This window comes from Zalophus californianus, chromosome 4, assembly GCF_009762305.2.
Source record: "Zalophus californianus isolate mZalCal1 chromosome 4, mZalCal1.pri.v2, whole genome shotgun sequence".
NCBI lineage: Eukaryota > Metazoa > Chordata > Mammalia > Carnivora > Otariidae > Zalophus > Zalophus californianus.
The window spans coordinates 18,464,925-18,605,758 of NC_045598.1; the positions used below are offsets into that span (position 1 = coordinate 18,464,925).

At 54.7% G+C, this 140,834-nt stretch overlaps 2 protein-coding genes across 2 annotated transcripts; one reads left to right on the top strand and one right to left on the bottom strand.

Moving 5' to 3' along the window:
- Positions 1-1,048: 1,048 nt before the first annotated feature.
- Positions 1,049-61,906, bottom strand: RUNX3 (RUNX family transcription factor 3). Its single transcript, XM_027569163.2, has 6 exons — positions 61,500-61,906; positions 29,767-30,080; positions 27,756-27,912; positions 19,758-19,862; positions 8,875-9,033; positions 1,049-4,087 (listed from the first exon to the last, which is right to left on the bottom strand). The coding sequence occupies exons 1-6, from the start codon at positions 61,561-61,563 to the stop codon at positions 3,558-3,560; spliced, it is 1,329 nt and encodes a 442-aa protein (XP_027424964.2). The 5' UTR covers positions 61,564-61,906; the 3' UTR covers positions 1,049-3,557.
- Positions 61,907-65,309: 3,403 nt separating this feature from the next.
- LOC113926966 (integrator complex subunit 10-like) lies at positions 65,310-67,935 on the top strand. The gene is given in 3 exon segments (XM_035727040.1): positions 65,310-65,388; positions 66,343-66,953; positions 66,955-67,935. Coding segments are annotated over 3 exon segments (1,671 nt in total).
- The last annotated feature ends 72,899 nt before the right edge of the window (positions 67,936-140,834 follow it).

Here is a 140,834-nt window from a genome sequence, read left to right on the forward strand (position 1 = left end):
GGCAGCCGTGGCACCAAAGTGTGGCTGGGGGGGAGGGGCTTGAACTGTGGTCCCCTCCTAATCTCCACGATTGCCTACAAAGTGGCCCCAACTCAACCCATCTCTGGAAGCAGAGTGTTGGCCTGTTCAGGACCAGCCCTGCTCATGCCAGGTAGACGCCACCCGAGAACACTCACAAGAGAAATTCTGCAGCTGTGGTTGGGGGCTTGCTGAGAGACAACCTGCCACCCCTGGGGCCCAAGGGGTGCTATGGGGGCAGGGGCCTGGATCAAGGGTTTAGGCCGAGGAAAGGGAAACTTCCTGTCGGGTGTTGGGTTTCAGGCAGACCAACCTAACGGAAAGGGGCAAAGTCTTGGGATTAGTTTTGAAGTATTTTCATTAGAGAATAAGGTCTGTTCTATGAAAATTCGCCTCCTCAAGTCCCACCTGGACAGGCACGGGCGGCCAGGCCTCTTTGCTGGCAGGCACCAAGGCGGGTCCCCATGCAGTCACATGCACGGCGCCCGCCGTCAGCCACAAACAACTCTGGGGAGATGTGGGGCCAGGTGACACCCTCTCTTTGCACCTTTACTGCCTCATCTGCAAACTGGGGGAGCTGACCCAGCTGCCTGCTTTGTAGTTCTGATTGCTGCTAAACTGCCGCTGTCCCAGCAAACACAGGCCCCAGAGGGGCTCTCCCGGAGGCTGTGCTCCCTCCACCCGCCTCTGCCCCCGCCCCACTCCGAGCCTGGGGAACAAGATGGGGTATGCTTCTCCTTCGGTCTACTTGTGAGCGGTGGTGGCAGCATGAAGACCTGACATTCCTCTGGGGTTTCAGCCTCGCCACGAGGAGGCCGCACTTGCCCAGAGCGGTCTCCTTGGTCATTACTGACGGAGCTGGATGCAGGGAGGCCAAGGTGCTGGAGGTCTCCAAAGCAGTGGGTTTAGTCCTATTCCTGTCCCCAGGCCCTGCCCTGTTCCTCCTTGGCCATGGTGGGAGATTCCCCCCACGCCCACCCCCCGCCTTCCAACCCCATACACACAGCCCTAGAAGTCTGGCATTGGGATCCTTCAACACATCTCAGAGTTATATTATTGTAACAAATCAGTCAAAATTCCATTTTACAGTTAAATAGTACAGAAGACAGTTTACTGTACAGTGGGTTGTGCATTGAAAACAAACACACTAAGCAAATTATAGTGCAAAGCAGTTTCCACCCCTCCCCCCCTTCCCAGCTCTGGGACGGTTTCACTGAAGATGTGTGTGTGGCAGGTATTAACACCTCGACATGACAATATGTCACAAAGGCTCTGTACCTACCACCACCAAGCTTACAGTAATATAGTATCAAAACCCCTCCGTTTCCTTGTGCTTTCTAAATCAGTGTGTTCGCCTAGGACAACTTTAAAGCAGCCTTGTAAATAAGGACCCATTTCTAGCAGCCCGAGCCGTCTGTACCCACTATGGGCCTTAAAAACAGACCCGGCATGGCTGTCATCACTTTTAGTCGGGGGGGGCGGGGCAGGGAGATCCATGTATTTCCTGTCTCTGCCCCTACCAGGGCTTGACTATCAGGAAGGGCTAGTAATCCAGAATGGGGCTACAAAGTGCTGAGCACTGGGAACGCCAGGGCGCCTCCCACGCAGGCCTGGGGCCAGTCTGCAACCACAGAGAACAGGCGTGAAGGAGGTACCAGGGCAATGGATTTGTAGCTGCTTCCTGAGAAGGGGTGGGGAGCCCCCCTGGGTGCAGGGAGTCAGCAGGACACCCCAGCAGCTATCTTGAAGAGATGGAGACTGCTTTTTCCAGTGAGGACAGGACCAGAGAAACTGCAGCGGGAGGGGTTTGAGTAAGATCACCAGAAGGACTTCCTAGCTCGCTGGAGTGTGTATCTGGTGCGCATCATCTGGTTACAGGTCGGGGGTGGCACGGCAGGCCGAGAGCTATCACAGAGACAAGGACGGAGGGCAGGTCGTCACATCCACAGAGGATGTGGCTGAAACGATGACTGAAAACCACACGCTGTCTAGCCCTTACGGGTTTTCTTCTCCTCTCCACTTGTGCCCTTTTAGAACTAAACTCAGACATGAGCATCTATGCAGCCTGAACCCCTGGGCAGGTCCTGCCTTCCCATCTGCAAACTAAAGGGGCAACACCTCCCCCCTGAGGACAGGGGGTGCCGCACCGAGGCTGGCCAGCCCTTCGGTCCCACCGCCCCGCAGCCGCGGCTCCCCACCTCTCCACTTCCTCTTGGGCAAATGTCTGCGGGCCGCAGATGTGAGCTCTAGGGTCGCCAGGGGTTCCCTTGGGTCCCCACCAACGTGGGCCTTCGGCTGGAAGTTGGTGGGACACCAGAGGGCCTAACAATGCCACACTCTCAGAAGGCAGAGGGCCTGCTGGTCACTACTGTAGGGCTTTACCTCTAAGAGACCGTGGGTTTAAAAATGTTTGATGCTTCTTATTCTAAAATCAGCTTTAAAAACTGGTTTTTGTTCAAGCCTGCTTTTGGAGCACAGACTGGCTCAAGATGGAGCACTGTCAGGGGCTGGAAGATCTGGCCAGGCCTGCTCACAGGGGTGTGCACAGCTTGGCTGGACCAAGGTGGGACAGGGTTGCTGAAATCTGACCCCGTGACCTCTCACCCCGATGCCTTCTGCTAGGACCTCTCTGGTGCCGGTGCTCTTTCCAAAAATGGCAATTCTGAGACCAGCCAAGGGAGGGGCGGAAGGGGGATCCCTGGCCCTCCAGCAAGAGAACAGAGGGTGAACGCCCTGGGCTGGTAAAGTGCACGGAGGACCTGTCTGCAGGTGTCTTTCCTGGTTTTAGGGACCTGCTGCCATTGGCTAGTCTCCTCTGGGGCCTGGGACCCGCAGACGGCTGAGACAGGGCGGGAGGCTTTCAGCTGTTAGGGATTCTAGGGAAGCAGAGCTGGGTGGGGTGGGGGGACTTCTCAACCCATCTCTGCCGGCGACTTCCTGGGGCCTCTGGATGGGTCCCGTCCCCGTCTTTACAATGAGGGGAAACCCTCTCAGGGGTGAGGAGAGCTTCCAGTTCTGATTCAGTTTGCATAAATGCTGAGGGAGGGCTGGGCCCGTGGGGTGACAGGGTCTCTGAGGAAGGGGAGGGGGTGGGGAGGTCTTTCAGGGCCCCGTGGGTCAGAGGCGGGCCATGTGGGCCAATGCCACCTCTCTCTGGAACAGATGGTCTCTGCCCCCAGGGGACCTGGGCCCTGTGATAGCACCGGGCATGGCTGGGGACAGCCAGGACTTGCCAGGGGAGGTGACAGGAGGATACCTTCCCACAGGAACGTGGGATGAGATGAGGATCTGAGCTATAGGGGCAGCGTCCTGAGGGAGGTCCCTACCTATCTGTACAGCGACATGGCTGGACTAGATGCTCTCAGAGCCACCCACCGGCTCCAGGCCCCAGGACTCGTGGACCCTGGGCCCATGATTGGCCCAGGAGCCTAAGTCCCATTCCTGCCCCGAGCCTCCGCGCCGGGCCAGCCGCTTGCCGGGAAGGTTCGTGGGGTCCCTGCCTCCATCGGGAGCAGTCCGCCTTGACCCGGGGGGAGGGGTCAGTAGGGCCGCCACACGGCCTCGTCCATGCGGCCCGGCGTGCTCAGGGCGGTGGGGGAGTTGCTGTGGCTGCCGTCCGCCTCCACGCTGTCGCTCTGGCCGCCCAGGCTGGGGTTCATGAGGTTGCCGGCGGCGACCGACGCGCTGCTGGTGCAGGAGGCGAGCATGCGGGTGGGGGAGCGGTCGCCCCCACTGCTGCCGCCGGCCACCATGGAGAACTGGTAGGAGCCCGAAGACGCGCCGTAGTAGAGGTGGTAGGGGGACGGGTTGGCCTGGAAAGGCCCGCTCTGGTTCTGCGGGGCCCCCGGGTAGGGCGGCGGGAGGTAGGTGTGGTGGAAGCGGCTGGTGGCGGGCATGCTGGCCACGCTGAGGCCGCCCGAGGGCGTGGCGCTGTAGGGGAAGGCGGCCGACATGGCGCCCGGGTAATGCATCCTGGGGTCCGGGAAGCGGCTCTCCGTGAACGTCTGCAGCGCCGGGAAGGAGCGGTCAAACTGGCGGGGGTCGGAGAAAGGGTTCAAGTCCGAGGTGCCTGGGGGACAGCAAGGGGGACAGTCAGCCGCAGTCTGACAGCACCCCGGGGGGGGGGGGGCTCTTCAAGAACGACCTTGGGAGGGGCACCCGGCTCCGTTTCGGCTCAGGTCATGATCCCAGGGTCGAGAGATCGAGCCCTGAGCCCAGGGCTCTGTGTTCAGCAGGGAATCTGCTTAAGACTCTCTAACCGTCCCCGCTGAGCACGTGTGCTCTTTCTCTCTCTCCAATAAATAAATCTTTTCCTTTTTTAAAAGATTTTATTTATTTGATAGAGAGCGAGCACAGCAGGGGGAGTGGGAGAGGGAGAAGCAGGCTCCCCGCGGAGCAGGGAGCCGGATGCGGGGCTGGATCCCAGGATCCCGGGATCATGACCTGAGCGGAAGGCAGACACTTAACGACTGAGCCACCCAGGCGCCCCAAATAAGTAAAAAAAAAAAAAAAAAAAAAAGAATGAAGCGTCGGGGCTTGGGTTCACCAGCCAATTGCGGGAATCCCTGCTCCTAGATCTGCCTCTGCTCTTACTGCCCTGGGCTGCTTGCAGGCTGGAGTCTGCCTGACTCAGAATCCGGCCCCACCTGGGAAGCAGGTGAGAGCAGGTGCCTGGGCCATGGGCCTCTGCTTTTGGCTCCCTGCTGCTGGGTGTGCGCACCTCTCCTGCCCAGGTGGGGCTCAGGTAGCTTCCACGAGCTCCTGCTGGTGTTGTGGGGGCTGGCTCCACAGTCGGTGTCTGTCCCTCACCCTGGGCCTGTGTCCCCAGGGCTGTCCTGTGGGCTGGGGCTGACCGGTGGCCAGACAATGAAGAGATGCCACCTTCACTTGGCTCAGCAGCAAAGCGAGATGGCAGCCAGAGGGGGCTTGGTGGGCCGAACCCACCTTCACACGGGGGGACCCAGTGTCCAGCCCAGGCCCTGCCCTAGTTCCTGCAGGTATGGCTCCTCATTGGACTCCCAGACAAGGGCCTCTCAGCCTCTGCCCCCTACTCTTGCAGTCACAGACCCCCTAAACCTCAGCATTCAAAGGGGCTTCAGGATTGAGTCCAACCCCTTCAGTAGGAAAACTCAGGCTTAGAGAGGGTGAGGCACTTGCCTAAGGGTCACACAGCATACTGGACCTGGCACAAAATCCTAGGGCTCAGCTTCTGAGCTCTGGAATGTGCCTGATAGGTAGCTGTCCTGTCTCTGAGGCAGGCCAGCACAGCACTTATCCTGGGTCTGACACTTACTGGTTGTGTGTCCTTGGGCAAGTCACTTAACCTCTCTGTGCATCCATCTTCCCACATGAAAAATACAGACAGTAACAGCTGCTAAGGGTTAAATTAGTTCCTACATGTGAAGTGCTGAGACCCACACAGAGTAGAGGCTCTGATGAGGGTTTGCACTATGCACCGGCTGGGACACCTACCTCTTGCTCTGAGCACCCGAGAGAACTGGCCCGTGCAGAGCCCTGCAAAGGGGAGTCCCTGACCCCGGGCTTTCCTCGTACCCTAGCCGAGGGGGTGACTCTAGGCAGCAGTAGAGAGGTGGATGAACCCCCAGTGGTGCTCCCAAGGGCAAGTCTGTCTGGCCCCAACCCCTCTGTGCTACCCCCACCAAATAGGACTCAGAGGGAGACCTGTCCCTGTCACGTGGCCGGCTCTAGGTGGGCCCTGCCTGCTCTGACTGAGGCTTGGCTAAGGGTGGCGAGCTGCAGGTCCCCTCAGGCCTCTAGTTTCCCCAGATCTGCCTGAGGTGCTGTGTGACCTCAAGTGACACCTGTAACTTCTCAGGGCTTTGGGATCTTCCTGACTCCACTGGGGGTGTTGCCTTAGCAGCGGGCTCTGATTCTGGTCCTGACTGTGAATCAGAACAGAACAATGCTCCCAGACTCCAGGTGAGTGGATGGGGGGGTCAAGGCGTCGGATGACTTGGGGCCTTCCGGAGCATCTAGTATTCTAACAGGGCCCCTGGCTGGTCAGTGCTGCCCTGGGGTGTAAGGGGTCAGAGGTGCCTGGCTCCCCACCTCAGCTCAGCACACCAGGGCAGGGGGCCTTGTGGGCAGTGCCTGGCTCCCCGAGCAGAGCCAAGCACGAGGTTGAGACCCCCACTCTGAGCCCCGGAAGTGAGTGCCGCCCACGCAATGGGAGCTCCATCCTCCAAACAAAGGAAACCCAAGCAGGGACCTCAGAACAAGACAGTAGGGGGCTGCAGCCCGGGAGGCACAGGGCCCAGGAAGCCCAGGGCCATGCAAGGTGGACCCGGGCCTGGTGCGTGTGGCCCTTGGAGTTCCCATGGGCTGGGGGCTCTGAGCTGGGCCCACCCAGACTGCCACTGTCCTCTCCGGCCTCAAGGCCCAGGTGGTGGGGGAGGGCCTGCCCTCAGCACCCCTGTGGCTGCTACCCCCCACCCCCAACCCAGTAGCCCCAGGAAACCCGAGCTGGTCGGCTGAGGAGCAGCCAATCCCAACACTGGAAGGAAATGTTTATTTTCTTCTCCAAGTTGCCCCAGCTGCTGCATGGTGGCTGAATGAGGCCTTTGAGCTGTGAGAAGCCCCCACCGTGGGCAGCCACAGCTGAGGGGGCCGGGGGCTGGCGTCTGGAGGGGTCGGGGCCTCGGCACTGCTTACTAGTGACCAAAGCCAGGGGGTCAAAGCTATTAAGGGGCGTCGACAGAAGTGACGGTGGGGTGCCCCGAGAGGGATCCCCAGGATACAGTGTGAGGGCAGAGGCTCAGCCCACCACAAGGGGAATGCCAGTGAGGGGGCCCCAAAGCCGGCCCTGCCAACATCCCTCTTCTTCCCACATTCCAGATGAGAATACTGAGGTTCAGAGAGGTGAAATAATCGGCCTGAGATCACGGCCGGGTTCTGGCACAGCCGGATCCCTAGCCAGGTCCACCTGATGGCAGAGTTCACTGCAGAGAGCACAGGCCCCGGGACGGGGAGGGCTAGCTGGGGCAGAGGGCCACACAGGCTGTGGGCGTGGAGGGAGGGCCTGGGGGCCCTGCCTCAGGATGCTGCAGAAGGGGCAGGACGGGGGGTCAGCCACGCCCTGTACAGGCCCAACCTCCTCTCCTCCCAGCCCCAGGCCAGGGTGGAGGTAGGGACCAGGCCTGGTCCTTAGTGGCTGGACTGGGGGCGGATAGGCTTGCCTCAGGCTCCGTAGGCACCGATTTCTAAGCCATGTCCATCAACTGTGGCAGGGGAGAGGTAGGTTTTCCTTCCATGGGAGCTGCTGCACAGGAAGCCATTGTTTACCCTCACCTTCTAGATTCTGGGGCTCCCAGGCTGGGCTCCAATACCCACTGGGCCCCAGCTGTGCCCACGGCAGGGAGAGGCCTGGAGTGTTAGGCTAGTGTACCTTGACAAGGGCTGGCCTGGGGGAGATGGAAGCAGGGACAGCTTTCGGGCAGGGGTGGACAGGAACCTGGAGAGCAGATTACCTCTCCCGGTCTCTTGAGGTCAGACCCCCATGTGCAGGCTCCCCCGGGCTCAGAACCACCGACTGTCTCAAACTCACTAGCCCATGGGTCTCTCCTCACCTTGGGGGCTCAGCAAGGCCAAGAACAGAAGCTTCCTATCCCGGAAAAGAAGGGACCATCTCTTCACACTTCCAGGCTGTATCAAGACCCCGGCCACTGCACCATGCCGAGTGCACATGGCAAGGGCTGGGGGAAAGGCCTCCCTTAGCGGAGGGCCCCAGTAAGCCCCAAGCTCGTCCTGGAACATGGAGAAGGGGGTCAGTTCGCACCCCCACCCTGGGCTCTTCCTGCTTGGGGCCCCCTTGTCTGCACCCTCAGAAGTACAGGAAGTTCCTGGGAGCAGGTGCGTGGGGGACTTCGGACCTGGTCATCGATGGGCCCTATCGATGGGCTCTGTGACCCAAGAGGGACTCTTAATCTCTTGGGCCTCAGTTCACTCCTCTGCTAGATGGGTTGTAAGCAGGCCCTGCAGGAATGGCCACTCAAGGGACGTGCTTCTGTCCAGCACTACGGAGGAGGGCTCTCTGCCCCGCCTGGTCCAAGGGCCCACCGCCCACAGGCTCCTGTGCCCCAGCCTGCTGGCTGAGAGGGCCGGGAAAAGGGAGGAGATGCTCCTCACTGGGCCATGTATGGACCTGCCCCGGGGCCAGGCATGCGTCTCCTCTGCAAGGCCATCTCGTGCCTGCCGCATCCACCCAGGCAGTGGGGACACAGACGCTGTCTGGGGCCTCAGCTCAGAGGCCGCCCTCGTTTTCTCTGTCTGGGAGAAGGCTCTGGGCCAAGTGGAGACTTTTCCCAGGAAATGCTGTGTGTCTCCAGGGCTGCGCCATCGCTTTGCTGTTTACAAAGGTTGCCCGAGTGCTGTCACGGCATCAGAATGTCGCCCCAGCCCTGGGCAGAGACATCCACCACTGGCCCTCTTTCGGATGGCTCAGGGCACGTGGGATCCACGGGCTCCTTAGATATAGTCACGCCCCAATTCTAACGGGTACACTATGGATTAATACCCATGTCCCTCAGGAGACCGTGAGTTCCTGGAGGCAGGGCCTGTGTCTATTCGTGCTGATCCCTCGCATGGCACATGGTGGGTGTCCGTACATGTTTGCTGAGTGAATGAATGAAGGGCCTAGCCCAGGTCCGGGCGCAGAGTATCCCCAGGAAACATCTGTAGGAGCCAATGCGCAGAAGTGCCCTCTTTCATCAAACAAGGCAGTGCAGTGAATGACCTTCAAATGAGCCTTTGGTCTGGAGAAGCAGGACCACGTCCAGGGTCCCGTCCACCCCCACTCCACCCCCCCCCCCCCACACCCCGGCTCCCCCCGCGCCATACCTTGGATGGGGGTCTGGGCCTGGCTGCTATAGTGGCTGGTGGTGCTGATTGAGCCACGGGGACTGGGCGTGCTCGGGGTCACCCGCATGCGCAGCCGTTCCAGGTCCCCGAAGCGGTCAGGGAACGGCTTGGTCTGGTCCTCCAGCTTCTGCCGGTGCCCTGCAGAGGATGGGGAGCCCATCAGCGGCTGGTTCCCGAGAGTCTCGGGGACAGAAATGCCTCACTCTGCTGGGAGGTTCTCCCTGAGACCTCTGCAGGGACAATCCTCAGGTGACTACCGACCTCTTTGCTGAGGTTCCCACAGGCTTTCTGGACAGAGAGTGGCCACGATGTGCTGCCTTGGGGATGCCATGATGGGTCTGTCTCACCCCTGCCTGCTTCTTGAGTAGGAATACACATGCTTCTACTTGAACCTCTACTACCCACTGTGCAGAAGGGGAAACCGAGGCAGCAGGCCTGTGGAAAGTGGCTCAAGGGGGCTCCTGTGGGACTAGGGAGAGAACCCAGGAGTGCTGCCACCCTCTGCCTCCCAGCGTCCCAGAACCCCCGCTCCCTACAAGAATAGCAGAAGGTGGTCCTACGGTGTGACAACCAGCTGCTCCAGCCCTGAGCCACCCTGGGACCCCCAGTGTGCGCTTCTCCTCTCCCAGCCTTGGCCTTCGACAGAAGGGAAAATCCGCCGGGATGAGGAGAGGCCTGGGGCACTTCTGGGCGGGGCTGAGCTCCCACCTCTGACTAGAAGCTGGGGACAGCGGACCAGCACCCCTGGCTTGGGGCATCACACCTGGAGAAACTGCTAGCATTTCCCATAACTTCTCTGCCGGGGCCCACTCACGAAGGGCCCCAGCTTCGTCTCCCGGGCCCTGGGGGTGTGGGCAGGGTCGGGCTGCCACACCCCTGCCTCTGCGCGCCTAGCTGAGGCTACCCTCACGGCTTCCGAATGACGTCAAGCTTGCGGGGACTCCCCCCGCTTTTTTCAATTACTCATTTTATATTTCACAAGCAACACATGAACCGCTACAAAAATAAAAGCATTACAGAATTACAGGTCAGGCTAACGGCTCCTTTGAGCCACCCTAAACCCCTCCCCAGAAGCCCCCACGTGGTCAGTTTGGTGGTCTTTCTTTCCAGCCTTTTTTTGGTGTCACAGCCTGGAAAACAGAGAGCAAGTTTCTCACAGAACCTCTTGAATGGTCTCAGCCTGGTTTGTCATTCTCTAGCTTGCTTTTCCAGGAGCACATCTGAGAGTCCCACCTCAGTTTCCTGATCTGTAAAATGGGGGGAGTAACCCAGCCCCACGGTAACAGCGGAGTTCCCGCTACACCTTGGGAGCCCTCCCTGGGGCACAGTGGGAGCTCAGCGAGGAGGAGGAGGACCGGCCCCTAGCCGGCAGATGTCCCTCGTCCTGCCTGTCACAGCCCCAGAGGCTGCAGCTCACTCAGCCCGTCATCCTCTAGGATGGATGATTAGGCTGTTTTCACGTTTCCTCCGCTATGCACATGCGATACTCTCAGGAACTGCCCTCCTCACACCTCTTTGTGTCTGAGGATTTCTCTGGCACGGGCTGGTCAGCCAGACACCGGCCGTTAGCCTAACATCCGAGGCTGGACCGTTCCCCTCCACCCCGACCCCGATCCTGACCCCGGCCCTGAGGCAGGAGGCCAGGCAGACAGGGTGGCCAGGTTCTCTTTTTACAAAGAGAATTGCAGCTCAGAGAGGTGAGGCTCGCCCTCGGTCACACAGTGAGGAAGAGAGAAGGATGTCCTGGGTCTGGGGTCCCTTGGACAAGCACGGGGAGCAGCTAAGGGAGAGCGAAGGCTTGCCTGAGTCCTCGGGTCTGCGGTGACATGCCGGGCCTCCTGGTTCGACAAGGGAGAGGAGAGAGAAGGAGGTGGGAGGGAAAGCAGAAACCCTCACTGTCCTTCCTGAGGCCCGGACACAGGCTGGGGGCCTAGAAAAGCATGAAATGACTAGTGACTGCTCTTGGGAATGAGGAAACAGAGTTGGGAGGCCTCAAAATGGGTTTGATTTCTGATTTTCAAAATGGGGATGCACACGCCCACACACGCCCAGGCTCCCTGCCCATCCCTGCCTCAAATGGGCATCTGAGGGCTCTTAGAGATGAACCCATAGTCCCAGGAGCCACAGTGGGCTCAGCAAGTCATCAAGAAACGGGGAACCCACTTCCTCTCCGGAGGACGCCTGAAGCCTGGGGCCCAAGGGACACTGTCAGCTGGGATGAGAACACTTGGCTTCCAGCCAGGCCCCCCTGGGCTGCCTCCCAGGACCATCGGTAAGGGGGCAAACGGAGGCGGGGGTGACTTGAGCTGGAGCTGGGGCTGCAGACTCTGATGCCTGTGGGGGCCAGGCAAGTCACGTAAGTGAGGCACATGGGATGGTTGCAGAGTGGGGCAGACTGGAGAGGGTGTGCCCTGCAGAAGGGGTAGGTGTCACCCGGTCCAGCTGGCCAGTGCCCTGATGTGGGTGGGCCCAGTGTGGCCAGAGCTTCCAGTTTACCAGAAGAAACCTGCTTTGATGTGAAATCTTTACATGTTGGCAATTAATTCCAATACTGAAAAAAAACAAAACCAAAACCCCAAACCCCCAAACCAACCTGTAGGATGTGTCCTGCTCACAGGCTGCCAGTTTGCAACCTCAAAGTTTGAGATTTCATTTTCTGGTGGGTTGGGTAACTTTAGCCAACTGAGGACTGCTTAACAGAGACCCCTCGGGAGGTGGTCTCTAGGGGAGTGTTTCGGGGCTCAGCCCGAGGGGCCTTGGAAGACATGTTGTTGACACGGCTGTGGTAGCCACCGAAAATGGTGGGGTGATGTGGACAAGCTGGAGGACAAACGAATTCAGAACAATCTCAACAGGCAGGAAGTCGGCCGGGAAGACATGGGGGGACTGCAGACTGACCTGCGAGCAGCTTGGGTGCAAAGATTCTGGGTGTCTCAGTCAACCACAAGCTTGACGTGAGCCAATGGGGCTCTGCGAGAACTGGTGCAAAACCTCAGGCCTTGTCATTACCGTCACTGTGGAACGAAGTCCTGTCTCTGAGTCACACTGTGTACCAAGTGTTCACACTCGCTCCTGCAGCCCAGCGGAAGGAGGGCAGGGTTCCCAGCCAGCCCGGGCTCAAGGACAGGCCTGCCGCCTGTGCGGTCTTGTGGCCTCACTCGAGTGCCCGCCCCCGCGCAAGCTGCGGTGTCCCCTTCACAGCCAAACAAGGTCTCCGAATGCGCTCCAGCCACACGGGCCACTTGTACCCCAGCGCTTGCCACGGGAGGCAGGATTATCATGCCCATGTCAGAGACCAGGACGCCGGGGCCGCGGTGGTGAGTCTGGGACACAAAGCTGGGACGGCGGAGCCAACACCGGTGTGCAGACCCCCGAGGCCAAGTGCACTGAATGTTCTTCCTCCTGACAGTCTCCTTTTTGCTCCCACTGCCCAGGTGGGGCTACTGAGGCTTCCGGCTGAGATCTGTGCGAAGCGGTTGGTTTGGGGTAGAAATCAGGTCATCTGGCCCGAGAGCACGCCCTCCACCATATGGGGGCTCTGCTTCGCCAGGGGCGCGCTTCCTGGAGCAGGGCCGTCGTTCTAACAGTACTCTGCGACTCGCCTCCTTGCGGCTGTGGAACTCTGGAGCCACTGCCAGGGAGGGGCCAAGGGAAGCTGAGGTGGCTCCACGTGGCCAGGGCGCCAGAGAGTCTCTGAGCCACAGGGCCCCGGCCGTCACATTTGGAGCAGAACGGAACTTCCTGTGCCCGAGGAGAGATGGGCCTACAGAATAGACCTCTTTCATTTGGCCACCCACAGCGGGAACGGGCTGGGAGCTCTGGCCCTGCTCACGTGGTCACCTGGGGCCCAGCCCTGTCATACCGTGCCTCAGTTTCCCCCCCGCACAGCTTGCTCACGGAGGCCCCTCTAACTTTGAAAGTCTCCGGCTGATGCTTACAGAGCTCAGCCCCTGGCCATATGAGGGCCTCCAGAAGGAGAGAAGGCAGGGCTGCCTTGACCGCACGGCTCGGCCCCCACCACCCGCCTCCTCTGGTGCTGCTTTTCCTGGCGTTCCTCAGGTAGTCTCTGCCTCACACCTCAGAGCCACAGCGCAGGGGGAGCCCCTGCCACGACTGCTTCCCTGTCCCTCGGGGCTCACCCCAAGAGCCCCTGCCCTGCAGGCAGACCCCTCGCCCCCACACCGAGCCCCTGCTGCACTTCCACAGGCTCCTAGCAGTAGCCAGCACGACCAGAAATAAAACCAGCCTCCAGAACTCACGGAACGCTTCCTCCGCTCCAGCGTCTAAGTCGTCCACATGCCCTGCCTGGCTTCACCCTGCACCGTCCCTATTCTGTAGGTGAGGAAGTGGATGCTGGCTGAGGGTCAGCGACATGCCTGAGGTCACGCAGATGGCTTGAGTCCATCTTCTCTTCCTGGAGGCCATCCTGCTAGAAAGGGGCCTGGGTTTTGATCATCAGGGGCTCCAGACAATGGGTGTTAGGACCCAGCCCAGGCCCAGGGCCCAGACAGGCTCTCTGCAGGCCCAGGAGGGTGGGCCTGGGGAGAAGAGGAGAGGGTCTCAGTGGACTCCCCCAGGAGCCTTGCTCTGCTCTGAGGCTCAGGGCTGAGAGTCCAGCTCTCTAACCATGCTTTGCTCTAACCCACCAAGCCCCTCTCCTCTTCTGGGCCTCAGCTGCCACAGCTGCGATGTGGTTTCCCTGCAGGATGAGCTGCAGGACAGACCCCAAGTGTTTAAAAGGAAAACACTTTGCAGGGAGGATGGAGACCACCTGAGTAAGGCCCCACCTGGGCCCACCACACCTGGCCTGGGCTGCCTGTCACCTCCAGGAGCTGGGCTCAGATCAGGACACCCCTGCAACACCACCTCCCTTTGTGCTGGGACCCTCACTTGTGGAAGGGCGGGTCCCAGTGGCCCAGGCCTGTACGAGCCAGCTCTCACCCACTGGTGATCAGGGGTAGGTCACTCTCCCCCTCGGGGCTTCAGCTGTCTCATCTGTAAAATGGAGATCCCATTCTGACTCCTGAGGGTGTGGACATGCTGCAGGAATTAGATGGGCAAGATGGACAGTCTGGCCTTGGCTTTCAAGGAAGGTATTTCTGGGCTCCACAGTTCTTCCTTATTGGTCTACATAGGGTGCCCAGCCTCGCAGATGTTTGAGGAGGGTCAGAAGAAGGGGAATGAACGCTGGGGCCCAGCCAGACTGGGTGATTCACCCAGGGTCACGCAGTGCTGGAGGCAGAGGACAAGGGCTGGGTTCTGGGTTGGGGGCTCCCTTACTACCAGTCCCAGGGCATCCTTCATCACCACCAGCCGGGCCAGCATGGGGTCCCCGCACCTACCAGGTACCTGGTGCTTCTGGGGGAACCAGTGGGGCCATCCCCCGGCCTTCACGCTGGCCCCCGTAATGAGACTGGCAACCACTTTTGCAGGCATCTCCGATGGGCCAAGCACTGTGCTAGGTAGGCCGTGCATGGCATCTACAAGGGACCACAGCCCTCTGAGAGGCTGCAACCATTGCCCCCATTTTACAGATGGGAAAGTGGAAGCACGCGGTCAGGCCAAACCTGGAATGGTCAGCATGCTGCATGAAGCTTGGCAGCTCAGGTCTTGGCTTCCCAAGACCTCCAAGAGAGGAGTGCTATGTTGACGGGTGCTGAGGCTCCACTGGCAGGAGACCAGCTCAGCGCTCTGCCTCAGCGGGGTGGGGGAGGGACAGGAGGCAAAGGGGATGGGAAACAGGGAGAAGCAGAGCTGGGCAGGGCTCAGGAAGAGCATCGGCTACTGGGAACAATGTGGGCCCCCGTGACGGGGCCTTCACCCGTCTGAAGCCACTCGGCCGCCTGGCCGGGCCCTGGTGCGGTCACAACCCAGACACAGCAGCCGCTGTCCGCCCAGCCGCGGGGTGGGGCACCCGGGCCCGGGGCCCGCTCTGTGGCCTGTCAGGAGATTTACACCCGACTCTTAACAACCGCGTGCGGACTCGCAGGCGGGTGCTGGGCCCCGGGTGGTCCGCCTGAATCGGCCCCCTGTGAGCAGATGAAAGCTGGTCGGTGGCTGGGCAGGGAAATGGGCTGGCGGGGGGCCAGCGGGCAGGGAGGCAAGCGGCTCCCTCCCAGGGCTGCAAGTGGGGCTTCCATCGGCCTGGGGTTGATTAGGGGAAGCCGGGAGGTCTGAGGTTAACCCCTTCCCTCCTGCTGGGTGCACTCCCCTGGGGATCAAGGGAATTCTGGGAGCCGGGGGGCCAGAAGCCGTTGCCTCTCTGCAACCCCAGCATCCCTCTGCCTCCCCACACCTGGAGCTGCAAACGAAACTGTGGCAACTTTAGGACCCTCAAAGGCCCAGAGACAGGTTTAGTTAGGGTCACTTCTCCTGCCCATGCTGTCTGGGGCCCCCAGCAACCACTGGCTCTGTGCTCCCTTCCTTCAGACCTCTCTGGTCAAATGTCACCTCTTCAAGAGGGCCCCCCCTGGATCTGCTCCCTGCCCGTGTCCCATCTGTGCGCTCTCCATCCCTCCCCCCAGCTCTGCTTTTTCTTCCTAAGACTTCTCACTACCTGAAATTAAGTCAGCTCATCATTTGTTTACTTCATTTATTCAACAAACAGTTACTGAGTACCTCCTGAGTGCTCGTGTCTGTATGTGGGGTCTAGGCCAGTACCTGGCAAAGCAGAGGAAAGAACCTCTGCCCCGTGGAGCATATACACTGGTAAGGGGAGATGAGAAATAAATGAGTGAACTCTACAACATCTTGGAAGGTAATCAGGGCTCTAGGTAAAATCAAGGCTGGTAAGTATGGGTGGGGGTGGGGGTGCGTATGATCTGAAACAACATGTCAGGGGAGGGCTTGCTGGGAAGTTAAGAGTAAAGCCTTCATTCAGGGTGGGAAAGAGCAAGCCACGTATCCGGGGGTGTCTGGGGAGGAGTGTTCCAGGGTGAGAGAATAGCAGTGCAAAGGTCCTGAGGCAGGGATGTGGCTGGCCAGTTGGAAGACCAGCCAGGAGGCTGGGGTGGCCAGAGCGGGGTGAGTGAGGCCAAGGATGTCAGGGAGGAAGGCAGGCGGTAATGAGCACAGAGCAGGTGGGGCCCTATGGGTCATGGTGACTAGAGGACTGTTTACCATCTTTCCCCGGAGCCTGTCTACTGGGTTCACTGTGCCATCCCCAGCTTCTAGAACAGTGCCAGACACATGAAAGGTGCCCGGGAAAATATTTGTTGAAATCATTCCATGTACATTTTTGGGAAGAAAGGGCCCACAGGCAAGATGCCTGGACTGCCCTCCTCTGCCCCAGGCAGGATTAAGAACTGGGGTCCTACCCTTTCAGGTACCAGCACCTGCTAAGGCTGGAAGATGGGGTGAGTGGTTCTTAAACCACGGTCCGTGCCAGAACCGCTAGGCACTGGGCTGCCTCCTGCCTAAATCCTGGATCCTGGTCAGCCACCTGCTTTTTTAACCAGCCCCCAGTGACTATGAGGGACACCAGCATTGAGAACCTCAGAAACCAAGGCCACACAGGCAGGAAGCCACCAAGCCAGCCTTCAAGGCCAGCCAGTCACCTGGCTGCAGATCGGGCATGCTGTGCAGGGCACCAGAGGGGAACGACCCAGCCACAGAACCCACAGCTGGGCCGCAGGGATCTGTAGACTCCCACTCCTTGGCTCCCAGAACCAGCCCCTACTCCCACCCCACCCCATAGGAGGCTCAGCCCTCACATGGGGTTGAGAGTCAGCAAGCAAGAGAAAAGCCCAGAAAGGAAATCCTGTGATCATCCATGAGGGTTTGGTACTTCCGGCGGGGCTGGGCAGCTACAAGCTCCTTCCACGCTTAGGACAACTCCGCAGGGCAAATGCTGACAGCTACTATCCTCCCCATTTACAGATGAGCACAGGGAGGTGGGAAGGCCCTTCCAAGTGGCCCTCACTTCTCTGAGTCCTAGACTGGAGCCCGTGGGGGCACTGAAGCTCACCCTCGGGCCAGGGGCTCTGCCTCCTGGCCTGTCCCCTCCTGTGGTGGCTGAGGGCCCGTTAACGGGGACTTCGCACCAGGCCCAGTGCGTGGGGAACGCCTGGCAACCAGCAGCGTCGAGCGGGCCTCTTACCTCATACAGGTGGGGACAGAGAGGCCCAGAAAGGAAGAGGACTTGTCCAAGGTCACAGACTGAAGGCCGGGTCAGGGTCAGAGGCCAGGGTGCTGGTGAGGCCTGACCCGCGGGCCGGGGTGGGTGGGGGCAGAAGCCAGCAGGTCCTCAGCATGGGCGGCCTGCCGAGCAGCCCCCTCCCACAGCTGCTCTTTTCCAGAAATCAGCTTCTGCCAAGGTTTTGTTTGAACAAGTCTCTTTAAACCCATGGGTCTGGCCCGTGCCAAGGCCCAAGGAGGGGCGCTATCTGCCTCAGGTCGCGTAGCCAGCCCACCGCCGACTCCCGCCTGTCCCCCAGCCCGGCTTCCTTTCCTTCCTCTTGCTGCCTCGTCTCTCTCTGGCCTCTACTGCCTTGTCCCGTGTCACCCTCCCCCATCAGCTCACCCCCCAGAAGGGCTGTCTCAGGTCTGGGGGACCCCAGAAGAGAGAGGAGCAGGCAGGGGATACGAACTGGGGGCCCCCACAGGCAGAGCCGAGCCTCTACCCTCATTCAGGGGCCTCAAGGGGGAGGGTGGGCGGCTCTGGGACAAGTGCGGCTGGACGTCGACGGCCCTGAGGGACTCCAGGCATTGCTGAGCCGCCCAGGGAATGTTCCTAAGCAAGCTCTGGGACCCCTGCTCGCATGCCTCTACAGACTGGGTGCTTTGTGGAGTGGCTGCTAAGCACTGCAGCATCACATTGAGCCCAACTGTGGCTCCTGTCCATCCCGATTCAGCCCCTGGAGAGTGGCATGTCACCTCCTTCATACCTCTATGGCCACGGCTTAGGTTTCTCAGCAGCCATCCTGCTGCTGACCAAGAGAGGGTCACCATCCACTAATGGTGGTGGTGGGAATGCATGGCAGTGGCCAGGTACTGGGGATAACAGAACACCAAGAATCCAGTGACTCCCTAGCACCCTTCCCTCTGCCACAGCCAGATGCTATCCACATGCCGTCACTGATCCCTAGGCCTGCAGCATGGTTGGTATCACCCCACTTCCAGGAGGAGGGGCTGAGGCCCAGAGAGGCCAGCAACTTGCCCAAGGTCCCTCAACTGGGCAGGCTGGCTCAGAATCTATTCTCTGCATCATGATGGCCTACGGCTCACAAGGGCTTCCTAAACATCACCCCCTGAGACTGCTGGGATCACTGACCCAGTTCACAGATGACAAAACTGAGGCCAAAAAGACACGACTTGTTCAGGGCTATGAAGCCCAAGGCCAGGGGCATGGACCCATCCAAGTCCAATCCCAACAGGAATACGGCCAGAGCAGATGCCTGCCTGTGAGCCTCATGGCCAGATGTGGGAGCTCAGGGAGGCTGGAGGAGGTAGCCCTGAGAGTCTATGGGGAGAGTCATTGAGGGCCACCAGGCCCAGCATTAAGCTTCCCAAGTGGCCAGATGCTGGAGTGGGCCCAGGAATTGGCTAGATGGGGAGCCAGGCCAGCCTGATGCCCAAGAAGGAAGGGGCCAGCCCACGGCCAGGCCTGGGTGGCCCTCACTGATGACACCCTGGCATAGCCACACCCTTGTTCTGAGCCTCCTGGGCTCAGGTCCCCATTCTGTCTTCCTGCCCCAAGTCCACCCAGCTTAGAATAGATTTCCAAGACTGTCTTAGGAACACAGGACACCTCTCAGCAGACTGTGGGAGGCCTTGGCAGGTTCTCAACGTCCCCTGGCCTGGATTCTCTCCTCACTGGAACTGGGGTGACCCTTTGGCTCTGCTGTCACACGGATCCCATGAGATAATAAATGTGAGAGGGTTTTCCAAACTGCAAAGGGTCACTATCCTAAAGAGCAAGACAAGGGTAGCTCTCAATGCCCCACACTGAGCAGGTCGCAAATCCGGGGGTTGTCCACAAAAGCACTCTGGTCAGGACCCTGGTCAGAAAGCAGCCAGTCCAGAGATGGCCAGCTGGTTCTCAGTTTCATTCATTCATTCATTCATTCATTCATTCATTCATTCAGTGAACACAAGCCTCTGGCCCACTCTGTGCCAACTGCCCCTCCCTCCAATTTCCCTAATCTAAATCTGCAAACTCTGGGTCCTTCAGCAGGCAGAAGCAATAAAACACAAGTGTCTCTGATGCTAAAACGCACACATCAGGACTCCCTGCACATAGTAGGTGCTCAATAAATATTTGCAGAATCAATCTGCATTCCTGAGTGTAGGTTTTGGGGTCAGAGTGCCTGGGCTCTGTGTGACTTAAGTCACATACTGAGATCCAAAGAAAGTTTCCAAGGAGCGGATCTGGCCTCACAGCCAGACCAGCTCCTGTTTTTAATGGCTCCCTCCCTCAGCCCCTGGCAGAGGAAGCTGGGATGGAGTAGAGCAAACCTGGCCTGACCCCCCTCCCCTCACAAATACCCTATCTGAAGCCTTTTCCATCCCTGAAGACTTTCCTTAATAGATGCAAACTACAAATCCATACTCCTTTATTGGCCCATCCACCCCCCCGCCACTTCCATGGGCAGGCATCCCACAGGGAAGGGGTTCAAGCTAATTCTGCCTCTTCCCCTCCCAGCATCCTTGCTGGCCTCCAGCAGTCCAGGGCTAAGCACAGAGGGTTCAGGAGTTGCTGGCAGGCACACAGTGTGTGTTGGGCTGTAGAGCCCAGGACTGCGATCCCCCACAGGAGTGCTCCAGGGACCCAGTGCCATCTATCTGACCTTGGCTGCTGCCCTCTCCACCCCATGCTGGGCTCTTTCCCCCCACCCAGGGGGCTCAGTGACTCTGGCACTTACGTCTGGGTTCCCGGGGTCCATCCACGGTCACCTTGATGGCTCGGTGGTAGGTGGCCACTTGGGTGGGGTTGGTGAACACGGTGATGGTCAGTGTGAAACTCTTCCCTGCGGTGGAGAATAAAGGCAGAAGGTTGGCACCTGGAGCTATTAACAATACCCTGTTCTTCCTTCCAAAAAGGGGCAGATCTCTCTCCTTTGAACCTGGGCAGAAGACGGGGCTATGGATGAAGTTCTAGCTGCTGGTCTTGGCATTCAAGGCCTCGGGAGGTCTGGCACCAACTTTATCATCTTCCCCCACCCCATGCTCTGGGCACCCTATTTCTTCCCTGCTTCCTGGCCTTTGTGCCATTCCTTCTACCCAGAGACCCTCATGATTTTGGGGTGGGGAGCATCCCAAGTATATTTATAAAAATATGTATAAAAATACATATTTTGGGGGCACCTGGGTGGCTCAGCCAGTTAAACATCTGCCTTCGGCTCAGATCACGATCCGGGGGTCATGGGTTAGGCTCCCTGATCAACGGGGAGTCTGCTTCTCCCTCTCCCTCTGCCTCTCCCCCCACTCCTGCTCATGCTCTCTCTCTCTCTCAAACAAATAAAATCTTTTAAAAAAATACGTATTTTTTTCCTGGAAGTAAATTATGAACTTTATAAAAGATTTGGGGAACACAGAAAAATCACCCACAGTTCCACTAGCCAGAGATAAACACTGTTAACACGTGGGTGTTTTCTGCTCTAATCCCTTTTGGGTGGGTATGTGTGTTTATAGAATGGCAAGGATCCCAAAATACGTGTCTTCATACCCCGGTTTTGTTTTTCTTCATTTAACCTCACATCATAAGCACTTTCTGATGTCATTAAAAATTCTTCATAAACTTCATTTTTAATGGCTACAAAATACTTCAACTCACAGAAGCCCCATCTTTTCTTTATCTGCCTCCTTAATCCCTGCTGCTGCCCCAGCAGCCTCCCCCTGGAGGCCCCCTGGGGGGGGGGCTGAGAGTGGGCTGATTGGGGAGGTGCCGACATTTCATTTGTAGACGCAACTGTTATTTCCAGAACTCTGTTCTATTTTTAGATAGACATTTGGCTCCAAAGTCTCCATTCAAAATTCCTAAGAGAGGAAAAACCTTTAAAATAATATTTTTTTTTACCATTTAAAATAAAACGAAAATGACCTTTTGTTTATAAAAATCTTTGTCTCCATCTCTGCTTATTTCCTTAGAATAGATTCCAAGAAGTGGTGAGTGAGTTCACCGCATCAGAGGGCTGGGACGCATTCAGCGGCATTGATCTCTCAAGTGAGAGGATGCTCCTCCAGAGTCACTGTGACTGTGACCGCCCCCACTCAGCGCACGGCCATCAGCACCCGGCCGTTGGCAGCACGGCCGCCTATCAAGGTGGAAGATCTACACGCTCCTTGACTTCATCTGCTGCTCTGCATGCCTAGTGAGACTGAAACTTTTTATATGATTATGGTCTGTCCCAACCCAACACAAATTACCGCTTCGTGTTCCTTTACGCTTTCCTTATTCGCGTTTTAGTGCCTTTTAGAAATCAGCCTGTGTTAACCTATTAGCACTTCCCCACCCCCTTTGTGGCAACCAGTTTCTCAGCTCAGTGGCCTTTACATTCTGCCTTCTGATACGGAGCTGTTTTGCATTTTCAGTTCTTCCTCCTGTTGGTGATTTCTTCTAGTGTTTCATGTTCAGGCAGGGTTCCCCATGGAACAAGCAGATAAGGTTGACCTTAGATAAACAGCGTTCTCTCTACCTTCTACCTTTAATTCCTTGATTCTTCTGGGGTTTAACTGGTGGGTGTGGTATAAGGGAAAGATAAGGGCAACCCAATTCTCTCATCACCTTCAGTGAAGTAGGAGTCCCCTCTCTCCTGCCCTCTTATCAGCATCAAAGCCCCCACACTGTATGAGATTGGGGAGGCTGGGGTGGCAGGTGGCGGGGGGGGGGGCTTTGCTCATCTCCTAAGCTTGGCCTCCTCCTTCTCTGCTTCTGAGCATCCCTATCTCTGGACCCCATTTATCGATCCAGGGACTCCCTAAGCGCAGGGGCCCAATGGCTCGGTGCACCTGTGTCCGCCAGGGCTGGCTCAGGATGGGCAACTCAGGGAGGCTGTCCATGTGGACCCCTCTGCTTCCCCTGCACTCCCGGAAACTCTCCAAGGTGGGCAGGCAGTCTTGCTACCCCATTCACAGGCGGGAGATGAAAATTCAGGGCAGGGAAGGAGAGCTTGTGGTTCTCTTTGCCGGGCTGGGTCCGGTGATCATGTGAAAACTCAAGTCCCGGAAACAGGAGAATCCAGAACAAAAGTAAACCAGCCAGGCTTCCACGGCCACACCACGGAACCCCAGGGCTTCTGAGACACCAGGGAGTGGTTTAAATCGAGGTGTGAAACTCAACCTGGGGCAGGGTGGGGCCTCTCTGGAAGGATTTTCCTGAGCCAGCACACTGGAGGCAGGGATGGAAATGCATACAGCACCTGCCCCTGGAGTCCTGGGTCAGAGGAAATCGAACCCCTCACTCTCAGACCACAGGGGCACTTTCCATGGTTTCTGGAAACTGAAAGTGCAGAAGGTCTAGGGAAATGCCAGGCAGGTGGCCTCAGGCTCCCTGCCCACCTCCCCTTCCTGGGATCTGCCATCCCTCCCTCTTTGGTCATTTTTCCCCTGGACTCCTCCCTCCCCTGCCAGCTGGGCACTTTCCCGGATTGGGGGGTGGGGTGGGCGGGTGGGGGGGGTTCCTGGGCCTCTGCCGCTTCCATCACCTCCTAGACACTGCCAGGTGCCAGGCCAGATGGGCCCCAATTACTGAAGTGCTCCTGTGTTTCCCTCATTTCCCTCAGGTCTCCACTGAAAAGTCACCTCCTCAGTGAAGCCCTCCCTGTCTCCTTTATCTAAAGCAGGCATTTTAAACTTGGCATCCAGGGCTCCTTCTTAGGATTAAGCGGGCCCTGTGAACAGGGACAGGAAAAAAGGAGACAATTGTATTGTCTCTAACCACTGGCTACAGTTTAGCATCTCCCTCAAGTGCGACCGTGGGCAACAAACCACAGAGGGATTATAGAAGTCCCTGTGACCTTGCCACCAATAGACGTCACAGATATTTACATATCACATTACAGACATTGCATATTTCTCTAAATATCTTTTATGCTCGTCACAACTTCAAAATCACGGTCGTCATCAAACCCATTGCCACATCTTATTATTTAATACACTACTAAAAGAGCACATTTATCCCAATTGTTTTAGACATTTTGCTAACTATGTTTTATTATAATTGGTTTCCATTGTAATCCTTTGTATTTTATTTTATTCTTTAAAACACATTATTCTGGAACTGTCAAATGGCCCATGGGGTAAAAAAAAAAAAAAGGTTAAGAAGCTCAATGTGAAGCATCAGAGACCCTCCCGCTCCCAACCTCCCTGCTCAAACTCCCCCCATCGGGCTTATTACTTTCGGCAATTCCTCTACTTATTTATTTTCTTTTATCTCCCTCTTCTAGATGGTAAACTCCCTGGGCACCAGAACTTCTGTCTTGTTCACTGCTGTGTCCCCAGCCCCTAGGACAGCATCCGGCACATAACAGACGCTCAAGAAATGTTTGTTAAATGCATTAAGGGAGAGACAACCGTTTCCATTTTACAGATGAGAACACTGAGACTCACAGAGGGGCAATGAGTCATCCAGGTCAACAGTATCTAGGCAAGGCCAGAAAGGTTAGAATGTGCTAGAGCCTGCCCCCTGCCCCTCTCCCAACCCCATACTAAGGACCTGCTCCTGGGGAGTGAGAAGCCCCCACTCTCACCAGGCAGCAAACCACAAACTATCCCTGAGGTCATCAGCCCTCCTCTACAGCTCCCTCCCGCTTTCCAGGCCTGGCACCAGCCATCCCGGGTGCCCAAAGGGAAGAGGCAGGGACTGGGACCTGGGAGCAGGAGTGGAAGGGAGGGGCATGTGTCAGGTACCACGGGGGGGGGGGGCGGACAAGGGGTGGGGGAGAGCTGTCCCCCTGAGTGCCCCTCACCTCTCTCTCTCTACCTGGTGGTGAACCCATCTTCCCATCTCTCCCTGTCTCAGGGCAGGAAGCTGAGATGACAGAGAAGGTGGAGGATTTTGTGCAGGAACCTCTGGCAAACTTGCCATCAGCCAGAAGTCCAGGAACTGCAAATCAAGGCACTCTAGGGGCTGGGCCCGGCTCCGGGGGAGAAGTCCTAGTCTGGAAACAGCTACCCCTCGGGGCCCTAGGTGACCCCAGACAATCTTGCGGGACCCGGGGCCCCTGGACCAATCAACACTTACAGCCGCCTTTGGCAGCGTGGCTCTGGGCCAGTCTCTGTCCCCCTCAGCCTGGGCTGTTGTGTCATAAACCCCCACCATGGGGGCTTCATGGACAGCAGGTGGGGAACATGTGTCAGGGGACCTCTGGATTTTCTCAACATTGGTCAAGAAGCCTGTAGGCTGCACCCACATATTTCACCTCAAATCTTGCTCTACCTACTATGATTTCTTTTTAACCAGCGACAGTTCCGGAACTCATGTTGTTTTCACTTTCACCTAGGCTGCCTCCTAGAGGACATTTTTGGAATTTGTGGTATGGGGTCCCGGAGAGAGGGCGTGGGGGGCAGAGGACTCAGCTGTCCAGCACTGCACAGGGCACCCAGGTAGTCGTTCCTCCTGGGTGCGAAACACTTGTTACGAAGATTCTCTGAGCCATGAGCCTAACTCAGTTTTACATAAAATAAAGCAAAGGATTTTTGCACACTTTTAGTACTTGTTGAATTTTCCAGGATGGAAGACAGTTCTTTTTTTCTCCCCCCACCCCGAAACTTTGTTCAGAACTTTGCCAAGCATTGGTCACCACTTCAGAAGGCCATGTCATCGACGGCAGCGGACTCTGGGTCCTGCATGCCTGGGTGGCGGTCTGCCGTGGCCCTCCCGGGGCTTCTGCCAGGGGGCAGGCACCCGCTCACCGCAGTGGGGTCTCACCCCACATTTATATGCTCAGGTGGGTATTTTATCGTAAATCCTTTTCCTCTCTGTTCTCCATTATGGCTGTGGACTTCTGTGGATTTTGAAACTGCACGTGAGTAAGTAGGTTCCATTAGTTACACATTTCACTGTAGGACAGTGAAGGGTGCATTATAGGATGTTTGTCGTAAGAAGGGCACTGTATCTGGTGGGGCGGGAACCTGGGGCCTAGTCGCTGGAGACACCAACGACTTGGTTTCTTTCCCTCCCTTGCCTTGGGTCCCACCTTCAGGCTTATCGTGAGGGCTCTGTGGTGGTGGTGTGTCTATGTCCTCCGTGGAAACCTATCTTCCTGGAGGTAAGACGGCTTCAAGGAATAAAAGGCAAGGAAACAAACAGAAGTTTCCATCCGGCTTCTTGGTCTTGGCAGAAGTCGGAGGGCCAGGGAAAGGCTCTGGGTCCCAAACTCTAACCTGTCCCAACTCCTGAAGTGCCCCGCTGTCTGGGTCAATCACTGATTTGCCCTCTTGGTGGGAATTTCCCAATGGGCAGCATGGGCACAGCAGACGGGCCGCCGCGGGCCGCACGACCCCTGCACCCTCCTTCTCACTGCCAGCCGCCTCCACTCTCCCACTCCACAATTCACACCTTCTGGGTTTCCCCCACCCCCGCCCAAACCGCACCATAATCACAGAATCAGTGACTACACCACTCAAAGGGACTTCAAAGATCTCCTCCAGTCGTAGGCATTTGAAGTAACAAAATCTGTAACTTGGATCCAACTCTCAATATGTGCCAAGTGATACAGTGGTGCCAATTTCCTTAATCCTTATAAAATCTCAGGATTTCCTTAATCCTCATAAAATCTCAGGTCATTATTGTCCCCATTATACAGCTGGGGAAACTGAAGCACGGAGAGGTTAAGCCATTTGCCCCATGTCATCCAGCAAGTCACCGGCAGAGCTGGGACTGAAATCCAGGTGGGCTGGTAGCGGAGCACAGATTGTTCAATACCATGAGCCTCTGAGGTCTGAAAGTTTTGTCAAGTCCCCAGGTATTGGAGCTCCCACTCAGGCCCCTTCCTGCCCCCGGCCCCCTGGCCCCAGGACCGGTGAGACTGATGGGAGAAGGGCGGCGAGAATGATTTATAAACTCAGCCTCCTGCATCTTCCAGAGCCACAACCCCAGCCTCAGCCTCGCCTGCTTCAAGAGCACCAGCTAAATGATGCTTTGCAAACCTACCTCTCTCCCCTAAAGCCCTGCAGGGTGAGTACAGGTCCATGGGCGTAAATGCCACAAAGAAATCACTTTATGCGGCAGAAAGGCCAGCCGGCCAGCCATGCCCTTGGTCACTCAGGGAATCACCATATCTTCTCTTTCTCGATCTCACCTCCCAGGACAGGGAGTAAGGTGCCACGTTCCTGATGCCTTGCTGGGCTCCCAGGACGGACCTTCCCTTCTGCCTGCTCCACCAGGGCCTGCAGCTACAGCGGGCCTCCCTGCATGCCCCCCCCCGCCACCGCCCCATCCTCATGCCACCTGGGTCTGCACACCTGGCCACCGTCCCAAAGTCAAGCTGCATCCCAAAGTCAAGCTGCATCCCAGCGAGCCACTGACCGGTGGCGAGTGACTCTCCACTCAGGGCTGTGGCTGGGATTAAGTTGCAAAAGGCTGGAGAGATTGGGGATGACAAAAGGGGCTTGGAGACTAATTAGGAGCAGCAATGAAAGCTTAATTCATAAAAGCAAACATTTTCCATCCATCAACCTGCAACCAGTTAAGGGCAACGTTTGAAAGAAATCTGTGCGTGGGGAAGGGAGCCAACAGGAACAGGAAATGTTTGAAAGAATGTAAACTATTTCAGTTTCATAAAAAGTAACAAGTAAACAGTTATTACATGCAAATAATGCCCTGGTTTTAATTAATGCTGAAAAGTCAAAATATGTTTGACATTTGTATGTATACATTGAATGGTTGGAAAGGAAAAAATGGTGCCCAGATGCCCGTTGCTGAGCAGGGCTGGCGGCTTGGAGCGAACTAAAACCTTGAAAAGGTCTTGTTTATTGGTGATGAAAAGTACAATTCTGCCTCAGCCTCTGTCGAAACTGGGGGCAGAGGGAACCTAGCTTACTTTCTTAACTAAGCTGGAAGGGCAAGCTGCGTCTTGGGAAGGGCACTCCCCGCTTTTCAGCAGGCTGGTCTTAAAGGGCCAGCGAGTCCTCAAGCCTCCATTTCACTGGGGCAGGGTTTCTAGGACTTCCCCACCCAGAAGTGATGGTGGGTTTCAGGTCCCAGCAGCCTCTCACTCAAGAGCCCCGGGGAGCGGGGGGGGGGGGCACCCGCAGTGGCAGCTGGTCCTGCCTGCCTTTCACCCGCCAGAGGCTGATCACACAGGCGGGCCGTGGGGGGGCGGGCACACACCAGCCTTGATTCTGAGGTGGGGGATGGCAGCCTGCACCACATTCATGTCTCTTCTAAACCACCTTAAGGCTCAAGGGTTGGGGAAACTGTGGCTTGGGGAGACCACAGCTGGGGAGAGGCAGCCTCGAAGCTTGCTCAAAGCTTGAAGCTTCGGGAGATCCCAGCCCCATCGGGAGAGTGGCTGGGGTGCTTGGGCCCCTGCAGACCAGCCATTCATCTAAACCGGCCGCTAAGCCCACTTGCCACAAAAGACCAAGAGGTCCCCCTTCAAGCTCCTTAATCCACGATCTCCTCCTAGCATCTTTTATGAGGCCAGAATACTCCACCGGGAAAGAGGGGTGACAGGGACAGCTTTGAGAGTTAGTAAACCCCAGAAACTGGGAGCAAATCGTGTCTTTTTCTGGCGAAGGACTCGCATCCTCAAAGGGTTTTGTGACACCCCCGTGGGGCTCCAAACAGCTGAGACCAAGCCAGTCCTAGGGACTTGTTTCTGGGGCTCCCATTTGGGACCCCAAGGGCTTGCTCTCAGCTTCCTTCCTAGACCTCTGCCATTGCTGGTGTCAGGGTGCGCAGACTCCCTGCTGCTCACCTCGCCCACTGCGGCCCACGAAGCGAAGGTCGTTGAACCTGGCCACCTGGTTCTTCATGACTGCCGAGGCATTACGCAGCTCCGCAGAGTAATTCTCATCATTGCCAGCCATCACGGTCACCACTGTTCCATCAGGCACGTCCCCCAGCGCCACCACCTGAGGGCACAGGGGCAGGGGGAGAGCTTAGAAAGGTAGGGGAGGCCAGGGAGAGGCCGGGCAGCTCCCCTAGGTCCCAGGCGCACTGCAGGATTTCTCAAAGGCAGAGCGGAGAAGAGGCTTAAACACAACAGACATCTTCCCCCCCAAATAACAAAAATAAGAAGCCGAAATCTCCGCCTTCCACACCCAAATCCTAGGTGAACTGGTTAAGCCAAGTCCTGAGAAATTATCCTTGCAATGAAATCTGGGCGAGAGCTGTGAATGAGCTCTATCGCTGTGGTCTGGGGTGTAGTTCCCCTCTTTCCTCAGGCCTGAGCAAAAGAGGAATCAACATACTCCTAGCAACCAAGTCTCTAAGTAAAAATAATATCAACAACAATAATAACGGGACTGGTCCCCACGCTCAATTAATGCAAGAGCCGTTTGGGGTATGAAATTTGGCCCTGAAACGTGGCCCGGGCCCAGTTTGCTGGCCTCTGCAGAGCCGGAATTCGTTATGCAGGGAAAATGCAAAATGCAAAACAAACCGGTGTCTTGAGAGGGGTTGTACAGAAAACCTCTTTAAAGTGAGAGAGGGGCTTTCGATAGCAGGAGGATGCACCTGCTGGGAATTGCAGGATGGGGGTGGAGATGCCCCCCCCAATACAGTCTCCCGGACCCCAAGCAGCGTGCAGAGGCAGATGCCTTTTGAAAGGGAATCACACTGCAAATGTAGTCACAGCCATTTAAACGTGGCCACCGCGTGCAGGGACTAGGGATCCAGATGGTAAAAATTTCAAGGAGAAAATGTTTGGGGTCTGATTAAAAAGGCCAGATTTCCTGTCAACATCCTGTCTTCTTTTAATTTCAAAGATTCCTTTTAAGCTCCAAGTGACAGTAAAACCTCCGATCTGAGGATTAAAGTCACACGGGCCTCCCCCTCCCCCTCCTCCCCGGGAGATTTTCCCCACTGGCATTTTAAGATGTCACCCGGGAGACCTCCAAGAGCCACTCATCCTTTTTTTTTCTTTTTTTTTTTCCAATTTGGAGTCCTCTTAATGGGAGCAAGGACGGCCTCAGCTGCCAGGAGCCGCTGTTTCCAGCCACCTCGGGCACCCGCCACCCCCAGACGCTGGCCCTTCCTGCCCTGCCCTTTCTCACGGCAGCTGTGAGAGGTTTAGGGGAAAACCAAGGCGTTTTCGTTTCATCTCGCTGCCCCCTTAAAAAAATGAAAATGAAACAGTCGCCTACTCCTTAGCAAAGAGAAAAAGATCCTCTGAATGACTGGGGGCTGCCAGGAGTGGGAGCGCCCCCCATTTCGGGATTCTCGCCGCAAACGTTTAGGGTTCGGTGCCCCTCTTCTCAGCCCTAGAGTCGACCGGTGTAAAATTTCAGAAGCCAGTAGTTGAGGGTGTGAGCAGGAAGTGTTTCTGAAGCGGTGCAGGAAGAGGGGTGCTGGCAGTGGAGGGTAGGCCCTATCCACCCTCCGCACCCCACCTCCGGTGTCCTCGCCCTGGTCCCGGGGCTCTTCTTCCCCTTTGCCTGCAAGGCTGTGTCGGAGGGATCCGGACTGGAGAGGAGCGAAGCCCCATCCGCCCGTTTCCGCCTCAACGTCTTTCAGCAGGGCTCCCCGAAGGTGGAGGGGGCAACCCCCCCCAAAAGCCATCCGTGCCGGTGCATCCGAGAGGGAACGCCAGAGTCCCCGGGCGGAGCGCGCAGCGAGACCGAAAGCGCCCCAGGCCCGGCTGCTGGGCTCTCGCCGCGGGGTAGCGGGCACGTCCCCTCCCTTCCCCTGCCGGGGCCCTGGCTCCTGCAGCTGAGACGCCCGGATCCCCAGGGCCCGTGTCCGCCCGCCCCGGGCCCTGCACTCACCTTGAACGCGACGGGCAGCGTCTTGTTGCAGCGCCAGTGCGAGGGCAGCACAGAGCAGAGGAAGTTGGGGCTGTCGGTGCGCACGAGCTCGCCCGCGTGGTCCGCCAGCACGTCCACCATCGAGCGCACCTCCGGCCGGGCGCGCCCGCCCGGCCCCACGGCCGCCTGCGCGCTCAGCGCGCCGCTGTTCTCGCCCATCTTGCCGCTGCTGCCACCGCCGCCGCCGCCGCCGCCGCCGCCGCCGCCGCCGCCGCCGCCGCCGCCGCAGGGGAAGGCCGTGGAAGGAGGTGTGAAGCGGCGGCTGGTGCTCGGGTCTACAGGAATACGCATAACAGCGGCCGTCAGGGTGCCGGGCGGGCGGCGGCGGCGCGGCTCCCCCGGGGGCGGCCGGCGCGGGCGCCTCCTCGGCCGCCGCTGCCGCGAGAAGCGGGAAAGCAGAAGCAGCCGGGCCGCGGCCTCAGGGCGCAGGGGGCGGCGCCCGGGGACGCCCCGCCGGGGCCCGCCCGCAGCGAGGCCTCGCTGCCCCGACGGCCGCGCGCAGCCTTGCCCGCTAGTCCTGCATCCTGGGCTTACGGACCGCTTGTGGCCGCCCCTCGCGGCGGGCCGTCTGCCTCGGCTGCGGCGGGGCCCGCGCGGGCTGTGCCGCCGCCGCCGCCGCCTCCCACCCCCGCAACCCGCTCGCGGCCGCCCCACCGACTGCGCGGCCGCAGCCCCAGAACAAATCCTCGAGAATCAAGTGGCGGCGCCGCGCCGGCCCGCGCCGGGTTAGTACCCGGGGGCCCGCGGGGGCGGGGCCGGCCCGAGCGACGCGTCGCGCAGCCAATCGGAGCCCCCATCGCCGGCACCTCGGCCGCGCTCGTGGGGGAGGAACAGGGACCGCCGAAGGCCGCCCAACGGGGAGGGGCGGAAGGCCCCGCCCCGAGGAGGACGCCCGGGTCGGGGGCCCGGCGCTTTGGCCCAGGGCTCCTCGAAAGTTCGGGGGCCCCGGGGTCAATGCTAAAACTGTGGTTAAGACGCCCGGGCCCTACAGAGGGCTCCTTTCCGGCTGTCTCCTGGGCGGCTGCTCCCTGACGCGGGGGCAGCGGCTCCCCTTCTCGCGCCCTTTCCCCGCTGCCGGTGGCTGTGGGCCTTCCCCGCTCCGGCTGCTTTCGGCCTCTGATGCCTGCACTCTTAGCTGAGGGACGCGGGGGCTCCAAGGCCGGCGACATCGAGCGGGCAGCTGCCCCAAAGAGGTTTCTCACCCGGTGCCCGGCGCCCCCCGCCGTCCCGCCAATTATTTCCGCCCATGAGCTCCCACCGCACACGAGATTCCACCACCAGCAGCCGCCTCTGCAACTCCCAGCCCAGCGCGGCTTTGGGCCCGGCCTCGTTGGCCCCGTTGCCAAACGGGGACAGACGGGTGTCCCCCGCGGGCTGGAATCTGGCTTGGGGGTGACAAACCCCGTTCCTCTCCGCTCCCCAAAAAGCAACTTTCAGGACCGTGCAGGCCTCGCTTCGTCGTTCTTCGTTGTGGCGGCCTCTGATTCTTTGAAAAACACGATGGGGCCTGGAAAACGCGAGTGTTTCCCTCTGATTTTTGCCCCGCGCATATAGCCACGGCCCTGCATCGTGCAAGAGGACGCGGGTCCACGGCAGGAAGACCAGCGTGCGGCGAACGCGAGGATGGCTGCCAAGCTAAGGGCCCCCCGGCTCCCAGAGGAGGCAATTTTCTAACTCCGTGTGGATGCAAACTGGCTCCCCGAGGGCCCATGCCTCCGTCTTACGGGGCGGTGTGCTCCGGCCGCGCCGCAGGGACGCAGACCGCTCTGCGGAGGCACCGTCGCTCTCACTCCCGCCCGCGCGGCCCAGCGACTCCCACGGCTTCACGGCAAACCGTCCTGGCCTCTCCCGCCTCCTGGGCCTAAGGACAAGCTACAGCGGCGAGGGGAGCTGCAAAAACCGAGCCCCCATTCATTCTGGATTGTCGCCCCAGAAGGGGTCCCTGGAGTCTAGGGAACCGACGAGCGCGCGCCGAGTCTCCCCGCCGTCTCGGAGACTGGACTGAATGTTCGTTGTTCCGGGCGCTTGACAGGTGCAGCACGACAGATTCCAAGCCACGGAAGGGAAGAAGGATAGGGTCCGAAGGTGGCCGCAAGATCGCGCCCCAGATCTGACCCCGGCCCAGTGCGCGCCATTTCGTCGTTGCGTAACGAATTCAAGCCCCGCGTGCGCTGCAGGGCGGGCCGGCTGTGGCCCAACCCCGACCACCTGGAGAGGTGGTCCCTGCCCTTGTCTAGCGTCACGTCAGCCCCTCGGGCCATTTCGAAGGCAGGGACAGCGAAGGACCCTACGGGATCTTTTTATAGAGCCTGCATCTCGGAGTTGCAGATCGCGGGGGCCAAGGCCCTTGCTCTCTCGGGAGCGCTGGCTGGAGCGGCGGAACCAGAAGAAAACGAGGTACCAGGGCCTTGGCGCGTCCGACCTCTGGGAGTTTCCCGCCAAAAGGCCCACCAAGTTGTGGCCAGGTACCGCCCGGGACCAGGGAGGGGGAGCGACGCGTGTGGCCCTGGAGCGGCTGTGGGGCCAGGACCCGCTGTGTCTGGGGTTTGTAAATTCGATTCGTCTAGTGGTTTCGGTTTGCACCCGTGCCCTTACTTGTCCCTCCGCCCGATTTCTCCCTCATCCTACGGCGGGTTCACAAACGGACATCCTGAAAATGCGGTTCCTGTGGGTCTCGGCACCTGGCACAGGATCCGGCGTGGCTCCAGCCCTCGGAAGGGTGCTCACTGCGTGTGGGCGTGTGGGCGCGGGAACCAGGGGACACTTTGGTCTCCAGCCTGCGGTCGCCGGGGCCCGCCGGGCCGGGAGCAGTTTCGGGAGCCACCGCTAGTTGGCGCCTGCACTCTGCCCGCCGCGGAGTTGCCCGGCCAGGCCCTGCCCACAGACGTGTGCCAGCTTCGGTCCTGCGTCCAGGCGCAACGGCCCGTCTCGTATGAAGTGCCCTTTCTGGACAGATGTTCCAGACGATTCCTCACCATCTATGCGGCCAGGATAAGCCAATGGCTTTGTGTCAGACCAAACGCTGCCCTACCTGCCTGCCCCTGATGGACACAGATGCCCACTGCCCTGGCATCTCTGGCACCCGACAGTCTCTGTGCCCTCCGACCCACAGAACATTCTCCTTGCCAGAAATGCACAGCCCTCTCCTGTCCCATCCTGAGGGGCCAGAGACTGAGGAGGACACGCAGAAGAACAGGCCAGAAATTCCCAATTTCTACCTATGGCTAACTTACATCCTCCCCATCCCTGACCAGTGAAGCTAGGGTCACCTCTCTCTCTTTCTGTTTTCTTTTTACCATTTCAAGAGACAGTTGGACAGCTCCCACTCCCTTACGTGGGACATGTGGGTTCCCTCTTCCTTCCCTGTTTTCTATGGCTAGCCACCTCCTTTCCCTCTTCTAGTGGACTGGTGTACAAATCTCCTGCTTTCTCTTGAATTGCTCCCACCTAAGAGCAACCCAAATTGTCCACAGCAGGCTGAGGAAGCCAGGAGGTCTGGGCCTACCTTGGCCCAGAGTTGGGAAGCAGGGACCCAACCTGGGGCCCACAGAACTCAGGATCTGGGGGCCACTCTCCCCCCCCACCCTCACCAGCATCCTTTGCCCCTGAGAGTGGGATCCATGGGGTCAAAATGACCCTGCGTCAGGGTGCTCTCCTCTGGCCGCTTGAGGGGGTCTAGGAGTGCACCCTAAAAGTGGTGGTGGTAGTAAGGTGCCTACATGTGTCTCCCCACAGACCAGAGAGCTCACAAGGGCAGGTCTGATTCCTCAAGAGTCTGGTGCCTGGGGAGAGGTGAGGATCCCCCAAGTGTGCCAGACACGGGACATCTGTGGCATGGAAAACCTTCTAAGAAGTTCACTGGTTGTGGAAGGGGCCTGGGTCTGCAGTTCCCCTGCCTCAGTTTGCCTTCTTCCACCAACTACCCGTGATCTAGGGAAAATTGCTTAAAACCTCTCTGACTCTTGTCTATTTCATCCACAAAGTAGGGCAAATGATAGTGGCCTCCTCACAGAAATGTGTGTAAGGTGTTTAGCACAGGCCTGGCACATAGGGGGTGCTCCATCCATGCAAGCTATCACTTGTATCACACTGAAAAAATAAGGCCTCCCCTTTGTTGGGGGCCTTTGGCAAGTCTCTTCGTCTTTGTGGGCCTTATACTTCCCATTTGTGAAATATCCAGTTCTCATGTTCAAAGTTTCCAGGACTCAGAGCCTAGTGCATGGCATCCTGCCCCCCTCTTGGTTCACCTAGAGGCTGCCTGGGGGAGGTAAGGTCTGTCTGTGATCCGCCTCTAGGCAGAGGCGGCTTGCAAGAGGGTTTTCCAGCAACCATCACAGGGCTACCTGAGCCTGGATCTTAAGAAGACTCACCTTCTTTCCCCTAGGCTCTTAGACCCTCACTGGAAATCCACTGGCCCCCACCCCCTAGCCTCCTACAGACAGACACTCTCTGGGCCTCAGCTGACACTGTTAGCCACCTCCCCATCCCCAAGGAGGCTTGCGTTCCCTTTATGCCAAGTCTCCTGGGAGCCCCAGTCCAGTTACTAGCAGAGGACTCGCTTCTAGAAGTTAATGATTTCTTCCAGCCTGGCCTCCACACCCTCTGGTGAAGCTCTCCTGCCTGGTGGCCTGGAACTTAAGATGGGACATTTCTGTCCCTCAGTGAGCCTCAGTTTCCCCTTCCATGAATGGAGGTGGTTCTGATCACTCCATTTCACAATCCAGAGGATTAGACTCCCTCCAGGAGGGGAGGAGCATTGTGTTTCACCACATCTAAAATGCCATCAATCGCTCCATGTGAAAGAAAAAGAAAGAAAATACCGCTAGTTAAACCAAGGCTTTCATGCATCCCGATTTCAGATACGTGTGTTTATACATATATATCTTTTTACACATACACACACACACACACACACACATAAAAATTAGTGAGAAAGGGTCATGAAGAACAACAATAATATGGTCAAGGGGTTGTTGCTGGCAGGGTTGGGGCCCTTACCCCAGAGAATTCCTTCTGGGTAGCCTTTCTGGAAGGCTCCCGAATGTGCAGAAGGACAAGTGTGCTTCTCAAATTACAGGGTGGCTTTTTTTTTTGGAAAGGGCCAGACTGTGAGGGGAGGGCGGGGGAGCTGGAGAGAGCCCTGTGGTTAGGACACAGCTACTTGCTCTGCCGCTGACTGCATGTGTCACTTTTGCACCTCGCGGAGCCTCCTCAGAACCCTGGCGGGGTGGGGGGAAGGGGAGAAACAGCAACAGGGAGGGCTGCTGAGGTATTCCCGTGCCCAGGCCCTGTGTCTGGGCTTTAAGTACACACTTCCATTCCATCCCAGCAATCGTGTGGGGGTAGGTATTATGCCCATTGAAACAAAGAGAAATGTTGCTCAATATTTTCTGGGTAGGGAGAACCAGAGTGGGGTTAAAGCCTGATCGGACGCAAAATTTGGTGATCAGAGGCACCACCTGATTATGCACCCCTGCACTGGTTGAACAAAACATTGGGAAGAGTGGGCATCTAGATATTGAAAGTGCTCGATAAACGTTAGCGATCATGATGGTGGTGGAGCCAGCAGAGGGTGGGGTGGGGGTGGGGGCAATAGACCTGGTGAAACAGCCATAGGTGTGGAAATCAGCAGACCCTTCCAACCCAGGTTGGGAGGCTGAAAGGGGCCGCACAGGTCATCTGCTGAGGCTTGCCCACCTCGTGCTCGCCTCCCACCTCAGAACCTGCCTGTGAGGAGGTAGACTCAGCTGTGGTGCCCAGTGGGACAGAGGGGAATACTGAGGCCCAGAAAGTGGGAGAGACTTGACCTGTTTCACTAAGGAAGAGGCAAGACTTGGGACTAAGCTCTGGCAAGGCCAGCGGGCAGCATGGTGCAACCAAAAGCAAGGTGGGCGAACAGCCATCCCCGACCTCCACCCGGACCTGCACGGTGGTCCCCCCAGTGCCTCACGTCCAGGTGAGACCATGAGCAGCCATTGCTCCAGGGGAGATGCTAGAGTCTGTGTGTCTCCCTCAGGCCTTCAGCATCCCCATCGGAACGGTAGGAGTGAGCTTCCACGGTCCCTGGAGGCGGCACCAGGCTGGCTCCCCGTGGGCCCCCAGGTAGGTTTCACTGTGACTTTGGGGTCGAGTCCACGGGGCCCCTTTCCTCACCTCCCACCTCCTCAGGTGGCACTGACTCCCTCTTTTGCGAAGCCCTGGACCTCCACCGCCAACTCCCCCGTAGGTCCTCCTGAGAGGGCACTCAGCTTGGGGAATTGAGGAGACAGGAGGGAAGGATGGAGAGAGGTGGTCTCAGCGTGAGCCTGGCCAGGGGTGAGGAGGCGGGCCCCATCAGTCGCCGGGGAAGCGGGCTCTGGTTTCTGCTCCCGTCAAGGGGTCTGGTCTTCCTACTGCCCTCCCTGCTCCGCACTTTGGTCATTTATGAAACAGGGAAATAATTCTAGTAGAGCCCTTTGGTCTATGACTAATAATTTCCCTAATTAGTTGGGAGTCCTGTCGTGTGCTGGGAGTTTTACCTCAATTATGGCTAATACAGGGCTTCTGCAGGATCTTTTATTCTCTCCATTTTACAGATGGGGAAATTGAGGCTCAGAGAGTAAAGAGCTTCCCCACTCTGGGCCTCAGAACCAGAGGGCCCTCGTTTCAACAGGATTCCTTGATCCAGACTCTGTCTCTGCTCTGCTGGCTGGTCAGGGTGCCCGGGACTCTCCAGCCACATCAGTGGGGCCGGTGCAGAACTCCCTGCTGGCAGAGTCATCAAATCAGAGGATTCTTCGTTGGTGGGGGGGCAGGGGACAGAGACTGGTAAGAGGGACGTGGGTAGCTTGGAGCCCAGGAGGGTTCTGGAAAGGGCATACTCTTTCCCCGGCCCAGAAAGGGGCTTCAGCTCTGGCAGTCAGGGAGGGAAAGGGCTCCTCTGTGGCTGTCACCTCTCGTACTCCCTATTGTGGAGGAAAGACAGGAGGATATTCAGGTCCAAAACATCTCCAAGCCTTAATCAGATGGCAAGAATAGCCGCCAGTCCGAAACCAATGTTTGGAATTGAATTGGAACCACGGGATTAGAATCTTGAGCTCTGTTAATCATTACTGACTACGGTTAAGTCCGGCATGCCAGGCCTAATCCCACACTTTGTGCTCATTTGTACCTCACGGGACCCTTATCGGGGAAGTGCAGCATCATTGCCATTCTGTAGGTGAGAGAACTGAAGATGTAAACTTGCCCAAGGTCACACAGCTGGGCAACTCTGGAGCCGGGATTCCAACCAGGCAGCCTGGCCCCACACTCTGGTCTCATGGACCAGAATCAGATGCTTGAAGTTAGAGTCATGGAAGAGAATTAGAATCCTGGCATGAGAATTGTGGGCAGGATTCAGAATTTTATAAAGTCAGCCTCAACAGGGCTCTGAGATATCATATCCAAATCTCCCGTTTGTCAAGTGGCAGAACTGAGGCCCAGGGAGGGAAAGGGTCTCCTTCAAAGTCACTGCCCAGGCCAGGGGCTGAGTCTGGAACCCCGTCCCACCCCCTCTCATTGATTCTGGTCCAGGGTGCCTTCCTCCCTGTGGTGGGCCCTCCTCACCCCACCACCCACCCAGTCCCATTAGGGATTTTCCACCTCCCCAAAAAGGTCCTAATGGCTGTCAGTCCTTGTGAAGCCTTAATTAATCTCAGAGGCTGATGGCTCTGAGGCGACCAGGGGCTTTGGCCTTACGCAGATGAAGATTACGGCTCCATTTCATGTGGTGGTGAAGGAACGCCTCAGACATTCCTGCCAGCAATAAAAGCCACATGGCTTTCCAGCGTCGCCTTTGGAAAAGAAAAAAAGCGCAGCCCTTTGCGGAAAGAAATCAACTATGTGCTGTATGCATGGCATGAGATAAAAACGGGGCAGAACGAGGTGGAGAACAGTTGGTCTTTTATGCTGCTTCCCGTGGCCACCAAGAGTGGCAGGGCCTGGCGGTCGGGATCCCAGCTGCAGCCCCGGGGAGAGGCGGTGGGAGCCCCAGGGGAAGGGCCTCAGCCCCTCCACCTGAGCTGGGCTTCGGCGGCCCCCCATGCCCCATTGGCAGGGCTGGCTTCCCCAGGCCTGTAACCCCGCGTCCTGCTTGCAGAAGGGCCCATGCCTGCTTTCCTGCTCTGCCTTCACTGCCTTGAAATCCTTCAGACTTTTTGAACAAAGGGCCTGCATTTTCATTTTGCGCCGAGCCCCCCCAAATTAGGTAAGCAGTCCTGCCCACAAGTCACCCCGCCAGCCAATGGCGACATCTCCCCCAGACTGGGGAGTCGTGTCTTTTTGAGCACCTACTTTGCCGACATTATCTGAGATGAACTTTAGAACAATCGTGTGGATTGCACAGATGTGGCAGCTGAGACTCAGCGTGTTCCACGTGGCAAGGAAGCCTGGATTGGAATCGGGTCCCTCTCCCTACAAAGCCAGTGTCTGAACCACTCGCAGGCTGCAATATTTCATTTTCATCATGCTCTGTGGGGGCAGCGGTGCACGTGGTCAAGCTTTTTTTTTTTTTTTTTTAATTTCCAAATAACAGAAGGGATAACAGAGGCCAGAGAAGTGAGGGTGCTCAGGCGCATGCCCAGTGGCTAGTGGAGCACTCTGTACCAGGCTGTGTGGTAGGGATGGGGGCCTGCATCTAGACGGCTGTGGCGGTGGGGTGGGTGGGGGTGTCCCGGTTTCATAGTTGTTTGTTCGGCTTGTAAATGTGTTAGCTCTCTATGTGGGTCACTGTCTCCAGTCTGGCCAGGGATGTAGCAGGAGTCCTGGCCTCCCCCACCCCTTGCCAGTGCTGGGTTCTAAACACCTGAAAGTTCTTCTCTGTGGCTTCCTCTGCTCTTTCATGCTCCAGTTTCCCTCTGCCGCCCTCCCTGGTTGGGGAAGCAGCTGCACCCTATGTCCTGATCAACTCAAAGGAGTCCCAGTCCTCAATGAATCCCGGAAAACTGGGCCTGAAGGGAGCCTAAAAACGATCATGACCTATATATAACCTGGGCTAGGCCCAAGGCTCATGGACCTGGCCACTGGCTCCAGGGAGCCGTCCCCGTATTTCTTGGTGGGTGACTCTGGATAAGTCCCTTCCCTCTCTGGGCATCAGACACCTCATCAGGGAGCTAAGTGCATTGGGCCACACTTGATCCTCAGGAGGACTGTCCATCTTCAATGTTCTAGAATTCCATGTTAATCTAGGACAGTTCTGGGGCTCCTGAGGTCCAGGAGAGGTCAGAGACGTGCTCAGGGTCACATAGGAGGCTCACTGACAGCTGGACCTGACTCTGAGTCCCTGCCTACTGGCCCAGCTCTCCCCTCCACAAGCCTTTGGCAGACCCAGGCTTGGTCTTGTCCCTCCTCTCCTGCTCCCCAGTCCACCTCAGCCTGTCAGGCCCTAAGTGTCCAGGTCTGGAAGCCACAGCTAAGTGGCTTCGGTTTTATCATTTATTCTGGATGTCTGTCTTATTATTATTTCTTAAGCAGTATTTATATTTTATATACTCTTCTGTTACTCTATTTTACCATAAAACATTTTAAAAGAAAAGCAAAGGGGAAAACGTAGAAAAAGCTCCTCCCCACCCCCACCGAAGCTCTAAAAAAGAAAGGGCAAAAATGCTTACATTTGTATAGGGTTGCAAAACGGCCCATGGTGTGTCAAAACTGGGGAGTGTTTATTCTCGACCAGATCACTGTTTCAACAAGATTGTCCTGTCTACCAGCTCAATCTCAGCCGAATGATCTGGTGGCCTCTGAAGCCATCCTTTTCATGGCAACACCCCCACATGGGGCATTTCTGGGTCCCCAGGCCCCGCGGAGCATGCTCCCTACTGAGCTCCTTAAACCTTACCAGTAGTCCTCCAGATACGTGTCACTGGGCCTCCTTATGGGCGAGGAACTGAACTTGACTGAGGAAGCCTGCTGGACCCAGCCAGGAAAGGGCAGAGCTGGGATTTGAACCAAGCTCTGTTGATGCTGAAATTGTGCTTTGCTCACCCCAGGAACCCGGGACCCTCAATTATAATAAAAAATGTTATCTACGCTTTACAGGTATTATTTCATTTAATTCTTAGGGCCACCTTATGTTTTGGGCCCCCTGTCATCATCCCCATTATAACACTGGAAAAACTGAGGCACAGGAAGGTTAGTCACTTGCTCCAGTTCACGCCACAGGTAAATGTGAGAGCTGAACTTTGCACCCGGTAGCCTGGGCTGCCTGGCCTGGCCACACGGGGCGCGTAGACACCATGGAAGCAAGACAGAGCAGTGGCCCAGGGTCCACAGGTGACCCCGAGAGACCAAAGGCCAGCAGGGCTGGATGGCTGGTGTTGGGGGGTGCAGCCAGGGAGATCTGCTCCCGGAGTGACTCCAGCCTACCTACCCTCCTTGCCTACCAGGCCCATGGCCCTCGGGGAGGTGCTGAGGCTGTAGGCAGAGCCAAACAGAGACCTGAGCAGCCTCATAAATCCCTGCCTGGCATGTCTAGGCCACAGGCTCAGACAGTGGGCACTCTTTGTCATTTGCTGTTGGCATACATTTGTCACTGGCAAGAATGTGACCTTTAGTGCCTGTGTGTCTCCGGCAGCACCTGAGGGGGCTTCTGGAAGGGGATCCTAGAAGGTGCTCAGACCTACAGTGGGAGCTGGGCCTTCTCACTGCCCCATCTTTGAGGCTCAGTCAGATCAGGGCTGGGCTTGATGTGAAGCTCCTTCAGCTCACAGAGGCTTGGCCCCATCCCTAGGAGCGCAGGGGAAAACGTTCCCGGGCCTGCCCTCAGGGAGCCCGGTGCCCGATGCGGGGAGCTGGGATGCACAGGAAGAGGAGCGATGAGAAGCAGACGGGGAGGAGGCTCTAGATTTGCTCGGTCAGCAAACACTCATTGAGTACCTCCAGCCTACATGCCGGTGGTTATTTTAGGTGCCGGGGTACAGGTGTGGACGAAACAGGCGGCAGCTCCATGCAGCTTCGATTCGGCGGGGAAGGCAGAAGATAAACAAGAAGGTAAACACAAACACCAATATTTGATAGCGTCTTGGGACGTTGGATAAAACAGACGAAGACCAAGGGATAGAAGATGACCGGGCGGGTGGGGAGGTGGAGGGGATGGTCACCCAACCTTTAGAGCAGGTGCTCAGTGAGGGTCTCTCAGAGGAGGTGACATCTGAGCCAAGACCTGGAGGCTGAGAAGGACCCAGACAGAGGAAGGGAGAACTGGCTTCTCCCACCCGCTTTCTCCCCCCTCCTCTGTACCGGGCATGTCCACGTTTCCTAAAACCCTTTCTGCCTCCTGTCTCTTCTGCTTTTCTCACAATGGCCCCCAAAACCAGATGGGGTGACTTGTAGTAGCCCGACGTGCAGCAGAGGAAACCGAGGCTGGAGGTGGGAAGGGCTTGTACGGCTTGATGACCGAATGTCAGGACCAGACCTGGCCCCCACCCTGGGGCCCTGGTCCTCCTTCAGCCGCCCCGTCGGCCTGCTGGTTCTTCAACGCCCAGGTCTGGGCAGGCTGCAGCCAGAGGGGAGTCGGGCAGTGGGCACTGTTTCTCCGGGGTCACGGGGCTGGAAACGTGGGCTGCTGGGCAGGGCCCGGGAAGGGCAGCAGCTCGGGGCCGGGCGGGGGTCCGGAGCGGAAGGCGCCCAGCCCTGATTGGAACAAGGTGGCTGCACTGGGAGCCCAGCCTGGCTTCATTGATCTTGCCCGGTGTTCCAGCCACCAGGCGGGGCCAGCGCCGGGCAGGCTGCCGGTTTTCCCAGGTGTGGGGACACCCTGGGGGAATGGCTTTTCATGTGGTCATGGGGTAGGCCTGCCACCCAGCACGTGGGGGAGACCAGGGCGTTGGGGGCATGCTGGCTGTTGCGGAAGGGGGGCTCCTGGAGACTTGAAATCCCACAGCCGGCAAATGTCAGGCTCCTGGAGACAGGGTCACAGACTTGAGGCACTGAGACTGACGTTAGAATCCTCGTCCCTGGAGCTCACATTGAGTGCTCCCTGTGTGCTCGACCCACTCACCATCACCCCGCCCAAGGAGGTGGGCTCTGCAGTCACCCCCACTTACAGTGCCCAGACTAGGGATCAGCAGGGTAGGCGAACTTGTCTGCGGTCACACGGTTATGAGGTTTTTGTCCCTAAAGTCAGAGAGTCTTAGGGTGTGGGAATTACAGCTGGTCAACCCTGGGAGGACCTTGAAGATCCTTGAGTCCAACTCCTTTGTGTTGGAGAAACAGGTCTGGGGAGGGGACGTGGCCAGTGGCCAAGGTCAGGACTCACCACTTACCTTGGGAGCTTGGCTGGTCCCTGAATGTGGGGTCCTGGGGCACTTGGCCCCTTTGACCCTCAGTCAAGACCTAGTGTCCCTCATGTTACCAAACTTTCCGGCAGGTAACTGACCGTTTCCTGCTGGCACACAGGAAGTTCCTCTAAACATTTAACTTGAATCCCTCATGCTGCAGGGAAACTTTCCTTCTAATCCTGCAATCCTTCTGGGAGGAGTTTGGTCTTTAAGGAGAGTACTCTTGGAGTGACTGTCAGCTTAGCAGAGCAGGATGGTGTTAGGGACGGGGTTTTGGGAATTGAAGGCCAGGAGTGGGGGAGGGATTAGCTCTTTAGGATTCTGCACGGCCGGCCCCCCATTCCATCTCTCCGTCCTCACCTCTTTCCACCTGCTCCCTCCCTGTATCCAGCCACACTAGCTCCCTTGCTGGTCCTTAGATACCAATCCTACCCCCACTGCAGGGCATTTGCATATAGGGTTCCCTCTCCCTGGAGAACCTCTCACATTCTGTCTGCATTGTCTGCTCACCACCTCATTCAGGTCCCTGTCACCCTCTGTGAAAAGCCTTCTGTGAGCCCCTGTGTTCAATAATGGCAGAATAATGGCGCCCAAAGATGTCCACATCCCAAGCCCTCTAACCAATAATACGTGACGTTACACAGCAAAAGGGAGTTTGCAGGTGTGATGAAGGTTAAGGACTTCAAGATGGGGAGCTTATCCCGGACTTTCTCGGTGGGCCCACGTTTTCACAAGGGTCCTTGTAGAAGTGGAAGAGGGAGGCAGGAGAGGACAGCCAGTGGTAACGTGACATGGAAAATTGACAGGGGCCACCATCCACCGAAAGTGGGTGGCCTTTAGCAGCCCAACAAGGTGAGGAAATGGATTCTCCCAGAGCCTCCAGAAAGAAACACAGCCCTGCCTACACCTTGATCTTAGCCCAGTGAGACTCATGTAGGACTTCTGACCCCCCAGAACTATAAGATGAGACATGCGTGTTGCTTTAAGCCACGAAATTTGTGGTAATTTGTTATAGCAGCCCTAGGAAATCAATACAGTCCTTTTCCTTGATTTAAACTTCTTCAGCACCTTTATCCTTGCCTGAGAAATTGTGCCTCTAATTATGAATTGTGTCTTCTCCCCCATAGAATGCCCCCCCCCAGGAGGGAAGGGTTTTGTTTTTTCACTTGGTGTTGCATTTCCAGTTAGAGTCACCAGATTGAGCAAATAAAAATACAGAGCATCCAGTTAAGTTGGATTTCAGAGCAACGACAGACACTTTTCTCATATAAAGTTATCCCAAATATTGCAATTCTTTATTCGTCTGAAACTCAGATAATCTGGGTGTCCTGTATTTGGTCTGCCAACTCTATCCCCAGTGCCTAAAAACATGCTCGGGTATATACAAGGGTCTCAATAAACATCTGTCAAATGAATGAAATACATACATGAATGAATTAACGTTAATTTTTAGCTTAAGAACCTTTTGGTTTCCAGAATGCCTCCTGGATAAAGTGTAAATAATAGCAAATAATCAAGGCAAACCGTGTTATAGCCCTGCCTACCCACCTGGTACTGTTCTGAGTGCATTGTAGTTGTTGCCTAGCGTGGTTCTTGCAGTAACCTGATAAGGTCATTAGTTCATTTTCCAGGTGAGGAAACTGAGGCCCAGGAGGTTTCTCAGCTCGCTCAGAGTCACGCGACCCCTGAGTGGCAGAGCCAGGCAATTCAAAGCCCTTGAAGAACCTGGCTCACAGAACACTGTAGCTTCGTCTCCTGACACACTTTCCCACACAGAGTAGATCCTCTCTCATATAGCCCATGATGCCTTTGCGAGTGGCACCCTCCCCCATTCTGGAACTCCAGAACTCCTGCATGTGCACCAAAGCCCAGTCCTAATTTTCCTTCATTGTGAGACCATCTCTGATGCTCCCAGGATGCCCTGGCCCCTCTCTTTTCACTACTCCCGTGGTCCCTTGTCTGAAGGCATCGTAAGGACTTGCCATCATATCCTTTTCTGCCCCAGACTGTGACCTCCTTGAGATCAGAGGTGGGTCACCTTCAGCCCTTTGGCCGTGAAGCTTAGATCCTGGCTCTAGGGAGGTGTCTAGAAGCATTTGAAAATGGATGGATGGATGGATGGATGGATGGGTGGGTGGGTGGGTGGGTGGGTGGATGGATGGATGGATGGATGGATGGGTGGGTGGGTGGGTGGGTGGATGGATGGATGGATGGGTGGGTGGACGGATGGGTGGACAGGTGGGTGGATGGATGGATGGATGGATGGGTGGGTGGGTGGGTGGGTGGTTGGATGGATGGATGGATGGATGGGTGGGTGGGTGGGTGGGTGGATGGATGGGTGGGTGGGTGGGTGGGTGGATGGATGGGTGGATGGATGGATGGGTGGGTGGGTGGACGGATGGGTGGATGGATGGATGGATGGATGGATGGGTGGATGGATAGATGGATGGATGGGTGGATGGATGGGTGGATGGATGAGTGAATGAATGAATGAGGGAGGAAGGGAGGGAATGAATGAATGGATGAGCGAATGAATGTTCATCGTTTTCACACTGGGCTTCGGTTTTAGAGTCTATTAAAGGACAAGAACAATCTCTAATCCCCCCACTCCATCTCTTAAAACACATTTTTTTTTGATTATAAGAATAATACACATTCATTAAAGAAAAATTGGAAAATAATAAAATTATGAAGAAGAAAATTAAAACCACCCATAATCCTGCCACCCAGAACAATTGTTAACATTTTGGTTTTTAGCCCTCTGGTGCTCCTACTGTACGTATAGATTTAATTTCTTCTCTCCTCCCCCGACCTCCTTCTTTTCTTTTCTAACATTGGGAACACATATTACATGCTGTTTTCAACCTGCTTATGAAACGCACCAACACGTTGTGTATGTTTCCTGCCCTGCTCATTAAATCCCCTCCCCATTGGCAGGGCATGTGTCTGTGCTGTTGGGCATGGGGGCGGGGCAGCGGGGGTGGGGTGGGGTGGGGGAGTGTGAAGACACCCCTGCTTCCCGGGCTGGACCACCGTAGTGTTCCCTCATGGCTGGCCCTTTCGGGTGTTTGTGCATTTGTTATGAAGACACTGCCGGGAACACCCTGGTATGCACGTCTTAGCTCCATCCCAGATTCCTCCCCTAGGACCAGTTCTGAGCCAGCCAGTTCCACTGGGCTGAAAATACCCATTTATTCAGCCATTTGTCCACATTATGGTCTAAGGCTTATGGTTTCCATCCCAGATACTCAGCTCCAACCAGAACAGCCTCACAGATGACCACGATCTGAGGGTGCTTGTGACCTCAGGCGTGCATAGACCTCATACTTGTTAATAATTTGCTACCTGAGCTCACCATGTACCAGGCCCTGTGCATCTCCGTGTGTCCTCACAAGTAATCTCCAGGGCAGGCATGGCTGTCTTCCATCTTACATATGAGGATCCTGAGGGTCTGAGAAATAAGTGGCCTGGCTGAGGTCACAGAGCAGAGAAATAGGGCACCTGGGATCTGCCTCAGGTCAGCCTGACTCCGGGTGAGGCTGACTGCCCCATCCTCCCGGGGCCACACCCAGGTAGACGGCCGATCCTGCTCCAGGGAACCGTGGGCTTTCTAATCTGGGGATGCAAAGACCCTGCCCCACTATTCCTGCTGCCTGCTCCCTGCGGGGGGCACCCAGGCCAGCATCCCTGGGAAGCAAGGGCAGGGCTTTGGCCTAAAAGCTGGTGGACAGATCCTGCCCTACATCCTGATGCCACCGGGCCTCGCCTCACCCTCTCCATCTATAAAATGGGTGGGCAGAGACTCAGACGACCGCCCCCTGGGCTTGCGACTGCTTCAGCAGAGTGGTGGTGATAGTGCTGAGTCAAAAGGAGAAAGAACTTATCAGATGGGCCACCTCGCCACAGAGAGCCCAGCCTGGTGTTGGGGGCGGGGGGGTGGGTGGTGTTGGAGTGAGCATGTCTGAGTACTAGGCTGGGCTAGGGGGACCCGAGCAGCCCCAGATGGAGCCCGCCCCGCCCCCAGCCCTGGCAGATGGGAGGCTATTTTTTAACTGACCCCACAGGAAGAAGAGGCCAGAAATGAGTTCAGGGGGTTAACCCAGGTCCCTAGGGCCCCTTCCTATTTGCATCCTCTTTCCCCCACCACCCAGGGAGCTGTGTGGACTTCACCTGGAGCTCCCTGAAGCCTCCCAGAGCTCCCAGAAGATCAGACCGCTGGAGCCCCAGTGAGATGTGTGGGGAAGCTGAACCACCCAGAGCCTGCCTTCCTTGCTGCCACCTCTGCGGTGCGCAGCCACGGGGCTAGGCCACTTCTCCCACTGCCACCTTCCTGAGGACCCTGGGCAGCCCCTCCCTCCCTCAACCTCAGTTTCCCCACCTGTCAGATGATGGGTCTCCTGTAGGCATCTCTGAGGCCTCTCCCAGCCGGGAAACCTTGTTCTGGGCCGGGGCCTGTACCCTATGCGGTCAGTCCCGGGTTCCCCGTGAGGCCCTGTCCCTCAAGCACCAGCCCACTGGACAGGGGCCACTGGCAGGCGTCTGGGGCTCCCAGGAAGAGGAGGGACTTCCTGGCCAGAGAAGCAGGACCAGCCTGGGCAGGGGTAAAGCAGCTTCCCCTGCGGCCTCCCTCAGACCACATCACCAGGTGTCCCTTGGTCCCCACGGGCAGGGGTTCCTGAAAAGTCCGGGTGTCTGTTGTAGTGGGTGTGGCCTCTCCTGCATGTTTGCTTGTGTGAGCATGTGCATGTTCCTAGGTGCACAGTGGGGGTGGGGCGAGTGCCGGGGCCTAAGGTGGAGGCCGGGCTTTGCTGAGCTGTGACGGAGGCCCCACCACACCCACAGGTCCTACCCAGAACCCCTCGCTGGTGCTGGTCTGACCTGAAGGCTAATGCATGGGGGGAGGGGCACATGCAGGGCAGGGGTGCATGCCCGGGGCGGGGGCCACAGGGCCTCAAATGTTGTCAGGGCCTCTGGAGGCTGGGACCCCAGGGCATATGTGACAGAAGCTGACTCTGACTTGCCTCCCTTCATTTATTGTCTGTTTAAAACAATGCTGTTAAGACACAGCATCGATTAGGTCCGTGACACAGCATCGATTAGGTCCGTCACACAACACACACCCGCCCCTGTGATAAAACTAGTTTTGACCCTGGAACAGTGTGAGGGCTGGGGCGCTGACCCCTGTGCAGCATATGAAAATCTGCATATAAATTTCAACTTCCCCAAAACTTAGTTACTATTGACTGGAAGCCTTCCTGATAGCATAAACTGTTGATTAATTTTTTTGTATGTCACATGTATTCTATACGATAAAGTAAGCCGGAGAAAAGGAAATGTTATCAAGAAAATCAGAAGGAAGAGAAAATACTTTTACAGTGCTGTGCTGTGTTTAGGGGGAGAAAAAGTCCACGTATAAGTGGATTCTTGAAGTTCAAACCCATGTTGTTCAAGGGTCAGCCCTAATATGAGCACACTGGAAAAAATTGGAAACTCTAGAAAAACAATCAAAAAATGCTGAGGCCTGAAATCTGAGAGCCAGAGAGAAAATTCTGAACGTTAATATAATGTTACTAATTCTCACACACTGAGCATTTCCCATGGGCTCCGGGCGGAACTGAGCGCTTGAAATATCGTCTTAGTAAATTCTCTGTGCTGTCATTCTCCCCATTGTGCAGATGAAGAAACTGAGCAGAAGGGAAGGCAACTAGCCGTAGGGAAGGGAGCGGCAGAGCAACGATGCCAGGTCTGGCTGATTTGAAAGTTCAAATCCTCTCAGGGTCCAGGGCTGGGCTCCCTGAGCAGACTGTGTTTACTCATTCATTCCCCCAGCTGTATTTCCTGAGCCCATCCTGTGAGTTAGATCTAGCTCAGCACTGGGGGCTTGGTTGTAAACAAGATATCCAAGACCCTCCTCTGAGCCCCCTGAATGGGTACAAACTGAGCCCCAACCTTGAGCACAGCTTGATCACAAGTTCAGGATGTCACTGACTGAGCCTAGTCCTGCCTCCCTCAGTCAGTAGGGGCCACTGTGAGCTTTTCATCAGCTGTGATATATCTAAAAGCCCAGGTCAGGTGTCTGTCTGACCAGCCCACTGTCCGGGTGGGTAGGGGAGCCATCAGGAGCCCACCCACCACCTCTGGCCCAGTCTTCTGGGCCAAGCCTCTCTGGGGCAGGGGGCCGAGTGTTGGCCTGGGGCCTGGTCCAGCCAGGGAGGGCACAGAAGTCCAGATCCCCTCTTGCGCTTAGCTGGGACATGAGCCTCTGCTCAGGGTATGGGACTGCCCCGGAAGTCTGAGCTGGTGTGTACCCTTGAGCAGTCCCAGGCAGAAATGCCCAACTCAGGTCAGCCACTGGAAGGAATTGCACCTCCCCAGGCCCTTCGACTGGGTCTTCTCTTCCTGACAAAGCCCAGGATGCCCCAGGAGATGACCCGAGGAGTTGTCACCCCTCTCACGTGGGAAAAAAGCAGCATGGGTCTGGGCTCCCCTGCCACCCGCACTATATCTTTGGGGACTGCACGTGTTCACCCAATCCTCAGGCAGGGCCAGCTACCTAACTTGCAGAACAAATAGAATCCCTGTTGAAAGCTCCTAGCGTTCTTCCATGGCATCTCTTGACTCGTCATGATGTTTGTATTTCCTATTTAATGTTGCACTCCCCTGGACATGGGGACACTGTGGGGTGAGTGCAGACCCTCACAGACATCCGCTCCCCCACAAAACCTTGGTGTGTGGGTCATGTGCACCTGTCCTCCCCATGCCCACACTCACGCCTGGCCCTGCCTGTGGGAGGGCGGGCAGGACAGAGCCCAGGCCCCAAGTCCCCACAGGCTCCTCTGTCTCATCCGACTTCACTTACAAAGCACAAATCCAAAGATGAAATTCAAGATGAAATAAGAATTTCAAGATGGTAGCTGCAGAGCATTAACCCAAGCGTGCGAGCCCCTTCTGAGCTCGGAGCCCTGTGCTTCCCCATTGGGTTGCAGCCTGAGAAGTCAGCCCTGCCTGAGGGAAGGACCCACCTCGGATATGAGGGTCAACCACCCAACTCCCACCGCAGCAACAAAGCCCCTGACATGCAGGAGAGCAGGGAAAGTGTGGGCGTGCGTAGCGGATAGCATGGGTGTTCAGCAACTGCCTTTCCTGCACTGGGCTGTGCCTGTGGAAGTGTTGGGCAGAGCCTGGTTTTGAAGCCCTGCTATACTGCTTCTAAATGACGTGACCTTAGACAAGTGCCTTCATTTCTCACGTTCCTCCTCTGGACGAAATACTGACCCTATGGAAAGTGTCGAGCCCAATACTCGCACAGTCAATTTCAGGGGTGAGTCAGGGCAGAAGAATGAGCACCAGGCAAGCATGGGGGTCCCTAAACAGGCAGAGGCAGGTGTGTGTGCATACCCCTCCCCCCGCATGGGGCAGCTGAAGGGGGATTTCCAGGGGACTTCTGCAAGATGCCCAGGCCAGTAGGCTCGGGCATGATGCTGGATCAAACAGAACACTCGGTAGGAGGGACCCCTAGGGGAGCTGGGGGCCCAGGGAGAGGAACTCAGAGGAAGAGGCCCCCACCAAAGTGCTCACAGTGCCGTCACGAGAAAGATAACACAGGCCCCGGCCAGATGAGAAAGAAGCCCTTTGCTTGGGCCATGGGATTCTGGCCCGGCTTTTTGGAGTGCTTTCCAAGTTCAATTTCGACCATGTTGTTCCTTGCCCTCTCTGGGCCTCAGCTCCCCGTCAATGCCCTGGTGAAAAAGGGCCACCATACATCAAGTGCCTTCTGAATGGACCATGCACTGTTCTTTACAAATCTCCCCTCTTTGGTCCTCAGGTGACAAGTGACCCATTTCTCAGATGAGAAAACTGAAGCCCAGTGTTGACTCACCCAGCAAGAAAGTGGTTCTGATCGACCAGGCTTGTGGAAGTGCTATCAGTTCTTCCCAGAAAGGGGAACAGTGGAAGCGAAGGAATGTACCTCCGTCGAGAATACCTTGATTAGCTCAAAGCTACGGTGCTGTGATGAGGTGCACAGGCTCCGGATGCGGGTTGCCTGGGGTGGAACCCCAGCTGGGTGACCTTGGGCAGGTGGATTAACCTCTCTGGCCTTCAGTTTCTTCATCTATAAAACTGACTTAATAATAGCATTTGTCTCATAGGGTTTTGAGGATTCAGTGAGCAGAGATATGTAAAGCACATCGTGCCTGGCATTAGTAAGAGCTAGATGTAAGTGTTTTCTGCTAATATTATAACTATTTAAGAGTTGAGTTGTTATAATTCTATTTCCTAGACAATAATGCATTTATTAATTCCAATTTTGTATTTTCCTTTTTGCACTGAGGATCCCGCTAATTTCTCTTTCAAGTCTTAAACAATTTCCTCTGTCCTTGAAAAAAATAATTCCCTGCCCCCACGGGGCCTGTAGCCAGGGTGGATTGAACAGCTTTTCCCAAAGTGGATTCCTCAGCACACCAGCCTGAGGAGGAGCCTGTGTTCCTTAGCATATTAAAGGCTCTGAAAAGTCCTTCAGCATAATACTCTGTTGAACATGGTTTGATACAGCCTTCCCCAGTCTTGTTTGGTCACAGAGCCCCTTTATTTCTGCTCAACACCTGACACCATCTGCTGAACACACGGTGGGAGATGCCCCCCTCATTTCCTGGTTTCTAGGAAATGGCAGACAGAGCCGAGCGAGCGAGAACTGTGAGTAATGCCCCTCACAGAGAGGCATGGTTCCACCCCTGCAGAAATCATCTGCACTAAAGCTCTTCCCTTGCTCCGCGGGCTCCCTGTGCACTCTCCTTCGCTGTCTGGTTCAGTCCCCACAGCAGCCTCGGGAGGTCAGTAGCGTCAATATTCCCATCTCACAGATGAGGAAATTGAGGCTCAGGGAGGTTAAATGGCCACACAGCCAGTAAGTGGCAGATCCGGGAGACAAACCCACAGCTTCTGATTCTAAACCCCACATTCTTTTTCTGAACTTTGATAGGAGAAGTAAAAATAGATCTCATTCTGCCAGGATCAGTCTTCCCCCAGTGATTTGTTTTTAAAAATCTGAAGTGTACCCCCCCATACATTGAATGTATTACAAATTTAAAAATCTTTAGTAGCTTTTTTCTGATGACGAAAGCAATCCATGCTTGTTGTGTATAAGATTTTTCAAACATTTCGAGTTGGAAAAAGAAAAAGTCCATAATCTCATTCCAAGAGATAAAGCTGGGTGAGCAGTCGGGCAGACGCTCTCCTACATTTGCATGGCCCAACAAGGTAGCCATCATGCCCATGTGGCTATTTAAATTAAAATAATTAAAATGAAATAAGATTAAAAATTTAGTCCCTCAGTTGTGCTAGTTGCGGACTGGGCGGGCACATTTTAGGGACAGCCTGTGCGTATATTCACACGTGACAAGGGGCTACAGCATTGAGTGATACAGACCTAGGACATTTCCATCATCACAGAAAGTTCTGTTGGACAGAGCTACACTAGTCTCTTCCCAGACATAGCCTGATGTACACGTATCATGATTACTAACATTCCTGATAAGGTTCCTGGATATGTTGTATGTCTCCACCTGACCTCACCCATGGAGAGAAGAGATAACTCCAGAGGTAAATGCCAGACGCAGGGAAAAATAGTCTGGAAGGAAATAGACCGAGTGACAATGGCTTTCTCTATGGGTGTTGAGATGAGAGTTTATTTTTAAATTTCCTAGATCCTTCAGGAGATCTACAACATAAAATGCAGGTGGGGTGGGGATGTTGATGGACTCGTGTTTTCCCTAATTAGTTCTTGCTGCTTCTAAAAGCTTCAAGGTATGATCTTACCCTAGGCTTAATTTATTATTAGTAGTAGTTCTTAAATTGTGGACTCATGAAGAGTGGAAGCCTGCACAAGTCCAAGGAATAAAACACAAAAGAAGGAAAGGCAGACAGAGGTTTATTCTCAAGCCCAGCACCCCCTACCCCCAAGCCTAGGGCTGTTCTAGGCGGGGCCGGCTTCCTGGGCACCCAAGCCATGCAGTTGCTGACGGTGCCTTGCTTAGAAGAAGCCCATGCTTGGTTTAATGTTCTGTGGTTGCCATCCCGAAATTCCTTATGATTTTTGTGCAGGGGGCCCTACGTTTTCCTTTTGTGCTGTGCCCTGCAAATTGTGTCACCGGCCCAGTGCTGGGATTCTGCCCAGGATGGGTCGAGTTTCGACAGCTCTGAACCAGTGCCCTTGTCCTCAGACTGCAGACGTGCCCATCTACGGAGCACTCACTCTACGTGCCTGAGAAAAGTATGCTTCGATCTCTCAGATGTGTGTCTGGAGAGTAACAAAAATAGGGCTTGCGAGTGGGTGCGGGAGGGCCCCTGTGGTCTCTGTTCACACACATACCTGCGCTCAAGGTGCACGTCTACACTGGTCTATTTCAGAGGCGGCCTGGTGCATCATGGGATGCTCTGTCCCACATCACTGCCCAGCTTGGATCCTGCCTGGATTCCCTGCTTTGAACGCCATGCCTGACCTCTAGGCCTGGCCCACCTCCCCTCCAGCCTCTTCTCCCTCAACCTCTCCACAAGACCCACAAGCTCTCCCATCTCTAGGAAACCGTTTCTATGTGATCCTTCTTCTATCCCTTAGCCCGCAACATTAATTTTACCTGGACCACCAATGTTCCTTCCTTCCCAGACCTACTCATCTCAGACTCTACCTTTCCTGTGAAGCCGTCTGGAATTATTTGAGAAGGGCCTAGAGGTGCATTGGTTGCATAGAGGAGGATATAAATTACTTTGCCTGCGGGTGTCAGGGAGGGCTCCGTGGAGGTGGTAAGTTCCTGGGCCTTCAAGAAGAAGAGATGTCTGCCAGGTAGAAGGAAGAGCTTTGTTGGGCTGGCTTCGATGACAGACAGGTTCTAACATGCATTTGGGCTTCACCAGCTACTAGCTGCATGACCTTGGGTGAGTCCCATCCCTTTGCTGAGCCTCAGTTTCCCCATCTATAATAACAATACCCCCTACTACATGGATTACTGAAGAGATGAAGTGAAGTGAGATCCTCTTGCAAAGGAACCACACAGGGCCTGGCACATAGTAAGTCATCAACAAATGTGGGTCCCATATCCCTTCCTCATTGCCTTTCTCCTCAAATGCTACTGTCAGTCAGTCATACCATTCCTGAGTCTGCTTATGTATTCATTTCTGCAAGAGAGGTAGGGATAGCTGTGATGAAGACTTAATGGGCTCCCGGGAGCATTTATGGAAGTCCCAGAAGGCTGAAGTTCGGCATAGACCGGAAGGGCATAGACCAGAGGGGTGCTGGCCTATCTCCCTGGGGCATTTTCCAGAGGTAAACTCTTTCTGCTTTGTCACGCTTTGTCACTAGAACATCGGCTCCAGGGGGGTTGGGGTGGGGTGGGTGGGGAGGGGAGGGATCTTTGCCTTTTGTTTGCTCCTGTATCCCCAGTTCCCAGAAGAGTGTGTGGCATGCATACAGTCGATGTTCAATAAATGTCCATTGGCAGATCAGCAGCTCCAACTGGTCCGCATCACATCCCAAGCCCGGGGCATTCCAGGAAAACGGTCTCCAGATTGGGACCACAATGTAGGCCATGAGCATTTCCTGAGTACTTGCTGTATGCATGGCTCTGCCCACCCCAGGTCAGACCCTTCCTCTGCGTCCTATGGAGGTAGGGCCCAGGAGGAAGATGACAGGCATGGGGATTTGGCAAGAGGAAGAGAGGGGAGGAGTGGCCCCACGCTGCAGCCTAGGCCAGTAGGAGGCCCAGCTCAGTGTTTACAGGTTTAGAAAACACTCAATCGCCAAATAATTCGTGACAAAGCCTCCTTGCCATAATTGCACTGTGTAGCATTAACTAGGACATTTTAGTGTTTTCCTTCCAGTCTTTTTTCTAAAGCTGCCTTGTGCTCAGAGCTGGCTTCTTTTCCTCTTTGGGGAGGTATATGGCTGCCCTGTAGGGGGAACCCCTGGGCCCCTACCACCCCTAACATGGGGCTCCTCACTCCAACCTTCCTGGACCTGACACATCTTCCTAAGATAGGAGGGTGTGCAGAACCCTGGGAGGGGCTTTGCCCCCCACCCCATACTTCCACCATGGGCAGGGAGCAGGACTCAGGTCCACTGAGGTAGGACTGCAGGGAAATCCTCAGCGTGGGGGGCACTTCCTGGGGCTGTGGGGCTGTTGATGCTCAGCCACAGAGCACCCAGGGAAGTTGAGTTTCAGGCAGGGGCATGACCAAAATGAACCTTTCCTCTCCTCTCCAACCCCTTACATTTCACCCTGTTTTCCATCTGAGTTTCCCCTTCCCTTAATACCTTCTGCTTGCTCTGCACCCAGCCATCTCTCTCCTCTAAACAAAGGTGAATGCGCCTGGCTGGCTCAGGTGGTGGATCATGAGACTCTTGATCTCGGGGTCGTGAGTTTGAGCCCCATGTTGGGTGCAGAGATTATCTACATAAACAAAAACTTAAAAAATAAAATAAACAGTGGGCAGGCCAGGCGGACCCACTGGCTCCAAAGTATCATGACTATAGGGACCCAGATGGGCGCCCTGGAGTAGCTGAGTGCTCAAGGTGGAATTTTAGTCACCAGGTCACACAGTGAAGGATGTTTTGAGGGGGGCCGACTTTGGTCACCCCTGCAAATCGTAAGTTATGGGTATCCACCCTTTCCGCCCACATGTAAGTCTGAACCTTTTGCCAAAAACACTTCCCAGACGCAAAAGAAAACCCCAAAGAGGAACCTAAACCTTCATGCCGCGGTGCCGATTGGACGGGAGTGCTCAGGCTCCCACCAGCAAGCCGTTTCAAAGAATGAGCCAGCCGGCCAAGGGGAAGTGAGGGGGCCCACTGGAAACCTCCCAGGCTGGTCAGTCCTAGTTCATTCAATTGCTTGCCCATTCATCCTCCCTTTCCTCCACCCATTTAGCATGAAACCCTAGGTGGTCCTTCTCCACAAGTGTGTGTGTGTGTGTGTGTGTGTGTGTGTGTGTGTGTGTGTGTGTGTGTGTGTGTCGGGTGGGCGGGGTGAGTGAGGGTGGGGCAGGGCACTCCCCAGGCCTGAAGGGGACAGGGAGAGGACCCAGGGAGGCATCTGCGGGGGGTGGGGGGGTGTGTGGCCAGTAAGCTGGGCCTTGAGAGGAGACAGGCAGCTGTCTCACTTTCCCTGTCCCGCTCAGAGTCAGACAGGCTCTTCCTCAGGAGGCAGGGGGTGGGGGCATTAAATAGGAACAATTTCCAGCATTTATGGATGGCTTGACTCTGCACCAGACCCTGCATTAAGCACATAATATATATTCTCATTGAATCTACCCAACCAGCTTTGAATTAGCTACTGTTTGTTCTCCTCATTTTAAAGATGAGGAAACTGAGCTCAGAGAGGTGAAGCGCTTTGTCTAAGGCCACACAGCGGGGAAGTGGCAGTGCCCGGCTGCAGCCTGGGCTTGTAACCACATTTTATGTTGCCTTGTCCCCAAAGAACACTCTCTTCTCCACCACCGTCCCAGAGAGCCCTCGACAAGGGGCCTCACAGTCTCTCTATAGTCTCCTCCATGCTTACCCGTCTCTGGCCCTGAGAACATCTACCTTGGCAAGTGATAGAATTGGAGGTGCAGCGCGTGGCCCTAGCCCAGCCTGGGACAGACCGCTGAGTGAGCCCTTGCTGCCCACCAGCTCATGCATGGGGCTCCAGAACAGGTCCCGTTCACTCCGTGAAAGCTCCCTTGGAGGTCAGTGCTCCCAGACCCATCTCACAGAGGGGAAAACTGAGCTCAGAGAGGTGAATTAACGCATTGCCTACAAAACAGCACAAAGCTGGTCAGCCTGACTCCTACACTATGTGCCAGGTGGAATGTCTGTTGCTGGGTAGACAAGAAAACTTGGTTTCTTGCCGCTGAATTCGACCTGACACAAGACTAGACGCCTTTTTGGGCCTCAGTTTCCCCATCTATTTAATGAGAGGTGGCACTCTCTGTCTGCCAGCTCCAGTATTTTCCTGTATTGGCTCACTGTTTCTGGTTCTTGTAACTTCTCAAGGTACGACTGGGTCTCACTCCAACCCCAGGCCCACAATTCCCAGTCCCCTCCCTCACACGGGGTGGGTTGGGGGCTGCCTTTGGGAGGTGCTATTTCAAGGCCAGTGACAGAGGGTCTGGGCTCCACCAGGGACTAAAGCTCTTCCTCCCTCCCTCCCTCCTTCCCTCTACTTCCACCAAGTAAGGCAGGACACTCGGCACTAGGGTGAGCACCAAGGCTGGCCCTGGGACTGAGAGCTTGGAGGAGGCCAAGGCTCTTTGGTGGTTGCAGGTGGTCCCGGGGAAGCCTCCTGGCAGAGGGGGTGTTTGAGCTCCTTTTGAAGATGGGATGAGACTCCCCAGCTCCCAGGGGGCACACTCTGGGTGGTGGATTTGAGAGCGGGCCTGCAGATGAGGCGTCTCCAGGAGACGGAAATAAGGACTGGTGTTTTGGCCGCCTGGCCCTCCCCTGCCCCCAACCAAACTCTGAGCCCAGGCCTCAGTTTCCCCACCTACTGAGTAGCCTGGACTGGCTCAGAGGCAAGGCTGGGATCAGAGGATGCTGCTCTCCCCTGCCTCTCAGAGCCTTCTGGAAGGTCAGGTTTTCAGGCCCCGTTGCTCAGGGGCCTCCTTCTCCCAGCTCCCCTCCCCTGCATGAACTCCCCCACTCCCTCAGGCAACTAAGCAAGCCTCAGCTTTGATGCGGCCACCTCAAGCCTCAAGGCCCAGGCGTCAATGGGCCCTCTATGTGACCAGTGGGGCCGCTGGGGGCCGCCAGCTGCCGTAGTGGGCGTGGGTAAGGCCTGGACACACAGTCCCACTGTGTGGGGCCAGCTCATGCCCGCCCATACCCTGTGGTGGGTGGGGGGCTCCCAGGAATGCCTCCCTGGGGGGCACTTTGGACAGACAGGGTGGTCTGGGGAGACGGGTGTGTGCAGGGTGGCCTCGGGAGCCACCGTCAAAGGGGCCCAGCAGACGTGGCGCCAGGTAAGCACCACAGTGGGCGCAGGATGGCTGGCGGTCCGTCTGGTCAGCCTGTTCATCTCCCAGCGTTGACGGGGGAGGGGGAGACTGCCATGGGCACACCACTCAGGGTGACAAACCATCCTGCGGTGCCCGGGGTTTGGGACTTTCAGTGCAGAAACCAGGAGAGTCCCTTGTTGTTGGCTACTGCCCAGAGCTTAGGAAAGGACACTGACTGACTCTCTGGTCTGGGCAGCTTCCTCCGTGTCCAGTGACCTCTGAGTCAGACCATCTGGGCTAGAGCTGCCTGGCGCCATTTTGTCCAACCCCTGCCTCCACCCAAGCCTGCCTCATGCCTGAGAGGCCATTTTCCATTTCTCCCAGGCGTCTTCAGGGGAGGAGCTACCGGCCAACTACCCAACCACTGCTGAGAGACTCTTGGCTGGACCGGTGGCCCGACAGGCAGACCGACAGACCGGCTGTCCTTCAGCTCTTCCGCTCACTCTGGGCCATCCCGAGGGTGCCCAGAGTCATCTTATTCCTGTCTCTAAACCTTTGTCCCAGGCCATTCTCTCTCTTGGGATTCTTTCCCCCCTTTGTCACTTCTTCACCATGCAAGACCCAGCCTGAATGTCACTTCTCCAGGGGAATTGTTCTCCCTTTCTCCAGGTGGGCTAGTCCCCTTCGTTGAACTTCTAGACCCCCATTCTTCCCTCCTTATAACATTGATCACATCCCAGTGCAATTTTCAGTTTACTCATCTCTTTCCACACCTGACCTTGAGCTCTTCAAGGGCAGATAGGCTGACCCAGTCACCCTTGTATCCAAGATCCCAGCACAAGGCCAGGCTCATGGAAATTATAAGAATGAGGATGTTTACTGGGCATGCACTCTGTGCCAGGCACCCTGCTCATTTAATTCTCTCCAGAGCCCTGTGAGTTTGGTGTAATCATCATCCCCATTTTACTGATGGGGAAACGAGTACAGAGCGGTGAAATGACTTGCCCCAGGCTACACAGTTAGCGAGGGGCAGAGTCAGAATCCAGAGCCTGAGCTTGAATCTCCATACTCTACTCCCTGATAAGCTTTAGTGGGAATCCCGGATAAATGGAAACCTTTGCCTCCCCAGGGTCTCCTAAATCCTGCGTGTTGCAATTCAGGCCCATTTCCTCCAGTTTCTTCCCCAGAAGAGTACCCCAGTGGGGAGCACTATTGCCCGCATGGGTGCAGTTAAGGGGTGTGCTGCGAGGGGGTTGCCCCGGAGAAGGGCCTCACGGGCAGTTTAGAGCTGTGGATGGGCCCTTGGGCATCCTCAAGGCCCTTGCCTGTGTTTGTCAGTTGGGGAAACTGAGGCCCAAAGAGAGGAAGGGACTTGCCCACAGTGGTGCAGTACGTCTGAGTCAAAGCCATTAGGCCTCAACGTCTCCATTTGTCAAAGAGAGGAATAAATACGCTTTGTCTGGGGCTAGTCCCAGCAGAGGAGGAGGCAGAAGAATGGAGAATTGCTGGAGTCCCAGGGGCACCCCAGGAGACCCCGTGCCCTCTCACTCCTTCCATCTTGGTGCCTGGAACTTGGCCGTCAGTCTGCCAACTTTCTGGGTTGAGCCTTGCCCTGTTTCCTCCTCACCCTCTACTTCACGATGGGAATGGCTCTCCGCCCTCTTCCCAGACCTCTTCCTCATAGTGAACTGAGGTACCTTTAGGAATTGGGAAGCCACGTGTTTGAAAGCTCCCCAGGGTGACGTCTTGGGGTCCTGAGGACCCCGCCCCCCCCCCCCCCCCCCGCCAGCATGGCCTCCTGCTGGGGGGCTGGGGCAGTAGGCCTGGAGGTCCTGCTTGCCCTGAATTCAGGACGTCTGTGCACTGGGCTGGGAACACATGACATGTTTCCTTTCACGAACCTCCAACTAAAATGCAGCTTCTCTTTCCACAGTGATTTTGTCACCAGTTGAAATCACAGATGTTCTTCAGTGTCATGAGGGCTGTCACAGGTGATCTGGAAACACCATTTACCCTCGTCACCACCTTGTGGTGGCTGTTACTGGAGCTCCTGAGCTCTCTGCGCTCCATGTGTCACGACAGAGGCACGTGGTCACAGTCTCACCACTTGCTTTTTTTTATAGTTTGATAACCATATTTCCATAGATTTGGTTTCCTGCACAGTCCTTCAGATTTGGTTTTTTTGCACTTAAAAGTGTGATTCTGAGAAGGACTCTATAGGCTTCCTGAGGCTCCAGAAAAATCTGTGGCTCAGAACAGGTTAAGGACCCTGCATAGGGCAGTGTAGAGCCCAGGATTTTAGCACCCAGGGGTTGTATCTCTCTGGGGACAGAATTGGCGGTGGCAGCCCTGTGAATCTCGGGGGACAGATCCCCCAAGTAAGTGTGCTGTAAGCAGAACATGGGGAATGGAGCTGGGCAGGAGAGAAGGGGCCAGCCAGTGTGGACAGACGCCTCAGACCCCAGACCTGGAGCCATCCCCACGGCCCCTGGCTTACAAAGCACATCTGTGTCCCTGTCCACCAGGAATCAGCCTGCTGTGCCCAGCAGCCTCCTGTCTCTGGGCTCACACTGGGCCCAAAGCCACCAGCTCCCTTCTCGCTCAGCCTCTGCGCTGTTCTCTACCATCTCGGGCTCTGTGGCCTCAGGAACCCATCTTAGTTGGCAGCTCCTTAGTCTTGTCTCCCAAGATTCCTTTGTTTTAAGCTGTACATTTCTCCATCTTGCTCATGGAGGGAGAGACACAGATTACAAAGACCCAGCAAATGGTTTTTATAAACTCTTATTTTCTTGCCACAGACTGCCTTTAATTAGCTCTGGGGACTACAAAGGGAATAGCGTTATAATAGGAGCAGCTTGAAGGAAGGAGCCACGGCTCTCAGCTCCCAGACCTGAGGCTGTTGCTTGTCACCAGCCACAACCAGGTTTGGCGGGAGTGCATCCGCCTCAGGGATGGCAGCACCCCCCCCCCCCCCGCCCCGTCCCGTCCCGTCCCCATCTGCAGCTGTATAGCCTGCCTCAGCTTCTCTCCAGACAGGAGGAAGGGGTCCCACCTCAGATAAGCCCTTGCAGAAACCTTTAAACAATAAGCACTCAAATGCACTTTGGTCCCTGCCCAGAGCTGGCCGCCCAAGGACTGGCTCTGAGTCACTCTGTTAGCCAGCAGTGGGACGGGCCGATGGACAGAAAGGCAGACAGACAGTCAGACCAACTTCTGTATCTCAGCTGAGGAAAGGCAATGCTGACCACCTCAGCTGAGGAAAGGAAACACCAACACCTGCCCCCCCCTCCGCCACCGCCCTTGGAGTTTTAGATCCCATTCAGCCCCTCTATTCTAGAGGAGAACCTGTTTCCGTGTACAACCCCGAGGCACTGCCCTCATACACAGCCCATCCCCAGCCTCAGACGATCAGAATGTCACAGCCACAGGGGCCTCCGTTTGGGGCACAGAGAGGTTACGTTACTTGCCTAAGGCCACTGGGCAAGGTAGCTACCAACCTGGGACTCAAGCTCAGGGCCTCTGGACCCCCAGGCTCAGGTGCCACAGCCCCATCTGGACTCCTGCTGGGGGGCAAGGGAGAGGAAGGCAGCAGGGGGCTGTCTGAGGCCAGGGCTCATCAGCCCTAAGAGCCAGGCAGAGGCAGCAAGTCTCTCCCTGAGTTCCAGCCTCCATCAGAGGTTCCAAGTGGGGGATCCAGGAACCCTATCCTTTTTGAAGGACAGAGCCCAAACCTCTGGGTTGCTCTAGGCCATGAATAGAGGCAAAAGCCACCCAGAAACACTTTCTTTTCCCCTGTGGCCAAATCTGTAAACCTTCCCCAGGCCTGCTCCCCCAACGCTCAGTCAGCTTCGGTGCATCCCAGAGCTCTGCAAGTTCTCCACAAAACCCTGTAGCCTCCTTCTCCTCTCTCTGCTTCCCTCGGCCCAGGATGACTTGGAAATTCTGGGAGAGGTCCTCCGAAAGATCTCCAGGTCCTTGGCTCTTGACAGAAGCTGGCCTGGCTCTGGGAGACCTGAGTGTGTCCCGGAGCCCGCGTCTGCCTGAGCTCGGGTGGAGGGGCAGGGGCTAGGGCTGCAGGGCCCAGGAGCCCCATCAGTGAGGCAGGGAGCCTCAGTTCACAAGGATACCCTCCGTGTCCTCTCCACCCCAGGACCCTTCGAGGTCGGCCGCTGAGGTCTCGTGGCATCCATTTCCCCCACCACTTACTGTCCCCACCAACTGCGGATAAAAGTCCCACAAAAGTCCACTGCAGGAGACCACGGAGGCCACCAACCCCTCTTCCCACCTCAGGCTTTCAGGACGCAGCGGATTTAGGGAGGCAGGCCATGCACTTGAAGGCAGCCAGGGTGGTCGGTGGAGGGATGCCGTCCGGGGCCTGGCCACAGCTCCCCACCCAAAAGGATCAGCCCAGGGCCCTGGGCAGTCGTTACTCACCGCGGATGAAGGTTGGCGAGTAGGTCGGGAAGGAATCGAAGATGCTGTTCGATGCCATGGCCATGCCCCTCTCTGAGGAAGGCGAGAAATCAGACCTTCAAGGGGTTGGCTTGGGATTGACTTGGTTGGCTGTCGTTTTACTTTTCCCTAGCTACTTTTGAAAATAGAAGGGGGGGTGGTAGTGTCGCTTTTTGTTTGTTTTTTTTGTTTTGTTTTGTCTTTTTTTTTCCCCTATTGCTACGAAAAAGAAAAAAGGAAAGAACGCGAGAGTGCGTGTGTGAGTGAGAGAGAGAAAAAAAAATCCCCAAGGAAAGTAAGTTTCTGTTTGTACCCAAGAATTTGGATTCCCAGTCCCACAGGAATGTCTAGCCACAAATTTTCAACAGAAGCGTATGCAGAGTGTATCATTAGATGGCGGGAAGGGGCCAGGGCAGAGGAGCTCACAGGGCAGCCAGAGCAGAGCCAGGCCCAACATCAGCGCCACGGGGAATGAATGAATGAGGCTCACCCCCGACAGAGCCCGGGCTCCAGTGGGTGCGAGGGCGGCCCGGGGGTGGGGAGGATCAGGAGCCAACCAGCACCCGCGCAGGGCCCTGAAGGCGGCCGAGGGCCTGGCCTTGTGGTTCTGTGGTTGAGGGACCAGGCCTTCACAGTGTCAACCCAACCTCAGCTCACAGGATGCAAGAAGCCAGCTCGCGGCCTTGGCCCATTGGCTGGGCTGGGGTCACCTGGGCTGTGACGTCACAGCCTCTTAGAAGATTTTGTGGCTGCCTCTCTCTCCTTTTGGAAAAAAGAAAAAAGAGAGAGAGAGAGAGAGAGAGAGAAAGAGAAAGAGAGGGGGGAAAAAGTGATGGCTTTTATTTGTGGGGCTGGCCTCAGCACGCGGCCCGGGAGCAGAACTGAAAGCAGTTAGAGGGGGTGGTTGGGCGGTGGTTTGGATCCTGTAAGGAGACTCATTTTTAATTAAGGCCAGTGTTGGCCTGGGCGGGCTGGGAGCCCCGAGGGCTCTCACCAGACCCACCAGCGGGTGGTAGGGCTCCCCTCCGTGGCCCCCGCCCCGGGGCTGCGGCTGACACCCTGCCATGGTCCACCACTGCTGTTGCCAGGGAGAAGCGTCCACATGTGTGGCACTTCAGGGGGATTTTACGGCAGCTGGGATTAAGTACAAAGGGAAACACATGAAGTGGCATCACCCCAGTGCAGCCTGCCCACTGAGGCCTCCCTGCGAAAGCCAGCAGCAGGGCCATCCATGCCCAAGGAGCCCTCTGCGGAGCTTGGGTTCTGAGCCCTGAGCTTGGCATTCAAGGCCCTTTGTTCATTTTGCCCGCTTTCAACTCCTTGGGGTTCTCTGTTTTAGCCGAGTGTGTCTGGGCTTCCCGGCCTCCGTGGCAGTCCCCACCCCCCCACCCCCCCACTCCCAACAAACACACCCCTGCCATTACCCTTTATCGGGACACTTTTGGAATCCTTCATGTCCCAGAAGGTTCAAGGCTCAGAGGGACTCCGAAGTAGAAAAGACACGGGAAATGATTCAGTCCTACACTCTGTCCCCAGAAGCCCGGTCAGGTGGGGGCTGGGGTGGGAGGTGGAGTGTGGCGGCTTTCACGGTTTCCCTTGCAAGCTCTACTTGCCCATTTCATAGGTCAGATGCTGAGGCCCAGGATGTTGAAGTCAGCGTGTGCAAGGCCACAGAGTATTGTGAGTGGGATTAGAACACCAGCCTCTGATTTACTAGCCTGGTCTCAGCCGTAATCCCACAGCACCCTGCAGTGCCCTCTGGGCTCAGTCCTGAGACTTCAGGAAGCCCTCTGCCACCTGGGCACTGCCCTCTGGCCTCTCCCAGGGAGCCTGAGCTTGGAGCCAGGCCCTGGAAACCATCCTCACACTCGTGGTGGTCTCTGAAGGCCAACAGGGAGCAGGAGGGGCATCCAGGAGGAGGAGGGGCTGGTCCACAGCCCCACAGAGCCTGGTTCCTGCCCACAGCCACACTGGTCACCAGGGAACAGTACGCCCTTGGAAACTCGCTGCCTGGGTCTCCTGGGGAGCCCCGTGAAGGCTCAGTCTTTTGTTCCTCAATGGCGAGTGGGTGGTGGTAGCGGTGGTGGGTTGTCATTTGTCCAGGGAGGAAGCAGGTTTATGGTAAAAGCCACAGGGTTCTGGAGTCAGATTTGAGTTCCACTCTCAGCTCTGCTGAATCCCAGCTGCAAAACCTGGGGTAAGTCACTTCCCCTCTCTGGACCTCAGTTTCCTTCCCTGTCAAATGGGGATAACACATTTCTCGCAGGGACAGGCAACCGGGTGAGGGCACCATAGACATTGTTTCCTTGCCAGAGTCTCCGTGACGCAGTCTGGGGTCTGTTATGAGTAGGCACAGGTAGAGAAGCGTCGGTCACATAGGAGGACAGACGGCCCCCATTGTGAGCCAATCAGCTGGCCCGGCCTGGGCAGGGCTGTTTGAGTCAGTGGAGCATGGAGCCTGCCAAGGGGCCCAGGCCTCCTGGTTACATTTGGAACATTTTGGAGTCTGCCACATTGTGAAACAGATCAGAGACAGACATGGCAGGAAAGACCCTCTTTAACAGAAGTGGAAACTGAAGTCCCCCGAGGGGCAGAGACTCCCCCAAGCTCACCCAGTGAGTCAGTGGAACCCTGGCCCCCTGCTTCGCAGCCCAGGAGTTGTTTCCGATCTACTAACACCACCTCCAGTTTCAAACAGCCCACCCTAACATGCTTCGCTGTTTTTTCCATGTGTAAAAGTGGGTCCCCCTATAGCAATCTGTAACTTGGTCACCCTGAGGGATTTCCCCTTCCCCGGGAAGCTGAGTCTAGGCCCAGGAACAGGAGGAGGTGCAGAAGGCTGTGTTGGGCCCAGGGGCACATCTGCCCAGCGGGTGGTTTACTGTGTTCCTGGGTGCCTGGTTTGGTCCATCCCTAAAGAGGCTTATCATCTCCACATGCCCCCTTGGAAGCCCGAATGCCAGCCTGAATGAACCCCTGGAGGCTGCTGGGGAAGCAGAAAGAACATTCCTGAGGCTTGCCTTTGGAATATTCCTGAAGCCGTGAGACTGTGGGCCAGAGGCTATTTTTGTGAGCCTGCTTCCTTGCCTGTAAGATGGGGCTAATTGCAGCGCCCGCTTCTCACCATTGCACAAAGGATTAAATGAGAAAATATTGGGAGTGCACCTGGCACATAGGAGCTGCCCAGTTCCTGGAATTCCCTTCCTTTAGCTCCAACTGTGCACTCTCCCAGCATGCAGCGCGCGGCCGTGTTTCCTCTTGTTCTCCACTGAAAAAAACATCTGAGGCCTCCGAACCAATCAGCTCAGGTTAATCTAGAAATTTGGTGGAGGAAGGGAATCATTAAAAAATAGTATTTATGTGCCATAAACCCTTTATTTTAACTTTAATCGTATAAATGTGCATTAAATGGTCTTCGTCTTGGTCTTCTGGCTTAAGCCAGCCCAGCAGGCACCTCCTACAATTTCCAGCTTAGACTTCTTTGAAGTGGAATGTGAGTGTCAAGATGCCTACGAAGAAATCCGCATCCAGTAGCATCTAGAGTTTACTATTTTCCCCAATCTTTTACCATGTCCCACCCCTACCAAATTCAATTTATTCTTAGCAACTTGCCTTTGCCAAGTCTTTCCAAGGTGTTCAACCTAGTTTCCTAGAAAGAGTCACTCCTGTTTTGCATCGTATCATTGATAACATTGCCTTGCTATCAGTGAGGGTCCAATCAGGAAAACAGAAGCTCCTTTGAGTATTGGAAACAGAGGAAAGTTAATTGGGGGGTTATTGGCAACACGGGTGATGGAAGAGCTGAGAAGCCAAACCGTGGTGGTGAGGAGCCCCAAGATCGGCCACAGCAGGAAGCCACTGCCACCCTTCGGCAAGAGAGATGAAGGGAGAGGCGGTGTTGCCAGCACACCCTCCCCCACCTGCGGAAGCAGAGCGTGGTACAACAGAGTAGAATTTGTTGGAGCCACAGAGGAGACTCAGCCACTGTGGCAATGCCCCCCCTAGACAAATATCAAAGGGGCTCTCTCTTCCTCCCATCCTTTAACCTCCTCCCAGTACCTCCTATCTGTGGAGTGGAGCCAGAACCAGCTGACTTAATGGAATCAGAGCCCTGCATTATAGAGCCTAGTGGGGGAAGGGGGTAGAATGGATCTGAGGGCAAAATGGCCCTAGCCTGGAATAATATCCAATGACATTTTGTAATCATGAAAACCCAACTGGCATAAATGGTTTTGAGAACAAACCCAACTGATGTTTGGCAAGTCGACAGCTCAGTGGGTTGGTGAGAGCAGAAGGTGTGGATTCCAGCAAGGGCTCTGCTAGCCAAAGGGATCGATTGACGTATAACAGCAGAAATGCCGCTGAACTGCATGAGCTGGTTACACGGAGATTAGTTACGAAAGTACCTACTATGAATGGTGATAAAATCTGTCTTCTCAAGCTGTGTGCAGAGCTGAAACTTTCACTATAACCTTGGGCTACAGTGACTGGGGAGTGATGCCACCAATCAGGAGCACTGGCTGCCTGGCCATCTAGGAACTTTAGAAAGAGGGCACACCCTTGCACCCACGGCGCCTTCCCAATATCCTGCAGGATAGGGGTGGCTCTCTTTGATTTTCTGATGAGGAAAAAACCAGTCCCAGGGATTACCCCCAAGTTCTAGCCTCTAGGAGTCAGCTTGGATGAAATAGGCAGCGGGATTGAGGCAGGCACTGGCCTTAGATTTCAAATTCTGGTCTTCCACCAGCAAATCACAGTGCTGGGCTCAAGGAAGGTGCTGGAGTGTGATACCTGCTGCAGGCTGCCAAGGGCTCTCCACCTTCAGGCCTCCTGCACAGAGACATTGTCCTTCCTCTAATAATTAACAACCATGGTGTCCGATTGCCTGCCAATTTATTATATAAGTACTTGAACAAAGCAGCTGAATTTTATATCAATTATGTCACTAGGTCTACTCAAATAGAGAGTCAGCATCAAGGTACCCAAGAAGCATCTGATTTAACGTCACCTAGCAAACGGAGCTCTCAGAAGTACATGATAGAAGGGCTGACTGAAAAATCGTCTCAGATTGTGGACCCTTGGGAGAGGTTGTTTAAGATTTTAAATGTTGTTGGAAGAAGAAACTGTGGTGATATTTTGCATAGAATGAAGGATCTCTGCAGATACATGAACAACTTGGATAACGAAGCTCATGCAAAATATAAAAACCAAGTGGTTTATTCCACTATGTTGGTCTTCTTTAAGAATGCATTCCAGTATGTCAACAGCATACAACCATCTCTATCCCAAGGTCCTAATGCCCCAAGCCAAGTTCCACTGGTTCTTCTTGAGGATGTATCAAATGTGTATGGTGATGTAGAAATTGATCGTAACAAACAAGTACATAAAAAGAGGAAACTAGCTGAGGGAAGAGAAAAAACCATGAGTTCAGACGAACGAAGACTGTTCAGCAAAAGGAAGGAATCGTCACATCGTAGTCAATAAAGCAGAGCTTGCTAACTCCATTGAAGTGCTCGAGAGCTTTAAGCTAGCCAGGGAGAGCTGGGAGTCGCTCTACTCCCTGGAATTCCTTGACAAGGAATTTACAAGAATTTGTTTGGCCTGGAAGACAGATACTTGGCTTTGGTTAAGAATCTTCCTCACTGATATGATCATCTATCAGGGTCAATATAAAAAAGCAATAGCCAGCCTGCATCATCTAGCAGCTCTCCAGGGGTCGCTTCCTCAGCCGCAGATCACAGGACAGGGGACCCTGGAGCATCAGAGGGCGCTCATCCAGCTAGCGACCTGCCACTTTTCTCTAGGGGAGTACAGAATGACATGTGAACAAGTCCTTGATTTGATGTGCTACATGATACTCCCCATTCAAGATGGAGGCAGATCACAGGAGGAACCCTCAAAAATAAAACCCAAATTTAGAAAAGGTTCAGATCTGAAGTTGCTGCCTTGTACCGGCAAGGCTATCATGCCGTTCTGCCTGCCTCTAATGCTGGCTTGCTTTAAGCTCCGAGCTTTCGTGGACAGCAGGGACGACATGGCGCTGGGCCACGTGATTGTCTTGCTTCAGCAAGAGTGGCCACGGGGAGAGAATCTTTTCTTGAAAGCTGTCAGTAAGATTTGCCAACAAGGAAATTTCCAATATGAGAATTTTTTCAACTATGTTACAAATACCGATACGCTGGAGGAATTCGCCTACTTAAGGACTCAGGAAGGTGGGAAAATTCATCTGGAATTACTGCCCAATCAAGGAAGGCTGATCAAGCACCACACGGTCACTCGGGGCATCACCAAGGGCGTGAAGGAGGACTTCCACCTGGCCATGGAGCGCCGGGTGTCCCGCTGTGGTGAGAACCTGATGGTCGTGCTGCACAGGTTCTGCATCAGCGAGAAGATCTTGCTCCTTCAGACTCTGGCCTGACCGGAGCCCTTTCCGCCAGAGGAAAGGCAGCTCCGAGCCGTGGGATTTTTTGTGAAGACATAAAGCATTCATAAATGTTGCCGTTACCGCTCTTAGAAAGAAGAAAACCTTCTGAGTTCCAACTCCTTGGTTGCTTAAAAGTAGTTCCCAAGAGCCTGAGACGCTATTTCTATTTTTCAGAGTCATTTTTTGTAATTTTTGTAAAACAAAAGAACCTTTTATTTTGTAAATAAAAATCATCCTAAGTTTGGGGCTTTAAAAAAAAAAAAAGATAAGGTTCCCCTGCGCCTCTCCCCCAACTCCTTCCAACAGTCAGCCGGGTCTACACCCTGCTCTAGCGTAGACCCATGTTCAGGGTAGAAGATGCGGCCTGCAGGCCACGCAGCCCACCCAGGGGCCAGGACACCCAGGCCAAGGCCAAGGATCGGTAGCTAAGAACCTACCACTCAGGACGCACGGGCCGAGAGCTTTATGCACAGTGTCTCCAATGGTGGCCTCTCAGACCACCAACCATGCCCAGTTTCCAGGGGGCAGTCAGAGAGGTGAGGAGACCTGCCCACGGTCACCCACTTCGCAGGTGGAGGAAGCAGGATTCAACCTCAGCCTGCCCTCCGCCCGCTTTCTGGGCTCCTTCTCCCCTCCCCACCCTCAGCCTCTCTCTTTCCTGTTGTTTGGTTCAAAAGACTGCTCACGGTGCCCCCTTCAGAACCAAACCCTTCCCCTGTCCTCCTCCCCCTTCCTGCATCAGCCCCCTTCTCCCGGGCCCCCCTCTGCTGGGCCCCTCACGGCCACTCCAGGGCAGCCAGGTGGTCCCACAGGTTCAGTGGCACCGAGGACTTATGACTGTCTTTAGCCACAGCATTTGCCTCACCAAGGACCCCAGCAGCTCTACTCAAAGCTTTTCCTCCTGCCTGAAATTCCACCATGAGTGCACCTTTGGGTCCGGATACAGTTCGGTCATAAGTCCTGTGTTACAAAGGCAGACACTACTGGGTGCAGGAGCCGTGGAACCCCAGAGAGGGGTTGGCCACCTGGGGTGGGGGGGGAGAACGCGGGCTGAATTCCATCCCAGAAGGGGCCGTCCCCCCTCTCTCTGGGGAGAGCGTCCCCTGGCCTCAACTAAAGGATCTCTGCCGCTCCCCCATCCCCCATCCCACTACCACCTCTGCACAAAGCCAACCAGGCAGAGATGGTTCTCCCCGTTTCACAGCAGGGGACACTGAGGCTCACCGAAGGAAGGGCCTCACACACGGTTGCAGGGTGAGAAGGGGATTCAACCGCACGAGTGCTGCTGCCATGTCCCCTGTAACCCTTGACCCCCCCTTCTCTCCTTCAAGTCCCCTCTGGGGAGGTCCAGGTGCTGGGGACTTGGTGTCAGAAGAACCAGGTTCAGATCCCAGCTTTGGGATTCCCAGTCATCACGTGTGATGTCAGTTGGTCCCATCAGCACCTCACCATCCTCACCAAAGCCCCTATTTCCCAGGGTGTGCAGGTGAGGGGGGACCCCTGGGAAGGGCGTGTGGCAGGCACTTGGCAGGGTAAGCTGCTAAGGGCCTGAGAGCCCTGGGCAGCCGCCGGGGTGGGGGTGGGGTGGGGAGAGGAGGAAGGCAGAGTTGGTGGCAGGAGGGGGCATGTGGCTGATTCACAACCTTCCCCTGGTTCTTGGGGCCCCCAGCAGATTCCCACCACCCAGTCCCACCAAGGCCCCGCTGGGAGAGGCCCTGACTCTCCTGGCTGCTAGGGGCTGTCCCCAGCAGAGGGCTGCCTGAGCCTGGGTCCCAGGCTGCAGGACGGGGCACGCTGGGGAGATCACCGGCCACAGCACATCCTCCCTGAGACGCTGGTCAGCCCAGCGGCCTCTCGTGTTCCTCTGGGGCCTGGAAAATCTTGCCCATAAGATGCTGTCCCCCCTCAGCATCCAGGGGCCCCTCAAAGGAAGAAAGAAAACCCCAAACTGCAGCCCCCTTTGGCTCATAAAACCATCTTTCTCTGAGTCTTTCGGTGGAATAATCTATTTTTAGCATCAAAGAGCTCTGCCAGGGGCCTAGACCTGCTGAGGGACAGCTTTGTGTGACCACAAAGGGGCGGGAGGCGGGCACTCCTCAACGGGTGGGGTGGGAGGGTGGCAGGAAGGGTGCCCCCCATCCGCAGGGCTGGCTGAGGGGGGCCCTCGGAGGGCCGCAGGCTGGGCACCAACTTTCCATTCAGCGAACTTGTCTGCGCTGGTCCTGTACCCTGTCCCCCGTTCCCTCTCGCGCTTTCTCCCCACAAACCTGGTAAGAGCAACTGTAACAATAATCATAAACTAGCGCTTACCATGTGCCAGGCATTCTTCCAAGAAGCTTCTGTAAATTAATTCACTTAATTTACAGTAATCTGACCATTGAACAGATAAGGATCTTGAGACTCAGAGGGGTTCACTGACTTGTTCAGGTTCAGCTCAGAGGAGTGGAACCAGGATTTGAACCCCAACAGCCCATTTTACCATGATTTAGTCTCATTTTACAGCTGAGCAGAAGAGACTCAGAGAAACGGATGAACTTTCTCCAAATAACCTGGATATGAAATGGTAAGGTCAGGGCTCATGACCAGGCTCCCCGACCCCGGGCCCTTGCCTCTGGACACCCGGGACCTTGGTTACTCCTCCAACAAATGGGGTGTGTGTGTGTGTGGGGGGGGTACTCCCATTGTACTGAGAAGGAAACTGAGGCCCACAGACCGTTCTGTGCTTACAGAGTTGGAAGAGGTGGAATTGGAATTCCAGAAGCTTTTTCTCCCTCCCCACCCCCCTGTCTCCCACCCTACCCCCAGCCCCCAGCCCCCAGCCCCTGATGCTCTCCTTGAGGGGGCTGGGCCCCAGGGGAAGCCAGGATCAGGTTGTAATGTTTAAAAACTGATTTGGTCTTTAATGTTATTTCCATCCTCTCTCTATCTTGCTCCCTTCCTCTCTCCCTCTCTCGATCATAATGACCCCGTTTGCAGGGGTGTGCCGGCCAGCAAATTTGCTGACCCAGGCAAAAGGAAGGGGGGGTGTCATTATGTGGTTGGGAAATGGTGGGGCATTTCGTATGCCACCGATCTAGCATCCCAGGAATTTCAGCAACCCTCAAGGAAATTAGAGAATTAGCTACCATCCAGGGCTGTGGCTTCCTTGTTGATGTGTGTGTGCATTTTCTTAACTTCAGCCTAGGGCGTTTTGAGCATCTGTACGTAAGAGGCAGCGTTGCAGAAAGAGGGGCTTTCTGAGGTAAGGAGAAAGCCCCTCTAGGCAGTGAGGCTACAGGCTGAGGCTGACACTTGGGGAAACCAGGCTCCAAAAGGGGCAGGAACTTGCCTTAGGCCACATAGCTAGGGCCAAAGATCTACATCAAGTGACTCACAGCCTGATGCTCTTTCTGTGATGTCAGACTCCGCAAGTAACTTGCTGTGTAAAATCAGACAAGTTCTTTTTCTTCCCTGGGTCATTTCTCCTCATCGGTGGAGGGAGGGGGTGAGATAATTGTCCTCGTTTCAGTTCCCCTAAACACAGACCCTGAGTCTCGGGAATACGTGTAAGCAGTGTATATGGGAAGTGATCCCAGGAAGCAGGGATGAGGGAGGGAAAGTGACACAGGGAAGGGGAGGCAGCCCATCCACACAAGGTGCAAGAGCAAGCAGCCACTCTGAGCACCTGGGGGTCCTCTGAGGACATGGCTGGAATAGCATGAGGAGCCGCTACGCGGGGGTGGGGGAGCTGGGTTGTGAATCCACCAACTCTAATCTCTCATTGGTTGAGGGTTGTTCTGTGAACAGTGACTCTCCACCAATTCTCGCTTCTTCCCCTGGGCAAAGTTCACTCAAGGCCAGAAAACATCTTCAAGCCAACCTGTCCTGTGGGGGTACTATCTATTCAGACTGGATAGATGATTTCTAAGGCATCTCTCAGTGCTTATAGGCAAGGATTCACTGTTTCACATGCTGTACCTTAATTCATATCTGCTCTCAACCCTTCTAAACTTCCATGATATCAGGGAAAGTTGGTGGGGTTCCGAATCACTCCCTCACCCGCTTGTCCCAGGGCCTGAGATTCCATGGTTCAGCTGTTAGCCCTTGGTTTTTAAATAGTGTCTGGTGGAACCCCGACTAGGCAATACCTTGGGGTGCCCCCGAGGAAGGATGTATCAAGGATTAGGCTGAATGGGGGAAAGGGGAGTCTGTTCTCTCCACCATTTCCACCAGAGAAGACTGCTTTGTCTATCTTTTTATTTTTATTTTCGCTTTTATTTTTTTCTTCAAAGTTATAAATACTTATAGTTTAAACAGTCAAATGTTTCTAAAAGACTTTTCCTTCCCACTCCTTAGAGAAACCACTTCCAACTCCTTTAGCTATTTCTTTTAGTATTTACTCTATTTCTCAAAAAAACCCATGCTAACCAAGCTCATCGTGATTTTTCAGTTCTAGGCCTTACCTGTTGACCTTCCACCAGGGAAGAGGATTTGGCTCCCTTCTCTCTGGCCCTCTCTTTACCATGCACCCTTTCCAACCTCCCAGGATAGTTATTTTAGTTAGCTTAATTGTTACTATTTGCCTTTTTACAACTGGATAAATGCTTTTTTCACAGCTGAGTCATATGTATGTTTTGATTACATTTCCTTGCTTGTACAGCTTTTTGTTTTCCCTGGAGTTGCAATTTGTTTAGCTTTTCATTTGCATAATTTTCTGTGTACTTACCACTGATTCATCCCCAAACTCTCCATGAGTTGTCCAAATCTCCTACTAGGAAATTCAATAACAGGTATTTTGTTTATTTTGATTTTTGAAGTCCTCTTTTCTGGAACCCCCTACCTGCTCTAGTCTGGACTGGTTGCTCTCTAGCCTGCTGCTCAGCTGTCAACCTAGGACCTTCTTTCCCTCTTATCTCATCTTTCACTCTCATTCTCTTTGCCCCTCTTACACTGGAGTCTTTGTTTCCTGGATTCTTTCTCTTTCTTGGTTTACTCCCTTTGATGGAGAACATCTTCTGGTAGCTTCCTGAGAAAAGGTACATGGGAGGTAGATTTATTTGTGAGCTTGTTACATTTGATTATAATTTCAGTCAGACTTTATGGGTAGTTTGAAATCATGTTTGAAATAACTTTTCCTTTTCAGAGATATTTTTCCATTGTCTTTTTGCTTTTAGTGCTGCTATTCATAAGTCTGATGACATTCTAATCTCTGAAAATAGCCTATTATTTCTCTCTCTGAAAGTTTTGAAGATATTCTCTTTGTCCCAGGTGTTCTGAAATTCTACAATAAGGTGCCTTTGTGTGGTTCTATTTTCATCCATTGTTCCGGACGTTTAACCAGCCCTGTGGTCGGAACATTCATGGTGATCATTCCCAGGTAGTTTGCATGGATTTTTCTTTGATCATTTTTTCTCTTTCTTTTTCACTGTTCTCTCTTTTTGTTGAGCTTTCTAAAATTCTAAATTATTTAAGATTCTAATACCTTTTAAAATTCTTATTTCTTATTTTCTATTTCTTTGTGTTTTTTTTTTATATTTTACAGATTTTATTTATTTGACAGAGAGAGACACAGCGAGAGAGGGAACACAAGCAGGGGGAGTGGGGGAGGGAGAAGCAGGCTTCCCGCCGAGCAGGGAGCCTGATGCAGGACTCGATCCCAGGACCCTGGGATCATGACCTGAGCTGAAGACATACGCTTAACGACTGAGCCACCCAGGCGCCCCTGTGTTGTGTTTTTTTAGTCTTTTGGGGGAAGATAACTTTTTCTTTCAGTGTTTCTATTGAGTTTCTCATTTCTGTTATAGTAATTTGAATTTGTACTTTTTGGGTTCTAATGATTACATTTCATAACTGTCTAAATGCAGTACCTTCTCTTATCTCTCTGAGGATATTAATGATAGAATTTTTTAAAAAAGATTTAATCTCCCTGCCTAGTGTGCTTCCTTTAAGTTACTTTTTTTTTTTTTTTTTTTTGCCTGTCAAATGATCCTTTATTGAAACATTTTCCTCTTCCTTTGTAGTTCTTAACTAACTGGGCATTCCACTGTACCACTATTGATGTCATCTATGATGTCATGAGGGTGGTGGCCATCAACATTCCAGAGCACAGACTGGGCAGTCCCCAGGATTTCTTTAATGGTTCCAGAGAGTTCTCTGGCTAAAGATCGGTGTTGCATCTGTCGGGCAATATTGACAATCTCATCAAAAGTGATATTTCCACTGTGCTTAATGTTTTTCTGCTTCTTTCTGTCTCTTGGTGGTTCCTTGAGGGCTTTGATAATCAGGGCAGAGGCAGAAGGTACCACTTCAATCTGGGCCCGTCTGTTCTGAATGGTCAGTTTCACTGTAATCCTTAGACCCTTCCAATCACCGGTTGCCTTGGCGATGTCATCACCAAACTTTTTAGGAGACAGGTCCAGAGGGCAGATCGTTGGGGCTAGGGCAGACGTGGCACCAACTTCACCACCGGTGCACCTCAAGTTGAACTTAGGCAGCATGGCAGAGGTGGCTTGTCTTTCCTAGTAGAGGCTTTCTTCATATGGCTGATGATCCTTGTCTATATGCTTTATTTAATAGTGGGGAAACTCTGATGGGAAGCTCTGTAGAATTGTGTGGGACTGCCTGACTCTAGATTTCATATAGAGGGAGTCTGGCTTGATCATTTCCTTGTTTAGTGTTTTTGGATCTTTCCCCTTAGACTGCTGAGATTCTGTGGGGTAGACACTTCTAATGTGCTTGGAGGGTATTGGAGCGGCTGCCAGTGTTCTGGGGCAAGAGGGTCCTAAATGCGTATATATTATGTTCACTTGATCCTTCATTTTCAGTGTGGTAGCTTCTGCCTTTTATGTGGCTGGTCCCTTCCTGTCCAGAGATCCTCTGCTTTTTTCTCTCTCCAAAAAATAAGCCTCAACTATTCCACTGGGGTGAGGGAGAGGATTTGAGGGTCTAACTACTTCCTACAGGTTTTCAAATAGTCCTACTGTTCTCAGTCCCTTCCTTACCCCCATTTCCAGACACATGTTTTGTGCCCAATCCCTGGTTCTTTGGCTGTTTTGCCGTGTAAGAAGCTGAGCTGCTCCCTGGCTTTCCCCAGAGCTCTGTCTATGGGGAATTCAGGTCTCTTGGGTCTGCCAAGTCAGTGACTTCTCACACAGATGCTTTCCAGATTCCTACACTCTCTTGTTATCTTTTTTTCCTGTTCTCTTTGACCTTGTAGGCTCAGGCCTAAAAAACCTTCAAAGCCAAAAAACGCACAACTACCAGCCAACCAACAACAACACTCTATACCTAGGAAGCAGAGGTAAATGCATATTTTCATCCACTCCTTTCTGTTTTCTAACTCGTGGGGAAGATTTTGCTTGGAGTATCTTGTTTGTATTTGGGAAGACTCAATTTTTAAAAGCGGCAAATACTCCCCAAACTCACTTATAAATTATAGTAACAAATCTCATCCAACCCCCCCCCCAAGATTTTTTTTTAACAGAACTTGAAAAACTGTTTCTAGAGCTCATGTAGAAAAATAAATGGCCAGGAAAAGCCGAGATGATTCTGTAAAGAGGAACAAGAAGGGGAGGGTCGCTCTGCCAAACACCAGGATCTAGGATGTTATGGTCATGAAGTCAGAGAGGCACCAGCACAAGACTGCACAACTGGCCTCTGAGTCAAAATAAAGAACCCAGAAACTGATGCCCTATAAGAGTGCATCAGTCAGGATCCTGCAGGAGATGGATGGTACCCTCAAAGGTCTAACCGAGGGGCCTCAATGAAGCAGCTTTTTACGGACGTGTGGGCAGGATTAAGGGAGCCAGCCTGGGATGCCAATACACCCAGATTCTAGCAGCCGTGGGAAGCCGTCTTCCAGCCTGAAGGGACCAGGGTGGGGAGATGGTACGGGAACTCAACGTCCCTAGTAGAGGGGATGATTCAGGGAAGGAATGCAGACACTTCCCAAACCCTGGCTGACCGGGGAAGGAACACTCCTGACGGTGCCTCCCGCTGGCTGAGCCCCATAGGGGCCGGGAAGCCAGAGGGCACAGAGCCCAGACGAGGCAGGCCATTGGCGTCAGCCCCCAGGTGTGCAGAGCAGGTAGAGAGAGATGGAGAGCAGATCTGAGGGAGGAATGCAATGTAGCCAATATACGTGGAAGTGGCCGCCTACCTACCAGAGGCTCCACTCAGAGTTCCCACGAATGATGCAAACGTCACAGCTCCCAAAGGGGCTCCATCAGGCGCCTTCCCCCCTTCTGTGAATGGCACTGCCATCCACGCTGTCCCCACGCTGGATCCTGGCTCACTCTCCGCTCTGCATTTACTGGTGACTTTACCTTGGAAAGAATCCTCGTAGTGCCTCTGGTCCCTTCCCCTGTCGGCCAGATAGGTGGGAAATCGGTGGGTACCCTGCCTGAGCCTTTACTGACTTCCCACTTCCGACAGGAAGCCCTGGGCTTCCCCCCTCCCCCGCCCCGTTCCCCCCTCCCGCGCTAGCCTTCCAGACCTGGCACTGTGTTTCCAGCGCTCCCTGCTGCTTCCCATGACGGTGACTTTGCCCCTGCCCTAACCTCCCGCCTCCTCCCTGCTGCAGCTCCTCGTCTCTCCATGCTTCTAGTCGCGTTTGTTCCTTGCGTCCAGGCCCGCCCGCGCCCGCACCCGCCGGTTGGAGTTTTGGAAGACAGGAAGTGCATCCCCAGCTCCCAGCTCGGGCATCCACGAATGTTTGTTGAATGACCACACAATCGAACGAATGTCCCTGCTTTTCTGAAACAGCCAAGAAGAGGGAGCTTGGGTAGTTGGGCCAGACATTCATTTCATTTACTCAACAGCCATGTCTTGTGTACCTACTTTGTGTCACACCGGGAGCTTGGGGCTGGGGATACAGCAGTGAACACAACAGGTCTGATCTCTCCCCTCACAGGACTTAGGGTCTGACAGAGGAGACAGACATTTCACAAGTAACTTCACAGAGCGTTATTTCATTTTAGTTATGAAGTCTTCATGGGGGCACTGACAGTTATACCTTGGCGGGGGGTGGACCCACATGTGGGGCGCGAAGTCTGGGCAGAGCAGGCTTGCTGGGCCAAGGACAGAGGAGGACAAGAAGTTGGCCTGGTTCAGGAGGTGATGGAGAGGAGAGGCTGAACAGGCAGGCCGGAGCCGGCTTGGTGGGAGGCGGGTTTGAAAGCAACCATGGGTGAGGAGAGCGTTGACAAGTCTTGGGGTAAGTGTGTGACGTGATCAGAGTTGCATTTGTGTAGTTTTCTCTGGAGAACTAGTTCATGGAGGAGGGAGGGCTGGGGTCAGGGGTGCATGTAATCTGCAGGCCCTGTCGCTAAGGACAGCCTGGCACGGTGATCCCCACTGCCACTCCCTTCACCAGCCTCTTTTGGTGGCTCTCTGTGAAGGTTAGCCCCAGGGTTCCTGTCCCAACCACCCTCGAGATAAGCCTGTGTCCTCTGAATCTGCCCCCCTCCCCAGGACCCCTCACGAGGGCTTTCCTGGAGGCCCCGCGTCCTCGGAGAAACAGGTATTTTCCCAGCTACCCACCCAGGCCAGCCTGGCTATCGTGGGTTGAACAGTGATCCCCAAAGAGATATGTCCACAGCCTAATCTCTGGAACCTGTGATACCACCTTCTACGGCAAAAGGGTGAATATTACCGTATGTGGTAACAGATGTGGTTTAAATTAAGGATTCTGAGATGAGCAATTATCTGGGATCATCCGGTGGCCCTAACTGCTGTCATATGTGTCCTTATAAGAACGAGGCAAGGGCAGGTAACACAGAAAAGAAGAGGCACAGATTGGAGGGATGTGGCCCCAAGTCAAGGAACGCTGTTGGCCCCCAGAAGCTGGACGAGGCACAGAAGGCCTCTCCTCTAGAGCCTCTGGAGACGCACAGCCCTGCCAACACTCGTCTTGGACTCCTGGCCTCCAGAACCATGAGAGAATACATTTCTGTTGTTTTAAGCCCCCCCCCCCCCCCGTTTGTGGTCATTTCAGTAGCCCCAGAAAGCTGACACACAGCTGAGACCCCTTACTGGCTGAAATCCTGCTCAGGCCCCGGACTACGTCACTCCTCCATCTGCTTGTCTCCCTCTAGCTCTGCTCCCCTCCCCTCCCTGACTACAAAAGTCATCAGAGTTCAATGCTGAGCCATTGGAAAGACTAAAGAAAATAATGTGTAATTGCCCCAGTCCTATAACGCAGAATTAAACACTGTCAGAATTTGGGGGCACATCTTTTTCTTGAGTCAGTGTCTTTTCCTCTCCTTTCTGTCCCAAAATGTCATCGCCATGCCGAAATGTTCATCAATCTTCTCCCGCATACATAGATCCTACCCTACAAAAGGCATTCTTTCCCTGAGTACAGAAGCTTTGGGGTGGGGGGCCTGAAAACCACACACAAAGTCATGGAAATGTGAATTTTCCACGAAGAGGGTCCCTAGCTCTCATAAAATTCCCGAAGGATCCTGGGACCCAAAGAAAGGCTATAGGAGCAGGACAGCCCCGGTCACAGAAAGGAGCTGTCCTGGGAAGGGCTAACCATTTGGGCCTGAACTGGGGGATGACCGCCCCAGAAATGTGTTCTCGAGGTGCTGGAGGTGCCTCTGCAGTAAGGGTCTTGATACATGGGTGTTTTGGGGTCAGACGTCTGTGACCCACGTGCATCCGGGGTTTGTGAAAACACGGATTCCCAAATTTGTAGCCCAGCTTCCACCCCCCCTTATGTGACAGCCCTCCAAAGAGCCTTCCAGCCCCACCCCTCCTGCACATTGAAATGTCTGGCAAGTGCCCACTGCTCTGTGAGGTGCCCCTTCATTTCGGGGAGCCTGGGAGACCTCTCCTGTCACCTCCCGCGTGGCTCCTGGGGACAGTGAGCTGGATGGAAGGAGGGACTGCTTTCTTCCAAGCCCAGTAGACCTACGATGTACCAGGCACAAATCTCAGTTCTGAGACTCACGGTGGACAGTGAGCTGGGTCCTCATCGGGGAGACAGATGGTCAAGAGCAGCAAACCTAAGTGAGCTCTGGCCCAGGTGGGGTCCCGCTTCTGGGAGACCAGAGCAGGAAAAGGAACAGAGAGTGAGGGAGGGGCTGGATTGGGTAGGTGGTCAGGGAGATCACTCAGCAGGTGACATATGGAAACGGGTGGAGGGTGGGGGTGGGGTGAGGAGGATGGGGGGTTGCCGAATGCACGTGGGCACAGGGAAATGTGCTCTGGGCTGAGGTGGCAGCAAGGATGAGGCTGTGGAGAACAATGGTCAGAAGGCTCCCGTCTCCCTGCCCTCCCCATGTAGTAGGTTGGCTCTGGTGTGCTGAGGGTCAATCTAGGCAGCCCTCAGTCAAGGCCATTGGTAGGCGGGGGGGTCAACAGCTTGAGCTGGCTCTGAGCCCATGGTTGCCAGATTTGGCAAATAAAAATACAGGGTGCAAAATATTGCCTGGGATATACTAAAAAACGATTTATTGTTTATCTGAAATTCAAATTTAACTGGGCACCCTGTATCTTATCTGGCAATCCTCTCTGGGCCTGGATTGCGGACAGGTGGTCTTCACAGCAGCAAGGGTCAATTCTTTTTTTTATTCTTTATTTTATATTATTTGAGAGAGAGCGAGAGTACAAGCGGCAGGGGAGGGGGGCAGGGTCAGAGGGAGAAGCAGACTCCCCGCTGAGCAGGGAGCCCGATGTGGGGCTCGATCCCAGGGCCCCAAGATCATGAGCTGAGCCGAAGGCAGATGCTTAACCACTGAACCGCCCAAGCACCCCAGCAAGGGTCAATTCTAAAGACATAGCTGGTGTTCCTTGCAACAGTATTTGCGCTTAGCCCTGGGTGAGCGATGGGGAGCCATGCAGGGTATTGAGTAGGGTATTGAGCAGGGGAGGGGAGGCTCTGATTTACATTTGAGAAGGGTTACTTGGGTGGGAGGAGAGGTTCGGGCGGGAGATATGAGGGGGCACCTGGAGGCAGGGGGATGTCCAAGAGGGAGCACTAAGCCTAGAAATAGGACCATGGCTATGTGGAAGGGGGGGTAGGGGAATGGAGTCAAGGGGCATCGAGGAAGCTGGGGTGAATGAGCAGAGAATGACTCCGAGTTTGTGGCGGGGAGCCTGGGTGGATGGTGGTAGGTGCACGAGGCGAAGCCTGTGGAGTCCAGACTTGTGAGGGTCCGGGTCGGTCCCACCATGTCCGAGCAGGTCTCCTGCAGGAAGTGTCCCGAAGGCAGGTAGATGTATAGCTCTGGAGCCTGCAAGAGAAGACTGAGGACTTTGGTCATCACCTGCCCGCACACGGCCACGGAAGCGTTGGGTGTGAAGAGATCCAGACCGAGGGCAGGAAGCTGGGTGCAGAGGGATGGGGAGGGAGGGGAGATCAGAAAGGTGCCTGGGAATACGGAGGGGGTCCAGGGGAAGGTTTGGAAGGAAGGTGTCATCAACGCTGGCAAATGCTGTAGAGAGAATCTGAGATGTGACCATTGGATTTGGGGGCCGGGATGCTGGGCAGCTACGATTTCAGGTGAGTGGGGCTGGAGGTAGGGCAGGAGAGGCAGCTGGAGCCAGTTCACGTATTCACTCATCCACTCATGGATTCATTCATCCTTTCAGGCTTGGGGCAGAGAGGAAAATGGCCCTCCGGGAGCCATGGGCTGGAAGGGCTGGGGGGTGTGACCAGGGGACTGGGGAGGGGGCACGAGGAGGGGGGTGACCTAGAGGAGCAGAGAGTTCAATGGGAGACAAGGTGGGAACTGTCTGGGGCAGCATCTGGAACTGGGGAGTGGATGGGGTAGGCTCTCCTGGAGGGCTGCAAGGAGGCAGTGTCCTCTGGGGATACCCAGATTCAGAGCAGGTGGGAAAAGAAATTCTCTGAAGATCTTGACTCTTCAGAGAGCTGGTGAACCATGGCCTGGGAGACCCAGGGGCGCTGTGGCAAGGTTTGGAGTGGTAAGGAGAGGGGTTGGAAGCACAGGAAGCTTGGCAGGGGGGAAATCTAGGCCAAAGAAGGCAGAGATTGGCTGCAAAAGTCCCAGGGCCCCAGTCTGCCTGGTACCCTGCCCACTTCTTCCTGACCCCCATCCTCCCGAATCCTTATGCTTTCTCACCCTCTCCACCAGCAGAATCTGTGCCCAGTAAGCAGTGGCAATGACCCCTCTGAGGCCTGGACCAGAGAACAACCTTCCCAGCCTCCCCCTTCTCTCTGCTCTGCCCCCCCCCCCCGCCCCCCCAGCCTCCAATCCCAATCCATGGCACTCCACCCCACATTCCGGTGAGTGGACAAAGCAGGCCAAAGGGAGGCAGCTGAGGTGGCAGAATTTCGGGCAGTGCGGTGCAGAGGAGAGACAAGCATCTCAGAGCCAGCTACTCTAATGGTGTGAGCGCACGGGGCCCCATGTCCTTCTGGGGCCTGCCACTCCGTGGGGAGTAATGACAGCCCGATACCCATCCCTGCCCACCAGCGAGGCTACGGTGGTATTTCCAAGGCAGAGATGCCAGAAGCAAGAGAGAGATCAAGACACTTGCCTCGCCTGCTCTGTCAGCTCTGCACTTAAGGCACATCAGATAAGCTTCTTGCCTTGTATGTGGTCGAGGTGTCAGACTGCCGCTGTCTGCTTCCCTCTGTGGTTCTCACTGCTCAGCTGGGCCCTGGGAAGCCTGGGGAGGGCGCAGGCAGAGGCCACTCACTCTCGGAGCCAGGGCTGGGGTGGAATCCTCAGCCCCACTGGATGCAAAGTGCCTGGTCCTCTCCTGGTCTACAATCTGCTGTCGCTCCCTGGGACTGGTAGCATCACCTCCATACTCCTCAGCCTGGAGGTGGAGGGAGGCCTTCCAGGTAACCCTCTTGCTGTTTCTCATCACACATGTTGCACTGACCAGGAAGAAATAAGCTCTGCGCTTTTCAACCTCGAGCTCATTGTTCATGGCTCTGCTTCAATGCCCCTCCTCCAGGAAGTCCCCAGCTGCAAGCCTCAGTCTTCTACTCTTCTGTGCTTTTTGTAGCCAAGATGTCAGCTTCCATTTCTTTGAGTTCCCTCAGTGCCTGGCACAGCATGCTGGGTGACATGGGTGTCGGTAAATGCATTCAGTGGCTTTTCTACCTTGTTCAGATTTGGCTTGCATATATTAAGCACTTACTGTATACAGGCCTTAAATTTCACATACTCACATCCTTAATCTTTGCATGATAATGTGCTGTCTTTATTTTCCATGTCAGGAAACGGAGGCTCAGAGAGGCTAAGGAATAACCCATAGTCACACAACAAACAAGTATCAGGGTTGGGATTACTCCGAACCATTCCTGAGTTCAGGATCGGGGGGTTTCTCCTCCATGATTTGCGCTTCCAGCTAGAACACCCAGTGGGGTGTTGGAAGAAGCAGAGAGGAGCGGTTTGCTGTTTTTGCACTGACTTTGATTTCAACCTGCTCTTTCTTCTTCATTATTTCTTTTCCTATAACAAAAGAAATTTGTGTTCAGGTCTGGCTCTTCAGTCCAGTGCTCTTTCCAAGACGCTCCTTTCATTCATTGCCTCTGTTCCAGGTGGAGTGCCTGAGCTAGAGAGAAGCACAGAAAGGTCACTCGGTCCCCCCTGCCTCCCATCAGGACTTGGTCATTTCAAGTGAGAGAAACCCAACTGGGTTGGTTAATACTATGTGCCAACTTGGCTAGGCCGTAGGACCCAGATATTTGGTCAAACACTAGTCTAGATGTTGTTGGGGAGAGAGTTTTTAGATGACACTGATATTTAAATTAGTAACCTCTGAGTAAAGCGGATCACCTTCCATAATGTGGTGGGCCTCATCCAATCAGTTGAAGGCCTTAAGAGAAAAAAGACTGACTTCCCCGAGGAAGAGAGAATTCTGCCAGAGGTCTGCCTTTGGACTTGGAGCTGCAACATCAACTCTTCCCTGGGTCTCAGCCTGCTGGACCCCCTGCAGATTCGGGCCTTGCCAGCCTTCACCACAGAGTGAACCAGTTCCTTAAAATCTCTCACACGCTCTCTCTTTCCCTCTCTGTTCTGCTTTCCTCTGTGTTGGCTTCATTCATGAGCAGGCCCTCCTCAGGAGGCACCAAGAAAGATGCCAGCAGTTCTAACATTGTCTAAGCTTAGCAAACCACAGAAACGGAGGGCTTCCTTTTCAATAATTCCAGCAAGTTCTGGGATTGACCTTCACTGGCTTGGCTCAGGTGATGTCTTTCCCTGAGCCAACTGCTGAAGACTCTGACTGGGCCAGGAGGCCAGGTGGCCCTCCTTTCTATGGGCTGACAATGGTTCCTACATATTTGTTTGCTCCCTGCCTTGAGGCAGATCCAAGGAACTGAATCAGCCTGAAATTGGAACTGCAGATCTGAAGAAAAAGCACACCAGCGTGATGGAGCCTAGGGATTCATTTGAAGGGGGTTGGAGGTAGAACCAAACTTTAAACATTCCCTTGGAAAGCAGTTTGGCTAAAACTGAAGTCTGGTTCACGACTCCTCCTCACCCCTCGTGGAGCTCAGGAGGCCTCTGCCCAAAGTTGAATCCCTTCTATAGCATTCCAAGTGGTTGCATACCTTTACTGACAGGGAGCTCATTACCCATCAGGGCAGCCTATGCCATTTTTGGCTCCCTCTGACTAGGGGGAGGTTCTTCTTCATGTTGAACTGAAGTCTGCCTCTATCCTTCCACTCATCAGCCCCCATTCTGCCCTCTAGCCACCCCCGCCCCTTCTGGCCCCAGTCCAGCACTATGCCAATCTATCATCCACTCTGAGGCCCTCCAGGCCTCAAAGTCAGCTCCTCTATTGGCTGTTCTCCAGATGCTGAGCCAAGCACATTACTCATGTTATCTTATGTCGGCCTCTTCGAGGGGGACACTATTACCGTGCCCATTTTACTGGGGAGGAAACTGACCCTCAGAGATGTGAAGGGGCTTGCTTAAGGCTACCGGAGGAATATGAGCCAAGTAGGAGGCCTGCACTGGCTCCAAAACCCATGTTCTTTGCCACCAGGTCACCCCATCTTCAACTGCTCCTCAAATGACATGGTTTTAAGAAGAACCCCCTGCTATCCTTGCTTTTTTCTGGTTGCGATCCAGTCGATCAACAGTTCTCCGAGTGGGTTGTCTGGGACTGAATTGTATTGGTGAAGGCTCTTGTAGTTAGTTCCATATTGGAACTCTCTCTCAAACTGGCTTCACTGGGGGCTCATATAACTGCAAAATTCCAGGGGGTTATGGCTTCAGGCATTGCTGGAGTTCAAACAATATTATCAGGACTCAGCCTCTCTTATTCTCCTTCTGCAGCTCTCCACAATGCTATTCTCTGTCTTGGCCTCATTTTCAGGCAGGCCTTTTTCCTTAGTGGCCTTCAGCAACCAAAGTTTTACATTTTATCAGTTTAGTAATCCCAGGGAAAAGACTTCCAGTTGCCTCGAACTTGAGAGTTCTAGGCAAAGTCCCAGGACTGATTCTCTTTGGCTTGGCATGGGTAATGTGCTCTCCCTTTAGCCGATGGCTAGATGCGGGATCCTGTGCCCTGACGGGTCAGACTTGGGTCACAATGCTCATCTCTGGAGCTGGGGAATGGTGTCATTTTCATTCAGATCACATGGACCGAAAGTATGTGTGTATTTGTTGGGGGAGAGGGTGTTGGGGAGTTCTCAAAAGAGAATAGAGGTGGTGTTTACAGAAGAAGCGAGAGTGGGTGGCAGCGAGCACACAGAGGTCCACTCATGAGCCAGACCTTCCCTATTGCTGGGGACTGGGGGTGTGTATGAGCCTTATTGGGGAAAGGTGACTCTCGCCTCCTTCTGGGTGCCCTACCTTTAGTAATGCAGTTAAGAATCCCAGTGTCGGCGCCTGGGTGGCTCAGTCGCTAAGTGTCCGCCTTCGGCTCAGGTCATGATCCCAGGGTCCTGGGATCGAGCCCCGCATCGGGCTCCCTGCTCAGCGGGGAGTCTGCTTCTCCCTCTCCCACTCCCCCTGCTTGTGTTCCCTCTCTTGCTGTGTCTCTCTCTGTCAAATAAATAAACAAAATCTTTAAAAAAGAAAAGACTCCCGGTGTCAATTTTAGCAGCCATGTCACCCAGTCAATGCATCTCCAAGGGCTGGGTCCCTGCCCCGTGCGCCGCAGCTCAGACCAGCCTCTTCCCGCAATACTTTGGACCCATGTCTAGCACTTTGACGTGTATCCTCTGACACTTCGTCTTATTACCGCAAATGAAAGCTCCACAGAGGCTGGGGTCTTTGCCTGTCTTGTTCTCTGTTGTGTCTCCAGCACCCAGAACAGTGTCCAGCCCATACAGATACTCAGAGAACGTTTGTTGAATGAATGCGTAAGACCAGCCATGGCTCCAGCCAGCCGAGGCACCGTCAGCGAGCCCCTAATCCAGCCACTGTGGGCATCTGTCAGCTTGGGCCCTCCCTATTGGGTCGCATGTCCCAGTTGACTGTGGGCACCTCCCACATGCGGAGCATAGGCCACGTGCTTCATGTCCACCATCCCTCCTAACTTCCAGCCCGCCGAGAGCCCTGTGAGGCAGGTACTACCGCCTTCTCTGGCAGGCAAGGAACATGGGGGCTCAGACGGGTCATGTAGCTCCCCCACTGTCACATATCCAGGGTGTGCAGAGCTGAGACCGGAACCCACACAGAAGGACAAAGCTGGGGCCCTATCGCAAGTAGCTGCGGTCAAGACCACGGCCAAACCGTACCGAGCGTCCATCCTGCGTCAAGCGTCCTACAAGGGTTTCAAGTGTATGGTCTCATTTCATTCTGTCTTTACAGCAACTCTGCAGGGTAGAGGCGATCGTACCCATTTAACTGGTGAGGGAACTGAGGTGCAGGGAGGTTAAGTGACATGTCCAAGGCCACACACTGGTAAGCGGCCGAACTGCATCGATCCAGGCGTGATTGATGCTGGGTTCTTCGCCGCCTCCCGCTGGCTCCCCGCTGACCCCCCTCTGATGACTATGAGCGGGCTGAAAGTTACTCGGGGGTCAGGGAGCACCCCCCCACCCCCGATGAGGGGACATCCGAGCAGAGACCTGAATGAAACGAGTGTGTGAGCTGTGCCCTTTACTCATCTCAGGCAGAGGATCAGCACAGTCAAAGGCCCTGAGGTGGGAGCAGGCTGGCTCGATCCAGGAGCCACGAGAAGACCAGTGTGACTGGAGCTGGTGACTGGGGGCAGCGGGTAGGAAAGGGGCAGTTGGAGAGTAACGAGGCCAGATTGTGTAGGGCCTGAAGCTCATTGTAGGGAGGTGGCCTTCCCTTGCCAGGGTGCTGGGAGCCACTGGAGGATTGTGAGCAGAGGAGTGACCTGGTCGGACTCATGATGAGGTGATGCAGGAGCATCCGGAGGGAGCACGGAGGAGGGGCTCTTCCTCTAAGAAAGCCCAGATGTTGTTTTCAGAGGAAGAGGAGAAATGCGGAGGGCACCGGGCCCCGGGTCCCCGCTGCAGAGGGACGGCAGCCCCCTAGCTCCTCAGAAGGCAGTCTGGTGTCGGGGAGCCTGGCCTCCAGGGACCCTCCTCCTCCCACTTCGTCTCCTCATCCTGCCAGTCCGCGGAGCCGCTCCTGCTGCGGGATGAGGAGGAGGTGTCCCGCCTCAGGTACTCAGGGGCCTGGCTTCCCTGTCCAGCTCCTGGGCCCCCTGCAGCCACGTGGGCTCCTCACGACGTCTGAGCATGCTCTGCCCAGGGCAACCTCCAGGCCTCCAGACCTCTGCTCCCTGGAACGTCCCCTTCACCATCCCCACGGCTGCAACCCCACCGGCCTGTGAAGGGGACCACGCCACATCGCAAGTGGCTGCTTGTGGGTTTGTGTTCCTCGCTTGCCTGTGAGCTCCTGGAGGCCGGGGGGGGGGGGGGCAGGTTGTTTCTCTGTGTCCTCATCACCTAGCCTGGGTGAGTGGGCGGGAAATATCGGACGGATGATGGATGATGGATGAATAAATTATAATTGAATGATGAAAGGGAGGGGTGAAGGATGGAGGGAGAGGAGAAGGAAAGAAGAAGGAAGGAAGGGAGGAAGGGAGGGAGGGAGGGAAGGAAGGACCACCCAGTTCAAATGTGACCTTTCTTGGGAGCCTGCCCTGATTCCCATGTTTCAAAGCCACATGTCATTCATTTCTTAGTGCCAATCATTTCTGGATGCCACCTCATCTCTCTTTCCTGTGACTCCAGGAAATCTCTATTTTTGCCTCTTGCCTCCCATCCCCTTCCCATGCCCGTCCCTGCCATGCCGCGCTCACAGAGAACTCAGGAAGGACATACTGTGGTAAAATGGCAAAGGCCTGAGAAACATAGCAGTGTCCCCCGTCAGGAGGATCAGTGCTTTCCTACTGAACAAAGGTGAGGCTTAAATCCATTTTTCTCCAGCAGGGAAACCTCAGCCCGAAAGGGGAAGTGAAGAGGGCCAAGGGGTCGGGCTTCGGAGCTGTCCCAGGGCAGAAGGGGCTGTGTGTTGGGGTCCATGTGCTGGTGTTTCATGCAGAGTCCGAGCTCCGTTCCCCGACAGCCCTGTGGGATGGGGATTCGTCTTCTACTAGCACAGGTGGGGAAACTGAGGGTCAGAGTGCTATAAGACCAGGTCACTCAGCTATCAAGAGACAGGGCTGGAATGAACCCCCAGGGAGGTGGTGTGTTGGTGGTAACCTGGCTCTTCAGAAAAGAAAAAAGGAACAAAAAAAAAAAAAGGAAAGAAAAGAAAAGGAAAGAAGTCCTGATTTGTCCTGTTGGCCGGTTTCCGTAGGGTAAATACTCCCACTGAGGCTGATTTCCAGCTGCAAAATACCCGAATATGGTCACAGTGGCCTCCCACAAGCGAGCCCGCACACACAGACATCGCCACCACCAAGGTCAGTCTGCTCCCTCTCTCTGCCCTGGCCTGGGTCGAGGTGGAGGGGAGCTGGGGGCCAGGGGACCCCGCCGGCCCCGCAGGTTTTCCCCACGGCTGCTCCTGAAGCTTCCAGAAGCGCCTTGTCCCATGTCTCTCTCTCTCTCTCTCTCTCTCTCTCTCATTCTTTGTCCTTCTGACGCGGTTTCCCTCCCACTTCTATCTGCGGGGCTCTCTCTCTCTCCTTTTCTCGAGCTCTCCCTCCCTCTCAGGAAACATTTCAAAGTCTGTTTAAAAAACAACACAGTGACTGACTTTACAGGTTTTTTTCCCCTCTTCTTGAGAACAGGACGTGAGAAGGCCAGGTTGAATTTCCTGTGTGAAATGATGTGTGGGGTTTCTGAGCAAAACAAGGGTCAGGCTGTGGACCTGGAGGAGCCAATGCCAAGGTCAGCTGGAATCAGGCCTCAGACAGTGTGGCCCATGGGGCGCCCAGGCCCCCGCCGCCGCCGCCGCTGCCGCTGCTGCCCTCCCTGGGGACAGGTTTTCTGGACGTGTGCTGGGAGAGCTGGGACGGGCACAGAACATTCCACCGCACCCCGCGGTTGCACCCCACTCATCCAGGCCCTTGCCACAGGGCGAGAGGGGGGCCCCCACCAGTCCAGGCCCAGTTCTACCTCTTCCCACGGAGGGCGCGATCCAGAGCGAGTCAGACTGCCTCTCCGAGCCTCAGTGTCTTTATCTGTAAAATGGGGATGAGGAGGTTGACGTTGGGGGCTGGCCAGTGAGGCTAAATGTAGGTAACACACCTGGCAGAATGCCTGGCAAGCAGGTGGCGGGGAGGTGCCATTAGCTCTCTGTCCAGCTGGGAGGAAGCAGAGGGAGGTGTTCTATAGAAATATGCTAATTGTGCTCTACCCTGTTGTATGGCAAAACCATGAGTGCTTGAAATTCCCTTGAGACTTCCAATAACTGGCTGTGGGGCCTTAAGCACATTACTTAACCTCTCCGTGCCTCGGTTTCCTAATCGGTAAAGTGGGGCTTATGATAGGACCTACCACGTGGGAGTATTGCATGGATTCAATGAGTTAATATGTAAAAAGTGCTTAAAGCAATGCCCGGTATATAGTAAGTGCTTAATCAGCGTCTGCTGTTATCATGAATTTACACGTCTCTAACGGGCGTTGAACAGGAGAACGTTGTGACATTTCTCAGTTAGATTCAAGAAAGCTCCTGGTCGGGCTCTCCATACAGTGTCCTTCCAGACACCATCATTAAGAGGCTCTTAGCCTCCCTGTGCTGCCCTGGAATCCTCATCTGAGACTTGGGGTACTAACAGTCAGTCCCCATCCGATAAGATGGGTGTGACATGCCCTTGAGCAGCGCTTGGAAACCATGGAAATGATATTATTCTTGCTCCTCCTGGTGGGTGAGATTCCAGACTCCACGTCCGCTGTGGACGTGAAGGTGTTGCCTCTGTACCACATCACGACCCCCTCAGTTCCTGGGGCTCAGGTGGACCTGTGTCACGCCCTCAGCAGCCCCTGGTCCAGACCCTAGCCACTAGGGCCCTCCCTGATTGGTTTGGGGGGTGGGCATGTGACCCACGCTGGGCCACGCAGAGAGCCCAGTCCAGGCAGAAGGATCCCAGCGAGCATGATGTCTGCCATCTGCTGGGGGCTTAGTCACTGCTCCAAGCAAGTTTGTGCATGAATTCCTTGACCCTTCTCAGCATTTATCTCCTCCTCTTATAAAAGGAAACAAGGAGTCAGGAAGCCTGATTTTGGTCCTGGTTCTGCCCACTGACTCCCTCTGTGATCTTGGGGGGTCCTCGTGATTTTATTCACTAACAGTTATTTAAGTGTCAAGTTCTGAGAAGTCATCATACCCGCTAACATTTACCAAGTCCTCATTATGCACCCAGGGCCACTCTAAACACTATGCATTTGACAGAAACGCTCATATTCCCATTTTACAGGTAGGAAAACAGAGACACCAAAAGTTCACACCGCTGATAAGTGGCCGAGCTGCGATTTGAGCCCAAGCGTCTGATTCACTGGCCATGTCCTTGGACTACTAGCTATGCCATTTCTACGGAGCCCGAGGGGAGAGCATCTCCGCCCTCCTGGAGTGAGGATGGGAGCTCGTGGCCTCTCTTTATGGTTTCCTGGTTGGCTCTGGTTTTAAGGAGGCAGAATGGGCTGCATCCCAGATCTGGGAGTCCCAGCTCTGACCTCATTGACATGTGGCCAGATGGGCAGATGGCCCAATGGGCCTTGGCTCCTCTCTGAGACTCAGTTTTCCTCTATCAATTGGCTATGTTCTCAAAGATGCCCCGTGCTCTTCCCACCTTCTGGGAACAGCTAGGCTCTTAGCACCACTCCACACTCAATCCCTGTCCCATGTTGTCCATTCCTCTCCTCCCCAAAGCCTGGCTGCCCCCCTGGGGACTCACTCTTCAAACCAGTAGGCTGTATATCTCCTGGTCTCCCTTCCCTAATGGTGGCAAGGGAGGCAGAGAGCTGGGGCAGGCGAGATCCAAAGGTTCTGGGTTGGTATGGATCCACTGCCCCCAGCCACACAAGCCTGTCTGGCCTGGCAAGGGGCAGGGCTGTTGTTATTGATCGGCACTGTCAGCACGGGGAAAGCAGCTGTTTTCCTCCAAAGCTGAAATCGATGAGACTCAGCCTAGCAGATGCGTGTGGGTGGAGGATTTGGAGCCAGGAATAGTTCCCTTTGCGTTTCAGAAACACTTTGCTTGGAGGGTCAGCTGGTATATGGCAGACTGCAGAGCATGCTGGGAAGCCCTGGCCCGTGGGGAGGAAGAGGCCGGGGCCCCGGGGGCACCTTCTGGGCTCAGGTCCAACCCCCCATGCTTTGGCAACTTTGTGCTTCAACTCATTGCTATCTCCCTCTGGTAAGTAGCCTGGTGGCACAAGCGTCACAGTTCTGGGCTGGGGTCATCGATCTGGTTCTAGTCCCCCTCTGACGCTGACCTGCCGTGTGGCCTTGGGGCAAGGTCTCTGTCTCTCTCTCTGGGCCTCAGTTTCCCCAGGGGTCAAAGGAGTGAAGTCAGAATATGATCAGTCAAGACAGTCTGCTTTGCCCTCAGTGATGGTGGTGACAATATTTCCCTCCTATCTGGGCATGTTGCAATCCCGGGAGGGCTCACGGAGTGGACATAGCCCTTGTGGGGGCATAACTGGTCTGTTTGCACCCAGAGTGTCAGTTACTGTCCCCATCCACACATTCCTACCCCTCCTGGCAAACTTCCCTTCCAAAGGCCCCATGATACCCAATCCCAACCTTGGGCCTGCCCCTGGCTCCTAAGGAGGCTAATAGCTCCCATTGGGTCAGGGGCTGGGCCCTGGGACATGGCTATTCGATGGGGATAAGGCTGGCTCCAGAAGGGGACCCTCAGGAGCTGGGCCTTCAGATAGGGTCTTAGATTGGCCCCCAGAACTGGGCCTCTAGGAGTTTGTTGGGCATGGAACACTGGGCTGATGGTCTGGGCTGGGTCCCAAGCCCTGGACACACTCTGGTTTCTGGCCTTCAGCGTCCCATCTGCAAAAGGGGTATGCTGAGCTGAGACAGCTTTAAGAGTCCTTCCAAGCTGGTGTCCTCACATGCACGCTCTCTCTCTGTTCTCCCCGCATTTCCTTGACTTCCCCCCCTCCCCCTCCCCCCTCCCTCCCCCCCTCCCCCTCCCCCCTCCCCCCCCCCTCCCTCCCTCCTCTCTCTGCTGCTGATGCCCTCTCGGGATCTCCTCCTCCATTCCACCCGTGGCACCCTCTGTCCTCCTGACCCAGGCTAGCCTTTCCCTCCCCACTTCCCCTCTAGTCTTTAAGAACCTTCAGGGGCACCTGGCGGGCTCAGTCAGTACAGCATGGGACTCTTGATCTTGGGGTTGTGAGTGTGAGCCCCACATTGGGCGTGGAAACTACTTAAAATTTTAAAAAGTTAAAAAAGAAGAAGAAGAAGAACCTTCCGAAGCACGTGTGTGATCAGACCCTACCCTGCTCAGCAGCCTTCCTGACTCCCCGTTGCCCAAGACACAGAGATCTAATCCTCCAGGCAACCCTCGGGGCCCTCTGTGCTCTGTTGCCGGCCCACCCTTCCATGCCTGTCCCCACCCCACCCCCACCCCCACATAGAGCTCCCTGGGCACAGCCGGCTGCTCGGCCTCATCAGGCAGGACCCAGGGCTTCCCCACCTCTTGGCCTTTGCTCTGGTCCTCCCAACTGCCCATAACGCCTTCCTTCCTTTTGCCTTCTGTCTAAACCCTGCTTCTTCAGGACCCACACCCAGGGCATGTCTGCCATAGTTCCTGGTGTTAAGAGCTCCCACAGCCCTGACTGCAGTCTCCTCCACGCTGCAGGCCTGGGTCAGAGTCGAGGAGGCCCCTACAACAGGAGGATCACTCCATGGCAGGGGGGCCGCCAACTCCTCCCAAACTCCAGGAGACTGTGGGCTCCCTGAGGACAGGGCCTGGGTCTTCGTCATGATATTCCTCGGGGCCTTGCTCAATACAGAAGGAAAGCACCTGCTTTACTGAGCTGGACTGCCCTTCTATCGAGAGCATGGGTAGTATGTTTAGAAGGGGGTTGGGTTAAACAGGAACGAGCTAGATTAGGAGGATTTATCCTAAACCAGGTGGATTTGAGTTAGATGGGCCCACCACCCAGGTCAGGTTCAGCTGGGTTATCTGGGCTCAATTAGATTAGTTAAACTGAGTTAATTGGATTGGGCTAGTTAGTAGAGTTGGCTTAGTTACACTGGACTGGTTAGGGAAAATAGCTTGTTGAGTTGCATTGAGTTGGATTACTTGGATTAGGAAGACTAGATTGGCTTGAGCTGGGTAAAGTGAGTCGGATTGTGATCGTTGAGCTAGGATATTGGGCTGGCTTTATTCAGCTGGGTTTATTCAGCTGGGTTTATTCAGCTGGGTTTATTCAGCTGGGCTGGGTGAGTTGGGTCGGTTTGGGCTAGTCTAGATGGATCTGGCTGGTTAATTGGCCTCAGCTAGGTTAGCTGTGTAAGGCTACTGAGTTGAGTCTTAGGCTGCTATAATAGAACACCATAGACTGGGTGCTTAAACAACAAACATTCATTTCTCACAGTGCTGGAGGCTGGAAGTCCAAGATCAAGGTGCCAGCCCTGGGAGGCTCTTGGCGGAGACCCTCTTCCTGGTTTACAGATGGCCACCTTCTTGTTATATCCTCACGAGGTGGAGAGAGAAAGCTCTGCTCTCTTTGTCCCTTTATAAGGGCACCAGTGCCATCATAGGAGTTCTACCCCCATGACCTAATTATGTCCCAAAGGCCCCACCTCCAAACACCACCACATTGATGGTTTAGGTTTCAGGGTATGGATTCAGAGGGGGATGAAAACATTCAGTCCACAGCAAGTTGGGTTGGCTGACTTGGGATGGGTCAGTTGAGTTTGGCTAACTAATTAAGAGGGCTGGATCAGGTGGGTGAGGCAGGGCTACTTGAGTTGGTCTGGTTGGTTGAATTAGGCTTGGTTAGATGGGTTGAGTTCATTACTTGGCTTGGGTTAGTTGGTTGGGTGATTGGTTTGGGTTGGCATGGGCAGGGTTAGTTGGGTAGAGCTAGTGGGATGGGATAGGTCACGGGTTTGTAGAACTGGGCTAGCTTAGATAGGTTGGGTTGGTTGGCTTGTCTGGCTTAGGATAAGCTGGCTTGGTGGGCTGAGTTCCGGGCTGGCTCGGTCTGGCCTGGGTTCTGGGCTGGCTGGCGGATAGCCACAGGGCTCTGAGTTCTGCTCAGTCTCCAGCTCTGAGCCAGGGCGTGTGGGGGGTGGTGGGCGCCTTGGCCACAAATAGCTGTGGGGAACACAAACAGTTTGGTCTTCAAAGACCTCAGTGGTGGTGGCTGTAACTTTCCACACGGCCCCAGTAAGCACATCTCTAAGCCTTGTGTTTGGGCCCAGCTGCTGCTTCCTCTGCAAGCAAACCACAATGTGGGGGGCGGGAGAGGTGGGGAGCATGGGGGCTCTGAGCCCCTCCTCGTCAGGCATCCCCCAGCTTAGACACCAGGTGTTCTCTGCCAGAGAAAGGGAGAATAACCCCATGGAAGGGAGCAAACCCTGCAGTGGCCCCCATGTGCCAGGCCTGGCGGGGGAGGCTGAGACCGTGGGGAGGCAAGAGCAGCGTGGGGGTGATGGCTAAACAGCAGGCCCGGGAGAGCTTGGGGGTCCCGGGGACTTTGGTTTCTGCACAGCTGTGGTGGGAGCTGGGCTGGACATTCATTCGTTCGTTCATTCATTCATTCATTCATTCAAAATACGATTTCTTGAGCACTCAGCAAGTGCAAAGAGCTGGCAGGCAGGGGTCAAAGAAAGAAGTGATGATGACGGCTACAAAGCCAGCTGTGGGACCCCACCAGCCCCTGTCTTCTAGCTCCCTCTGCTCTCCTCTGAAGGCACCCGCCGTGAACAGCTCAGAGCCCTCCCGTGCCCAGATGCGATATGCCCTGTGTGCAGACAGCAGGGCCTGGCACTCACCACCACCCGGGGCCCACCCCCAGCTTCCCTGCCTGTGACCTCGTGCGGCACGCCACCTTCCCACCCGTGCCAGCTGAGCTGTCCCTGCCCTGGTCCCTGGGAAGGCAGAGCATCTAAACCCAAGGGGCCTCCTAGATTGTCAGATTGATGCCCACACTTCAGAGATGAGGAAATGAGGGCCCAGAGTTGAGGAGTGCCCTGCCTTTGCCACACAGCCTGTCGGAGAGCTCTTTCCAGATGTCCTGATCCCTATGCCAGGAGCAGCCATGTGGCTCAGTGGAAAGTCCATGTATTTGTGACTCAAATAGCCCCAGGCTTGCTGTTTACACCTCTGTGGGCTTGGGTAAGTGCCATACAGCCTCAGTTTCCTCTAGGGTGATGGTTCTAATGCTGGACAATTTTGCCCACCAGGGGAACATTTGGAAATACCTGGAGACACTTTTGATTGTCACAAGTGTGGGGGGTCCAACTGACATCGAGTGGGTAGAGATGCTTCTAAACATGCCACAGAGCACAGGACAGCCCCTCACAACCAAGATGAGCTGGTCCCAAATGTCCATAGTGCTGAGTTTGAGCACTTCTGTTCTATGATGACCAACCGCCCCAGTTTTCCCAGAACTGAGGGATTTCTTGGGGCATGGGACTTCCTGTGCTAAAACTGGGACAATCCGGGAAACCAGGGTGGGTGGGCACGCTAGCCTCCTCCTCTGGAGAATGGGCCCATCGTGAGCTGCCCCCACTGCACTGTCGTAAAGCTTATGTGACGTTCTGCCGGTCGGGGGCACGACACAGTGCTAGGCCCAGCGCGGCACGCCATCAACCACGTGGGTATCACGCTCACTGTGCAGTGCTTCCCAGACTCCTTCCTCCTGAGGTCTTTGCTTCGAATGTTCCCTCCTTTACACCTGGCCGTCCTTCCAAGACTCCCAGAGGGAGCTCTCCAGGGAAGCTATCTTTGACCGGTCCATCTGTAGAGGCCTTTCCCTCCTGGGACTTCCTGCTGCCCCAGTGTCTGTCCCCTCTGGTGTTCCTGTCAGCTCTCAGGTATCCTGAGGGTTAAAGGTCTTTCTTCTTCACAGGTGGTACAACTCGCCATCCTGGAGTTATCTGACTCCCTGCAGCCCATGCCGCAGCTTGACTGAGAGCTCTCCAACCAGGGGATCTGTGTCAGATGTCTGCGCCCTGATGCCCAGCCCGGGGCCCGTCGCAGAGGAGACAAGAGCAAATGTGCACTGGATGAACTTTCTGAGCCCTCACCAGGTGCCAGGTGCTGTTGGCAACTCCTAGAGACCCCGTCCTCTCGGCCAGCCATCGCCCGCCCCCTAGGATGTTGGTCGCGGGACAGGGCACACAGCAGAGGCTCAGCCCCGACCTGGGTTTTGGCAGCCTTGGTAAGTGTCAGGATGGAAGTCAGGAAGCTGGCACGAGGTTCCCAGTGCACGGAGTGGAAAGCTGGTTACAGATGTAAGTACGTGGGTGTGAGCGCATCTTGGTAAATTACATTCATACGAGGGACATGTTTTCTCGAAGTGAAAATGTACTTGGACTCTTGAGGGCAGAGGTGACAGCTAGACCCGGGCAGGGCCTGGCTGCTTCCCTGCTGTGTAAGTGTGGGCGGGGGTTTTGTTCTGTTTTGTTTTAAACTTCCTTGGGCCTCAGGTTCCATAGCTGTAACCTGGGGATTATATTAGCGCCTCCCTTCCGGGGGCCTTGAGAGGGCCTGGGGAAATAGTGCTGCAGAGGGCCTTCCACACGGCCAGTGCTCAGTGACTGTCAGCTGCTCTGGCTATTGTAACTCTGAGATGCTCAGAGGCCCCGAACTCCTCTGCTTTCCTTTCCATCCTGCCTCTCCTCCCGCCCTCCAGCTCCCTTGTCCCAGGACCCCCCAACAACAGACAGCAGATAACAAGGCTCCTGCCGCTCATCCCGGCAGGGACCCAGCTCTGAGCACCCGCGGGCCCGTGGCCCGGGACAGGGGACTGTGGGCTGGTGCTCTGGCACCTTGGAGAGGCCACACCAGAACCCCCATCCCATCTGCTCCGGTTCCCCCCCAGCGGCCCCTCCCGCACACCCCACTATACACTGCCCCCCCTGCCCACCACACACAAGGCACAGGCCAGGAAGGGCGGATTTATTTACTCTTTGCCGATGCTGGTTTTTCTGTCCCTGAGGTGAAGGCTTGCTGGTTGCCCATGTTTCCTGCCTGGGTGTTCCCTGCCTGGTGCCGGGGTGGACATGTCTTCCAGCCGCCCCACCCTGGCGCCCCTGCGCCCTTTGCCACAAAGCTCACCCTCCGGTCCCCTCCCTGGCCGCCGGAAGTCAGCCTCAGGAGCCTCCAGGTCCCCTCGGGTCTTTCTGAGCAGGAAGTTGGGCCCCATGGGCAGCCGGCTCCGGCCAGGTTGCCCTTTGGCCCCAGTGGGGATGGCCACAGAGGACACACTGGTCAGCTCCGCAGAACACAGCAGAGCCACTGTCCTGCCCAGTCCAGCTGGGCAACTGGATCTACAAAGAGATGCTTTCTACTTCTCTGCCTCTGCCCATTGTTAAAGAAGAGCATCCTGAACTTGGCGGGGTGGAGGTGGGTGGGGAGGGGGGTAAGGCAGGGACCCATCTTAAACTCCTTGACTTTGGGCTTGATGACTCAGGAAGAAACCAAGCCACACCCCACAGTCTTGGGCGGCAGGCCACTCTGTGGTGAACTGTCTTCCCAAAGATGCTTTTTTTCCAAATTTCAGTCATTCCGGTAACAACCTCACAATTTTTCTTACTCTAAATTCATATCACACATAATATTCCTCATTTAATATATATTTTTATACACATGAATTCTTTTTACTTAACTAAACTTAGCCTCATCCTTAGAAATCTTACCTGTGGAATCATAGATTTGATTCACTGGAGATTTTGCCCCTAAAACAGAATAAATAACCATGAAACGAGCAAATGCTGGTCCGTGTACCATCTCTAATGTAGCCATTGGGGGACAATGAGGAGGTTATTCCTGTGGAGGAGCCAAATTTCTTCTCAGACACCTGAGATGACAAGCCTGGTGCCTTGGGAGCCACCTCCAGCTACAGGAACCCTGAAAGCTGCTTAACGTCATGAGGGCTGCCCGGGAGCCGGCCTCTGTTCTGCCCCACCGCTAGGCGTAGCTGGAGGAGTTCTGGAGTCTAGCCTGGCTCAGCTCAGGAGGCAGGCCTAATCATAATAACCCTAATATATTAGCACAGCGCTTTATGGTTTGCAGAGCCCATTCCCAAATCCTAGGCTCACTGGGACCAGCCTAAGGTCACATGAGCAGAGAGGATGGAGCTGAGACTGATGGTCAAGGTCCCAGAATGACTACTGGAAAGGCCAAAGCTTGTCTGGTCTCATGCTTCCCAGAGGCTGGTCTGTGAGGTGTTTGAGGGGCCGTTAAAGGAGCCTTGACTCACAGAGCGACGATGGAGCACACTTCCCATTCACTCAGGCTCTGGTTACCACCGGGGCAGAAGCGTTGGTTAGGTGCTGGAGGGTCTTTAACACCCCTGTTATACTTGCTGGCCTCCCACCCAGACATAGTGTCTCAGAGCCAGAGGCTTCGGCAGAAGAGTCTCCAACTGGGGCTTTATAACAGTTGTGGTAGGTGGCATTCTAAGATGGCCCCGGGATTCCCCCCCCAACCCCCCCTCCAGCCCCCCGTGTACATGCCCATCCTCTTGAGTGTGGACAGGACCTGGTGAATGCGACTTAGTGAATCAAAGGATATTTATCCTGGGTGGGCCAGGACTAATCAGAGGAACCTTTACAAGAAGGTCAAGTGTCAAAGAGGTGCATTCCTGCTGGCCCGGGAGACACCAAACAGCCACTCTGTGAACTGCCTGTGCGCGGCCGCAGAGGAAGGAGCTGTGGGCAGTTCGGAGCGCTGGGAGGTGAGGGTGGTCCCCGGCTGACAGCTAGCAAGAAAACAGATGCCGCCACACAGCTACCGCGGGCTGAGTTCTGCCACCACCAGTGAGTTGGCCCCAGGGAGGTTTCGGCTTGGCCAACATCCTGATTCCAGGCCGGTGAGATGCTGAGCGGAGGACCCAGCGGCCCCCGTGCCCGGAGTCCCAACCTATGCGAGCTGCGAGGTAATACGTTTGTGTTGATTTAAGCTGATAAATTCATTCCACGGCAATAGGAAAGCAATACTGTATTTTTGCTTTCCTTATATTTACTTTATTTATTTATTTATTTATTGATGTGGTGTTCCATGATTCATTGTTTGCATATAACACCCAGTGCTCCATTCAATATGTGCCTTCTTTAATCCTTATATTTACTTTTGCAGTTACTTGATATTGATTTTCTCTTTAGTGTGGAGATATAAGTTTTCCTTAAATTTTTAAAAAGGGAAAATCGATTCAATTTTTTCAGTCAGTGTGGCAAAACAAAATTCTTTGACATTCATACCATCCAGAGGTATGTTATGTCCCCTCTCCTTGAATCCGGGGCTGGGGCCGGGGCGGGGGGGGTTGGGGCAGACTGTGCTTCCACGATTAGAGTAAGACACAAGTGACAGGATGTGACTTTCGTGTTAGGTCATCAAAGACCATGCAGCTTCTGCTTGGTTCTCTTGGGATACCTGTGCTTGAGAAGCCAGATTTCACGTGAGACCTCGGACTACCCTAAGGCCACCGTGCTGGAGAGCCACGTGTTGGTGCTCCAGCCGCCAGCCCCGCTGAGCTCCCAGCTGCCAGCTGGCATCAGCCGCCAGCCGTGGGGGTGAGCCAGCTTGGACGTCCGGCCCCGTCAAGGCTTCAGATGAATGCAGTCCCAGCCAGCATCTGACTGCACCTGTTTACAAGGTGCCAAACGAGAAGCGCCCCTCCAAGCCCCTCCTGAATTCCTGACCACAACATCGCCAACAAAGAAGCAAATGCTTCTTTTAAGCTGTTGCATTTTAGGGTATTTGTTATGCAGCAGGAACAATGGACCAATTAGTGACACATTCATGTGGTTCAAAAAATCAAACAGTCCAAGGGTCTGGGATCAGCTGGCCTGCCCAGAGGCTGGGCATTGATGGGCTGCTGCAGCCTCTCCATTCCCAACCTCACCAGGGACAAATGTTTGCTGAGTGCCTACTGCATGCCATGCCTCATGGGCCGTGTAGGCATGCATACCAGAGGCATCAGGGAGGTGGGGAGGGGAGGCCTAATTTGAAGGAGGGGACATAGACGAAGCTACCAAATCCCAGCACAGGGTGGACTGCAGGTGCTCAGTCAATGTTTCTTGCAAAGAACTGCCCCTACCCACCTAGGGCGGCCATGCTGCATACTCATTCATTCATTCATTCATTCATTCACAGACACTGACTGGGCACCGTGTGTCCAGTGGCTGGGAGACCTGTTCTTGCCCCTGTGGCACTTGCATCGTATGGAGGGTCAGTCTTGTCGAGTGAAGTGGGAAGGAGGCAGGAGCGTGGTGGGCTGAGTTGTCAGCAAAGGCATGCTGGAGCACTTATGGACCTTTTCATTATTTAAACTTAGGCACTTAATGTATACCACACACCCTTCTAAGCATGTTAGAATATTTCCATCTATCTAAAGCCAGTGGATGATATTCCTACTATCTCTGTTTTCAGACAGGACATCGAGGCTCAGCGAGGTGAAGTAACTTGCAGGAAGGAGGCAGAAGAAGGGCTGGAACCCATGTTTTTCTGAGTCCAGAGCCCGAATCCATCATCTGTCCCGCCTCCCCAGCACACCGTCAGACTGAGCTGACAGGGAGGACACTCCACATGGGCAAAGGGCAGGAGCAAAGGCTTTAGGGGCTGGAATCTGCTTCCTGTAGCTCGGGGAAGGCAAAGAGGAGTGGGAGGTGGAGGGTTTGGAAGCCCACTCAGAGTGTCTGCATGCGGCTGTGCTGTTTACAGAGATGCCCAAATCATTAGAGTTCAGTTCTCCTCTCTCTGCCCACACGGGTGTGTATGTGTATAAATTTTTTTAACAAGGTAAATGTCTTTAATCAAAGCTGGCCCCCCTCAAAGGTATTTCATTTTGCCAAATGTACAGAGAAGATGGATCCATCTTCTGGTTTCCAGCTCACAGATCACTTTGGCCCAGGAAGGGCTTCGTGACAGTTGGGTTTATGAGAAACAGTCTCCCTGGCAGCCCGAGACACATGGCCCCAGAGGAGGGGGCTTGAGTGTGGGGCCAAGAGGCCAGGCCCCTCACGGCACAAAGTGGTGGGGCCCCTTCTCCACCCCCAGGAGACAGTCCTAGACCTCCTGCTGTCCTGGGAGGCAGGAATGAGCAGTGCCTGCTAGAACTGGAGGGGTCCTTTTCTTTCCCGTGCTGGTGAGGCCCAGGGAGGGTATCAGACTTGTCCAAGGTCATGCAGTCAGACCCTGTGACAGATTCCCAATGCAGGGGTCTTTCCTCTGCATTGGGCTCATTCGTGCTCAGGGATAAAGGAGCATCAGAGTGTCCTCAGGTCCCCATCTCCACCCCACTGGAAGGAGAGAGAAATGTGTGGAGAGATCAATGTCATGAGCCAAAGGGTTGGGGAGATAAGAGTGGGGTTTTTGACATGGCTTTCTCCATTCTTGGCTGCACCACCAGGCAGTGGTCCAGATCAGGCCAGGCATAAATGGGGTCCTCCTGATGCCTCTCGGGGGAATGGGAGAATGCAAGGAAGGTTAGCTGGCTGTGGGAAAGCCAAGAGAGAGCTGAGGTGGGAGAGTCAGACTTTCAGGAGGACGCCTGGGGCTCTGAGGAGAGCACTGCACAGGGAGTCAGAGGCCCAGGGTCCAGTGTGACAAGGAGGCCACTGCCTTCCTCTGTGAGCATAGACATTCATTTAATTTACTCAGTGAGCATTTGCTGAGGATCCATATGCCTGGCTCTGAGCTAGAAAGGGGGGGGGAGGCGGAAAATGGAGCCAACTTGGTTAGTCCCAGGAACTCGCTGTTCAGCAAAGGGGCGGACACATGGGAATATTGTTACGGTGCACAGTTTGGCCAGGACCAGGAGGGAAAATAGAGAGGGTGGGCTGTAGGGGTTGGGCTAGAAGTGGTGGGAGAGCAAGCCGATCAGAGGAGGCGTGGGAAGGGCATCCCAGGCACGGCCCGGACAAAAGCCTGGGGGCGGGGAATGCGGGATGTGTGCAGTCCTGCCCAGTTGGATCAGTCCTTGGGAGGGAAATAACATTTGGAAAGTGTGCTTGAAACCAGGTCAGGCTGGTTTTTGAAAGACCAGGGAAAGATTTTGGACTGTATTCTTTTAGACAGCAAGAGCCCTGGAAGGGTTTTGAGGGAGGATATGTCAATAGCAGGTGAAGCAGGAAGAGTCACCTTTTGAAAGTTTAATGCCCCTCTATTTCTTCAGCGCTCAGCTTCTTTATCAATAGGTAGAGGGAACTGGACTAGATGGGAGCTAGCAAATACCTGGCATACATATCACAGCTTCCCCAACATCCATAGCAGGCATCACTAGTCGATCCCTGCACTTTCTCCCACTGAGCTGTTTCAGCTCCACAGCCCCCAGCCAGTCTCTACTGTCACATGGAATTGGCCAGAAGGATGGTGCTGACTGGCCATTTCCCAAAAAGGTGATGTCGGTGATCTAACTGCAATGGAGACAGCAGGACTTTTCACCTTACAGAAGAACTTTTGTCCTGTCTTGCCTTCTGATCAACACACCACTCAGGGCACTATTCCTGGCTGCAGAGAGCCGGAGAGGCTCAACAAGGCCTTTCTGCAAAAGGCTTGCGTCCCAGCACCAAGGGCTTGACTCCACCTTTCCATTAAATCCCGCTGTCCTCCCAGTCCAGACGAAGGGGGCTGATTTAGGGGGTACCTCCAGCCTTGCCGCTGTCCCCAGAGCTGCTAAGGGCTCTCTCCCATCCCTGGCCACAGCCCTGGTGGTCCCAAACACAGAGTGCGAGGAGCTCCTGGTTTTGTTGGCACAGGACAGACGCCCAGTTAGTTAGAAAAACATGTGGCTTACTCTTCCCTCTCTGGGTCCTCCAGCCACCACCTTCTAATTCAATTTCCCTTGAAAAACAATGGTTTCAGTGGAGGGAGAAACAAGATTTTCTGAAACTTTGTAAAGCTTTGCAAAATAATTACCCCCTAAACTGGCCGACTACCTCCCAGCTGGATTTGCCCCTCGCTTCCCCCTGAAGTTGCCCTCCCAGATCGGATCCTGGGCATCCGCTGGGCATGGGGTCCCCGGAGGTCACTACCCTCCCTCCTGGCTGCTCACCTCTTCTTTCAGTGAGGACTGGTCCAGGAGGCAAGGGGGGGGGGGAGGAGGTGGTCTCTCTGTCCCCCATGCCCAGCCAAGGCAGGAACCAAACCTTTGGTGGAAGCTCCCTGAGCTGGCTCCACCTTTCATGGTGCCCTGGCTGCTCCCACAGACGGGACTGAGCCCCAGGGAAGATGCGTGACTGCAACCCCACAAAAGAGCCAGAGCCAGAAGGAGCCACTGAAGTGCTCCCCAATTCCTGACCCACAGAAAGTGCAGCATAATAAATGTTTATTGTTTTAAGCCATTAAACTCGGGGATAGTCTTTTACACAGCAAAAGATAATGTACCAGCCCAGTGCTCTGTCAGAGGAGCTTCCTGTACCTTCTCACTGCAGCTATTTGCCTGGCTTTGTTAAGAAAATCATCTAACCCTTGGAAATAGGCAAGGAGAAGGCAGCATGTCTCTGCATTGTCATATCAGGGCACTGTTTAACAGGCCTGCCATGGGTGCTTAATTATCTGGAGGGATGTACCTTTGGCTTAGTGTCTGCTGTGCAAAGCCTGACTTTAGAAGTTAATTGTCAAATTACAGATTTCTGTCTAATAGAAAACGCCCAAAGGTTATGGATTGTTGGCCCTTTAGGACATTAACCAGTTTTGTATCTAACTGAGCCATTTTACTCTAACATTCTTTCTCTAGTATTCTTTAACGGTTCCTCTAGTCTCCTTTGAAACAGCATTGTCATCTTACTGCGGTTCTCATTCATGAATTACACAAATTTTTAACATCTGTTCAATCTGTATTTGCATGGGAGTCACACTTTAAAATATATATATCTGTATATACTGTGACAGCTTACATACCTCTGGGAATGGGGAACTCACTATCTATCAAGGACCTCAGGAGTCTTAGGACAGCTCCTAGAACAGGCTTAGGAGCTCTTCCTTATCCTTCTAGCTACATCCTCTAGCTCTTGTTCTTCACTGAAGAAGAACCTCAGGAAGTGAGCTGAATCCCTAATTCCCGTGGCATCAACTCACCACTCAGAGCACTATTACTGGATACAGACAGATGAAGAGGCTTCCACAGGGCCAGTCAGCTTTCTGCAAAAGTCTTTCCCAGGCTTATATCCCAGCATCAGGGCTCTTCACTATAGAGTACACATTGTGTAACCAGAAAAAGAAGTTATTAAATTAAACAAAAAAAGAAGTAAATTCTTTTTGGAATTTAATTGCTATCTGTAGAATTTAGAATGCTATCTAAATTTTGTGTCTGTGAGTAGAGGGAGAATGGATAAGTGGATGGGGAAGAGCTATTTATTGATGCTGCTCCATGCCCAGGCCTATGAAATTCAAGGAACTGGAGATTGGCAGGGGTCCACTCTGACCCTCTACCTAATCTCTTCTCTTTAGGATTTGGAGGGAGCTCACTAGGTAAGATCTCACTGGTTTCCTTTCTGGCCTTGTGGCTTTGGGGGTGAAGGCCAAATCCCCACCACAACCCTCTCTGTATGGCCCACCCTGCACCGCACCCTCCCTTGTCTCATGCCAAGCTCCCCTTTGCCCCCTTTATTCCAGGCACACTTTCACTCCCTTAGGCTCACTATGATCTCTTGCACCACCTGGCTTTTGCTCATGCTGTCCTCTCTCCCTGTGATGCATCCTTCATCTGCTCCTCGCTTTGACCACTTCCTGCCTTCATAGAGGCTCTCAGAGCCCCTGTACCCTGCCCCTCCCTCCTGCACTCATTAGGTGGCGAGTCACTATTTCTTTGTTAATGACTCAGTAGTGCTGGCCTCCCCTGCTGGACTACGGGTCACAGAAGGATGGGGGTCACCTCTGCCTTGTCCTATGTTTTGTCCCCCAGGGCTCACACTGGGCCTGGTGAACAGTGGACACCCAGAACCCATGGGGCACAGGGCCTGGCAAAGAAGTAAAGGTTTCATGGCAAGTGGCGGCAAAATGGGAGGCTAGCACCTAAGTTGCTGGGCTCGAGGTCCAGTGCTCCCTCTGCGGCCAAGTATGCAGTGGGAGCAAAATCATTTGTTAAACTGGATGGAAATGCCTTGGCCTTTCGCATACCCACAAGCCGTGACTCAGGTTATATGAAGTACAATCAAATGCTCCCTCTTGTTTTCTCTAAAGACAGTAGCTTACTAGCCACAAGAGACCTCTTGCCGCCTACTCACACCTCAGCTCAGCCAGAGGGTTTTCTTTATTTAAAAAAATATGTATATCATAATGGAGGTAAATGCTCATTGAAAAAAATGCAAAATGCTACCAAAGTGTGGTGAGAACAAAGTGGAAGGCCTCCTGCTATGCACTCCCAGAAGTAACCACTGTGCTGTCTACAATGTGAAATAACCATAACAATGATCACAGTTGACTTACATGGGGCCTGCTCTCAGCCAGGCTACTTTACATACGAAAGTGTCACAGGAGCCCAGAAGGTGGGTACTTGATTTTCATTCCCATTTCATTGAGGGAGAAATTGGAATGTGCAGAGAGCTCGAATAAGTTGCCTAAAGTCACATAGCCAGTGAGTGGCAGAGTCCGGATTGGATTCCAAGGAATGGTCCGGAGAGTCTAGGTGCTTCATCTAGAGAACTCTTACTTTTATGCAGGTGTCTACACTTAACAACTTAGAGCACAGCTGTCCAAGGATGGAGTCTGGACGTAAGCCCTGACTGCTCCTTCCCAGCTCTGGGACCCCGACAGCTTACTAAACCTCTCAGTGCCCCAGCTTCTTCATCTGTAAAACGGAGAGCAGGGCAGTTCCACTTTTGGATGGTTGCAAGTTAGGGGGTGGAAAGTGACCGGAGCACAGTGTGGCAGGCGGTAGTAGGCGCTCGGGCCATGTTGCAGGTGTCACCGTCACCCACACCAGGTGCGAGCAGTCCTGTGGGCTCCGGGAGGCACACTTCTCGCTCCCCTGCAGCGAGCCCCAGTCCGGAGCCGGCAATGAAGCCCCACCTCCTTCTCTCTACTGGCAGCCCAGGGCCCGAGCCCAGGCCTTCTGAATTCTAGCAGGTGTCCCTGGGCCACACGACAACGCTGCCACGGTGTGGCACCCGCTGCGAGCCGGGAGCCCTGCGACGACGTTCTTTGCGCCCATTTCAGCCGACTACGGCTGTCTTGGCTGGGAGCTTGGGAGCCGGCCGGTCCTGAGTTCAAGTCTGTCCTCTGGCGCTTCCTGCCGATGCACCGGGGGCCAGAGGCCTCGCCATTCAGCCTCCAGGTGAGCACAGAGCGGACAGGCGCCAAGAGACCCGGGCGGGGAGAGCACCTGCCCGCTGCCCTCGAGCTGAGCCGCGGAACCGACGCGTGCGCATGCTCGGCCCTGTGAGGCGGCCGCTGCGAGCGTGACGTCACGGCCGCGTCCCCACCACGTCAGAGTTAGACCTTAGCAGCCAGGGGCTGCGGGGGAGGGAAGTGAGGCTTACGGAGGCAGCGACTTGTCCAAAGTCACATTTCTGGCATTTGGGGAGCTCCGTTGGCTCTGAGGTGACCGCCCCGAGCCCCAGCGGAGCCAGCAGCCTCCTCTGCACCCCAGGACGGGCCCCCAGCCCCCGCCTCTAGTCCCCCTCCTCCCCTCACACCAGGTACCCCCTGCCGCAGCTTGTAACACCCCTGGCCCACAGAGGGAAGGGGAGGAGGAGCCAGAGGGTGCAGCTGCCAAGAGGGAGAGGCCAAGAACTGGCCAAAGGAATTCTAGACTCCCCGGATCTTGGAATGAGAGAAGCAGACATTCTCGAGACGGCTGGGCCCCCATCTCTGCCTGACCCTTTCCAAATATGCCCGAAGCAGCTTGCCCCTGGTCAGAGCAGCTTGCCCCTGGTCAGCCAAGCAGTCGTCCAGCCTCTGCTTGCACACACCCACCAGGAGGGAGCTTGCTGCCCGGTGAGGCCCCCGCCGCACTCCCGGCTGCCCTGGCTCCAGGGAGCCCGCAGGAAGGCGGTGGCAGGGGCGCAGGCAGGCTGGTGGAAAAGCATCCATTCTGAGAGAGCCCTGGGGCAGAGCTCACTGCATCCTCCCCTCCTCCCCAGGGGCATGTGACCCGCTGAGGCCCACTTCCCAGGACTGTCAACCCCGCTATTTCCACACCAGCTTGTCCAGTCCTTCCTCTGCATGTGGCGGAACTTCACACAACCAGGTTAGTTAATCCTCCCGACAACCTCGTGCAGGGAAGGCTAGGACTAAACACTGATGGAGAAACTGAGGCACAGAGCAGTGCGGTGGCATGCCCAAGCGCACATAGCAGTAAGTCGTAGAGCTGGACACTGATCCCTACACTCTGGTAAAAGGTCAGAGCCAGAAGGCCTCCGACACACGATCTGTTCAGGGGCTTTCAGCTGGCTGCTCAGCTGAATCACCTGGGGTGGGTGCCCCCCAAACCTTAATTACGTGTTTTAAAAGACCCCCAGTGTAACCAGGGTTGAGAATCACTGATGGACCCAAGCCCCTCATTTTTCAGGTGAGGCAACAAGGGCCTAGAGAGACCAAGTCACTTGTCCAAGGTCACACAGCAAGTCAGTGTGGCACTAGAACTGGGTCTTGGGGTCCCTCAAGCCAGCAGGACTCTACACTTTTCAAGGTTGATGCTAAATAAACTAATTGCATTTGGTTGGTCATGTGCTGCCCACCCCCACCCTGTCCATACCCACCCCTGGCTGCAGCTGCCCAGGCCCCAGCCTGATCTCTCCTCTGGATTGGCTGGCTCCTCTGCATTTAGAAGCAGAGGGAAAATCCACCAGGGGAAACAATGGCAGGCGTGGGGTCCTTTCGCCTCTGTCTGTGGGTTTGTCTTCCTCTTACCTCCCATGAGATGGGCTGGAGGGTACACAGAGCAGTGTTCTTTGTGGAAGGAAGAGGGGCCATACTTCTGCAAAGATGCTGGGGTGAGGGAGCTGGGCGTGAGGGGGGCCACTCCCGGGGGCCCCGTTGGCCGGGCCTGCAGTCAGTCAGGCTGGCGGCACAGTGGGGACACATGGCTCGGTGCCCGGCAGCCAGGCTCCTCTCATCCCTTCTGTTTGCTGGTCCAGTGAATATAGCCTTAAACTGCCCCCGAGTGGACACCCCTCAGCAAGATGGGGCCAGTGGTTGAATGGCCCTGGCAAGATTAGATGAGATGAGACATGTCAGGGGGCTTCCTGCAGGCAAGTGTAAGCGCCTGTTGTTATCACAAGGCATCCCTCTTGGGGCCCGGCGGGAGCTTGTATGTCATTGTATGGCCCTGGCTATGCCCCTTCTTACCCTGAAGCCTCAGTTTCCTCTCCTGTAAAATAGGAGGAGGGTGATTTCTGGGGTCCCTTCCGGCCCAGCTGTTCAGGGTTGAGTTTTTACTGCTTTCAGAGCATGTGGTAGTCACGCGTTTGGAGCAGACAAGGTCAAGAGCCACACCTGGCATCTGACCCTGATCCTTTCGGCATAGTCAAGGCAGGCAATGCTGACTATCGCCCATGCAGGATGGGACACAACTTGCAGGCCCAGGCTGGCTCTCCTGTCCCAACTGTGCAGTATCTTCCTTCCAGGAGCCTGGTTCGAAAAATCTGCCGTTTGTCCAGACCTTCTGAAGCTCCCGTTTGTTGACCATCTGCTGTGTGTCAGGCCCTGTGATGTGATGTGACTTGCTCAAAGCCTCAGTGGGAGGAATGAGCCCGACACTGAGGCCTGCGTGGCTCTGAGTTTCTGCACTTGGTCCCACACTGCCTTATTTTGCTAAAATAGTGCTAATACTACATTTATAAATGTCTCCCTATGCTCCTGAGAGTTTATGGCAGTTGGTTAGAAGCATGGCCCCGGAAGCTAAACTGCCAGGGTTCAAATCCTGCCTCTTACCTTTGCTGTGTGACCTGGGGCAAGTTACTTAACCTCTCTGTGCCTCAGATTTTACACCTGTAAAATGGGTCACTGACTTCCTTTGAGGGGGAACAGTACAGAAATGGAGGGGTCTGAGGGTGGGGAGAGTAACTTGATAGTTGAGAGACCTGACAAACAGCTAGTGGTCAAGGTCAATGTCGACAGTGATGGGTCATGGGGGTAGTATGTGCCTTTTATATGATGTGGAGAAATGGCACTTTACCTCTGTGGTCTTCCTCCTCAAATCCTGTAACTCCAGGCTAATCATAGGAAAAACACGAGAGAAATTCCAATAAAAGGACATTCTACACAATACTTGACCAGCACTTCCCAAAACTGTCAAGGTCATTAAAAAAAAAAAAAAAGGAAAGTCTAAAAATCTGTCTGAGCGAAGTGGAGCCTAAGGAGACATGACAGCTGAGTGTAGTGTGGTATCCTGGGTGGGGTCCTGAACCAGAAAAAAGATGTCAGGTAAAAACTGCAGAAATCTGAATAAGGTATGGATGTTAACATCAACTCATTAGTTGTAACAAATGCTCCATACGAATGTCAGATAGTAATCGTTAGGGGGACCGGGTATGTGTGTGGGGGGGGTGTATGGGAACTCTGTATTCTCAATTTTTTCTGTATATCTGAAACTTGTAAACACTAAAGCTTATCTTTTTTTTTTTTTTAATGGGAATAATAAGAGTCCCTCCTTCATATGGTGGTTGGAAGGATAAAAGGAGCAAATGCATGGAAATTGCTTTGAACAGAATCTGGTACATACTCAGCACTCAAGGACGGCTTGCTGTCATCATCATCACTGGGTTAGGGTGGGCCACCCTGTGCACACACCGGAGGGCTGGCGGGTCAGCCGGTCATGTGGTTCACTCCCCACCGCAGGGAAAGCATTTCTCCTGTGATTCTGAGAAAGCGGGTCTGGCCTTCTCAGGATTTGCTCACCCACCTTGTTGAAGGCAGCCCCTGTGTCCTCCCCTGGGGCCCAGGACGGGCAGAGGAGCAGAGGAGGCCATGCAAGGAGTGGGTATGGCCCCAGTCTCAGAGCCGGCAAGCCTGGGGTGAACCTGATCCTGACCAGCTGGTGACCTGGAGCAAGTAAAGGCACACGTCTGAGCCTCCGCTTCCTCTCTCATGAAGTGGGGGTATTGGCCTCAACCTCATCTGGCTTGGCTGGGGGGTAGGTGCTCAGGAATAGGAATAGTTCTGGATGGGGGCGGGGGTGGGTTTAAGCATTTCGAGGAGTGTCCTGGATGGGAACGATGCCCACGACAGTCCATTGCTTGGCATCCCCATACCCAACCCTGCAGAACGGCCTTTCTCCTGGCCTCCAGATGGTTCCTCTCCTGCTCACGTGGGGTGAGATTGGGCTCTGAGCACAGGTGGACCTAGAACCAGGGGGCAGATGGTTCTTCTGGTCCCACAGGAGGCAAATCAGGAGAGAGGCAGGTGCTTCTCCCCAGAGGAGAGGGGTGGGGTTCTCCTGGAGGAAGGGGAGGAAAGCTGGATTCTGGCACTATCCAGGCGCACTGGAGCCCGGCAGTGGGGGCGTGAAGGAGGGCTGCATGGCGTGGAGAGGCCCCAGCTCCTGCCTCCAGGAACTCCAGGGCCCCGGTCTGGAGACTCGCAGCCCCACCCCTGTCCTAGCCTGTCCGAGCTCCCGCAGCCACACCACTGCAACCCTGGTCTAGAGGCTTGAAGTCCATTTGGTCCTCTATAGTCAATTCATTGTCTTGGAGTCTCCTCGGCCTTGACCCCAGCCACAGACCAGGCCCTGATTCATCCTGGCACATCCCCCTGGCCACACTGAGCCTGACCCTGCTCTCACATGGACCCATAACCACAGCCATAGCATGCTGATACTAAGCAGCCATGTCAGAGATGTAGATGTGGCTTTTGGAAGAGCCCAGGCCACTCACTCCCTGGGGCTGGCCTACTGGGCCAACGGGGTCATCCTTGAATATGAAGGCCATCCACACAGCTCTACAACAACCTGGACACACACTACAAAGCCCTTGGCTGACCCTTGGGAGACATGGGCCCTGAACCACCCCCTTGTGACCTGGACACGTCACACCCTCCTTGGCCTTAGTTTCCCCTCTGCCCTCTGAGGGATGACTGGATGACCTTTGAGGACCTTCCCAGTTCTGACAGCTGGTGATTCAGGAGACAGGAAATGCTCCTGTGGGAGTGCTTCCAGACTTTTCCTGGCTCTTACTTCCCTAGTCTGAATCCCCTCCACTCTGCTCTTCTGGCTTCAGGCTCACAGCCCAGGGGTTAGAGCCAGCCCTTGGGGCCACATAGACCTGGCCTCAAGACCCGGAGGGCGGGGGGAACCTCAGCAAGTTTCTTAGCCTCTCAGAACCTCAGTCTGCTCATCTGTGAAATGGGGATTTTGAACGTTGGGAAGTCTCATGCAGGTGACGGGAAGCTTTCGGCACAGAGCCTGGCATGAGCAAAGGCTCAGTATGTCAGAGCCGAACATATTGCCCTTGCGTGGGGTTCCTGGGCTTTACTCAGCTCCAATGGTGATTTAAGGCACCATAACACCTTTTTCTTCCCTTTCTCAGTGGGGAAACGGGCCTAGAGAGGTCAAGCTCCTTGCTGACAGAGCAGGACCAGCAAGATCCCATGGTCTACCCCTTATCCCTCTTCTTCTGCATGCCATGGGAGCCATTGCAACCCTGGGCAGGTCGCCACCCCTCTCTGAGACTCAGTTTCCTTCTCTGAGAGAAGGGTGTGGGACCAGTGGGGCCGTCCCCTCCAGCTCCCAGAGCTTCTCCTGCTCAGCTACTGAAGAAGACAGGAGCGTGCTGGGGTAGGAGGTTACGGCTGGATGGCAGGCCTTGAGAAACCTCTGGAATGTGGGTTTGAAAGTTTGGGGCCCATTTTTGCTACAACGGCCCCCCCTTCTCCCCTCCTTTCTTTTCATGACTTTTCACCAACTGTTTCTTCCCTTAATCCAAACCATTGTTTTTCCAGGGTGAAATTTAAATCAAAGCCACATGGTTCCCCCAACACACACACCCTTGCCAAATGGAAGCATGTTCTGGGGGAACAATAATGCCCCTGTTGAAGGGACTCTGATCTCTCTGTGGGGATCACCAGGCAGTGGGAAGATTTGGGGGGGCTTTGAGTTGGCCTGACTACAGTGGGCTCAGAAGTTTCTAGGCCCAAATGTGGCTTAGACCAGAGGCAGGGGATGGGCCACGGGCCCTCCACTGGGAGGGCAAAAGCCCCTTTCCTGAGCCTAGGGTCTCCATCTCATAAGCCATGGGCATATGGAATAGGGCCCAGACCCCTGAGTCCCATCTGGGGGTGGGTGGGTTCACAAGGTCAGCCCAGCGAGACTTTGCCATTCAGGTGACTTGAAGCATGGAGACAGTGTGGTCTCTGGTTTGTGTCTGACTCTCACTTGCTGTGTGAGCCTGGACAAATTCCTTAACTTCCCTGAGCTTCAGTTCCCTCATTAGTCAAATGGAGCTCTTGCCAGACCTCTCTCAGGGCTGTGGGGAGATGATGCAGGCAAATGGTAAGCACGAAGGAGCTGAAGCCCAAGCACCTGCTGCACAGTGTGGCTCCCAGAAGCAGCTCGGGAGGGTGCAGAAGTGAGGAGGGTCTCTGGGAGGAAGGAGGGAGATGCCCTGCACAGTACCAGCAGAGAAGAGAGAGAGAGCAGGAGGGGCAGGGGCATCTGGACGCACAGGGGCCCTGGTTGGGAGGAGCACAGGGGCTCTGAAGGGGGCAGGCTGCTCTACTTCAGGGAGTGGCGGTGGGGGGACCCAGGGAGGTGGGGGAGGAGCCCTGGCCAGTCCTCAGGGACCCCTCTCCAGGGGCTTCCCCAGGCCTGGCCTCTGCTTTGCATAGTCTAGCACCCCCAGGTGTGCCCATAACTTGGAGCCCCTGGGGAAGGGTGAGGTCAGGAGAGCAAGGGCAACCTCCGCGCCCCCCCCCCCGCCCCACAAAGAGTTAACCACCTGCCCCCAGGCGTATGTCTACAGAAGGCCTGGACACCTGTGGGGTGAGCACACTCATACACATAGGTCCCTGCGTCCAGGCACACAAACTGAGACATACATGCAAATTTACACACGCTAGACTCATATGCAAAATATAGACCCAGACAGGCCCATGCCCAGAGACACAGTTCCACACTGGGTCAGACCCACCTACGGGAGTGCATATGCGTGTGCATGCGTGCACACACACTCGTGCAAAACGAGAGCCAAGGAGGCCTTTGACAGCACAGGCTCAGGGAGGACACCCTTTCTGCTCCTTTCTCCTCTGCACAAACAGCATCTCCCCGGTGTCGGGCCCCGTGTCGGGCCCCGGACACAAAACAGACACAGTCCTCGCTCCTAGAACTTACATTCTAGTGAGAGGAAAAAAACAAAAACAAAAACGATAATGCTTGTTGAAATAATTATTCTTCTTCACACAGTCACGTGGTTTTATTCCTTTAATCCTCACAACGACCTTCTGGCGTTGAGGGTATGTGTGTGACGGATTAGGACACGGGGGCCCGGAGAGCTGACAAGTGGCAGTCCCACTCAGAGGGGTGGGGACGGGACTCTGCTTCCCCGCGGGGACCTCCACACAGGCCAGGGGAGGCTCTGGGGACGTACCCCACCCTGGGGGGTGATCTGGGCCAGCAGAAAGGCCTGGCCGTTCCTGTTAGCTCGCCGTGATGCTGGAGCAGCCGCTGTGTCCCCACTTTGTCCTTCTCCACTGGAGAAATTACTCTGCCCCTCACACAGAAGGGGACATGCAGTCTCTGAGAGGCCAGGTGGCCTTATGAGGTGGCAGAGCTGGGCACCACGTGCAGGACCAAGGGCCTCCTCCGCCACGGGGTCGGAGAGATCCGGCTCCAGCACCCCAGGCCCCTGACTCGAGCAGTCAAGGAGGCCTCCCTGATCCTGGCTTCAGCCGGACACAGTGCTGGCCACGGGGCTGGGCTAAGTGGCAGATCTCAGCCCACTCCCAGGGGCCAGCCAGCCCCATTTGCTCCAGGCTCGGCCCCTAAAATCCACCCAGGCCAACATGTAGGCTCCACATTGCCTCCCAGAGTACCTTGAGAGTCACCACCAAGCACTAGCAGGCCCAGAGAACCATGTTCCTTGAGGGCCAGGGAAGAGGGAACAAACATTTAGTGCCACGGCAGCTGTCCTCCCCCTTTCCCTGCAGCAGGGAGGTGGGGGGGGGGGGCAGCCTTCATTCAGCCCCGCCCCAAGTGCTGCATCATCTCTGGGGGCCTCTTGGAAATCACCCACTCCTGGGGGCAGCACCTGCCCACTAGCCACTCGTAGTCTGTCCCGGAGCTGCTTAGTCACCTGATCAGGTTGGGGAATCTTATAAAATGCATATTCCTGGGGCCCTTCCCAATCTACTGAATTGTAGTCTCAGAGCTGGAGTCCCAGAATCTGTATTTTTTTCCAAGCCCAGAGATCTAGAGACCTAGAGAAGCCCGCACCAAGAACCCCCGGCTCAGGGCCCTGAGGACTAGGGTCTCCTCACTTATTAGTCAAAATTATTAGTCTTATTTAATGCTGGGTCACTCCTCATAGGATCTAGTACATGCTCAAGAAATGTTCATTAGTGATAGCCGTGGGCTGGCCAGGGTTGTGCAGCAGAGAGGTGCATCTGGATTGCTACTGGCTTGCTGTGTGACCTTGGGCAAGCCACCGCCCTCTCTGGGTCTTGGCTCAGATAGTTCCCAAGGGCTGACAGTGAGCCGCTGCTGGCCCCTAAAGGCTGCTTGAACACGTGGGAGGTGATCTTAGTCCCAGCCTGGGAAGGAACTAGACTGATCTCCCAGGTTACCCTCAGAAATTGAGTCACCCTGAACTAAACCGGGCACAGCCTGGACATAGAGGGTGTTATTCCACATCTAAGGGGAGCAGCCTTGGCCAGTCCCTGAACCCCAGCCTGGGCCCAAGGGCTGAGCTTGAGAGAAGTGAGGACCCTCCCACCCCTCCCCTCCACCACCCACCGTGGGGAGGCTGAGATGGTGGGTGAGGAGCAGGTGCTCAGGCTTCCACTTCTTAGAATCCCTGCGAGGCCTGGGTGGGTGAGCTCATTTACGGGAAAGGGGGATGGGGGCTTGCTCTTCTCACCTGGCCCTCTTGGGGGGGCAGCAAGTGCGTCAGCAGCCCCGGGTCCTGGCCTGTCTCCGGAAACGCCGCTCAGGGCTCAGTCACGAACCCAGGCGGGCAGGGGGGGCAGCCAGAGCACTGAGGGGAGTCAGGTGACCTGCGAGGAAGCTTGGCTGGGGGCCTGGAGGCTGCACTGGGGTGCAGAGTGAGGTCAACTTCCCCCTTCCTGGGCTTGTGCCCCCACACCCGGCTGCCGGGCTGGATGTCTCTTCAGCTGTCTGTCTGTCTGGCCTCTGGCCTCTGGGCCGCCATAGGCTCAGGACCTCTGCTCAGTCCTCCTGGTGCCTGTGAGGCCTGAGTTCCCATCAAGAGCCATCCCTCCAGGGGCCTTCAGGTCAGAGTCCTGAGTCGGGTGGGGTGCAGACCCCAGCCAGGGCCTGGTGGGGAGAGCCCTGCGTCCCCCAGCCCTCCCTCTCCCTCCCTCCTCCACTTCTCTGCAGCTATTTAAAGCAAGTGGTGGCCGTGGGAAACTTCTTCAGATGTGTGGTTTCGTCTTCTTCAGCACAGGGACTGGGCGTCTGCTCTCTCTCTGGTCTGGTGACTCATCCAGAGTGAGAAAAGCCTTTTTGTTGCTTGACGCTCGCTCGAGGCTCTGTGGTCTGAGAACCTGGCCTGATGGGGCCTTCCCTCACTGGGACTCCTGGAAGGCCTTGGAAGTGCCCGGAGCGGCCCCTTGGTCCTGTCACCCGACCCAGGGAGGCCAGGGGCTGGAACATTCCGCTGAGAGGGCGCCTATCTTCAAAACTCGTCACAGCCACCACCTCCTCCAAGAAGGTGCCCCTGATTCTTCCAAAACCTCAAGCCATCTCTATCTGAGCAATTCAGTCCTCTGCCCTCAGTCTTCCCATCTGTGAAGTGGGGCAGTGAGTCCAAGCTTACAGATCTGCATGAAGATTAACTATAGAATTCATAGCGTAGTGTCTGACACAAAGTAGGTGCTCAATGGGTGCAGTTGATCACCAGTGAGAGTTGCCAGCATTTATTGAGCACTTATTTTGTGCCAAGCTCTTTACATGAATGATCCCACTTCTAACAATTCTAGGAAGTGCTTACTAGTATCACTCCCATTTTACGGATGAGGAAACTGAGGCACGGGGAGTCAAGTAACGTATGCATTATCTCATAGCTAGTAAATGCAAAGCGAGATTCAAACCTGGGTGATGAGGCCCCAGAGCCCAAGCCATTAACCACCAGTCCCAGGAGCTTGGCACATGGTAGCTGAGAAGAGTTTGGATTCTAAGAGTTATGAAGAGCATGCTTCTTCTGCCCAGAGCCTTGTACATGCTGTTCCCTCTGCTTGGAGACTGACTCCAGTCCTCCTCCCTGACCATATCCTCCTCAAGCTTGAGACCTCAGCTGGAAGGTCACTTCCTCCTGGAACCTTCCACGATTGCCTTTTAGTTGCCCTCATGGCACACGGCCCCTCTCTGCCTGCTTATAATTGCCTTTGAATCATGACCAGTGCCATTGTCTGCCCGGGTTCCTACCCAGACTGTGAGTGTCCCTAGTGCAGGGATGGGTCTGGCCCCTCATTGCTGCATCCCATGGCAAGCACATTTCCTGGCACACAAGGGGTTCTCAAAGTTGTGGACTGAGTAAGTGCCACCAATGTGTCCAGGGGCTGAGCGAAGCATGGAGGAAAATTCACTGGGAAAGTTTTCCAGGAACTTCTCTCTTGTAATAGAAACCCCTTTGGGAGAAGCAGGCCCTTAGACCTGCTGCTCCATAAGGTTTTAGGGGAGACAGGAGGGTCCCAGAGGGGGTTTGAAGAAAACCCAGTTTCTCAGGACAGCAGGTGGCCACCCCTCCATGGATGTGGGCATCCCCGGTCATGTGCTTCTGGCCCTGGAACGTCGTGGGAGTAAGATGGAGGGAGTGTGTCCCGTGCCCCCACCACTCCCTGCCACCCCGGGAAGCGGCTGCTGTCCCTTGAGGAAAGAGCCCTCAGTTCCGTCCCTGGGGGTCCAGAGGTCACCAGGGTCAAGCCAGATGGCGCTCGTTACAGGGTAGGCTTTGGGTCAGAGAGAGGTGCCAGGGAAGAGGTGAGCACGCTGTCTCGGGTCTCCAGGGTCTGAGGGCAGCCGGGCCCCCCTGAGTGATGGTGCCGAGAGTGGGGCTGGGTGGCCCTGCCGGGCGGAGCTGGGCCTGCCGTCTGGTGACGTCTGGTGGGGGCCTCCAGAACTGCCATGAACACGGAACATTGTGGGTTCCGATGGCCGCGGCAGCCGCACCGGCAAGGGCAGGACAGGGAGCAGCGGGGGCGGGCAGGCGGCGGTAGGAACCGTGCCGAGCACGGAGCATCGGAGCGGCCACACCGGCAGGGGCAGGGCAGCGGACCGCAGAAGCCAAGATCCCCGCTGACTGCAAATGCTCTCTGTTGCATGCAGATGCTGGGGCCCTGGCCACCGCTCTTCCCTCCTTCATGTGGCTCCAACTGCCTCACAGGCCTTGCAAGAGGCGGTGCCGGCCCATGGAGGCATGAGGACCGCGGACACGAGGGGACACTGCGGGCAGGGAGCTGGAGGTGGCCGGAGAGAGGCCCTGGGGGGGGGGCGGGGAGCGGGGCTGGGGAGAACAAGGGCCGGCTTGGACACTGGCGGCGTCCTTCCCAGCCCCAAAGTGCCTCTCGCACACCCTCCTCCCTCTGGTCCTCACCCCACCCGGAACAGGGTCTGTTCTCCCCGTGCACAGATGAGAACTCAGGGGCTTGGGACGTCGGCAAACTTGAAAGGTGGGGAGCCAGGACCCGAAGCCCCAGCTGCAGGCTTGTCACTTGGGTGAGATCGACCCATCGCTCGGATGCTCTTGGAAGAGGAAGCAGGAAGGGCACATGGGCAGCGGGAAGCTGCAAAGAGAAACAGGGCATGAGGAGCGGAGTTGGTGGGCCCCGAGAGGGCCTCTCCTGTCTCGGGGGTCTCAGTGTCTGTCATCTGGAAAACCGCTTGGCCTCGCCATCCCCAAGGGCTCTCCCAGCCAGTGGCTCTACAATAGGAGGCATGTGGCTAAAGGAAGGGGAGCAGGTGGCAAGCGGGTGGCCAGCACAGGCCACTGCTCGCGGAGACCGTTGCAACTCCATTACCCCAAATGGAGGCCAGAGATGTAGAGCCACTTGGCCAAGGTCACACAGCAACTCAGCAGGGGATGGGAGGGAAACTGCACTTGACCTGGGGTGGAGGTGGGGGGAACAAGTCCTGGGGGTTCAGGCAAGTACAGATGAACAGAAGGCTGTGCACTTGAGCCTCTCCAGCCCACCCCCCACCCCAGTCTCCCTTCTTGCTGAAACGCCCCAACCCAGGAAGAGCAGCCTTCCCCAGGCCACAGCTTCCTACCTCACGCAGAAAGCCACAGATTCACTGAAAACCCAGGCCTCTGCTCTGCCCATTTCCGACTCCCTGTGCTGGCCTCAGAACTGTAGGTGTCTCCCCATTATACAGAGGTCCTCTGTATAATGCTGAGGCCAGCAAGGGCAAAGGACTTGTCTGAGGCTCCCCAGGAGACCAAGTGAGAACAGGGCCTAGACTCGAGGTGTCCTAATTTGTGGTTCTCTGCCCTGTGTCCCCCGACTACCTCCACCACCAAAACTAAAGATTTATCAAGGGCCCCCAAAACACTGGCCTGTCCGGGGCTGCTCAGATGTGTGCCCAGCCAAGTCTGATTCCGGCTGCAACCCCACCCTTGCCAGCCCAGGGGCCGGGGACTGACTACTCCACTGCTACCCAAGCAGCCTCCAGGAGAGCCCTCAAGAGCCAGGCCAGAGCTGAGCACCCAAGCTCTGCTAGGCCTTAGCAGGGCTAGCAGCTGCCTTCTGAGATCAACCTAAGGAGGAACTCATCTGCACTTTACCCAGCCCCTGAAAGTGTGCAGAATTTCTCCTCCCTGAGCTCACTGCCTCCCACCAGCCCGTGGATAGACAAGAAGCAGGGGCGCTGGCTTGGCTAAAACACCACTTCATCCTCAGTTCTCCTCTTTGGTGCTGGGTTCAGGAGGCTGGGTCCTTTAGAGGCAGAAATGCTTCTGGAAGTTCCCTGTGAATCCAGAAGGGACGTTCACGAAGGATTCCGAGGCAGTGGGGGAGCTGGGGGTCAGGGGCTGAGAGGCCCATCCAGGGTCACAAAACAAGTTTGGGCAGAGCCAGCAGGGGGAAGTCCACTGCTGTCCCTGAGCCAGCACCTGGCTCTGATCAGACAGCTGATGACCTGACACCGGGCTTGTGCACGATCCGGGATGGTCCAGGCAGGAGAGGCTAGGAGCCTCCATCCACAGCTTGGAAGCCCACCAGGTCCATAGCTCCCCCACCACTCAAGGGAAATCCAAAGCCAGACGGTTGTGGAAATGAAATGCCCACTCCTCACCCACTTACACACCCCCTGCCTTTGCACATGACTGGGAATGCCTGACTGGTTGCCTGGCCGGATTCTAGTCTCGCCCAGACAAAAAATTCCACTGTGGTTTAGAATGGACCATAGCCATCACTTCCTGGGCCCAGGGGATGTGAGGGCCAGGCAGAGAATAGGGGAAAGGGGGTGACCTACCATCAGGCTCACAGAGATGAGTGGGGGGCATTGGCATGAGAGTCTGCCTTCATGTGAGTGTCTGAGGGTCCATCCTGGCTGGCCGCAGACTCTCTGTGTGACTTCCAGCAAATTCTCTCCTCTCTGCTCTTCTAGAATGAATGTTGCCTCTTGGCTCTTCCTGTCAGGGCATCTGTGGCTTTCAATACTTTACTCTACTAAGGAAATAAAAGGGACACAAGGGAAACTGAGGCAGCAGGTGTTGAGAAGGAGTAGGACTTGAGCCAGAGATCTAAGTGCAAATTCTGGCTCTGCCAGCTACTTGCTGGTGGACTTGGGCAATGACTTGGCCTCTCTGAACCCCCATCTTTGCACAGTAAAACACCATTAAAACACTAATAATCACATGACTTAAGCCTTTCTCTCTGCTACTGTTCCAAGCTATTCCCTGAAAGCACACCAAACCAACCAGAGGGGTGGGGGCTCTTAGTACCCTTGTGGGAGATGAGGAATGAATTCTTGATCGGCGGGGATCTGAACCCGACCGTCTGACTCCAAATTCCATGGTCTTTAGAACCTGCTACACAAGAGGGGTCATCGTGAAGATTAAAGGAGATCATCTGAGCGAAGTTCCTCGCTCACTGTGCTTAGCCACTGGAAGTTATTATCATATTATTATTACTGTTCTTCATCTCGTTCTGCTTTCTGGTTAATGCTGTGGCCTGCTTCCCAAGATCCAGTGACCTTCACTGCATCTTGTGGAGTGCCCACCTGCCCTCGATCTGGGAAACTCCGCTGCCCTCTCTGCCCCGGCCCTCAGGGCTGTGCCCCTCATTGGGCAGGGGGCTGGAGAACAGGCCTGGCCCCCATGGGGCTCTCAGCCACAGAGCCCCCGGCCCCGTTCTTACCACACTGTCTGTCGGCTGCCTCCCGCACTGGGTAGTTGGGGTGCTGGGAACTGCTGGGTACACTCACTGCTTTGACACATCTCTGGGTGGGCTTTGTTTGCAAGTGGAGCAGTTTGTTGCATACAGGAGATTCTCTGGAATATCTGCCCCTCGGTGCCAAAAACCCAGCATTAGCCAGCCATCCTTTGGAGTCAAATACACCAGGGGTGCACCAGATACTTAAGCAGGCGTGGGGCTGGGGCAGTCAGAGGCCAGGGCAGGGTCGCAGAGGGGTGTCTGAGGATGGGTGTAGCCCTAGGCTGCACCTCACTAATCTGCTGAATCCTTTAGGTACCCTTTGGTTCTATGATGAGCACTGGGGTTTGAAATTTAGACAGAGACAATGAAGGTTCTTTCTCCCAAATTCTTCCCATTACCCGCTCCCTCGGCTGGCTTGTTTGCTTGTCCATCCATGGTTCATGCAGCAAGTATTTATTGAGCCCTACTGGCTGTTGGCACCTGTGACCACCTGAATCCTGGCCTGTCACCCAGTTGAGTGTGCCCCGTCCTTTCCCCGTCTCCCCCAGCAGGAAAGGGGGTGGGGGAAGCTGGTGTGGGACTCAGGGGGTCGCGGTTGTCACCAAGAGGGAGACTGGCTGGTGGTCTTCAGCTGTGAAGTTGGCTTTGGTTTTTCGGTTGAGAATCACACCCACACTTGCAACCTGTGGGAAGGAAGGTGATTGGGGCCAGATTCTGTGTTTTCTGGAAACACCACAGGGCGGTGAAAGGTTTTCCAGGCCCTAACCTCAAGCCAAACAGGCAAGATTTTAATCACTGAACGGTCATTAGGTGTCTTCCATGACCTGGATCTGCCTTTACAACCTGAGAACACCAGGAAGAGAAAACCCCTCAGCACAGAGGCCCTGTGCCCACAGAGAGCACAACAGAACATTTGTCGAGCACTAACTTTGTGCCAAAACACTTTCTATGCATTTGCCCCTTTATTCTCAAACCTGTCCTTGACAGGTGTGATTCACTTAATGGATGAAGGGGCCGTGGCTCAGAGATGTCGAGTGACACCTTGGCCACACAGCCAGTAACTCACATCTGCCCTCCAAAGCTCCGCTTCTGCATTGCGAGGCCACAAAACCCTGTGTTCTGGTGCCACTTATTCCACCCCTGCAATGCCTCGGGAGCACGCACAGCCGAGCAGCACCTGGTGATGAGCGGAGAAGAGTTGCCTGTGGACCAGGAGGACCAGTGCAGCCCTGCTCAGGAAATGTCTGTTGACAGACAGTCCTGTTTTTATAAAACAGCTGTGGCTACATGTGCATAAAATAGAACTGGAATAAAACATACCAAAAGGTTAATATCCTAGTGGAGAGGAGAAGAATGGATTTTCTTTTTGTTTTCTGTGTATATCTGTATTCTCCAAATGTGCTACAGGAAAAAGAAAAAAAGGAAGGAAGGAAGAGAGAGAGGGAAAGAAAGAAAGAGAGAGAAGAAAGAAAGAAAGAAAAAAGAAAAGAAAAAGAATGAAAGAAAGAAAAGAAAGAAAGAAAGAAAAAAAGAAAAAGAAAGAAAGAAAGAAAAGAAAGAAAGAAAAAGAAAGAAAGAAAGAAAAGAAAAGAAAGAAAGAAAAGAAAGAAAGAAAGAAAGAAAGAAAGAAAAGAAAGAGAAAGAAAGAAAGAAAGAAAGAAAAAAGAAAGAAAGAAAGAAAAAAGAAAAAGAAAGAAAGAAAGAAAAGAAAGAAAGAAAGAAGAAAAGAAAGAAAGAAAGAGAAAAGAAAAGAAGAAAAAAGAAAGAAGAAAGAAAGAAAGAAAAGAAAGAAAGAAAGAAAGAAAGAAAAAGAAAGAAAGAAAGAAAGAAAGAAGAAGAAAGAAAGAAAGAAAGAAAGAAAAGAAAGAAAAGAAAAGAAAGAAAAGAAGAAAGAAAGAAAGAAAGAAAGAAAGAAAGAAAGAAAGAAAGAAAAGAAAAAGAAAGAAAGAAAGAAAAAGAAAGAAAGAAAGAAAAGAAGAAGAAAGAAAGAAAGAAAAAGAAAGAAAGAAAAGAAAGAAAGAAAGAAAGAAAGAAAGAAAGAAAAGAAAGAAAGAAAGAAAGAAAGAAAGAAAAGAAAGAAAGAAAGAGAAAGAAAGAAAGAAAGAAAGAAAGAAAAGAGAAGAAAGGAAAAGGAAGGAAGGAAAAAAGGAAGGAGGGAAGAAAAAAGAAAAGAAAAATGGAGATTAGGTGTCTATCCCAGAACTGTCCACCCAACTTGGAGCTCCGGAGGTTTTGGGGAGAGGTGGCCTGATATGGCTGTGGTTGGCAGGACAGGCTTCCCAGTGAGTGGCCATTTGGCTACAGACACAAGAGAGGACAAAGACCAGTGGCCCTGGCCGGCCTCCAAAGTTCTCTCTCAGGGTCAGAAGACACCACTTGGAGTATCTTGGGGCACAGGTAGATGGGGGAGGCATAGAATCTTTGGGAGCTAGGGGTCAAGGATGAGGATTTTGGGGTCAGGTAGACCTGGGGTCCCAGCTCCCCTTTTAATTCAGAGTACCACCTGGAGCAAGTCATTGGCTCTGTGAGCCTCAGTTTCCTCATCTGCAAAACAGGGCTCCGGAGGGCTGTTATGAGGACTACATGAGCTCACGCACACGGAGGACCTGCCAGTCCCTGGCACATAGTAGGGAGGTGCTCCCACCACGGTACTTGGTCCTGGCTTCCAGGCCCCAGTGGCTTTTGGGCAAAGCCCTGGCGCTCAGGCTGGGAGTTAGCTGGCGGGGAACTGGGTCTAACCCCCTTGCTTACGGTGAAGAAGCTGAGGCTCCCAGGGAGGGGAGAAGATAAAGGCAAAGGACCTCCACCCTCCACCACACCCAGCTGCCCCTTCCAAGGCTTCGTGCACCTGCACAGAAAGTGTGGGACCGCTCCAGGAGATCCAAGATCTGTGTCAGTGCTCCCTATGTGTGGTCTGAACACCTTCCTTGGGATGGGCATCTCCCCTCCACCCCCCGCCCCCCAGGCCTGCCCAGGCGGGGTTGAGGACCCGAGGACCAACAAAGTTCTCCTTCTTGCTCTCCTTCTGAGTCAGCCCCACTGCACCACAGAGGTGACTCAGAGGAGACACAGCCCCAAGCCACACCCTATCCATCCCTGGAGAGGGGAGCTTCACCTCAGGGCTGGGGTTCCCAGAGACTGCCCTGCCCCACCTCCACCTCTCAGGCCTAGGAAGAAGAGGCTGGAGGTCGGAGGGATGGAGGGGTGGAGAACGAGAAAAAGATGCGGGAGGGGGCTGGACACCAGGCCAGGCCAAGTGTCCCAGACCTCTCTCCACGACAGCCCCAGCCAGAAAGTCTACTGTGGAGATGGTGAGAAATCTGGGGCACCCCGTTATTCACATTTGTGCGGCTGCTCATTTGTCCAACAAACATTTGTGAAGCTCCCACTCTGTGCCACACACTGGGCTGGGCCCCGGGGTCTGAGATGAATCAGACCCAGTGCCCACTCCCCGGGGGCTCCCAGCCTGCTGGAGGAGACAGACATGGAAACAAATCGTGAATGAAACTCTTTGAGATAAAAATACACGGGATCTGTGAACACAGAAGGGCCACTGAGATGATAAACTTAGCGGTTTACGCAAATTTAACTGGGGGGGGGGTGGGGGGAACTCATGTACCAGCCCTGAGTTGGGGGGAAGCTAGGGAGGGACTGAGATCTTGGGGGTTACCCACTGTGAGGGGTACCTACCTGCCACCTGCATTCCAGTGCCCCTCTGGGAAGCATTTACCGCTCTAAAATTCGGAACCGGGGAGAGGCCCTCCAGAAGGAAGGAATCAGATTCAGAGTCGCAAGATTCCATTTCTAGGCCTTGATCTGCAACCCACTTAGTCTGTGACCCTACAAGTTACTCAGCCGCTAAACCTTAGTTTTCTCCTCTGCCAAGTGGGGCCCGGGATTGGAATATAATTCTAATAGCCAATATTTGCAGAACATTTGCTGTGTTACCAGGCATTGGGCCAAATGCTTTGCATACGTTACCTTGTTCAGTCCTTACATCCGTCCTGTGAAGTAAATGCTATTAATAGAAGACATCTCATATCCAATGAGAGCAAAACCAGCGGTTGGTTAATAGAAAAAAATATTTAAAGCAGGACATCTTATGATACAAAAAATAAGCATTTACTGAACGTAACATGTGTGCATGGACATTTATTAGACGATCTCTTGATGCAGGGCCAAGCTCTTTGAGACCAAGACCTCTGGCCAAAGTCCTACCTTGCTTTTCTTGCATAAAACAAGCCTGTGCGGCACAGTCATGGTTCCCACGTGGAGGGAGAACTTAGAGGCACTTGTGAAGCGATCGGGAAGCAGAAGCTGTCTGGATCGTTAATAACTTCTCCCCAGTTCTAACCTACACCTAATTCAACTGCACGTTTTTGTGGATTTTAACAATTGTTTTCCCCACTCTTTTTTGTCGTCTGTCTTGTTCAGCAGCATTTTGTTTTCTTTCTTGCACAACTCTCCTGATTGGATCTTTCCAAGGCTTTTCCTTAGTTTCCAGAGACGCAAGAACGCTCTGTCCTGCTCGCATTCCGGTCCTGCTCCTTGGTTTAGCAGTGACAGCGGGCAGCTCCAGGTTGGGGGACAGACCTCATGAGCCAGCAAGAGCACCTTGATGGCGAGAGGCGGAAGCCGCCCAGCTTGGAACATTCAGAACCCTGTGGTATCCACTAACCTGCCTTGCAAAGGAATGGAGATTGTTTATAAATCTAGAGAAGGGAGGCCAGTTAAGGCAGCATGTGCTGTTTTGTCCCCATTTTACAGGTGAGCAAATTGAGGTACATGACGTCATTTCCCGCAAGGCCACCCTAGGCTTGGCAGAGCTAGGACTTGAACCCTGTCCTGTCGTATGGCTCCACGTTTTTTATCCTAATATTCTGCTGCCTCTTTAACTCTCTGAGAGCCTGGGAGCCCCTAGCTTCCCTGCTAGAAGGACTAGAGGATGTTGTGATGTCCCACGTGGGACTTGAGGCTTATTTAAAAAATTCAAGCACTGTGCGCAAACAAGGATGACGATCACTGCTCTCGGGGTAGGGGCCGTGTCTCCCTTAGGTCTGTGGCCCCAAGCCCGGGGCTTATGAGTGTCTGTGGAGTTGGATGGGAGCATTAGGTTATCTTCCATCTGTCTGTAAGTGTTCCAAGTACCTGCTCGGAGCAGGCACCAGGCTGGGTGCTGGGATATAACATGGCGGAGAAGAAGGCGTGATCACTGCCTTCATTGAGCTCGTTGTCCGGTGGGATCCTTCCAATGCCTCTCACATCCAAGCCTCCTCTGGCTCAGACTCCCTCTGGGGGGGGGGTGCGGGGCACAGGGGGACAGTGGATGGGCAAAGGTTGCAGATTGGAGGTCAGACAGATCTGAATTCCAAGTCTGAGTCCGCTGCTTACTGGCTGTGTGACCCTGGGCCAATGGTGACCTCTCTGAGCCTCAGTGGGAATGATAACATCTCATTACAGGCTCTCAGCGGGTAGACACCACGAGTGCCCAGCACATGGTAGGGCCGGGACGGAGGAGCTCCTGCGAGCCTCTGGGACAGGAGGCCCATTGGCAGGGAGGTACTCAGCTGTGGTCAGGGGACTGGGCAGGCAGCCCTGAGCAGCTTCCGACAGTTGGTGGCTGTGGAGAAGGACACGGTGAGCGGGGGAAATGAAAAGAGGCCAGACACTGTCCAGGCCACAGCACGCAAGGGACGCCTCACTCAGCCGCCCGTCCCTCCCAGGCTCAGAAAGGGGAAGGCGGCCCAGACCGGGAAGTGGTCGACTTCTGATGACCACCTCACGGGGACCGCGCCAGCCCGGGCAGGAAGTGGTCGGCCCCTTCCCAGCCCCCACGCCAACCCGGGCCCTGCCTGAACTCACACTTGGGAAACAGCTGGGCCCGAAAGTCCCTTTCTCTGGTCTGTTCTGGGGGCAGCGCTTTATTCTTAGAAAACCAGCTCTGGCTGGGGCCCCCCGATTTTGTGGCCGGGGGTCTGCAGACCTGGGTTCTCATCCCAGCTCTGCCACTTCCTTGGGCTGAGGCCCTTGCCAAGTTGCTTCCCTGTCTGGACCTGTTCCCCATCTGTCAGATGGGCCGATCAGCCCCCACCTGCGACCTCAGAGAGACCATGAAAATGGAGAGTCCTGAAAGGTCAGAGCAGGAAAGTCCCCAAGGGCTCCTCTGGGCCCATGGCTTCTGGATGAGGAGACCAAGGCCGGAGAGGGAAGGACGCACATGAACAATCGCAGGGATCTCACATAGCAGCAACAGTTGAGGTTTTGGGAGGAGCACTGGACTAGCAGCCTTCCTTGTAGTGGGACCTTAGTCAAGTCAACCAGCCTTTCTGAGGCTCTTTCTACAAGAGAACAAGCCCCTTACTCTCAGGGTTGTTGTGGAGCTCACCTGAAAGGAGGCATATGGGGGTGCCTTGTAAACTGTAATGTGCTTGACGGCGAATGGCTTCTGAACTGAGGTGGGGCTGGACTGGAATCCAGACCTCCTAGGTCCTGCTCTCTGCTGCCCCCTACCTGAGACTCTGTGTACAGGGAGCGGGATCCGGCCTTCCAGAAGTGCCCGGGGCCGGAGGGGGGCGGGGGTAGGGGTAGAACTGCTCTTCCTTTGCTTCATCCTCTCCCCTAAGAGGTAGCAAATCTCTTTTCCCTGATTCCACCGAGTCACTGGAGGCCATGTTTCTGGGCAGGGGGGGCTGGGTGTGAAGAATTCACCTCACCCACGTCAGTAGCCAGAGATGCTTATCACTGCTGACGCCCACCCATAGCTTACTCTACCCACCAACTCCACCCTTCCTGCAGGCTACCAGGGCCCAAGAACCAAAGCAGCCTGGTGGGCGGGTTGCGGGAGCAGAGGCTGGACCAGCCCGTCCACACCAGGCCTCCCTGATGCTGCCTGGCACAGGCCTCCCAGGCCTTGGGCTGCAGGAGAGGGGGCCTCAGATGAGGGAGTCCTGGTTGGTGGAGCTGGCAGAGGAGTGAGAGATTAGCCCATCCAGGGGGCAGAACTGGGGTCCATGGGTCCGAAGAAGGGCTGGAAACCCCCAGACCACACACAGACTTGTGGATGTGTGTGATGTGTGTGGTTGCGTGCCTGTGCGGTTGTGGTGTGACTGTGTGTGTGAGTGTCTACATTTCCCGAGGGGAGTGTCCAGATTTCATTAAATTTTCAAAGCAAAATTTAAAAGTCTAGGACCAATGTGCTTTCTCCATTGTCCCATTTTATAAACGAAGAAATTGAGGCACAGAGAGATGAAGTGACTCGCAGTCTTATAGGCAGGATGCGGGGGGGGGGGGAGTACTTGGTGTACTAATTATGACCTCCTTTTTCTGGCTCAAAAATAGTCCCTGCGAAGTTCAAAGGAGATCTCTATCCCATTCCTCCAACCCCAGACTTTGAGGGTGGCTGGGGCTGGGGGAGAGTGGGCTCACCCAAGAGAGAGGGAAGGTTACATTAGGTCCCCTGAGCCTATCCCCAGAGCTCCTACCATGACCATGACCATAACCATGACCATGACCATAACCATGACCATGACCATAACCATGACCATGACCATCAGCATCATCACCACCAGCACCATCAGCAACATGGGATTTGCCCTACAGTCTGGACCAGTCAGCTTCCACCAAAGCAGAAGTTGGGATGCTCAGCTCAGGTCTCATCTAGAACACTGTGGGGCCGGCCCAAGGGTGGGATGAAAACCAGCCTTTGGCTCTAAGGTGGCAAGGGCCTTCTCAACTGAAAGTGCCCATTACAGGATGAGCTCAGTTGACCTGTCCCTCATATCAGATCCCCTTAAAGCTGGTAGGACAGGTAAGCCCTTAGCCAACTGAGATTGAGAAAATATGCATATTGTTCCTTCCCTGTTTCCACAAATACTTATTTATTATCATTTTGGTTGACACCTCTCCAGCACTGACTGGACGCTGTTCTAAGTACTCTAGATATATGAACTAATTCAGTCCTTGCAGCAACTCTGAGATACGTAGTATTATTATCCCTATTTTATAGCTGGGGAAACAAAAGCACAGAGGTCAAATAACTTGTCCAAGGTCACACACCTAGTAGATGGCTAGGCCACGGTTGCAACCCATAATCCTCCAGTCAGAGTCTATGCTCTGAACCATTACACAACACTGTTGGGCGGGAGGAGTATGGGCAGGCCCAAGAAAACCTGCAAATGACCATGATCTCTTTAAAGGCATGGGCTACATCATTCTCACTGCTATGTTCTCAGGGCCTAGCACTAGGCCTGGTACACGGAGGGGGCTCAGTACGTGCTGGCCGAGTGTGCAAAACAACTGATTACACTGGCTTGAGCCACACTTGACAACAATCACTGAAGCTACAGTTTTTCTTCCAGCCAACAGGGGGCAGCATGTGTAATAAGGTGAGAGCTCCTTTAGCAGCCAGGAAGAAGGAATTAGGAGGAAAAGGAGGAGACACTTTGTGGCAGGCATGAACAGTTATTGATGAAAAACAATGTGAAACAAGCTCTGGGTCCCACCATGATAGGGTACCATGACTGGTGTTCTTAATCTGACAGCTGAAGAAATTGAGGTCCAGAGATGGGGAGGTTCTTGCCCCAAGTCATACAAGTGAGTGGCAGAGCCAGGCTCAGGACCCAGGTGTCTTGGGCTCTTTCCAGAATGGTATACATAGCTGACAGGTTAGAATATGGACCAGGCCTCTCCTTGTTGGTCAGGACAAGGTAGGCCCTGACATGGCAGATGCTAGAAGTTACCAGTTGGGGGCAGCCCTTTGTGCACATGGCCAGGTTGCCCCCTGGTGGCTATAGCTGGCAGGTACCCAGAAGGATGGTCAAGATTTTGTCAACGTATCAGCCAGGAGGATGCGTTTCCTCCTTCCTGGTCCAAGTTTGGCCTCAGGCTGTTGGAAAGGCAAGAGCAAGAGGGTTAGGTTGCAGTCCTTCCCAGGACTCGCAGTCCAATGGATGAGGCAGGATGGCCCCTGCAACAGGACAGAGAGCATGTGTGCCTGAGTCCCAGGGATCACAACCTGTGGCCACCCTGTGCTCCTGCTCCGTGTTCAGTACTGTGGATGCCCCATGTCTTTCAGTCCCACCAGATCCTGTGGGGTAGCTACTCTACTTTTCCCAGGGACTGTTAGGAAACTGCGGCTCAGAAATGGGACCTAACTTTGCTCCAAGTTCCACAGTTAGGAGACAGAGGAGCACCACCCCACAGATCCCAGGTCGAGGGCTTGTTCAACAGCCCCATGTGATCACCATCACAGCTCTGAGCGAGCGTGGTCATCTTGGACGGGGGTGGTCTGGGAAGGCTCCTGGGGGGAGGCGGGGCAGCGCCATCTCAAAGGCCAAGCCAACTCCTTATGGTGACATCACCCGTTGACAATGATGACAGCCGCCACCACAGCAAATACCATCGATTAAGTCTTTAGTGCTGCGTGTGGTGGTTTAAGTCACAACAGTGAACAAAACAGACAAAAGTTCCTGCCCTCAAGAAACTTGCCTGCTGGACAAAGGAGATAGCTAATGAGCAAAATTAATAATTCACATACATAATGTGAGGAGTGGTGATAACGTTTGGAGGAAAAGTAGGGAAGAAGGATGGAGAGAGGGGTTTTTTGGGGGGGTGTATTTTAAACTGTATGGTCAGAGAAGGTTCCCCTGAGATAATACATGAGTAGAAAACTGAAGGAGAAGAAAGTGAGCCTTGTGGGTGTCTGAGGGAACAATGTTCCATGCAAAGGGAACAGAGAGCGCAAAGGCTCTGAGACAACTGTCTCATTAATTCTTCTCAGTCAACCTTGAGTTATAACCACCATTGTTCCCATTTCCTAGATCCTCCAGGTTAGGGAGCACTTTCTATGTCTGGTAGGAAAGAGGCAGGGCAGATGGAGAACGGAGGCCCAGAAAGATCATACCCAAATTCACCTATGAATTCACCCCACCCTTTGAGTGAAGGGGTCTCCTACTTAGAGGGGCTTGTACCTCAACCCACTGCCAGGGAGGGTGGCTGAGGAACATCAGTGACTAATCTTAACCTGACCAGCCACTGCCCGCAAACCAGAGGTCAGTCTGTGGTTGGGGTCAGAGGTCAGCCTGGGTCTGAGGTTTGTGGCTGGATCAGGGGTCAGTCTGTGGCTGGATCAAAAGTCAGTCTGTGGCCAGGTCAAGAGTCAGTATATGGTTTGGTTGAAGGGTCAGTCTGTGACAAGGATCAGCAGCCAGTCTGTATCCAAATTAGGACTCTGTCCATCCCGAGGGTCAAAAACCAGATGGGCCAAGGTCAGAGCTCAGTCACGGTCAGAGTTGGGGTGTACATCTGTGGAATAAAGGCTGCCTAAGCTGCATCAGACCAAAGACTGATCTCAGAGCCAGGCCGGGACAAATCATCAGGTGCTCTGAGCATCAGTCCTGTCAAGCACAGTGAACGGCAGAGGGCACAAACCAGTTCCCTCCATCCCCCATGTCAGCCTTAAAAAGTCTGGGCAGCCCAGCCCAAAGCCTCCCCATTGTTCCAACAGCCGGGGCAACTTAGTTGATCTAATACCCCCCTACTCCTATTTAACAGATGGAGAAACTGAGCCCAGAGGGGGCCAGGACCTGCCCAATGTCATACTGAAGATGAGGGCACAACAAAAACCAGAGCACAACCCTCCCAACACCCATAGATCTCTAGTCTGAGGCCAGCAATGGCCCTCCACCTGCTCAGTCACTGCTTGTGGGGGAGAGGATTGAGGGGGCCAAGGCCCCTGCAGGGAGGCAGCTGGGCATAAAAGGGAAAACAAAAGCTTCAAGTAGAAGTCAGGGGCTCTTGGATTCTGGTCCTTATTGATGGACTTAGTTTCCAGACTCCAGAGATGCCTGTTCATTTGTTGTTCACTGGCTAGTTTATTCAACAAATGCCTTCTTAGGTAACTTCTCTAAACCTCAGTCTCCTCATCTGTAAAGTGGGCAGAATGCCCTTTCTGGGATTGCTGTGGTTGGGCAACGCATGGTTACTGAGCACAGAGCGTGCGTGAAGCTGTAGTGGCTGCCATCAGTGCCCTGCCCACTCCCCTGGCACTTGCCTCTCTGCACTCAGTCCTCCAATCGCAGTGCCTGCACCCCCCACCTGACCCGCTTTCCTGGCCACAGGTGTGGGCCAAGCCAGAGTGCTTGGGAATTAGCACTTCCCTAGAGAGGGCGCTCAATCAAGGAGTGGCAGGAATTGGAGGAAAAAATATCCAGCTGCCTCCCCTCAGCTGGATGGATCTGAGGGTTCTGCCTGTCCCCTGCCCACAGCAGTAACTTATTCCATGTCATATTCTTTGCAGGCTCCTTCCCTCCCTCTCACTTCCTCAATCCCCTGCAGGAGCTCCCTGGGGTCATGGCTCAAATGAACAACCTGCAGCTCAAGTTCTAATTTTAGGGTCTGCTTTTCAATCAGCCCAGCCTAAGACATAAGTACATCGCAGGCATCATCTCATTTAGTCTTTGCAACAACCCCGAGAGGTAGGTCTCACTGCCCCGTTCCACAGAATCCAAGGTTCAGAAGGATCACCCAGCCAGTAAGTGGCAGATCTAGGATTCCTCCCCAGGACTGTCTGTCTCCAGAGCCAACACCTTCAACCATGATGTTATGCAGCCCCTCAGGGACCTCCCTCATAGTGGAAGGACAAGCCAGGACTGAGTGTGGAAGGAGGTAGGTGCTGATGGCGGTGTTATCATTCAGGCAGTAGTCCCTCGGCAAGCCAAGCATGTTTCATGGGGACATGAGACTTGACCTGGGTGTTGAAGGATGCATAGTTGTCCAGGTGGTGAAAAACGAGAATGCACTCCAGGCAGAAGGAAGAGCATATATAAAGGCTCAGAGGCACGAAAGCGGATGCCAAAAATCAATGGGGCTGTGTGCAATGTGATGCATTCAGGGAGGTGGTAGGAACCTTTGCTGCAGTGTTGGGCCCTGCACGACAGGTGGTGGCCTGGGTGCCACTGAGCACAAGGAGGCACCAGAAGGCCAGCAGAGGCTTGAGCCGGCAGCATAGTGTGGTCAGACGGGGTGGCCCTGGTGGCAACATGGAGGGGGGCTAATGATTGATGCATAGTATATGCTCAACACATATGTATTAAGTCTTAACTATTAATCCTTTATTTTATGATTTGAGCTTTTGCATATTGTTATGAAAACCTCTACCCCAATGTAAAGAATAAGCATTCTCTTCTAAAAATTCCGAATTTTGTTCTTTCTCATTTTGGGCTTTCAGTCTTCTGAAATGTATGTTGATATTTGGTGTGAGGTAGGGATCTCATTTTACCTTTTCTATCTGGGTAGCCAGTTGACCCAGCACCATTTCTTTTATAACTAGGTCACTCTGCAAATGCTGACTTCTGATGTATGCTACATCCCATTTATAAGTGGATATATTTATAGGCTCTCTCTTTCACTGTTTAACTACATTCCCTTAATTACTATAGCTTTATAATAAATAAGTCATGGTATCTGAAAAGACAAGTTCTTCTTTATTCTTCAAAACTGTGTTAGTGTATTAGTTTCCTGTTGCCGATATAACAAATTACCATAAAATGCAGTGGCTGTGAACAACACAGCCCCTTCTCCTACAGTTCTGGAGGTCAGAAGTCTGAAATCAGTTTCCCTGGGCTAAAGCCAACACGTCGGCAAGACCGTGTTCCTTTCTGGTGGAGAACCACTTCTCTGCCTTTTTTGGAGTCTAGCAGCCACCTGTGTTCCATGACTTAGAGCGCCTTCCTCCATCTTCAGCGTGCCATCACCCCTCTCCACCTGTGGATCTGTGAAACTAGAAACAAGTTCTTTGCTTCCCAAAGACAAAGGTGGGACAGGCATAGGGTTCAGGTTGTAGACATTCCCATTCAAAAAGGGAGAAAATGAAAGAAAAAAAAAAACAGTCCCCAGTCCAAAGCAATTTCAAAATCCAACAGGGCAAACTCCACTGTGTTTCAAGGGCTGGGAAAAGGCCTCTATGGTTTGCAGCTTGCACTCCATACGCAATACAGCAACACAACTACAGAAACTACCAAACATACCTCATGCCAGATGGAAAAGTAAACTCAAAATAAATTATAGACCTAAACAGGCATTATATTAAGTGAAAAGGCCAGACATAAAAGCACACAGTGTCTATTCAACATATGTGAATTCTAGAGAAAACCAAGCTACGGGGACAGAAACGCACATCAATGATTGCCAATGGCCAGGGGGTAAGAAGAAGGATCTGACTGACCACAAAGGGTGTGAAGCAAGTTTTGGGAGGTGATGGGAATGTTCTCTATCTTGATTGTGGTGGTGGTTCACAACTGTGGAAAGAAGTAAAGAGAGAAAGAAAGAAAGAGAGAGAGAGAGAAGGAAGGAAGGAAGGAAGGAAGGAAGGAAGGAAGGAAGGAAGGAAGGAGGGAGGGAGGGAGGGAGGGAGGGAAGGAAGGAAGGAGGGAGGGAGGGAAGGAGGGAGGGAGGGAGGGAAGGAAGGAAGGAGGGAGGGAGGGAAGGAGGGAGGGAGGGAAGGAAGGAAGGAGGGAGGGAGGGAAGGAAGGAGGGAGGGAAGGAAGGAAGGAGGGAGGAAGGAGGGAGGGAAGGAAGGAGGGAGGGAGGGAAGGAGGGAAGGAGGGGGGGAAGGAGGGAGGGAAGGAAGGAGGGAGGAAGGAAGGAGGGAGGGAGGGAAGGTAGGAAGGAGGGAGGGAGGGGAAGGAAGGAAGGAGGGAGGGAAGGAAAGAAGGAAGGAGGGAGGGAAGGAAGAGGGAGGGAGGGAAGGAGGGAGGGAGGGAAGGAAGGAGGGAGGGAAGGAAGGAAGGAAGGAAGGGAGGGGAGGGAAGGAAGTGGGAAGGAAAGGAAGGAGGGAGGGAAGGAAGGAGGGAGGGAGGGAAGGAAGGAGGGAGGGAAGGAGGGAGGGAGGGGGGAGGGAGGGAGGGAAGGAAGGAGGGAGGGAAGGAAGAAGAAAGGAGGGAGGGAAGGAGGGGAGGGAGGGAGGGAGGGAGGAGGGAGGGAAGGAAGGAGGGAGGGAAGGAAGGATGGAGAGGAGGGAAGGAAGGAGGGAGGGAGGGAAGGAAGGAAGGAGGGAGGGAAGGAGGAGGAGGGAGGAGAGGGAGGGAGGGGGAAGTAGGGAGGGAGGGAAGGAAGGAAGGAAGGAGGGAGGGAAGGAAGGAGGGAGGGAGGGAAGGAAGGAAGGAGGGAGGGAAGGAGGGAGGAGGGGAGGGAGGGAGGAAGGAGGGAGGGAGGGAAGAAGGAAGGAGGGAGGGAAGGAGGGAGGGAAGGGAGGGAGGGAGGAAGGAAGGAGGGAGGGAAGGAAGGAGGGAGAGGAGAGGAGGGAAGAGAAGGAGGGAGGGAGGGAAGGAAGGAGGGAGGGAGAGGAAGGAAGGAGGGAGGGAGGCGAGAGAAGGAGGAGAGGAGGAGGAGGAGGAGGAGGAGGGCAGGAGGAATGGGGACATGAGGAGGGAAGAGTCAAGTCTAGCAGGCCCAGGGTGGTGGGTGGCCTCTGTCAGCCAGGAGGGTCCTGCAGATGCGGGCTCCAGGCTGCTAGACCCCCAGACAGCTCTACTAGAGCTCTGGTCCCTGGACCTCTGGGGAGGGCATCTCCTGCTCCCACTTTTCCAGAACAGAAAAGTGACAAGAACACTTAGATTTTTCTCAGCAAGCCATCATGCCTCTTAGCAAGCTCTCCCCTCCTTGCTGTGCCTCAGTTTCCTCTTGAGGGCAGGGATTTTAGGCCCTTCCACTTATGGCTATGCCTGACTCAAGCAGTGTCGGGGACATAGTACACACTCGATACGCGGCAGCTGTTGGGGTTATTCTCACTGTGCCCCTGAGCAAACTAAGGGTAGGGAGCCCATCCCACCTCCCGCAGCGGAGCGGACAACCACCGGCCAGCCCCGTACCACTTGGTCCCAAAGCCCAGATGTGTAATCATCACACTAACTGCCCTATGTGGGGTCCCCCTATGTGGGGGCTGAGCTCAGGCCTCCCCCCTTCAGAGACAGGCTTCGGGTGGGTGCTGATTCTCTCTGGTCCGGGAGCAGCCTCTGCCCAGCCAAGGAGGGGCCTCTAGTGGGTCCTCACCTTCCCTTAAAGTAGGTACCGAAGCTCCGGTTCTGGAGCCTGCCAGCCTGAGTTCAAGGGCTGGCTCTGCAGTGCCTCTCTGTGTGATCTTGGGTAGGGTGCACACCCCACACCTCTGTCTCCTCACCTGTAAAGTAGGGAGAAGGAATGGTATTACCTCCTCCAAGGGTTGTGAGGATGAAATAAGTGAACGTGAATAGAATGCTCAGAGCAGAGCGGAGGCCTCATGAATATCGGTCACTGTCACTGGGGCCGGCAGCAAAGGGCACCTGGCCCATTGCTCCCTCCGTGCTCCCAAAGGCCCCAGCTCCTGGCCAGGTGACCGGCAGGGCTGAGCAGAGCCTCACTGCTTCCCTAGAGGGCTGGTGCAGCCCCTCCTGCCCCATCTCAGAGCCCAGCCCATGCAGGGGGTGACAGCAAGGCCCTCAATCAATAGGCCCCGCTGATTGTGGCTTTGGGGTCTCAACCACCAGCCATGGGAGTCCAGCTGGCCCAGACCACAGATCCAGTGGGGGCTGGGAGCCAGTGGGGGCGAGAGCAGTGTGGAGAGAGGGAGACAGGCTCCCAGGCACCCTAGGGCTGCTGCAGAGGGTTCAGGGGGGCCTGACTTTGCTGACACCAGCCCCCAGAGATGAGGGTGGGGATGGGGCAGGGCCGGGGGAGGCAGAGGGCAGTGGCTCTGCGACCCCTCTAGCTGCACCAACACCTTGCTGGGTGATCTTTCCAAACCACGTCTCTCTGAGCCTCATTTCCTTCTATCAAATGGGGGGAATGGGGTGGGGGCAATCCCAGCCCACTCTGCCTCAAGCGCTGTTATAAGAGGAAAAGGATCCGGGCTCAGTCTAGTACCAAGGGCCGGGCCCTGTGCTACAGGCTTTACATGCATTGTCCCAGCACAGCTTGCAAATGAGGAAACTGAGACTTCGATGGTCCTAAGAGCTTTCTCTTTGGGGGAGGTCAGTTTCACCATGAAGCTCGTTTCACAAATGGGGACACCGTGGCTCAAGGAAGTGACCAGTCTGTCCTAGAGGCTTCTTGAAGGAGGCCAAGTCTCAGGTTCAAGAAGAAATTCTTTTCTTCCTAGCCCAAATGTGAGCAAACACTTTGCCCTGCCCCTCCCAGGCCCCTTTGTTCACCTGGAAGTCAACATGAGGGCTAATTTTTTTTTACTTCCTGTTTTTCAAGACTGACTCCAAGGGGCCAACCCAGGGCGTTCCTTGGAGAATGTCGACTCCCACCACTAGCCCACCTCTGCTGCAGCAGCGAAAGCTCGACTCTGATCTGCCCAGCCCCCCGCCATGGCACCAGGGAGGTATTGATAGAAACCTTTGCCCAGGTTGGGTGTCCCTCGGGGCAGAAGTCACCACCCCAGCAGATTCTTTGGGAAAGGGGCTGTTGAGCCCCTCACCCCAGGTTAGAGCCGGAGCTTCGAACATCACAACCTCAGTCCAGAGCAAGGCTGACCCTCACCCCCTCATCCAGCTGCTTCCCGCAGACCTGCTCCTGTGCACACCGCCAAACCACATCCAGGGTGAGGTTGGTGGTGCCCGCATCCAAACCCACAGCACTACGGGCTTCCTGGGGGCGGGGGGGAGCAGCATGTCCTGGGCACTGGCTCTTCAGAGGACACTTTCAAAGTCCCCATCCAGTCCCCTCCCAGCATGAAACTTGGTCATCCCAGCCTAGCCCCCTGTGCGGCCATGCATTTCTGCGACCCTGAACCCATAATACCAATATGAATAAGGGGTGGGGGGGGGATGGTTATTGTTATTTATTCAACCTTTCATAAATGTCTGGGGCTGCACTACACACTTTAAATACATCTCATTGTAATCCCGAACAAGCTTATGAGAGAGGTACTGTGATTACCCCCATTTTATTGATGATGGAAATTGAGGCTCAGAAAGGTTAAGTAACTAACCCAATGTCACCCAGCTAGAAAGTGGTGGGGGGGGGCAGAGGATTAGAACCCGCTTCCTATAATACCTTGGTCTCCCATACCCATACTCCCTGTTGGTCCCTCTCTGATGTTTCCCTGGACGCAGCCCATCATACACCAGGGAGACACTGTCCTGAGCAGGAAAGTGGCTGCACTAGGCCAGGCATGCGGCAGGAATGTGTGCTGCCCTACTCAGCCCTGCTCAGACCAGGACTGCTCAGTCCTAGAGTAGGGCTATTTGGATCCCCCTCTTGACCCCGCCCCCATACCCAGCACCCCACCCTGCCATTCAGAGCTGGGCAGTCAGCCCAAACTTCCCCTCGGGATTCTGTTTGCTTCCAATTCCCCAGGCCACCAGCAGATCTATTACCCATCTCATCTCTATTATTCATTTATTCAGTGGGTTTAGGGGCAATCAGGACGCCCTAGGGACTCAGGAGTGACCAGATCGGCTGAAGGCCAGGCCCAGCCTCTGTGTGGACACTAATGCCTTATCAAGGTTCTGGAAAGGTCAGCATCGTGGAGGCCTCGGGTTGCTGCATGTGGCTGCTGTGGTCACTGCTATAGGACAGGAGCCGGTGTCCAAGGCCACGCCTGTCTGCCCTGGCATCAGCCCCTGCTCGCCAGAAAAGACTGGAAGGAGAGGAGGAATTGCAGGCAGGTAGGCCTGTGGGGGGGATCCCCTGGTTATGCAGCACCCACACGGACAGGCAGGGCCAACCCTCTGGAGAAGCCTTCACATCGTCCCCCAACCCCATCACATCCACACAGTTTCCCTTCACCCCTCCTTTACTGGCCCCAGATATGAAGTTCAAATATGAATGGTCAGATCCAAGCATCCCTCCCCCGACGACCATGACCATCACTGAAGCCCCTGGGCACGCACGCTCCTCCTTGCTGCCCATTTGTCTCCATTTGCCACTCATCACCCCTTCTCGGGGTCCCCATGTCCTGAAAGCACCCCAAGCCTTGGGAGTTAAGAGTGACCGCTCCCTTCACCCCCTCCCTGCAATTCCTTGCTCCTTTTCAGAAGTGAGCCTTGTTAACAGACTGATATTTACTCTACAGATCCTTTCCTGTGCATTTAAGAAACCTACATAGATATTATTTAGATCTTCACATGCAGGATTTACTTTATATAAACAGGACCATGTTATATCTGCTTTTCTCTAAATTGCCTTTTTAAAAAGCAGTGTGAATATCTTTCCGTATTTGTATATACAGATCTATCATCATAATTGTTAACTGTTGCAAATTTTATACTGAAAACAAAACAAAACAAAAAGGCTAAATCATCCATATGCCATAGCTTTTTTTCTTAGCTACGTAAATTAAAAAGTAAAATCCCCGAATATGGTACCTTTCGTATCCTTTTCTGAAGAATATTGAGACAAAACTGTGTAGAAGGTGTATGCTCATTCAACCACACTCACACATTTTCTAACAAAGTGGAATTGTGCTATTTACACTGCTCTATACTTAGCTTTTCCATTTAGCAGTCTGTCTCAGAGATTTCTCCAGATGAGTGCATTTTGATGTTACTTGATTCTTCCACCACTAAATATGACTCCATTGAATAGATATGCCATAACACACCCACCATTCCCTCCTTTGATGGACCTTTGAGTTTTTGCCAGGCCTTTGCTATCACTGAAATGAACAGCCTTCCATATACGTCTCTGTGCCTTCGTTCTTAGGTCTGAAGTCTGAGGGGCTGGGGACCATTTGGTGAGTGTGTGTGTGTTGCAGAAAGGGTGGTCAGAATGTAAGGCCAGATCTCCCACCCCACCTTTATCCATAACCCTGCTTCCTTTGAGCAGCAGAACTGTTAGCCTGCCAGAGACTCAGAAAGGCTCCAGGGACTAAAAATAAACAAGTGAGCTCCTTTGCCCGCATTTAGCCAGCACGTTTACAGAGTTGCACTGCCCACAGTGACCACAGCCCTGGTTTGGGGCGAGGTGGGAAGCAGCCTCCATACTGTTCCTTCCACACGCCCTTGGCCCAGCCACCCCTTGCCATTCTTCCTCCAGCAGTGTGGACACCTGACATAGGCCCCCTGTGTGGCCCTGGCGGGACTCAAAGGCCAATCGGAAAAGGAGGGGGGTGTTCCCAAGCAAGGTCTCTGGGGCTCCGGGCGGCCACTCAGCTGCTTTTCTGTCCAATTGCGTCAAACCGATGTGAAGCTAAAAAGCTCTAAAATTGAAGCAGGAAAATTGAATCTACTATTGATCCTCGTCACTTGGGTGACTTTTGTGACCCACATTAGCTACCACCCAGCCAACAGCTCCTGCCCTCAAAACAGTGTGTGTAGTGGGGGGAGGAAGAGGGGTAAAGATAAAGACGGAGGGGTGGGGGCCAGGGTAGGGGGACAAATGACCTTTCCTTTGCCCCCAGAAAACTTCGCAGGATAAAGATTGTCCGGCAGGAAAAAAGCAGTCAGAGAAGGGTAGTTGTGGAAGCTCCTAGGACCTCTGTTCCTGCAGGATGTGGGGAAACAACCTCAGGCCATTTTTGTGCATGTCTGCCACCCCGGCAACCGGCCTACTGTATGCAGGGCCAGGGTGCTCTTTAAAGTCTGTAATATCCTAACCACGTTAAAACTCATGTTCTAGAAACAGAATCCTGGACAGTCAAGGCCAGGGCCTTGGAGACTAAATAGATCGGCAGCCCCCAAGCTGGCTCTGAGAAGTGGATTCCTGAGTCACCCCAGAGAGTCTGATTCGGCCTGTCTGGGGTGGGGCCTGAGTATATGGATCATGAATAAGTTTCCATGCGCAAGACCCTTAATTTCTAACCTAGTTGTGTTCTCTGGAGTCTTGGGAGTGGCAGAGACTCCCGTGGAGGGGAGGGGGCTGGGGGGTGGGACCCCAGGCTCCTCACCTCTTCCGTTGGGGTGCTGTCAGTCTCATCTACATACTGTATTTCCCCTGGTGGAAGACATCTTCAATTTTAAGACACACCAGGGTTTCATGCACTGTGAAGAAAAGTATTGCCAGGTAAACTGAGACAAACTATAGATTATAAAGTTCATCTCAGTTTCAGAGATGTTAAAGGTGAAACGTGCATTCTAGAAGCCACAAAATCATGGTATTGTGGTCACGCCCTTCACTGACATCCCACAACTCTTAGGGAAGTCTTTTTACCTCTTCCACAGGACCCCAAGGCCCCAGGTACTCTGGCCTGGATGTCCAGCCACCTCCCCAAACCACCAACCTCTTCTGTGTGCTCCTGCTCTCTGGCCATCTTCCTTCAGGCACTTGTATCCTTCTTGTCCTCTCCCACCACAGGGCCTTTGCACAGGGGGTGCCTGCTTCCCTTTCCTTCTTAACCTGTTCATACTGAAAACCACAACTCAATTGCCACTCCCTTGGGAAGGCCTTCTCTACCAACCTTCCCAGGTCACACCCCAAGCCCCGGACAGCCGCATTCCACTATCTCATGCCATGTTCATGATGCTGGTCTCAGGGGCTATCTCACCTTGTTGTATGTGATTAGGTGATGAGTGTTGGGCTTCCCTGAGTGCCTGTAAACCCCATGCAAGTAGGGACTGCCCTGTTTTGACTTGTCAAATCCTTTATATCTAAAGCTGTGCCCGGCACACAGTAGGTGTGCCACAATCTACACATGCGGGTACCCGCCCCCTCCAATATGGGGCTCCGGGTTTTAGTGCCTTGAGAGAGGCCATACTGTCCCATGCCGGCCTCATTGGCTTGGCCAAGGGGACACAGAGATGGCAGCGGGTGAAGATGACCACACACGACGGTGGCCCCATCCCTTCCAGCCGGTTTGCTCTGCTGCCCCACAGAACTCAGTTCTGCTTTCCTGCTCCTCCCCACTCACCTCCACCTGCCATTCACTCAGGACCAAACCAGAGACTGACAAATGAGAGCGGCAAAGACCACCTGCCAGTCTGTTCACCAAAGCTAGCAAGGGAAGGAGG

Excerpts from the sequence above, each read along its gene's own strand:
- RUNX3 (XM_027569163.2), bottom strand. The coding sequence starts at position 61,563 with ATGGCCATGGCATCGAACAGCATCTTCGATTCCTTCCCGACCTACTCG. Across the intron at positions 27,913-29,766 it reads CGCTGCCCGTCGCGTTCAAG|GTGGTGGCGCTGGGGGACGT; the intron begins GTGAGTGCAGGG and ends CTGTGCCCTCAG. Across the intron at positions 9,034-19,757 it reads TGGACCCCGGGAACCCAGAC|GGCACCGGCAGAAGCTGGAG; the intron begins GTAAGTGCCAGA and ends CATCCTCTGCAG.